Here is a 121,896-nt window from a genome sequence, read left to right on the forward strand (position 1 = left end):
TCAGTGTCCTCTGCACGCTTAAAAGCCGAGGCAGAACGAGCAGCTCTACTAGCTCGCCAAGCATCATTACAGGACAAGCATGCACTGGAACTGGAGAAAGCTCAACTGGAATAGAGAGCTCAACTGAATGTTAGGATGGAGAAAATGGCACTGGAAACAGACATAGCAGCATATAATGCCAGACTGAAGGTCCTGGAGAGTGTTGAGTCAACTTCTCAATCCCATGCTGTGGCAGCCCATTTACTAAGCCAAGAAGATGGAATGAACTCTTATTTTGAGAACCAGGAGCCCGAGGTCTATGTGGAACCTGAACCATCACCTGTTGAGTTTGCTGCATTAGGTGCAGTTTCAAAGATCCCACTACAAAGGGTTTTACAACAACTGACAACAAAGCCATCAAAAACCTATTCAGAAAACAGTCATAAAACAAACCCCTCAGCAGCCAACAGCAAGGTCTAGCAATCAACACAGAATCAACACTATGGGTATCAGCCATAATACCAGCCATGATAACCTCTACTGTCATGCAAAGGCAGAATGAAATTGCTGACCTCCTTGTACTACAGCACAAACAGGCCACACTCCCTGTTAGGGAGATATCTATGTTTGACGGTGATCCTCTAAACTTTAGGCCATTCATGCATGCATTTGAACATGGTATACAAGACAAGCAGTCACCAGGATAGACTCCATTACCTGGAACAGTACACCACTGGTCAGCCCAAGGATCTGGTACGTAGTTGTCTGCATATGGAAGCCAGAAGAGGTTATGCAGAGGCTAAGAGGTTGCTAAAGGAACACTTTGGCAATGAAATCAAAGTCACCACCGCTTACATGGAAAAAGCTTGGAACTGGACAAACATCAAACTGGATGATGGAAAGGGACTGGGTGGCTATGCACTATCTTAGAGGTTGCTGTAACGCTATGCAAGACCTACAGAACATGGAAGAGCTTAATCTTCCCTCCATCCCTGAGATGTCAGCTGAGGATCGTAAGTTTATGGAGATAGTATCAAGCTCCATAACCCTCAAAGACCATCACTACTACTTACCGTTGCCCTTTCGCAACAAACATGTAGTCCTGCCGAACAACAGAACCCTTACAAGAAGAGGTTCTCACTCAACTGTCAGGTCTATTTGTGATCCACTAGGTTTCCTCGCCCCATTCGTATCAAAGGCAAAGCAAGTTCTTCAAGCGCTCTGCAAGCTAAAGTGTGGATGGGACGAAGTCATCCCCAAAGAACACTCTATTTCATGGAAGTATTGGCTCTCCAGATTCCATATTGACAGGTGTATGATGCCTGAGAACTTTGGTCAAGTCAAGACCGCACAGCTGCATCACTTCGGTGATGCAAGTGAACAAGGTTATGGCACGGCAAGCTACCTTAGGTTCACAAACGGTATGGAAAAGGTCCACATCGCATTCATACTGGGGAAATCAAGGGTGACTCCACTCATGCAGATCACGATCCCCAGACTGGAACTTGCTGCAGCAACATTGGCAGTGCGAGTAGACAGGATGTTAAGGCTGGAGCTCCAGATTGAACTTGAGGGGTCAACTTTCTGGACAGACAGCCAGTCTGTGTGTAACGGCTGTTGAAGGGAGTAGACCAAGGCGCAGCGTGGTTAGTGCTCATCATGAAATGTATTATACAGAGAAACAGGAAACCGACAGCCAAACAGTTCTGTCAGGTAACAACACTAAACAGAAATTAACCACCCACAAAACCCAAAGGCAAACAGGCTACCTGAGTATGGCTCCCAATCAGCAACAATGATGTACAGCTGCCCCTGATTGAGAGCCATACCAGGCCAAAACAAAGAAATACCAAACATAGAAAAAAGGACATAGAATGTAACCTCAACCCCAAAACACACAGAAAAACACCCCCTGCCACGCCCTGACCAAACTACAATAACAAATAACCCCTTTTACTGGTCAGGATGTGACACTGTGCTAAAATACATCCACAACGATACCAAGACATTCCATACCTTAGTGGCTAATAGGGTTGCTATGTTTCGTGACCTATCGAAAGCAAAACAGTGGAGGTATTTGAACTCCCAAACACAACCCAGCCGATGATGCCTCAAGAGGATTACATGTTGAAACTTTCCTGAACTCATAGAGATGGTGCAAAGGACCAGAATTCCAGGAGAAAGCAGAAACCCAGTGGCCAAAAGTCCCAGAGAAGCTTGGCTCCCTCCCTCCGGATGATCCAGAGGTGAGAAAAGACGTCATCGTAAACAGTACAAGTGTGGAAGAAAAGAGTCCGACCAGCAAACTGATTGAGCACTATTCAACATGGAACAGCTTGAAGAAAGCAGTTACCTGGATGCTGAAACTGAAGAGACTTCTTCTACAGTTAAGCCAGAAAAGGAAAGTTCTCACACAAACTGATCCAGGATCAGATCAGAGTCTAACAAACTCACTGAAGGAACAGATTGACAAGTTCAAACTGATGTCGTGTCTTTGGGGGTACCATTAAACGGAAGATATGTTTATCAATTAGCTCCCTGTAATTATTATCACGCGATTAAACTGATTAATCGTTTAATTGTAATTAACTAGGAGATCGGGGCACCAAGGAGAATATTCAGATTACAAAGCTATAATTTTCCTAATATAACTTTCCTGTACTATAATATTCTATTCTATTACAGTATAGGCCGATTATCTTCTAGTTTCAATGGTGTATTTACCTCTAGTCCAGTCTCATTCCAAACGTCGTAAATTGTTGTATCTGCACGAACCCAGTCTTTACTAAAATTATCCATACATCAATTGTCTTAAAATCATTTATTTACTACACTAAGTAATTAACAGAAAAACATACAAACAGTAATTATCGTCACAAAGGATTGGTATCGGAATGTGCCCTTGTGGGCTAAACAGGCTGGTCGGCCTGTTGAACAAGGGGTCATAAATGGTCAGCTGAGAAGTTTACACAGAGTTCATTAATATTACAATTGACAATTGAAGGCTCACTCATTCGGGAACAATTGCAATCAATATATATTTACGCTCAGTGTGTCGTCGTTCTTTGTTGGAGAGTTCGGTTCTGTTGGAGAGTTTTGTCCGCGTTCTCTCTCTCTCTCTCTCTCTCTCTCGGTTAGAATGGATCTTTCAGAGCGACATTCATTAATGTCGTCATAGAATGGTTGTTTCGTTGGTCTTCGCGTTCGATGATATAATTTACTTAGCTGCAGACTAATAATTAATATCAAAGACTTGTTCTTATTCTGTCGGTATCAATAGTCTAAAAGTTAACCACGTGGTATGGTTCACTTTCAGTAGAGGAATTGGAAGGTAAAACCTATTAGCCAACGGAGTGTAGGCCTGGTCTGGAGAAATGTAAATCAGGGAGTGTTTTATAGTGCCCATCGAACAGGCTGGTCAAATGACGCCTGGTCCTGTATGTGTCCCTGGGGCGTGCCTATGACTGAGTTAGATTTGTTTACAGAAATACAATTCTATCACATTACATCAGTACATAGCATCTCAATGTCTTACAAAAGCTTTATCCTTATTAATACATTCCATACACCCATATGATGCAAGTCTTAAACTGAGTCTATTATATAAACAGTTTTATGGTAATATGGCTATATTGTCTCTTCTGAGTATCACAAAATGGTACCGAGCGGATCAGTTCGTAGCTGGATTCTTCACCAATCTTCCATACCTTCTCCAGAACACAAAATGTCGCTTGGCTCTCCAATTCTATGAGTTGGAAGAATTTCCTGTGTCTCTCTCTGGGCCATGTGGCCAGAGACTCTCCTGGAATTTGAGAGTTTTTACGACCCTTTACACACAGGGTGGATTGTGTGCAAAAGGGAGGGGTCAACTGTCCTCCCTGTACCAAAAGAGGCCAACGTCATGACACTGACGTTTGGAAAAGTCTGTTTGTGGATGACCTAGATGAAGCAGAAAAGGTCATCATTCGATTTGAGCAACGACAGCACTTTAAACAAGAAATTGCACTAGTTGTGAAAGGAAAACAATGTGCCAAGAGAAGCACCTCAATCTGTAAGCTTGATCCAATTGTTGACAATGGCATTCTGAGAGTGGGAGGAAGGTTAAGCAAAGCTGCTATGCCTACGGAACTAAAGAATCCTATGATCCTGCCCAAAGACTCCTACATCTCCAGACTGATCTTACTCCACATCCATGTGCAGGTTGGCCACTCTGGGAGAGGTAACATGCTTTCTAGACTTCGCCAGTGATATTGGATACCCTGTGCCAACTCCTTAGCCAGGAAGATCCTTAAGTGCTGTGTCTTCTGCAGGCGGATGCAAGTTAGAGCTGGAGAAGAGAAGATGGCCGACCTTCCACGGGATCGTGTGTCACCTGTTTTGCCGCCTTTCACCCATGTGGGCATAGATTACTTTGGTCCCATAGAGGTAAAGCGAGGCCGCATGCATGTGAAGCGGTATGGTGTGATCTTTACTTGCCTTGTGAGTCGAGCTGTCCATCTAGAAGTTGCTAGTTATCTGGATACCGATTGCTGCATCAATGCCCTGTGCAGGTTCATCTGTCAAAGGGGCCCAGTAACAAGTATCAGAACAGACAATGGCACCAACTCTGTTGGAACACACAGAGAGCTAGGAGAAGCTCTGAAAGAGCTGGATCACAACAAGATTCAAAATGAATTACTGAAGGAAGGCGTGACATGGTCATTCAACCCTCCCTCTGGAGCCCACCATAGGGGGGTATGGGAGAGATTGATCCGACTGGTGAAAAAGATCCTCTATTCAGTCCTTAAAGAGCAAGTACTGGATGATGTGGCTTTGCAGACAGCCTTGTGTGAAGTTGAGGCAATTATGAATGACAGACCAATCACAACTGTAACAAATTACCCTAATGATCTAGAACCCCTGACTGCTAACCATCTGCTTCATCTGAAAGCAAAGCCAGTCCTGCCACCAGGACTATTCCAGAGAGGAACCATCTGCTTCATCTGAAAGCAAAGCCAGTCCTGCCACCAGGACTATTCCAGAGAGGAACCATCTGCTTCATCTGAAAACAAAGCCAGTCCTGCCACCAGCACTATTCCAGAGAGGAACCATATGCTTCATCTGAAAGCAAAGCCTTCCCTGTAGCTCAGTTGATAGAACATGGTGTTTGCAACGCCAGGGTTGTGGGTTCGATTCCCACGGGGGGCCAGCACAGAAAAAAAATGTATGAAATGAAATGTATGCATTCACTACTGTAAGTCGCTCTGGATAAGAGCGCCTGCTAAATGACTAAAATGTAAACGCAAAGCCAGTCCTGCCACCAGGACTATTCCAGAGGAGTGACCTATACTCACGAAGGAGATGGAAGCAAGTACAATGTATCACTGACCTCTTCTGGAAGAGATGGATCAGGGAGTATCTTCCACTTATGCAGGAACAAAAACTAAGAGAAACTTCAGTCCTGGTGACCTTGTTGTCATTGTCGATGACACCGACCCAAGGAACTCTTGGCTAATGGGGTGTGTGGTGGAGGCTTTGCCAGGGGCCAATGGTCTTGTCCGGAGCGTCATGGTTAAGACCTAGACCAATATCTTACAGAGACCTATCAATAAACTCTGTCTGCTCCTGGAGGTGGTGGAGTGAGACATACACACACATACACAGTGCTCCATCTTTGAATCACGTGCACCTCTGATTCTTCGATGTCGTACTCTTACATTCTTTGACGTCAAACTTTTGACATTTGTTTGGAAGTTGAAGACCTGAACACTTCAACTCAGACTGAGATCTATGGACTCTTTTCCTATATGGGACCTTGTATATTTGTATATAGCTATGAACTGTAATAGTGCTCTGGTATAGAATGTTTTGTGTATTGGCTCTACGTTTGAATATTAAGTAATTGTTGTGCATTCAGTGCAGTTAACAATTAGGGGCCGGTATGTTAGAGCCGATTTGGACATATTTGTATAAAAGACAGAACATACAGCGCTCCATGTGCGTTTGTGTAAATATATTAAATATGAATGTATATGATGAAATATTAGGTACGTACCTTTTTATGATTTATATTTACCTGATTTGAGATATATTAATTTGTTATTAGTGTAACTTAGTCTTTGGCTCCCCCTCTTGCCCATTCATTGTACTGTGGTAAATGTGTTAGGATAAAGACAGGAAGTTGGGCCTTTGGGGGGAGGAGTCCTAGCTAGACGCAGGAGCGGTATAGTTTTTTGACCATACAGACATACAAACATACAGACAGGTCATATTATGTATTTTCCATGTCAAGTAATCTCTGCTTTAAGTTGATTGGAGAATCATTTTTTTGTTAGATATAAGAAGAATAAACATTTTTGTTGCACCATATCCCTGGATCTCATTGAATGTTTTGGCCGTTTGGAAACTTTGGAGTGTGGACTGTATGCGTACGAAATAACCCCGCTTTCAGGCTAGGGCAGTGAGGAAAGGAAGTCACTACAATGTGTTAGCAACCAGGTTCCCAGGGAACTCAGTCAGCTGACCATGGCCAGCCAATCACAGGCTCTACCTGCTGGGGTTAACAGACCCCCATTCCTGCTTGTGCTTTAGTTATTCCGAGGAGGGCAGGTTGAGAACGTATCTGTAAACTCCTGTCCTCCACTGCAACTCATCACTGGACCTTTCCTGAATAGACAAGACTTCCTAAGACTGCCCCAGCCGTGTGTTACACGGAACCCAAACCGGCTGCGCGCGTGCGCCATCGTGCATAAATGTATTTTGTCCCCCCACACCAAACACGATCACGACACACAGGTTAAAATATCAAAACAAACTCTGAAACCCATTACATTAATTTGGGAACAGGTCGAAAAGCATTAAACATTTATGGCAATTTAGCTAGTTGTCTTGTACTTGCTAGCTAATTTGTCCTGGGATATAAACACTGAGTTGTTATTTTACCTGAAATGCACAAGGTCCTCTACTCCGACAATTAATCAACACAAAATGGTCAACTGAATGACATCTAAACTTTCATAGTATTACTAACTGACCAGCAACACAGTTCATCTTTCAATCCCCCACGTGGGTATAACCAATGAGGAGATGGCACGTGGGTACCTGCTTCTATAAAGCAATAAGGAGAGGGGAGAGGCAGGACTTGCAGCGCGATCTGCGTCAGAAATAGAAAGGAGTTCTATTTTAGCCCTTGGCAACGCAGACGCGCGAGCAGTGTGGGTGCAATAATTGAATAACGTAGATTTCTAAATTTATTTTGCAATGCTCGCGCACGCGACACGAGCAGTGTGGTCAGCCTATTAGTGCGTCACTGAACATGTTAGGGTTCATGTGTATATCTAATCTGTCTGTACGTTATAAGCTCCATATTACTATGTAACTGCGTTCTTATACGTGCCTTATTGATGTTAGTATGCTGGTATTTCATGCCTGTGTACCAGCCCTATTGCGTATTGTGTTTATCTCGCCCATATGTGACATAGTTCATGTGTGTTTTTACAGTTCAGGAAGTAAAATCTCAACCCATGGGTCTAGATGACTACCAACTAGACATTGCTTACTACAGTCGTGGCCAAAAGTTTTGAGAATTACACAAATATTAATTTTCACAGAGTCTGCTGCCTCAGTTTGTATGATGGCAATTTGCATATACTCCAGAATGTTATGAAGAGTGATCAGATGAATTGCAATTAATTGCAAAGTCCCTCTTTGCCATGCAAATGAACTGAATCCCCCAAAAAACATTTCCACTGCTTTTCAGCCCTGTCACAAAAGGACCAGCTGACATCATGTCAGTGATTCTCTCGTTAACACAGGTGTGAGTGTTGATGAGGACAAGGCTGGAGATCACTGTCATGCTGATTGAGTTCGAATAACAGACTGGAAGCTTCAAAAGGAGGGTGGTGCTTGGAATCATTGTTCTTCCTCTGTCATCCGTGGTTACCTGCAAGAAAACACGTGCTGTCATCATTGCTTTGCACAAAAAGGGCTTCACAGGCAAGGATATTGCTGCCAGTAAGATTGCACCTAAATCAACCATTTATCGGATCATCAATAACTTCAAGGAGAGCGGTTCAATTGTTGTGAAGAAGGCTTCAGGGCGCCCAAGAAAGTCCAGCAAGTGCCAGGACCGTCTCCTAAAGTTGATTCAGCTGCGGGATTGGGGCACCACCAGTACAGAGCTTGCTCAGGAATGGCAGCAGGCAGGTGTTAGTGCATCTGCACGCACAGTGAGGCGAATACTTTTGGAGGATGGCCTGGTGTCAAGAAGGGCAGCAAAGAAGCCACTTCTCTACAGGAAAAACATCAGGGACAGACTGATATTCTGCAAAAGTGACAGGGATTGGACTGCTGAGGACTGAGGTAAAGTGTCACGGCTGTTTGAAGGAGCGGACCAAGATGCAGCGTTTTGTGTAGTTCCACATATTTTATTTAATCCGTGAAACGTAATGCAATAACAAAATAAACTTAAGGACAAAACAACAAACCGTGACGCAGGAGGAACACACACTACTCAAAAAATATAATCACCCACAAAACACAGGTGGGACAAACATCAACTTAAATATGACCTCCAATTAGAGACAACAACAACCGGCTGCCTCTAATTGGAGGTCATGCCAAACAAAAACCAACCTAGAAATACAAACCTAGAAACTAAACAGAAATAGAAAAACGGACAAACACCCCCTGCCACGCCCTGACCACTCTACCATAGAAAATAACAACTTACTTTGGTCAGGATGTGACAAAGTCATTTTCTCTGATGAATACCCTTTCCGATTGTTTGAGGCATCCGGAAAAAAGCTTGTCTGGAGAAGACAGGTTGAGCTCTACCATCAGTCCTGTGTCATGCCAACAGTAAAGCATCCTGAGACCATTCATGCTCAGTCAAAATTGTGCCTAAGAACACAACCATGAATTAAAGAATGGTACCAACACATCCTCCAAGAGCAACTTCTCCCAACCATCCAGATACAATGCCTTTTCCAGCATGATGGAGCACCTTGCCATAAGGCAAAAGTGATAACTAAGTGGCTCGGGAAACAAAACATCGATATTTTGGGCCTATGGCCAGGAAACTCCACACACCTTAATCCCATTGGGAACTTGTGGTCAATCCTCAAGAGGACAAACAAAAACCCATAAATTCTGACAAACTCCAAGCATTGATTATGCAAGAATGGGCTGCCATCAGTCAGGATGTGGCCCAGAAGTTAATTGATAGCATGCCAGGGCGGATTGCAGAGGTCTTGAAAAAGAAAGGTCAACACTGCAAATATTGACTCTTTGCATCAACTTCATGTAATTGTCAATAAAAGCCTTTGACACTTATGAAATGCTTGTAATTATACTTCAGTATTCCATAATAACATCTGGCAAAAATATCTAAAGATACATAGGCAGCAGACTTTGAATATTAATATTTGTTTCATTCTCAAAACTTTTGGCCACGACTGTACTCAGTCAAGATGGCTTGCTAGTGATGTCATCACGTCCAGAGTCATTTCCTGGCCACAACTAAGATGGCTTTTGTTGACATACTAGCATTGTTAGCAACATAGCATGCTAACTCCTAGCCGCTAACCCTAATGCTAACTTGTCCATATTGTATATACTACTGTACACTACAGCCTAAAGCCTACTAGCCCTTTTTCTACTATGCTAGCTTCCCCCTGTAGATATCGTATGCTATGGTAACCCCCCCTGTATAGTACATTGTGATGTAGCCTGTTAGATATAGACGGCTAGTAGGCTAACATGCTAGTACCGCTAATGCTACTGCCATTGTCTTGGACTGCATATAGTTTGCTATGTTTGACCTACTAGCTGCTGCCAATACCTTAGCCATTATGCACACTACTTACATTGATTGGGAGTCCCATATGGCAGAGCACAATTGGCCCAGCGTCGTCCGGGTTTGGCCGGTGTAGGCCATCATTGTAAATAAGAATTTATTCTTAACTGACTTGCCTAGTTAAATAAAGGTTAAATAAAAAAAATAAACATTGCTCTTTTAGGCTACATTGCTCCTTGCTATCAGTATTACACAGCTATCTATTCTAATGCTATTACATAGCTATAACTGATCGGAAACTGTCACTGTGTAATGGATATATACTCTTTCTCTCAGTTTACTACATCATTTTTTATTGAACCTTTCTTTAAAGTCAGTTGTTTTAAGGGTCAAAGATTGTGTGGTACTGATTGAACTCAGACAAAACTAAAACTTCCTTGTGCAGCATCTCCCCTCCACGACCCCACACATGACTCAAGTTCACAGACTAAATTTAAAAAAAACAATTTCAGACAAAATAAACATTTCTTGAAAGCATTGTTTACTAATGGGGAATGCAGTCAGAGGCTATAAAGGTGCTGCAGATGACAGTCCCCCCCCCCGCAGTTCTCTCTTTGTTGAAGCCATGAGTGCACGTTTCAGTGCCCTTTCTTTCCAGGAGGAACAAGAGAACAATGATTTTAGAAAAGGAGGAGGTATCTGAAGAAGAAGAAGATGGGGAAGAATACAACCCAGAGCACGATGCGTCATCTTCCGATGAAGAAGAAATTCCCCAAGCAGAAAGGGTGACATTTTTGTCAAAGAAAATCAAAATAACATGGTCCTTGTCACCATATGACAACCAGGGCAGGATGGCAGCACAAAATGTCATAAGGATGAACCCAGGGCCCACAAGACATGCAGTTGCCCATGCCCAGGCCATCACCTCAAGATTCTACATGTTCATCACACCAGCCATCGAAAAAAATCATCCTGGAGATAACACATTTGGAGGGTTTCCATAAATATGGAGACATCTGGAAAACGATAGATGAGATTGACCTGTGTGCCTACATAGGGCTGCTAATCTTAGTGGGTGTGTATAGGTCCCGAGGCGAGGCTACATGTAGTCTCTGGGATGCAGAGAGTGGAAGGGCGATTTATTTTTTATTTTTTATATTTTTATTTTTTTTCCCCCTGTGCCACGATGCCACTGAACGTCTTTCACACTTTCTCAAGAATGCTACGATTTGATAACCGTGAGTCAAGACCGGCAAGACGTGTGAGAGACAAACTGGCGGCCATAAGAGAGGTCTGGGAGAAGTGGGTGGAGCGTCTGCCGTACCTCTACAACCCTGGGCCTGAAGTAACAGTGAATGAGCAACTGGTTCCATTCAGAGGTACATTTTTTATTTTCATATCTGTAATGTAAGTGATTTTCACTGTTCATTTTATTATGTATTGCTGTAATATCATTGATTTATGTGATTTTTTTCTGTGACACTGATACTAATTACTGATAGTAATTTCTTTTGTCAAAATGTTGCTGTCCTTTCTGGCAATATATGCCCAGCAAGCCAGCAAAGTATGGCATCAAGATATGGGTGGCCTGTTAGCTACGCCTGTTAGACTGTTAGCTACGCTTGGAAGATGCAAGTCTACACAGGGAAGCCGACCAGTGGAGGCCCGGAGAAGAACCAGGGGATGCAGGTTGTGCTTGATGTGACAGATGGGCTGAGGGGGCACAATGTCACGTGTGACAATTTCTTCACCTCTTATGAACTCAGCCAGCAGCTCCTGAAGAGGAAGATCACCATGGTTGGCACAGTTAGAAAGAACAAGCCTGAGCTCCCCCCTGTACTCCTCGCAACAAGGGGGAGAGAGGCCTTCTCATCAAAGTTTGCCTTCACCCCCACCACCACTCTAGTTTCTTACCTCCCAAAGAGGAACAAGAATGTGGTCCTCTCGAGCACACTGCACAAAACGGTGATCGTGAGGACAGGAAGCAAGCCATCATCATGGACTACAACCACAACAAAGGAGGCGTGGACAAACTGGATTGGAATTTACAGCTGCAGGAGGATGACTGCCCGTTGGCCCCTGGTCATCTTCCATAACATCATTGATGTGTCCTCATAAAATACTTCATGATAATGAACAAGATCAACCCTACATGGATGCCTGATAAGAGGAACAAGAGGGTGTTCCTGGTGCAGCTGGGAAAGGCACTTGTAATCCCACACATTCAAAGAAGGGCGCGCCTCCCCCGCACAGCAGCCTCTGCAGCGCTTGTGAAAGCTCTTCAGGGGCCTGAATTTTGTCCTGATCCACCTGAGGCTGCAGCTGGGGCAGGCATGTTGTAATAAAAACGAGTGGTGTCCACTGATTAAATGCAGTCTTTCTGCATTGTGAAGAGGGGTAACCCAGATATTCACAAAGTTTGTGATGAATGACAGGTTGTTTCTTCTCGCAAAATAGATTTGGGGTTTAAAATTCAATTAAGCTGCTTTATTTTAGGGGTTTAGTGAAGGAAGGTCATTTTTTTACCCCTTAGGACAAGGGGAGTATACAGAATGTTAAGACTACACAAGGGTTAAGAACAAATTCTTATTTACAATGACGGCCTACCCCGGCCAAACCCTAACCCGGATGACGCTGACCCAGTTGTGCGCCACCCTATGGGACTCCCAATTACGTCCGGTTGTGATACAGCCTGGAATCGAACCAGGGTCTGTAGTGACACCTCTAGCACTGAGATGCAGTGCCTTAGACCACTGCACCATTCGGGAGCCCAGAAACCACTAGCACTTTCATTACTACCATCAGTCCAATTCCAATCGCTGTGTGTGTGCCCGATTGTGTCTTTCTTTCAGTCCCCTCTCTAAATCCACTACAGGGTTTCCCAAACTCAGCCCTGGGGCCCTCCTAGGGTGCACGTTTCGTTTTTTTACACTCTTGATGATGAGTTGGTCATTTTAATCAGCTGTGTAGGGCTAGGGCCTAGGACCGAGTTTGGGAAACCCTGCACTACAACACTATTCACTACTACCATCTGTCCCATTCCTATTGCTGTGTGTGTGTGTGGCTGTCTGTCTTGAGTGTGGAATAAAGAATGTTCTGTACATCTGTCTCCTACTAATACTGGTCATTACCCGTGTTCTGGTAGAGGACAGTTATAGCTATATATTAAACCTTCTGATAGAGGACAGTTATACCTATATATTAAACCTTCTAATAGAGGACAGTAATAGCTATATATTAAACCTTCTAACAGAATAATAAACTCAGCAAAAAAAGAAACGTCCCTTTTTCAGGACCCTGTCTTTCAAAGATAATTCTTAAAAATCCAAATAACTTCACAGATCTTCATTGTCAAGGGTTTAAGCACTTTTTCCCATGCTTGTTCAATGAACCATAAACAATTAATGAACATGCACCTGTGGAACGGTCGATAAGACACTAGCAGCTTACAGGTGGTAGGCAATTAAGGTCACAGTTATGAAAACTTAGGACACTAAAGAGGCCTTTCTACTGACTCTGAAAAACACCAAAAGAAAGATGCCCAGGGTCCCTGCTCATCTTCGTGAACGTGCCTTAGGCATGCTGCAAGGAGGCATGAGGACTGCAGATGTGGCCAGGGCAATAAATTGCAATGTCCGTACTGTGAGAGGCCTAAGACAGAGCTACAGGAAGACAGGATGGACAGCTGATCATCCTCGCAGTGGCAGACCACGTAACAACACCTGCACAGGATCGGTACATCCGAACATCACACCTGTGAGACGGGTACAGGATAGCAACAACAACTGTCAAAGTTACACCAGGTACGCACAATCCCTCCACCAGTGCTCAGACTGTCCGCAATAGGCTGAGAGAGGCTGGACTGAGGTCTTGTTGGCCTGTTGTAAGGCAGGTCCTCACCAGACATCACCGGCAACTACATCGCCTATGGGCACAAACCCACCGTCGCTGGACCAGACAGGACTGACAAAAAGTGCTCTTCACTGACGAGTCACGGTTTTGTCTCACCAGGGGTGATGGTCGGATTTGCGTTTATCGTCGAAGGAATGAGCGTTACACCGAGGCCTGTAGTCTGGAGCGGGATCGATTTGGAGGTGAAGGGTCTATCATGGTCTGGGGCAGTGTGTCACAGCATCATCGGACTGAGCTTGTCATTGCAGGCAATCTGAGGGCTAGGGCCATTCCCCCCAGAAATGTCCGGGAACTTGCAGGTGCCTTGGTGGAAGAGTGGGGTAACATCTCACAACAAGAACTGGCAAATCTGGTGCAGTCCATGAGGAGGGGATGTACTGTAGTACTTAATTTATGCAGCTGGTGGCCACACCAGAAACTCACTGTTACTTTTGATTTTGAGAACAGTTGAACATATATATATTAAACCTTCTAACAAAGGACAGTCGAACCTATATATTAAACATTGTAACAGAGGACAGTTATACCTATATATTAAACCTTCTAATAGTGGACAGTTATACCTATATATTAAACCTTCTAACAGAGGACAGTTATACCTATATATTAAACCTTCTAACAGAGGACAGTTATACCTATATATTAAACCTTCTAACAGAGGAGCTGGGACAGTTGCACCTGTATTTAACCGGCACTGTAACTGTCGTCGTATATACTGGACCAAGGCGCAGCGGGTTGAGTGCTCATTTTGTCTTTTATTGAACACGTAACGAAACAAAACAAGAAAACGTACGAACAAACAGTATTGCAGGCTAACACAGCAGTGCAACAACAACTTCCCACAAAAGACAGGTGAAAACAGGGCTACCTAAGTATGACTCCCAATCAGCAACAACGATGTACAGCTGTTCCTGATTGAGAGCCATACCAGGCCAACAAAGAAATACACAATATAGAAAACCCATAGAAATACAAAACATAGAATAATCCCCAAAAACCCCGGAACACATAAAACAAACACCCCTCTTACATAAAGACATAACCCAACAAACCCCGAACCACATAAAACAAACACCCCCTGCCACGTCCTGACCAAACTACAATAACAAATAACCCCTTGACTGGTCAGTATGTGACAGGCACCTCTATCAGCCACTCTTTTCCAATGTCTGCGTCTGAAAGTCACCCTATTTACAATATAATGCATGTGCATTACTTCTGACCAGTATAGGGAATAGGGTGCCATTTCAGACAATAGGAATAGGGTGCCATTTCAGACACAGACAATATCTTTATTAGCTTCCTTGTCCATCTGGCTCACTTTAACAGAAGATGTTTCCCTGTCCATCTGGCTCACTTTACCAGAAGATGCTTCCCTGTCCATCTGGCTCACTTTACCAGAAGATGGCAGCGGTGAGCTGTGGACCACCATGATCATGAAACGGGCAGTGTGCTGTTCCCAACTTCCTGGTGGGTTAAAACCTGAGGGGATCGGAGACAATGGCTCTGTCCAAATGGGCACCCTATTCCCAGCGGCTCTGGTCAAAGGTTGTGCACTATATAGGGAAAAGAGTGCCATTTGAGACAAGACCAAGAGATTCAAACTCAGGACCCATAGCAGCCTAGTTACACAGTTATTTAGCCTGACAACTCAGGACCCATAGCAGCCTAGTTACAGTTATTTAGCCTGACAACTCAGGACCCATAGCAGCCTAGTTACAGTTATTTACCCTGACAACTCAGGACCCATAGCAGCCTAGTTACACAGTTATTTAGCCTGATAACTCAGGACCCATAGCAGCCTAGTTACACAGTTATTTAGCCTGACAACTCAGGACCCATAGCAGCATAGTTACACAGTTATTTAGCCTGACAACTCAGGACCCATAGCAGCATAGTTACACAGTTATTTAGCCTGACAACTCAGGACCCATAGCAGCCTAGTTACACAGTTATTTAGCCTGACAACTCAGGACCCATAGCAGCATAGTTACACAGTTATTTAGCCTGACAACTCAGGACCCATAGCAGCCTAGTTACACAGTTATTTAGCCTGACAACTCAGGACCCATAGCAGCCTAGTTACACAGTTATTTAGCCTGACAACTCAGGACCCATAGCAGCATAGTTACACAGCTATTTACCCTGAGAACAACTCAAACAAAACCAGGATATGAAGATGATTAATAGTCAATTGGAGAATCCTATAAGAAGGTATTCTCTTTGCATGTCCAAACAAAATTCCTTGTTCCAGACAAATGGCTGTTTGAGAGGGTGTGGTGAATCAAGGTGTGGGCATACTGTTGTCATATAGGTTCATTCACTGTAAACACATGTACAACTCCGTATTCTAGCCCCAATGTAAACTTGCATCTTGTCTAATACTGTATGTCATTTAAAAACAGAATTCTTGGGTCCTCCCGAGTGGCGCAGCGGTCTAGGCACTGCAGTGCTTGAGGCGTCACTACAGATCTGGGTTTGATCCCGGGCTGTGTGACAGCTGGCTGCGACCGGGAGACCTATGAGGCGATGCACAATTTGCCCAGCGTCGTCCGGGTTAGGGGAGGGTTTGTCCGACCGGGATGTACTTGTCCCATTGCGCTCTAGCAAATCCTGTGCCGGGCGCATGCACGCTGACACGGTCGCCAGTTGTACAGTGTTTCCTCATCCGACACATTGGTGTGGCTGGCTTCCGGGTTAAGCGAGCAGTGGGTCGTGTTTCGGAGGATGCATGGCTCTCGACCTTCGCCTCTCACGACTCCGTACGGGAGTTGCAGCGATGGGACAAGACTGTAACTACCAATTGGGTAAAACGTTAAAAAAATATATATACATTTATAAGATTTCCTGAGTGTTCTCAAAGGTTTGTGTGACTCGTTAATGGCCGAAAGTGTCAGGATATTAATACTTAGATCAATACGGTACCAAGTTTTGTGAGCGAGATGTCTTTTCCTTCCTAAATTCCTATAAACTCCTCTTATTTAAGGCTGTGGTCTTCATACCCTCATGCTATTATTGTCCATGGTTTTAATTAATTCAACTAAACTCATGAACTAATAACAGAAAGAGAATACAGTACTTTAAATCCTGGTTGGACCACCAGGGAGAAAGAACTGTTGCTGTGTGTGTTAGCATAGGATACGTCCTCAAGGCCCCTCTGTAATCTTTATGTGACAGCTCCAAGAGCTTCCTTTACTTTCTCAAGATAACATTCCCTTTTAGCCAGAGCAGGGAAGGAGAAGGGAGAGCCAAAAAGTGGCATTTGTGGTTTGAACCAGGGAAACAGTGCACAAGCCATCTGTTGTCAACATTCTGCTGTCAACATTCTGCTGTCAACATTCTGCTGTCAACATTCTGCTGTCCACATTCTGCTGTCAACATTCTGCTGTCAACATTCTGCTGTCAACATTCAGCTGTCAACATTCTGCTGTCAACATTCTGCTGTCAACATTCTGCTGTCCACATTCTGCTGTCCACATTCTGCTGTCAACATTCTGCTGTCAACATTCTGCTGTCCACATTCTGCTGTCCACATTCTGCTGTCAACATTCTGCTGTCCACATTCTGCTGTCAACATTCAGCTGTCCACATTCTGCTGTCAACATTCTGTTGTCAACATTCTGCTGTCAACATTCTGCTGTCAACATTCTGCTGTCCACATTCTGCTGTCCACTTGCCTTCCTGTCAACATTCTGCTGTCCACATTCTGCTGTCAACATTCTGCTGTCCACATTCTGCTGTCCACATTCTGCTGTCAACATTCTGCTGTGTTGATCATGTTCTTAAACAGATTTTTGAAGTAATTTTTCTTCTTGTTTGTCTTTTTATTCTCAGCCCAACATGTGGTTAATTCCCTTGAGCAGTAGTTACTGTACACACGTGAATAAGCTATACATACTGTATAGGACCGGTTTTGCAGACACTGAATAAGTCTAGTCCGGGACTAAAAAAGCACATTCAAATGGAGACTTCTGAGTGTCTATGAAACCGGTCCATAGGACACGTTACCCAAGATACTTAAAAAAAAATGACAATATCATCATCATCAGTGAGAAACGTGTGTAAGTCCCAAATGGCACCCTATTCCCTATATAGTACACTAAGATTGACTAGGGCCCTTTTGAAGTAGTGCACTATTTAGAGAACAGGGTGCCATTTGGGATGGCCCCATTGTGTAATAAGGGAACTGAAATCTACAGTTGTTCCAGGGTAATTCGGCTGAACTGTTGATGTACAGTAATTACAGGGCCTGTCTTGGCATGGTGAGCTAAGGCAGTATAATGACTTTTCACTAAGAGATCATGTGAAGAACCACTGTTGATTTAGCATGTGTTTTGTGTTTTGTGTTCAAATAAATATACAGTGCCAGTCAAAAGTTTTAACACACCTACTCATTTCAGGGTTTGTTTATATTTTACTATTTTCTACATTGTAGAATAATAGTGAAGACATCAAAACAATGAAATAACACATATGGAATCATGTAGTAACCAACAACAACAAAAAAAGTGTTAAACATGCCAAGACTGTGCAAAGCTGTCATCAAGGCAAAGGGTGGCTACTTTGAAGAATGTCTAAATATATTTGATGAAAGAGTAGGTGTCCAAACTTTTGACTGGTACCACACAGACACAGACACACACAGAGACACACACACACATATATATATATATATATATATATCTCGACTCCCCTAGCTAACAAGGTAAGAATCTGTCGTTCTGCCCCTGAACAAGGCAGTAAACCCACTGTTCCCCGGTGTCGATTATGCCCGCCCCTCTCTGATTCAGAGGGGTTGAGTTAAATGCGGAAGACACATGTCAGTTGTACAACTGACTAGGTATCCCCCTTTCCCTTTATGTACCAGATGTGTATTTGTATAGACTACACCTAATATAGAAGAGGAACTTGAATTTCACTCAATTATATTCTATTTCCTTTCATTCAAATAGCAATTCTGCATCCTGTTTACTACTTCAATTAAAAAATTCAACAATTGGAATTTAGAAAATAGCAAAACTCACAAAGAGTCGGTGTGTCCAAACTTTTGACCGGTACTTTATATATTTTGAAATTACATTCAGACCAAAAAAAAGGTGTGGATCTTTCTCCACCCTCCCCTGATCCAGAATATACTATTTTAATCGTCATACTGTAGTTATAGACGAGAGAACTGAATATCCAATATTAAACTAGTTGTATACCTGCAGGAACCATATACCTACTGGCTCTCAAAAAATATCCACTTTCCTGTGGATATTTTGTCTCTAATTTCGAGCAGCTGAAGGCCAAACCTCACAGACCATCAGGAGTGTAAATTCAAATGTTATTCTATTCAACATTCTGCCTTGTAAGGTACATTTACACGATTTTATACTCAAATGTTTCAGGCTATATACCAATGAATTGTGTATTACAGCCTGATTAATCAGACTACCGATAGAAGTTTCTGTCTAGTGATAATGTAGGTCAATGTATAATCAGGGTAGTTCAATTTGGGCTCCCTGGCGCAGTGGTCTAAGGCACTGCATCTCAGTCCCTGGTTCGAATCCAGGCTGTATCACATCCAGACGTGATTGGGACTCCCATAGGGTGGCGCACAATTGGCCCAGCGTTGTCCGGGGTAGGCTGTCATTCTAAATAAGAATTTGTTCTGAACTGACTTGGCTAGTTAAGTAAAGGTTAAATATATATCTTTAAATCAGCCTATAACTCAAGGAATATGATTTTGGCATTGCCGTGACGGTGAACAAACCAATGCAATTCGTGAAGAGACATTCAATAATCCCTCCTTTTCGAAACGCCCTCAACCCGAGGGAGGAGGTAAGGAAGTAGCATTCTGGTGACAGAGAGAACCATAAACGGTGATCGAGATGGAGGCGCAGGCGGATTAATGCCAGCGCCAGGCAGGCGGGTTGTTTGTGATTAACTGCTGCTGGGGACTGGGGTATGGAGATGTTGCGTCGCTCCTCAGTATTCGCGGCAGAAGTGATGGAAGTATTTGACCGATCCCCCACAGACAAGGAGCTGGTGTCGCAGGCGAAGGCGTTATGCAGGGATTTCATCCATTCCAGACTGAATAGGACCGGAATTGGGTGGTCGAAGCCCGAGCATCAGTTGTCGGCATCAGGTGGGACTCTTGGAGAGATCTCATCTGTCCTCATGTGGTTAGGTAAGAACGCAGTTTGTGTATATTGGTGGGCTACTGTGTCTGTCTGAATGACAGGCTGCGTACCTATAAGTGCTGTATATCCTATTTTATACCATTTTATAAAGCACTTGGTAATAGATTGTCTACAATGTCCAAATATAAACGGAACGATCGTTTTTAAACCAACAATGCATGTTATAGGATGTTCATCCATAAAATTATGATTTAATTCATGGTTTATACACATATGTCCATTCAATAGAAAATTCCGTCAGAAAAACAATTGTCCAAACCACATGTTAAGCATGTTAATGGTAAGTCATCACAGGCATGATCAAAAAGTGTTGTCGGACAAAACGGTACTAAACGGACAAGCTATATAGCAACTAATGGATGCAGATTCGTGAGTTAAAACATGAGTGAAAACATTGGCTTAAATATATATATATATATTTACAAAGCTAACAGACTGAATTTCAATATCCACTTTCGGCGAAGACAATCTGTTCTTGTTTTCATCGTGTATTTCTGAGTCTTTCCTTTTAAATCTCCATAGAAACGGCTGGAGATGTGGAAAAAGATGAAAGCATCCATTTGATTTTGATTAATCCAACTACATTTTGACAACTACGTTTTGACATTAATTTCGTAGCACCCTCTTGAAGTGAGTTTTTACTCCCAAGTCAATACTCCATATTACGGAACGGAATACGGTACCGCTAGTTCTCTTGCTGGAAGGATGTATAGAAATGTACCATTTCCCCGTAGGGATTCTTTAAGAAGACATTTAAGAAAATCCACTAAATTGCTAAACAGTGACACTCAAATTGCCTCCCGTTTGAATTTCCCAGAAACGTGTTGTTGATGTAATTAAAAGCAATACTTTTTCTGCTATCTTTTACAGCAAACAAAAATTACAAAATTGCATGGGGGACTAACAGGCTAATATTACATTTTGGTTGAAGGAGAAACAGAAAAAGAGACTGTATGATCTGTAATCTTAATTGTGTTTTATTCAAGGTGAGAAATGCGACATGTCCTCATTGGAAATTATGCAACACTGAAACCTAGCCACTCATCTCCTAGCAACAGGAGCTAGCTACACACGTTTTTTTAAGCTAACGTTATGTCCAGACAACATTGACACTCAATATATTTTTGTTCTCATATCTAAACCATATTCAAAATGGAATTTAAGCCAGATATTCTACTTTATTGAAATTGTATCGGTTTCGTTAAATTACGTTGTAATGTCAGACGCTAACTAACTAGCCTGGCTCCCGGGTTCACGTCTCGTCCAAGAAGGACAGCTATGGCACAGCTATGCTAGTTGGCTAGCTAACTCATTGTACCTTGACAACATTGACCTTCATGTAATTAGTTGAACAAAATAAGTATGTTGACTTGCCTTGTTAAATAAAAGTTAAATAAAAAAAATTGATTTTTATTTTATTTTTTTTATCTCAGGCATATTCACAATTAAATTCACGGCAGATTAACTATCTAACAGGCATGAGCTCAGATCGGCTACAACCGTTTTTTTGTTGTTGCATCAAACAAACCTCTCCACTGTAGCTAGCTACGTTAGCCAATCAAACCAATGCTACATACTGTATAATAGCATAATTGTCATGCCCTGACCTGAGAGAGCCGTTTTTCTCTGTTTAGTTAGGTCAGGGTGTGATATGGGGTGGGCATTCTATGTATTTTGTTTCTATGTTTTGGCCAGGTGTGGTTTCCAATCAGAGGCAGCTGTCTATCGTTGTCTCTGATTGGGAACCATACTTAGGCAGCCCCTTTTCCCTCCTTGAGTTGTGGGATCTTGTTTTTGTGCAGCTGCCTTTGAGCAGCCTCAGAGCGTCACGGTTCTGTCTGTTTTACCTGTTTATTGTTTTGTTATGTTTTCCTTCATTAAAGTATGTGGAATTACCGGCACGCTGCGCCTTCGCTTATTTACGACAGGGAGTTCGAGGACAGTGATCGTGACAATAATGCCGCGACAGTTTCATCAAACAGAAGTAAAATGTTACAGCTATGTCTATCTGCTAAATGCCTTCCCTGTAGCTCAGTTGGTAGAGCATGGTGTTTGCAATGCCAGCATGGCGTGTGCGATGCCAGGGTTGTGGGTTCGGGAGCCAGTACAAAAAAAAAAATGCATGTAATGTATGTATTCACTACTGTAAGTCACTCTGGATAAGAGCGTCTGCTAAATGACTAAAATGTCTATTCTTACATTGATATTAGCTACTCTTTGGCAATATTGCTAATATTTTTTGGTGTCCCATCACAAAATTATTTATATAAGTGTTCATGCAATGTTGTTCTGCACGAAGATGGCTGTTGACTGTTGTTGCAGCATCTTAGCATGATTTATCTTGACTTTCTGGCAGTTGTGTAATCTATTCCAGGCATAAGTAATATAGTTGGTTGCGTAGGGCCCACAGATGCTAGGGGGCCCAGACCCAAAACATTTTATTTCGATTTTTTTTAGGAACTCAGTGGGGTGTCAATTTACTTTTGGGAGTAATTATTGTTGGGAGTAATTTCAAAATGTGTGCGTCATTCGTTTTCCTCTTGTTATGTCAGTCGCTGACAGTCACTCAATTAGCCATGTCAGCTAACAATTGTTAGATTGCTAGTTACTGTAGTCTAGCCATGTCACGTTGTATAATTCAATTTTAAAAATATTTTGGGGTGGTCCCGTGTGGCTCAGTTGGTAGAGCATGGTGTTTGAAATGCCAGGGTTGTGGGTTCGATTCCCACGGGGGACCAGTACGGGAAAATCCTTTTTTTTTTTTTTAAAGAATATGAAATGTATGCATTCACTACTGTAAGTCGCTCTGGATAAGAGCGTCTGCTAAATGACTAAAATGTAAAAAATGTAAATGTATACTGATAGGAGACAGGCACGGGAATACAAAATACTTTAAAAAGAAAATTCTCTACCCAAAATAGCGTACGTCATGAACATGACTGGGACGAAGCCCAAAACAAACACGTATATATATAACACAGGGCTGTAAACCAAACAAAGAGCGAGGTGTAAACCTCTAATAAATACATGGGACGAGACCTGTAATAACAAGTGCACACTAACACAGTAACAAGCAAGCCGATACAGCAGAGCACAGGTACTCACAAAACCAACGGACATGGAACAATAATCAGCAAAGAGAATGGGGAACAGAGGGCACATATACAGTTGAAGTCAGAAGTTTACATAACCTTAGGTTGGAGTCATTAAAACTTGTTTTTCAACTACTCCACAAATTGCTTGTTAATAAACTATATTTTTGGCAAGTCGGTTAGGAGATCTACTTTGTGCATGACACAAGTCATTTTTCCAACAATTGTTTACATACAGATTATTTCACTTATAATTCACTGTATCACAATTCCAGTGGGTCAGAAGTTTACATACACTAAGTTGACTGTGCCTCTAAACAGCTTGGAAAATTCCAGAAAATGATGTCATGGCTTTAGAAGCTTCTGATAGGCTAATAGACATAATTTGAGTCAATTGGAGGTGTACCTGTATTTCAAGGCCTACGTTCAAACTCAGTGCCTCTTTGCTTGACATCATGGGAAAATCAAAAGAAATCAGCCAAGACCTCAGAAAACAAATTGTAGACCTCCACAAGTGTGGTTCATCCTTGGGAGCAATTTCCAAATGCCTGAAGGTACCATGTTCAACTGTACAAACAATAGTACGCAAGTATAAACACCATGGGACCATGCAGCCGTCATACCGCTCAGGAAGGAGACGCATTCTGTCTTCTAGAGATGAATGTACTTTGGTGTGAAAAGCACAAATCAATCCCAGAATCCCAGAAAGCACAAATCAATCCCAAATCAAAGGACCTTGTGACGATGCGGGAGAAACAGGTAGAAAGTATCTATATCCACAGTAAAACGAGTCCTATATCGACATAACTTGAAAGGCCGCTCAGCAAGGAAGAAGCCACTGCTCCAAAACCGACATAAAAAGTTTGCAACTGCACATGGGGACAAAGATCATACTTTTTGGAGAAATGTCCTCTGGTCTGATGAAGCAAAAATATACCTGTTTGGCCATAATGACCATCGTTATGTTTGGAGGAAAAAGGGGGAGGCTTGCAAGCCGAAGAACACCATCCCAACCGTGAAGCACGGGGGTGGCAGCATCATGTTGTGGGGGTGCTTTGCTGCAGGAGGGACTGGTGCGCGTCACAAAATAGATGGCATCATGAGGAATGAAAATTATGTGGATATATTGAAGCAACATCTCAAGACATCAGTCAGGAAGTTAAAGCTTGGTCGCAAATGGGTCTTCCAAATGGACAATGGCCCCAAGCATACTTCCAAAGTTGTGGCAAAATGGCTTAAGGACAACAACGTCAAGGTATTGGAGTGGCCATCACAAAGCCCTGACCTCAAACCTATAGAAAATTGGGGGCAGAACTGAAAAAGCGTGTGCGAGCAAGGAGGCCTACAAACCTGACTCAGTTACACCAGCTCTATCAAGAGGAATGGGACAGAATTCACCCAACTTATTGTGGGAAGCATGTGGAAGGCTACCTGAAACATTTGACCCAAGTTAAACAATTTAAAGCCAATGCTACCAAATACTAATTGAGTGTATGTAAACTTCTGGCCCACTGGGGATGTGATGAAAGAAATAAAAGCTGAAATAAATCATTCTCTCTACTATTATTCTGACATTTCACATTCTTAAAATAAGGTGGTGATCCTAACTGACCTAAGACATGGAATTTTTACTAGGATTAAATGTCAGGAATTGTGAAAAAACTGAGTTTAAATGTATTTGGCTAAGGTGTATGTAAATTTCCGACTACAACTGTATACGCATACTAATCGGGGGTAATGGGAACCAGGTGTGCGTAATGAGACAAGACAGTCCGGGGTTGGTGGTAATGAATCAGTGACGCCTAGAAGGCCAGTGACGTAGACCTCCGGAGCTGGTGAACGGAATGAGCAGCAGTACTGGGGGGGATTTGTGACAAGCCAGCTATCTAAACTCGTAGTAATCATGACCGAATACCAACTGGGCATGTAGGGCATGTGCCCAGGGGCTCTTGCATCGAGTCTGTTGATCTACTAATCTTCATCGTGATACTCCAGCCCTCGGGGGCATGATTGGTGTCACACTTTTTCCCCGGCCCCAGCTAACACACCTGATTTAAACAAATTGCACTCCGACGACTAGAGTCTTCCTAGAGATTCACCTGGAAAAACACACTATATATATTATAGTGTCACAAGACTTGTTTGCAAACTGTAGCAACACTAAAACTTTTTTTTTTTAAACAAGCAAATCTCTCATATCTAACCTACATGCTTGTGGTCGACAAAGAAAGCGAATAGGTTTCAAACATTGACTGAATTATAGTCAATGTGTTCACAGAGTTTAATGATGTCTACATGCAGTAGCCAGGGAGAGGTGAGGTGGGGAATGCGATTAGTCTAGATAGAACAGTATTTCTGGTTTTTCCCCTAGCACTACACAGCTGATCCAAATGATCAACATCATCAATTGTTAAAATGATTTGAATCAGAAACAGTATCTCTTCCTCGACTGACCCTGTCCCACACTGGGCTGTACTTGTACTCCTCAGTCTTTCCTTCATTGTTCTTCAGTGAGACGAGGTGGTGGCGTGGGGGGTGCCCTCGGTCTCATTTATCCGAGGCAGGCCTCTCCAGAGGAACACTGAGGGGGGGATAGATGGGAAGGAGAGAAAATTGACATGGTCTTATCAGTAAGGTATGCTATCAGTAAGGTATGCTATTCAATGACTACAGCTTAGCATTCAACACTATAGTGCTCTCAAAGCTCATCAATAAACTAAGGACCCTGGGACTAATCACCTCCCTTGTCAACTGAATCCTGGACTTCCTGACGGGCCGCCCCCAGGTGGTAAGGGTAGGTAACAACACATCCGCCACGCTGATCCTCAACACAGGGGCCCCTCAGGGGTGCGTGCTCAGTCCCCTCCTGTAGTCCCTGTTCACTCATGACTGCACGGCCAGGCACGACTCCAACACCATGATTAAGTTTGCTGACGACACAACCGTGGAGGCCTGATCACCGACAACGACGAGACAGCCTATAGGGAGGAGGTCAGAGACCTGGCCATGTGGTGCCAGGACAACAACCTCTCCCTCAATGTGATCAAGACAAAGGAGATGATTGTGGACTTCAGGAAAAAGAGGACCGAGCACGCCCCCATTCTCGTCGACGGGGCTGCAGTGGAGCAGGTTGAGAGATTCAAGTTCCTTGGTGTCCACATCACCAACAAACTCACATGGTCCAAGCACACCAAGACAGTTGTGAAGAGGGCACGACAAAACCTATTCCCCCTCAGGAGACTGAAAAGATTTGGCATGGGTCCTCAGATCTTCAAAAGGTTCAACAGCTGCACCATCGGGAGCATCCTAGACAATCTGGACCCTCTCTTTCTAAAATTATCCGCCGCCATTGTTGCAACCCCTATTACCAGTATGTTCAACCTCTCTTGCGTATCGTCCGAGATCCCTAAAGATTGGAAAGCTGCCGTGGTCATCCCCCTCTTCAAAGGGGGTGACACTCTAGATCCAAACTGTTACAGACCTATATCCATCCTGCCCTGCCTTTCTAAAGTCTTTGAAAGCCAAGTTAATAAACAGATCACTGACCATTTCGATTCCCACCATACCTAATCCGCTGTGCAATCCGGTTTCCGAGCTGGCCACAGGTGCATCTCAGCCACGCTCAAGGTACTAAACGATATCATAACCGCCATCGACAAAAGATTGTACTGTGCAGCCGTCTTCATTGACCTGGCCAAGGCTTTCGACTCTGTCAATCACCGTATTCTTATCGGCAGACTCAACAGCCTTGGTTTCTCAAATGACTGCCTCGCCTGGTTCACCAACTACTTATCAGACAGAGTTCAGTGTGTCAAATTGGAGGGCCTGTTGTCCGGACCTCTGGCAGTCTCTATGGTGGTACCACAAGGTTCAATTCTTGGGCCGACTCTTTTCTCTGTATATATGAACGTTGTTGCTCTTGCTGCGGTTGATTCCCTGATCCACCTCTACACAGATGACACCATTCTGTATACATCTGCCGCTTCTTTGGACATTGTGTTAACCTCTCTAGGGTATGTGGGACGAAATCGTCCCACCTACTCAACAGCCAGTGGAATCCCGTGGCGCGATATTCAAATACCTTAGAAATGCTATTACTTCAATTTCTCAAACATATGACTATTTTACACCATTTTAAAGACAAGACTCTCGTTAATCTAACCACACTGTCCGATTTCAAAAAGGCTTTACAACGAAAGCAAAACATTAGATTATGTCAGCAGAGTACCCAGCCAGAAATAATCAGACACCCATTTTTCAAGCTAGCATATAATGTCACATAAACCCAAACCACAGCTAAATGCAGCACTAACCTTTGATGATCTTCATCAGATGACACTCCCAGGACATTATGTTATACAATACATGCATGTTTTGTTCAATCAAGTTCATATTTATATCAAAAACCAGCTTTTTACATTAGCATGTGACGTTCAGAACTAGCATACCCACCGTAAACTTCCGGTGAATTTACTAAATTACTCACGATAAACGTTCACAAAAAACATAACAATTATTTTAAGAATTATAGATACATAACTCCTTTATGCAATCGCTATGTCCGATTTTAAAATAGCTTTTCGGCAAAAGCACATTTTGCAATATTCTGAGTAGATAGCTCGCCATCACGGGCTAGCTATTTTGACACCCACCAAGTTTGGCACTCCCCAAACTCAGATTTACTATAAGAAAAATTGGATTACCTTTGCTGTTCTTCGTCAGAATGCACTCCCAGGACTTCTACTTCAATAACAAATGTTGGTTTGGTTCAAAATAATTCATAGTTATGTTCAAATATCCTCTGTTTTGTTTGTGCGTTCAAGACACTATCCGAAGGGTAACGAAGGGTGACGCGCCGGCGCGTATCGTGACAAAAAAATTCTAAATATTCCATTACCGTACTTCGAAGCATGTCAAACGCTGTTTAAAATCAATTTTTATGCGATTTTTCTCGTAAAAAAGCGATAATATTCCGACCGGGAAACCCTGTTTTCGTTCAGACTAAAAAATCTAAAATGGACTCTTCACGTGCAGGCGCGCACCAGTCTCATTGTTCTCTGATCGACCACTTACCAAATGCGCTACTGTTTTTCAGCCATGGCCTGCAAAGTCATCATTCAACGTTCTGCCGCCCTCTGAGAGCCTATGGGAGCCGTAGGAAGTGTCACGTTACAGCAGAGATCCTCAGTTTTCAATAAAGAGAGTGTAGAAGGCCAAGAAATGTTCAGAGAGGGCACTTCCTGTTTGGAATCTTCTCAGGTTTTTGCCTGCCATATGAGTTCTGTTATACTCACAGACACCATTCAAACAGGTTTAGAAACTTTAGGGTGTTTTCTATCCAAATCAAACACTTATATGCATATTCTAGTTTCTGGGCAGTAGTAATAACCAGATTAAATCGGGTACGTTTTTTTATCCGGCCGTGCAAATACTGCCCCCTACCCTAGAGAGGTTGACTAACCTCCATATGAGCTTCAATGCCATACAACACTCCTTCCGTGGCCTCCAACTGCTCTTAAAACGCTAGTAAAACTAAATGCATGCTTTTCAACCGTTCGCTGCCCGCACCCGCCTGCCCGACTAGCATCACTACTCTGAACGGTTCTGACTTAGAATATGTGGACAACTACAAATACCTAGGTGTCTGGCTAGACTGTAAACTCCTTCCAGACTCATATTAAACATCTCCAATCCAAAATTAAATCTAGAATCATCTGTCTATTTCGCAACAAAGCCTCCTTCACTCAAGCCTCCAAACTTACCCTAGTAAAACTGACTATCCTAGGGATCCTTGACTTTGGCAATGTAATTTACAAAATAGCCTCCAACACTCTACTCAGCAGACTGGATGCAGTCTATCGCAGTGCCATCCGTTTTGTCACCAAAGCCCCTTATACCACCCACCACTGCGACCTGTATGCTCTAGTCGGCTGGCCCTCGCTACATATTCGTCGCCAGACCCACTGGCTCCAGGTCATCTATAAGTCTTTGCTAGGTAAAGCTCCGCCTTATCTCAGCTCACTGGTCACCATAACAACACCCACCCGTAGCATGCGCTCCATCTGGTATATCTCACTGGTCATCCCCAAAGCTAACACCTCCTTTGGCCACCTTTCCTTCCAGTTCTTTGCTGCCAATGACTGGAACAAATTGCAAAAATCGCTGAAGCTGGAGTCTTATATTTCCCTCACTAACTTTAAACATCAGCTATCTGAGCAGCTAACCGATCGCTGCAGCTGTACATAGCCCATCTGTAAATAGCCATCCAATCTACCTACCTCATCCCCATATTGTTTTTATTCACTTTCTGCTCTTTTGCACACCAGTATTTCTACTTGCACATCATCATCTGCACATCTATCACTACAGTGTAAATTTGCTAAATTGTAATTACTTGACCTATTTATTCTCTTACCTCCTCACGCCATTTGCACACACTGTATATAGACTTTCTTTTTTTCTATTGTGTTATTGACATGTTTATTCCATGTGTAACTCTGTGTTGTTGTTTGTGTCGCACTGCTTTGCTTTATCTTGGCCAGGTCGCAGTTGTAAATGAGAAATTGTTCTCAACTAGCCTACCTGGTTAAATAAAGGTTAAATAAAAAATGTATTAAAAAAATAAATCCTGACGGGTTGCATCACTGCCTGGTATGGCAATTGCTTTGCCTCTGACGGAAAGGCACTACAGAGGGTAGTGCGAACGGCCCAGTATATCACTGGGGCCAAGCTTCCTACCATTCAGGACCTCTATACCAGGCGGTGTCAGAGGAAGGCCCTAAAAATGGTCAAAGACTCCAGCCACCCTAGTCATAGACTTATCTCTCTGCTACCGCACGGCAAGTGGTACCGGAGCGCCAAGTCTAGGTCCAAGAGGCTTCTAAACAACTTCTACCCCCAAACCATAAGACTCCTGAACACCTAATCAAATGGCTACCCAGACTATTTGCACACCTACTCAGGCTTTTATAAAGCTAGACAGCTTCAGTTAGCTTCAAAGTCAAGCTTTATCTGTACTACGACGGTGGATATTGCTCGCCCGACCGCTTGCAGCTAACTCCAGCAGGCTTGTAACTGCGTGTGCATGTCACACGTGGCTAGTCGAATGCCAAACTCTTCATTGAGACAATGCTGAAACATCAATCCATGGGTGAGTCAGAACTCTTTATTGAAACAATGCTGAAACATCAATCCATGGACAAGTCAGCACCACATTTTAATTTGTGACGAAATCAAAATGAAAGGAAAGTGATCTTCAGACTATGGTGTGAAATAGGCTCTTAGAAGTGACGTCTTTATTTTATTATTTATTGTTAATTGTTGTTCTTTGGTGTGCTTATGGGGTGGCAGGTAGCCTAGTGGTTAAAGCGTTGGGCCAATAACCGAAAGGTTGCTAGATCGAGTCCCTGAGCTGACAATGTAAAAATTTGTCGTTCTGCCCCTGAACAAGGCAATTAACTCACTGTTCCAATGCTGTCATTGTAAATAAGAATTTGTTCTTAACTGACTTGCCTAGTTAAATAAAAATGATCAACGCACAGCCACATTTTCCCACTCCTATCTGTGGAACAGCTTGTTGTGTTCTGGCTATAGACATACAGTATTATCCATAGAAGGGGTTTGAACCTCTAACCCTGGCAATTTGATTGTTTAATCTCATGAGTACACTAGCAATGGCTACCTGTCTTAACTTGAATGGGAACAGCCATCTATGGATTATACAGTGTATTCAGACCCCTTGACTTTTTCCAAAAATTTTATACATTACAGTCTTATTATAAAATATATTAACAAATCTGTTTTCTCATCAATCTATACACATTATCCCATAATGACAAAGCAAAAACAAGTTTTTAGACATTTTTTGAAATTTATGAAAAAAGCAAAACGGAAATATCACATTTACATAAAGTATTCAGACCCTTTACTCAGTACTTTGTTGAAGCACCTTTGGCAGCGATTACAGACCCGAGTCTTCTTGGGTGTGACTCTACAAGCTTGGCAAACCTGTATTTGAGGAGTTTCTCCCATTCTTCTATGAATGCTTGGCATTCAGGCTAAAGAGTTCAATCTTGCTTTCTTCAGACCAGAGAATCTTGTTTCTCATGGTCTGAGTCCTTTAGGTGCTTTTTGGAAAACTACAAGTGGGCTGTCATGTGCCTTTTACTGAGGAGTGGCTTCCGTCTGGCCACTCTACCATAAAGGCTTGATTGGTGGAGTGCTGCAGAGATGGTTGTCCTTCTGTAAGGTTCTCCCATCACCACAGAGGAACTCTGGAGCTCTGTCAGAGTGACCATCGAATTCTTGGTCACCTCCCTGACCAAGGCCCTTCTCCTTCGATTGCTCAGTTTGGCTCGGGAGCCAGCTCTAGGAAGAGTCTTGGTGGTTCCAAACTTCCTCCACTTAAGAATGATGGAGGCCACTGTGTTGTTGGGGACTTTTAATGCAACAGAATTGTTTTGGTACCCTTCCCCAGATCTGTGCCTCGTCACAATCCTGTCTTGGAGCTCTACAGACAATTCCTTCGACCTCATGGCTTGGTTTTTGCTCTGACATGCACTGTCAACTGTGGGACCTTATATAGACAGGTGTGTGCCTTTTACAAATCATGTCTAATCAATTTAATTTACCAAAGGTGGACTCCAATCAAGTTGTGGAAACATCTCAAGGATGATCAATGGAAACAGGATGCACCTGAGTTCAATTTCGAGTCTCATAGCAAAGGGTCTGAATACTTATGTAAATAAGGTTTGTCATTATGGGGTATTGTGTGTAGATTGATGAGGGAAAACATTTATTTAATCAATTTTAGAATAAGGCTGTAATGTAACAAAATGTGGAAAAAGTCAAGGGGTCTGAATACTTTCCAAATACACTGTATGTCTATGGTTGGATGCGGCTGTCAGTTTGCCTTTATGCACATTTCAAAAAACAATCACGCGACAAACGTATAGTTTGGAAACCAAATGCTGTCCTTACTAAATGTTTTATGTGATAGGTATTTTTACAGAAAAAACTTTTTTTACACACACACAAAAACCTTTGATTAATAAAATAGTTGACCAAAGTTACCGCGCTAACTCATTATACCTGATTGGTAGTATAGGGCTCAGGACAAAGCCCTCTCTCTTGTCGTATTCTCTGTCCCACCACTACAGTACTGTGCTCCCAGTTCACACCCATCAAGCTGATCGCTGTGTCTGTGAATGCATCCATCCACACAACCAGAGACATAACTGTAAATCAACCATACACTAACACTATATACAAACAATTAACAGACCAATCAGTAATGAGGAATTGTAGATATACAGTGGGGAGAACAAGTATTTGATACACTGCCGATTTTGCAGGTTTTCCTACTTACAAAGCATGTACAGGTCTGTAATTTCTATCATAGGTACACTTCAACTGTGAGAGACGGAATCTAAAACAAAAATCCAGAAAATCACATTGTATGATTTTTAAGTAATTCAACACCGGTACAATTTTCCAATCTCCGATGACGATGTCCTGAAGTTACTTCTTCTTCTTGTGGCTTTCCGGTAGACTAGGCGCATTGTTGCGTATTGCTGCTTTTCGCAGGTCGGAATGCGGATTGCACATTTTTGGTAAAAAATAATAATAAATTGCACCACCTTAAATTTTAAATTACACCACAATTTATTCCTGCACGTATACACACTCTCCCCCAAAAGACAACACCCGATCCCACTACTTTGGCCCTAAACGATCTTACACCAGACTGTCGGCCTGAGAGGATGGAATCCCTTCTCTCAAGACTTGCTGTAGATCTTCTGCACTGAAATCTCTCACCTCCAACACATTTCACTGCACTTGTCTGGTGACAATAAACAATGTGACAATAAAACCCTGGTGGGGATGACGCCACGAAATCCACCTTCTTTACAATCGATGTATCAGTATTCCTCAACTGTGGAGCGACATTCTGAACCAGCTGCGGTTCATTCACTGCCATATCTTCCTCAGCTCAACTTGCTCCTTCAACTATTTCCCGCACATCTCTGTAGGAGAGCTGTTGAACATCTCGGATCCTTGCAACTTCAAACTCCTTTACCCTAGTAGGGCGCTCCAGGAATTCGGTGATTTCCACCACAATTGCTACACCGTGCATCATAAGATTCTTGAACTACATGTTGATTCCATTGACACACACTTGAGACATCATTTTTGGCACTGTAACGGTGTATTTTTTACGAAGGCTCTTACGTATCCAATCTTTACATGTGTACGCAGATACTCTTCATCAAACATCAGTAAAAACCGACGGGCTTTCTTCCTTCTGTCCATCCACTACATGGTACGGGAAACCGTGCTCCCACCACGCCTGGAATCTTCTTCTTAAGACTTGAAACCTCAATGTCCAGCGATACTCCTGATATCACACCTTTTTAATTGGTGCCCTGCTCTGAAAATTAATGCTCTCCACTTCAGATGTCACCAATTTATGGAGCAACAAAGCTTTGTCCTTCTGCTCTTCCGAGGCGCGTAAAATCAGAGCAAAACCACTCCTGGTAACTCTGACTGACTCTACCTTTCCTAATGCATCCTCTATATCTTTTGACCTCAAATGAATCTCCTCAAGTATACATCATTATTAACAAATCGCACTCCAACAAGAAACCAATGATAATCTACAATGTGCGTTGTTTTTGCTCTATTTTTCATTGCCACGGTCTTCCACTCACTCTCACCCAGCTTGCTTAACGCACCGTCAGAATCAACCAGCGCTTCTAATTCCATCATGATTCCGTCAATCTGTTACTTCTCCAACCTTCTCTCCATATCCTCCATCGCCTCATCCTCGCTACCCGCCGGCATTCCCGCTTTCAAAATAGCAGTTTGAACCAGTCCAACAGCTTTTTAAACAGGGCTCTTGACCCACCAGCCATCCTAATGTTACAGTATGTTATTCAGTTGCCTATGCAAAACCTCTCCCGGTCTTCTTCTTCTTGGTAAGGAATTATGGCGGCCACAAACAAGCATTAGAGGTGCATGCCTTCAACTACTGTACTGGTGTGTAATCAATCTGTAACGGCTGTCTGAAGAAGTAGACCAAGGCGCAGCGTGTTGAGTGCTCATATTTAATTGTAATCGAGACACTTTGAACAAAACAAGAAAATGACAGCCAAACAGTTCTGTCAGGTATAACAAAACACTAAACAGAAATGAACTACCCACAAACCCCAAAGGAAAACAGGCTGCTTAAGTATGACTCCCAATCAGCGACAACGATGTACAGCTGTCCCTGATTGAGAGCCATACCAGGCCAAAACAAAGAAATACAAATACATAGAAAAAGGACATCGAATGTCCACCCAAATCACACCCTGACCAAACCTAAATAGAGACATAAAAAAGGCTCTCTCAGGTCAGGGCGTGACAGTATCCTGGCTCAAAATGGCCAGAAACAAAGAACTTTCTTCTGAAACTCGTCAGTCTATTCTTGTTCTGAGAAATGAAGGCTATTCCATGCGAGAAATTGCCAAGAAACTGAAGATCTCATACAACGCTGTGTACTACTCCCTTCAGAGAACAGCGCAAACTGTCTCTTTTGTTACTTGTCATGCTGTGCGTTTTTTGTTGTTGTTGCGGATCCCAGGAAGAGTAGCTGCTTCTTCTGCAAGACCAAATAAACAGCTCAATGGCATTGTTCGGCCTGACACGGTATTCAGAAAATCCATTCCGGGGGGAAGTTACGTATTGTGGTGTATTCCTTTTATGAAAATGTATGCACAATTAAATCATTATACAGTATAAACAAGTTATTTCATTGTAAGACTTTTTTTTACAGTTTATCTAGTGTCTGTAGTTTAAACTGTTAAAGAGCTGTACCATTTTGAAAACCAAAATAAGTTACCGTTTACAGCCATGTTGTTTAATGCAATTCCAAATAGTTATAATGCACAGTAATAACGTTTGGTGGCAGAACTTGTGTTATTATCAGATCTTCCAGGGAAAAAACCCTGGAAATCAATACAAAAAAAATATGTTTAAGTGAAATATTAGCTTTTGTCTGAAGCCAAAAAAGACCTTCTCTCAAACAGCCTAATACATTAGAAAAGGTTTAGCCCATTAATGTACTTTGTAAAGTAAACATATTTGTTTTCAACGTAAGACATAATCCCATTCCACTCATAATGTCTTTACATGAAGAAAAAAAAAAAAAGTTTACATTACCAAGTACATTAACGGGGTAAACCTACTCTACAAGTATGTATTAGGCTGTTGAATCCTAAAATCAACCCATCCGATGTGAGTACATCTGTTGTTGAAGTACAGCAGATCAGTAAAGGTACAGTACTGTAGCAGTAGTGAAGCTCCTGATGTTAAAATCCCTTATTAGTGAATAGGACAAATTAGATTTAGATTTTTCTGTCTTTTCCCGGCTTCATAAAAAAAAAGAATATTTCACTTTAATAGGCTCTGTTTATAGATCCAGCTATTTTACAGGCTTTCTACAGGCTAGTAGCCAAGCCTGCGTGGTCAGATTAACTTGGTGTTGGAATTTGTCTCTCTGCTCTACTTTTGACCAGAGCCCCTGGATCAGGTGCACCTGACCTGCTGCAGCTAATAGCAGAAATTATACCAGTGTAAAGGAAGATAACTTACTGAAAGATTTGGTGCCTGAACTAGTACCTAGTGAACAGAGAACAGGGACGTCACTAGCGTGGTTCAACATCTGTTTGTACGGTCTTGTCAACTTCATATGGTTGACGAATGACCATAGGAGTGGTCTATACAAAGAGATCCTGTTAAAATAGTATTCCTTATTCTAGTGAGCTGAGCACAAACACACCTCGGACCAGACTAGGAAACCAAACCACCTCACTGGCTCACTACTAGAGGTCTTCACGGGTATCAAAAAAAAAGTTGGACCCGTTCTGAAATGGACCTGGGGCTTTCATACCCGGACCTGATATGCATACAAATATTTTTTTTAAATAGAGACCCATTCCGAACGGACCCGAGGACATCTCGACCCATTATCTATGAACATTTGAACATCTTGGCCATGTTCTGTTATAATCTCCACCCGGCACAGCCAGAAGAGGACTGGCCACCCCTCAGAGCCTGGTTCCTCTCTAGGTTTCTTCCTAGGTTCTGGCCTTTCTAGGGAGTTTTTCCTAGCCACCGTGCTTCTACACCTGCATCGCTTGCTGTTTGGGGTTTTAGGCTGGGTTTCTGTACAGCACTTTGAGATATCAGCCGCTGTAAGAAGGGCTTTATAAATAAATGTGATTGATTGAACCCGTTCCATATAGACCTGGTCTGACCCAGACCCGGTCTGATCCGATTTGTGTACTTTATTAGCCAGAGATTATAATGCTGGAGAGGAGGGGGAGAGAGAGGCAAAAGTGACCAAGCCGACTTGCGCTATAGTAGACTAGTAGCTGTCATAGCTAGGTTATTTATCATCAAAATATGATTACGTAGTACCTATCTTCACTGCATCAACACGAGAGAAGCTAGTCAAGCTAGCTAACATTAGGCTGGAGAATATGCGCTTACTCTTTCCTACAGTAACACACAACAACAACTCCATTCAGAATATAAAGTAGCCTACCTGTTGGCTTTTGGTCATTGTGGCCTATCCTTCTCCTTGAGCTTGTGACTGTAGCCTGGTGCCCCTTTGATGATTTATGATTGGCCAACAACAACAAGCCACACGCGCCACGCTTCACTCTCGTGAAAAGCAAAGAGCAGCAGCATAAATTCTAACATTTCTCTCTCTCTCTCTCTCTACTGCTACAGTCTCGTTCGGATCTGTACGGGTCCTTCCGGACAAGTCAGTTAAAATTACACATACCTGAAACCTGCGACAATCCTTTCCGATCTGACCCAGACTGATCTGACATTATTTAGAGTTCTGGATCCGGACCTGCTCGGGTCTCGGTTATTCAGGTACAGATGGATCCGTTGTTGTTCCCTAGGCGATGAGTTATATTACCTGATTGGCTAAGTACCTGTTATGTTGTTCCCTAGATGATGAGTTATATTACTTGATTGGCTCACTACCTGTTCTGTTGTTCCCTAGGTGATCAGTTGGAGTACCTGATTGGCTAAGTACCTGTTATGTTGTTCCCTAGATGATGAGTTGGACTTCCTGATTGGCTCACTTCCTGTTCTGTTGTTCCCTAGGTGATGAGTTGGACTTCCTGATTGGCTCACTACCTGTTCTGTTGTTCCCTAGGTGATGAGTTGGAGTTCCTGATTGGCTCACTTCCTGTTCTGTTGTTCCCTAGGTGATGAGTTGGACTTCCTGATTGGCTCACTACCTGTTCTGTTGTTCCCTAGGTGATGAGTTGGAGTTCCTGATTGGCTCACTACCTGTTCTGTTGTTCCCTAGGTGATGAGTTGGAGAGTTCCTGATTGGCTCACTACCTGTTCTGTTGTTCCCTAGGTGATGAGTTGGACTTCCTGATTGGCTCACTACCTGTTCTGTTGTTCCCTAGGTGATGAGTTGGAGAGTTCCTGATTGGCTCACTACCTGTTCTGTTGTTCCCTAGGTAATGAGTTGGAGTTCCTGATTGGCTCACTACCTGTTCTGTTGTTCCCTAGGTGATGAGTTGGAGTACCTGATTGGCTCACTACCTGTTCTGTTGTTCCCTAGGTGATGAGTTGGAGTACCTGATTGGCTAAGTACCTGTTCTGTTGTTCCCTAGGTGATGAGTTGGAGTTCCTGATTGGCTCACTACCTGTTCTGTTGTTCCCTAGGTGATGAGTTGGAGAGTTCCTGATTGGCTCACCACCTGTTCTGTTGTTCCCTAGGTGATGAGTTGGACTTCCTGATTGGCTCACTACCTGTTCTGTTGTTCCCTAGGTGATGAGTTGGAGTTCCTGATTGGCTAAGTACCTGTTCTGTTGTTCCCTAGATGATGAGTTATATTACTTGATTGGCTCACTAACTGTTCTGTTGTTCCCTAGGTGATCAGTTGGAGTACCTGATTGGCTAAGTACCTGTTATGTTGTTCCCTAGATGATGAGTTGGACTTCCTGATTGGCTCACTACCTGTTCTGTTGTTCCCAAGGTGATGAGTTGGAGAGTTCCTGATTGGCTCACTACCTGTTCTGTTGTTCCCTAGGTGATGAGTTGGACTTCCTGATTGGCTCACTACCTGTTCTGTTGTTCCCTAGGTGATGAGTTGGAGAGTTCCTGATTGGCTCACTACCTGTTCTGTTGTTCCCTAGGTGATGAGTTGGAGTTCCTGATTGGCTCACTACCTGTTCTGTTGTTCCCTAGGTGATGAGTTGGAGAGTTCCTGATTGGCTCACTACCTGTTCTGTTGTTCCCTAGGTGATGAGTTGGACTTCCTGATTGGCTCACTACCTGTTCTGTTGTTCCCTAGGTGATGAGTTGGAGAGTTCCTGATTGGCTCACTACCTGTTCTGTTGTTCCCTAGGTGATGAGTTGGAGTTCCTGATTGGCTCACTACCTGTTCTGTTGTTCCCTAGGTGATGAGTTGGAGTACCTGATTGGCTCACTACCTGTTCTGTTGTTCCCTAGGTGATGAGTTGGAGTACCTGATTGGCTAAGTACCTGTTCTGTTGTTCCCTAGGTGATGAGTTGGAGTTCCTGATTGGCTCACTACCTGTTCTGTTGTTCCCTAGGTGATGAGTTGGAGAGTTCCTGATTGGCTCACCACCTGTTCTGTTGTTCCCTAGGTGATGAGTTGGACTTCCTGATTGGCTCACTACCTGTTCTGTTGTTCCCTAGGTGATGAGTTGGAGTTCCTGATTGGCTAAGTACCTGTTCTGTTGTTCCCTAGATGATGAGTTATATTACTTGATTGGCTCACTAACTGTTCTGTTGTTCCCTAGGTGATCAGTTGGAGTACCTGATTGGCTAAGTACCTGTTATGTTGTTCCCTAGATGATGAGTTGGACTTCCTGATTGGCTCACTTCCTGTTCTGTTGTTCCCTAGGTGATGAGTTGGAGTACCTGATTGGCTCACTACCTGTTCTGTTGTTCCCAAGGTGATGAGTTGGAGAGTTCCTGATTGGCTCACTACCTGTTCTGTTGTTCCCTAGGTGATGAGTTGGACTTCCTGATTGGCTCACTACCTGTTCTGTTGTTCCCTAGGTGATGAGTTGGAGAGTTCCTGATTGGCTCACTACCTGTTCTGTTGTTCCCTAGGTGATGAGTTGGAGTTCCTGATTGGCTCACTACCTGTTCTGTTGTTCCCTAGGTGATGAGTTGGAGTACCTGATTGGCTCACTACCTGTTCTGTTGTTCCCTAGGTGATGAGTTGGAGTACCTGATTGGCTAAGTACCTGTTCTGTTGTTCCCTAGGTGATGAGTTGGAGTTCCTGATTGGCTCACTACCTGTTCTGTTGTTCCCTAGGTGATGAGTTGGAGAGTTCCTGATTGGTTCACTACCTGTTCTGTTGTTCTCTAGGTGATGAGTTGGAGTTCCTGATTGGCTCACTACCTGTTCTGTTGTTCCCTAGGTGATCAGTTGGAGTACCTGATTGGCTAAGTACCTGTTATGTTGTTCCCTAGGTGATGAGTTGGAGAGTTCCTGATTGGCTCACTACCTGTTCTGTTGTTCCCTAGGTGATGAGTTGGAGTTCCTGATTGGCTCACTACCTGTTCTGTTGTTCCCTAGATGATGAGTTATATTACTTGATTGGCTCACTACCTGTTCTGTTGTTCCCTAGGTGATGAGTTGGAGTTCCTGATTGGCTCACTACCTGTTCTGTTGTTCCCTAGGTGATGAGTTGGAGTTCCTGCGGCCCAACATCTACCGTAACGTAGCTCGTCAGCTGAACATCACCGTTGCGTCTGAGAGTGTGGTGTCTGATGCCTTCCTGGCTGTGGCTGCAGAGATCTTCTCCACCGGTAGGTCAATAACTATTCACTACCACACCAGTAGGACTATACCTTTCTGACAACAAGCCTGGGGCAAACAAACAATTGCTCATTTTACATGACCTGTGTTGACTCGGATGTGATCTTTTCAGCAGCATGTTTCCATCTACTATCTACAATATGGTGGATTCATAACCAGGCCAGCTCAACTTGATTTGGCTTGGCTTAGTTCGCCGTAGTACTGTAACATATATTATAATGTATGGACGACACTACTCTGATTATAATGTATCTGGGTTGTAACATGATGCCAGTGGCAATGTTAGTACAGAGTTCTTGTATTGTGGCAAATATTAGCACAAGTATTCATGAAAAAGAGAAGTAAGGAAGCACAGAGGATGTTGGGGGCCTTTAGCTGTGTGCTTTGTTTAGAAAAGGAGGAACTAGTGGATTCATTATCAATCAAACACAATGAAGATATTTCAACTTCGGGAGCACTTTGCTTGACTCACTTCAAGGAAGACCAGCTCTCAGTGTGGTGTGTTACATTTATTTTACCACTCTTTAAAATGATTTACTGACAGGGTGCTAAAGCATAGTTCTGTGGGAGAAGGGAGAAATAGACCACTTCTGATATTTCTGTACAGATTCAGTCTTTTTCTGTCTTTTAAGTTTAGATTAAAAGCTCATAGAGCTTCAGGGGATTTTACAACGTAAACACACTCTGAGCAACCTGGAGCCTGTAGAGGAGAGATTGAGACTCAGCAATGAGCCTGTAGAGGAGAGATTGAGACTCAGCCATGAGCCTGTAGAGAAGAGATTGAGACTCAGCCATGAGCCTGTAGAGGAGTGATTGAGACTCAGCAATGAGCCTGTAGAGGAGTGATTGAGACTCAGCAATGAGCCTGTAGAGGAGTGATTCAGACTCAGCCATGAGCCTGTAGAGGAGTGATTCAGACTCAGCCATGAGCCTCTAGAGAAGAGATTGAGACTCAGCCATGAGCCTGTAGAGGAGAGATTGAGACTCAGCCATGAGCCTGTAGAGCAGTGATTGAGACTCAGCCATGAGCCTGTAGAGGAGAGATTGAGACTCAGCCATGAGCCTGTAGAGGAGAGATTGAGACTCAGCCATGAGCCTGTAGAGGAGAGATTGAGACTCAGCCATGAGCCTGTAGAGGAGTGATTGAGACTCAGCCATGAGCCTGTAGAGGAGAGATTTAGACTCAGCCATGAGCCTGTAGAGGAGAGATTGAGACTCAGCCATGAGCCTGTAGAGGAGAGATTGAGACTCAGCCATGAGCCTGTAGAGCAGTGATTGAGACTCAGCCATGAGCCTGTAGAGGAGAGATTGAGACTCAGCAATGAGCCTGTAGAGGAGAGATTGAGACTCAGCCATGAGCCTGTAGAGAAGAGATTGAGACTCAGCCATGAGCCTGTAGAGGAGTGATTGAGACTCAGCCATGAGCCTGTAGAGGAGTGATTGAGACTCAGCAATGAGCCTGTAGAGGAGTGATTCAGACTCAGCCATGAGCCTGTAGAGGAGTGATTCAGACTCAGCCATGAGCCTGTAGAGAAGAGATTGAGACTCAGCCATGAGCCTGTAGAGGAGAGATTGAGACTCAGCCATGAGCCTGTAGAGCAGTGATTGAGACTCAGCCATGAGCCTGTAGAGGAGAGATTGAGACTCAGCCATGAGCCTGTAGAGGAGAGATTGAGACTCAGCCATGAGCCTGTAGAGGAGAGATTGAGACTCAGCCATGAGCCTGTAGAGGAGAGATTGAGACTCAGCCATGAGCCTGTAGAGGAGTGATTGAGATTCAGCCATGAGCCTGTAGAGGAGTGATTGAGACTCAGCCATGAGCCTGTAGAGGAGTGATTGAGACTCAGCCATGAGCCTGTAGAGGAGTGATTGAGACTCAGCAATGAGCCTGTAGAGGAGTGATTCAGACTCAGCCATGAGCCTGTAGAGGAGTGATTCAGACTCAGCCATGAGCCTGTAGAGAAGAGATTGACACTCAGCCATGAGCCTGTAGAGGAGAGATTGAGACTCAGCCATGAGCCTGTAGAGGAGAGATTGAGACTCAGCCATGAGCCTGTAGAGGAGAGATTGAGACTCAGCCATGAGCCTGTAGAGGAGTGATTGAGACTCAGCCATGAGCCTGTAGAGGAGAGATTTAGACTCAGCCATGAGCCTGTAGAGAAGCGCGATTGAGACTCAGCCATGAGCCTGTAGAGGGGAGATTGAGACTCAGCCATGAGCCTGTAGAGGAGAGATTGAGACTCAGCCATGAACCTGTAGAAGACAGATTGAGACTCCGCCATGAGCCTGTAGACAGATTGAGACTCAGCCATGAGCCTGTAGAGGACAAATTGAGACTCAGCCATGAGCCTGTAGAGGAGAGATTGAGACTCAGCCATGAGCCTGTAGAGGAGTGATTGAGACTCAGCCATGAGCCTGTAGAGGAGAGATTGAGACTCAGCCATGAGCCTGTAGAGGAGAGATTGAGACTCAGCCATGAGTCTGTACAGTAGAGATTGAGACTCCGCCATGAGTCTGTAGAAGCCTGAACAATCATTCGTCCAGGAGCCTTAAGACTGGAGACTGAAAAATGTCTTTATGCTGCTGCTCTGGGCTTCATATTCATAAAATTAGGAGTCCTGATCTAGAGTCAGTTTTGCCTCTTCACACTTGGTAGATTTTTTGCCAAAATACCCTCTGTTATAAATATACTGCAAACTGGTGACGTCACGACCGACACACGCCTGACAGTTGCCCCCTTCTAAACAGGGCAGTGTAAACACATTTGTATCGTTGAGCCAACGATTTTACATTAAAAATGTCAATAGCAGAGATTTCTTTTTTAAAACAGCTGAAATATAAAAACGTTCCTTATCTTTGAGACTTGTTTTCAGTTGCAATTTGCTTTTTTTATTTAACCTTTATTTTAACTAGGCAAGTCAGTTAAGAACAAATTCTTATTTACAATGACGGCCTACCCCGGCCAAACCCTAACCTGGGAGATGCTGGGCCAATTGTGCACTGCCATATGGGACTCCCAATCACAACTGGTTGTGATACAGCCTGGAATCGAACCAGGGTCTGTAGTGACACGTCTAACCACTGAGATGCAGTGCCTTAGACCGCTGCGCCACTCGGGAGCCTTTTTAACTTATATAGTCCTGATGACTTCCATGATATTGATCAAATGAAGTCTGGTTTGTTCTAAGGTAACTTTAATATGCTAGTGTAAGCTATGGTTCAGCTAAAGGTCAACATTCAGCTAACAGCCAGCACGTTGATTTGAGAAGGATGAAGAAATTATTTTGTTTAGCTTGCTAGCTGACATTACCTAGCTGTTTAGCCTATCTATATAATAATTTTAATGACAGTGTATGATAACGTTACTGTACTTTTATATTCGTATGGGAGGGGTAAAACGTTCATTATTGATATGCTAACGTTACTTGATCATGAAGCATGTTGTTAGATAGCAGACTAGCAGGACTTCGCTAGCTGTGTATTGTCAGCTAATTTAATGTGTATGACTAGAAAATAAAACCATTTAATTTTCTGCACATGCTTGTGAATTGTTGCATCATTCAATAGTGTAATATGTTTTAGAAGAAAAGTTGCTCGGATTGTTAAATAGTTGGTGCTAACTGGCTAGTGGCTACTGTGATATTTATTGTCACTTTGAGCTGTGGACCCAGAATGTGGCGTTGCGGACCCAGAATGTGGCGTTGCGGACCCAGAATGTGGCGTTGCGAACCCAGAATGTGGCGTTGGGACCCAGAATGTGGCGTTGCGGACCCAGAATGTGGCGTTGCGGACCCAGAATGTGGCGTTGCGGACCCAGAATGTGGCGTTGGGACCCAGAATGTGGCGTTGCGGACCCAGAATGTGGCGTTGCGGACCCAGAATGTGGCGTTGCGGACCCAGAATGTGGCGTTGCGAACCCAGAATGTGGCGTTGCGAACCCAGAATGTGGCGTTGCGGACCCAGAATGTGGCGTTGGGACCCAGAATGTGGCGTTGCGGACCCAGAATGTGGCGTTGCGGACCCAGAATGTGGCGTTGCGGACCCAGAATGTGGCGTTGCGGACCCAGAATGTGGCGTTGCGAACCCAGAATGTGGCGTTGCGACCCAGAATGTGGCATTGTGGACCCAGAATGTGGCGTTGCGGACCCAGAATGTGGCGTTGCGAACCCAGAATGTGGCGTTGGGACCCAGAATGTGGCGTTGCGGACCCAGAATGTGGCGTTGCGGACCCAGAATGTGGCGTTGCGGACCCAGAATGTGGCATGGCGGACCCAGAATGTGGCGTTGCGAACCCAGAATGTGGCGTTGGGACCCAGAATGTGGCGTTGCGGACCCAGAATGTCGCGTTGCGGACCTAGAATGTCGCTTTGCGGACCCAGAATGTCGCGTTGCCAGCCACAACGACAGGTAAGGCAAGGATGTCATGTGAATTGAAAAGTAGAAATCTCTTTCGGCACTCCACTTCATCTCTAGTAGTGGGAATAGGGCCTTAGATCACAATGAATCACATGGACAGGGGGGGACGGGGACCAGGGCCCGTATTCACAATGCTGATCTATGATCAGGTCCCCACCTGTCTATACAATCGTATATGTTGTGATCCGTAAGGAAAACTGATTCTAGATCAGCACTCCTATACTCTGAGATGGGTCTCCTCCTGTCAGACTCGGAATGGAACTGGTCGAGGGAAGAATTCTGGAACCAATATTTGGTTAGAATATGACAACCAGAAGCCTGGAAGCTGTGAATTCTAGACTGTAGATTATTTCCTGTTGCTGCTCTGCTCTCCCTTCAGAACAGAACTGGTAGAGGGCTGAACTCAAGGCTGGCCCATATTGGGTTAGAAAATGCACATGCCAGACTGCCAGACTGTTCTGTTCTGTTAGGCCCCACCTAGCCCAGGGAGTTTACTCCACAATTTAATCAGCCTTCTCCAGAGTAATTCCCTACAATCTCCACCCTGCTACAGTACCTCTAACTCTGCAACAAACGGAAATTAAAGGGATAATTTGACATTTGGGCAATTAAGCAAAAAAAATGTTCCGATGAACTCATGGCAACCATTTCTATGTCTCTGTGTGCAGTTTGAAGGATGTTGACGGTAGTTTCTGGAGCCATTGCTAACTAACTAACTAACTGAAAGTCTACCAGAGTTAGAAAAAAAGGGCTTTAAAAAGGGTAAGTATAAAAAAGGTGCATAGTTGCCAAAATGTCAAAATATCCCTTTAAGGAGTGGCAGCTCAAGGGCAAACATCAGTCGTTTGTTCCAAATTGCCCCCTATTCCTTTTATAGTGCACTACTTTAGACCCACCTATAGGGAATGAGGAGCCATTTGGGATGCAATCCAGGCCATGATCTTAACTGAATTTACTGTCTGAAATGGCTAAAGTATTCTTCTGAGAACCATAACTGTGGTTTTAAGCAGACAGACGTACAGTAAGTGGCTACAACAGGATGGTGAAATGAGATCATATCTGTGTACTAGGCATCCTGTTAGTAGCAAGAAACGCTGCAGAGCCATTCTTAGGGATTTCTCCTGTTGTTATTCTGCTGTTGACCTAGTCCTGTTGTTATTCTGCTGTTGACCTAGTCCTGTTGTTATTCTGCTGTTGACCTAGTCCTGTTGTTATTCTGCTGTTGACCTAGTCCTGTTGTTATTCTGCTGTTGACCTAGTCCTGTTGTCACTCTGCTGTTGACCTAGTCCTGTTGTTATTCTGCTGTTGACCTAGTCCTGTTGTTATTCTGCTGTTGACCTAGTCCTGTTGTCACTCTGCTGTTGACCTAGTCCTGTTGTTATTCTGCTGTTGACCTAGTCCTGTTGTTATTCTGCTGTTGACCTAGTCCTGTTGTTATTCTGCTGTTGACCTAGTCCTGTTGTTATTCTGCTGTTGACCTAGTCCTGTTGTTATTCTGTTGTTGACCTAGTCCTGTTGTTATTCTGCTGTTGACCTAGTCCTGTTGTCACTCTGCTGTTGACCTAGTCCTGTTGTTATTCTGCTGTTGACCTAGTCCTGTTGTTATTCTGCTGTTGACCTAGTCCTGTTGTCACTCTGCTGTTGACCTAGTCCTGTTGTTATTCTGCTGTTGACCTAGTCCTGTTGTTATTCTGCTGTTGACCTAGTCCTGTTGTTATTCTGCTGTTGACCTAGTCCTGTTGTTATTCTGCTGTTGACCTAGTCCTGTTGTTATTCTGCTGTTGACCTAGTCCTGTTGTCACTCTGCTGTTGACCTAGTCCTGTTGTTATTCTGCTGTTGACCTAGTCCTGTTTTCACTCTGCTGTTGACCTAGTCCTGTTGTTATTCTGCTGTTGACCTAGTCCTGTTGTTATTCTGCTGTTGACCTAGTCCTGTTGTTATTCTGCTGTTGACCTAGTCCTGTTGTCACTCTGCTGTTGACCTAGTCCTGTTGTTATTCTGCTGTTGACCTAGTCCTGTTTTTACTCTGCTGTTGACCTAGTCCCGTTGTTATTCTGCTGTTGACCTAGTCCCGTTGTTATTCTGCTGTTGACCTAGTCCTGTTGTTATTCTGCTGTTGACCTAGTCCTGTTGTTATTCTGCTGTTGACCTAGTCCTGTTGTTATTCTGCTGTTGACCTAGTCCCGTTGTTATTCTGCTGTTGACCTAGTCCTGTTGTTATTCTGCTGTTGACCTAGTCCTGTTGTTATTCTGCTGTTGACCTAGTCCTGTTGTTACTCTGCTGTTGACCTAGTCCTGTTGTTACTGTTTATCGTTGTCTCTGATTGGGGATCATATTTAGGCAGCCATTTCCCCACTGCATTTTGTGGGATCTTGTTTTGAGTTAGTGCATGTAGCACCGCTGATGTTACGGTTAGTTGTTTGTTTCCTTTTGTTTTGTAAGTTTCACTAAATAAAACATGTGGAACTCAGAGCACTCTGCGCCTTGGTCCGTCTCTCCACACATCCGTGACAGGCTGTCACAAATGGCATCGTATTCCCTATACAATGCAGTACTTTTGACCAGAGCCACCAAAGGGAAATAGAGGTCCATTTGGGATGTATCCCAGCTCGAGTCCGGCTACATACAGTACATACAGTACATACAGTACTTACAGTAGTTACAGTACATACAGTACATACAGTACATACAGTACGTTACAGTACGTTACAGTACATACAGTAGTTACAGTACTTACAGTACTTACAGTAGTTACAGTACATACAGTACATACAGTACTTACAGTAGTTACAGTACATACAGTACATACAGTACCTACAGTACATAGTTCTTACAGTACATACAGTACATACAGTACATACAGTAGTTACAGTAGTTACAGTACATACAGTACATACAGTACATAGTTCTTACAGTACATACAGTACATACAGTACTTACAGTACATACAGTACATACAGTAGTTACAGTACATACAGTAGTTACAGTACATACAGTAGTTACAGTAGTTACAATACATACAGTACATACAGTATATACAGTAGTTACAGTACATACAGTACATACAGTACTTACAGTAGTTATAGTACATACAGTAGTTACAGTACATACAGTACATACAGTACTTACAGTAGTTACAGTACATACAGTACATACAGTACTTACAGTAGTTACAGTACATACAGTACTTACAGTAGTTACAGTACTTACAGTAGTTACAGTACATACAGTAGTTACAGTACATACAGTAGTTACAGTACATACAGTACATACAGTACATACAGTAGTTACAGTACATACAGTAGTTACAGTACATACAGTAGTTACAGTACATACAGTAGTTACAGTACATACAGTACATACAGTAGTTACAGTACATACAGTACATACAGTACATACAGTACATACAGTTCTTACAGTACATACAGTACATGCAGTAGTTACAGTACATACAGTACTTACAGTACATACAGTACATGCAGTACTTTCTCTCCATTAGTAACGTGGTGGAGAGAGTTATTTGACCAGGTGTAAGACAGGAGAAGTCTCACACTCATAGACAAGGGGTCTTTGTTGTGATGTCTCTTCTGTTTTGCGATAAACATAGTTACAATCTATCACAAGAGACTATAGTATCTATGGTATCTATAGTATCTATAGCTATACTAATTACAGTATAGTCGTGTTGACATTGTCCCATTCTGCCGGGGAATGACTGTTGAATCCATGACGTTGGACTTAAACCTTAAATTACACACAGAGTCCATTACATTGTTGATTATGTTACATTTTCAGATCAAAATCCCTAGAACTATTTGTTTGGATGAGAAAGAAGTGAGAAATCATTTTATGTTACTTTGAACTGAAATGATCTTATTTGGAGAAAGGAATTAGACTGTGCTTGGAGCTATTCAGTCCTCATAGCCAGAACACCTTACCATAAATGGTAGCGTACTAGATAAAATCTTTACTGAAAACAAATGCTTCAAGTTTGATAAATGTCTGAGCTAGTCAGGAATAATGTAACCCTTTTAGAGATGGCCTGGCTGTTTCTGGTGTACTGGTGGGGTCTTGTTCACGGGCAGTTAGGCATGTCTGCTGAATATCTGGCTGCTGCTTCTAGTTGCATAACTCCTCTCTCTGTCTCTGTCTCTCTCTCTCTCTCTCTCCCCTCTCTCTCTCTGTCTCTCTTACCTCTCGCTCTGTGTCTTTCTCTCTCTTTCTCTCTCTCTCTCCCCCCTATCTCTCTGTCTCTCTTACCTCTCGCTCTGTGTATTTCTCTCTCCCTCTCTCTCTCTCTCTGTCTCACTTACCTCTCGCTCTGTGTCTTTCTCTCTCTCTCTCCCCCCTCTCTCTCTGTCTCTCTTACCTCTCGCTCTGTGTATTTCTCTCTCTCTCCCTTCTCGCTCTCTGTCTGTCTTACCTCTCGCTCTGTGTCTTTCTCTCTCTCTCTCCCCCCTCTCTCTCTGTCTCTCTCTCCCCCCTTTCTTTCTCCTCTTCTCTCTCTCTCTCCCCCTTTCTTTCTCCTCTTCTCTCTCTCTACCCCCCTTCACTGAAGGAGTTCCTGGCAGAGATGCAGTCAGCTCCTCAAACACACTCCGGTCTCTCAGACAGACAGGGAGCTCAAACAGACAGACAGACAGACAGACAGACAGACAGACAGACAGACAGACAGACAGACAGACAGACAGACAGACAGACAGACAGACAGACAGACAGACAGGGAGCTCAGACAGACAGGGAGCTCAGACAGACAGGGAGCTCAGACAGACAGGGAGGAGGGAGCTCAGACAGACAGGGAGGAGGGAGCTCAGACAGACAGGGAGGGAGGGAGCTCAGACAGACAGGGAGGGAGGGAGCTCAGACAGACAGACAGGGAGGGAGCTCAGACAGACAGACAGACAGACAGACAGACAGACAGACAGACAGACAGACAGACAGACAGACAGACAGACAGGGAGCTCAGACAGACAGGGAGCTCAGACAGACAGACAGGGAGCTCAGACAGACAGGGAGCTCAGACAGACAGGGATCACAGACAGGGAGCTCAGAGAGACAGGGAGCTCAGAGAGACAGGGAGCTCAGAGAGACAGGCAGACAGGGAGCTCAGACAGACAGGGAGCTCAGACAGACAGGCAGGCAGACGGACAGGCAGGGATCTCAGACAGCGACCTCAGAGAGACAGGGAGCTCAGACAGACAGGGAGCTCAGACAGACAGACAGACAGACAGACAGACAGACAGACAGACAGACAGACAGACAGACAGACAGACAGACAGACAGACAGACAGGGAGCTCAGAGAGACAGGGAGCTCAGAGAGACAGGGAGCTCAGACGAGACAGGGAGCTCAGACAGACAGGGAGCTCAGACAGACAGGGAGCTCAGAGAGACAGGCAGACAGGGAGCTCAGACAGACAGGGAGCTCAGACAGGGAGCTCAGAGAGACAGGCAGACAGGGAGCTCAGACAGACAGGGAGCTCAGACAGACAGACAGGCAGGCAGACAGGGAGCTCAGAAATGCACTGCTTAGTGGTAATGCTCTGTCATGAATCCATCAGGCAGCATGATCATGTATAACCCAAGCCATTATCTCACGTCATTGCTATACAGTTTCAGTATTATACAGTAATCATTTTACATTATCCATTGTGTAATAAGCTTAAAGGAAATGGTCAATAAAGAGGTGTACATTTTTATTTTTTTAATTTACGATTATTGAAATGTGTTGGAAGCGCGATAACTTTATGAGCATGTCTGAAGATTCCTTGACTGACTGAAGACTGCATTCAGTCAGTATCGGAAGAGAGAGCGTCTGCACTGTTAGTCGTACTGGGTGTTTATGTGTCTGCTGTAGGAGGTTCTAGTGTCCTGAGTCTCTGTCTGCATCTCTCCTCAGGTATAACGTGGGGGAAGGTGGTGTCCCTGTATACGGTAGCCGGTGCCCTGGCGGTGGACTGCGTGAGGCATGGTCACCCAGCCATGGTCCACACCATCGTAGACTGCATGGGGGAGTTTGTCCGCAAGAGCCTGGTTTCCTGGTTGAAGAGGAGAGGAGGATGGGTAAGATAAACACTAGTATAGAAATACAGTAGAATCTATAGAACGTTAAGAGGTCCACCATGCCCTTTTTTGTATTGATTAAGTTTCTATGCTCACCCATAGACATCGGATTGCTAGAATGAAAAGCCTATCAAACGACCGCAGTCAGACATAATAAAAATGGGTACCATCAGCGTGGCTGACTTGGTGTCGGACGTGTTTCTACGGTTTCACCGTCGTGGTGGTTAATGTCTCTGCAGCAGGGAAGGTGGTTGACTGCTGACATTTGCTCAGACCGCACTGCCTTGTGGGAATGTTTACCTTTCATATAATGTGGGTCTACAGCAGGCCCTGTCAGTAGTACTGCATGGATACTAGTCAGAACCCTGTCAGTAGTACTGCATGGATACTAGTCAGAACCCTGTTAGAAGTACTGCATGGATACTAGTCAGAACCCTGTTAGAAGTACTGCATGGATACTAGTCAGAACCCTGTCAGTAGTACTGCATGGATACTAGTCAGAACCCTGTTAGTAGTACTGTATGGATACTAGTCAGAACCCTGTCAGTAGTACTGCATGGATACTAGTCAGAACCCTGTTAGAAGTACTGCATGGATACTAGTCAGAACCCTGTTAGTAGTACTGTATGGATACTAGTCAGAACCCTGTCAGTAGTACTGCATGGATACTAGTCAGAACCCTGTTAGAAGTACTGCATGGATACTAGTCAGAACCCTGTCAGTAGTACTGCATGGATACTAGTCAGAACCCTGTTAGTAGTACTGTATGGATACTAGTCAGAACCCTGTCAGTAGTACTGCATGGATACTAGTCAGAACCCTGTTAGTAGTACTACATGGATACTAGTCAGAACCCTGTTAGTAGTACTACATGGATACTAGTCAGAACCCTGTCAGTAGTACTGCATGGATACTAGTCAGAACCCTGTCAGTAGTACTGCATGGATACTAGTCAGAACCCTGTCAGTAGTACTGCATGGATACTAGTCAGAACCCTGTCAGTAGTACTGCATGGATACTAGTCAGAACCCTGTTAGAAGTACTGCATGGATACTAGTCAGAACCCTGTCAGTAGTACTGCATGGATACTAGTCAGAACCCTGTTAGTAGTACTGTATGGATACTAGTCAGAACCCTGTTAGAAGTACTGCATGGATACTAGTCAGAACCCTGTTAGAAGTACTGCATGGATACTAGTCAGAACCCTGTTAGTAGTACTGTATGGATACTAGTCAGAACCCTGTTAGTAGTACTGTATGGATACTAGTCAGAACCCTGTTAGTAGTACTGTATGGATACTAGTCAGAACCCTGTTAGTAGTACTGTATGGATACTAGTCAGAACCCTGTTAGTAGTACTGTATGGATACTAGTCAGAACCCTGTTAGTAGTACTGTATGGATACTAGTCAGAACCCTGTTAGTAGTACTGTATGGATACTAGTCAGAACCCTGTTAGTAGTACTGTATGGATACTAGTCAGAACCCTGTTAGTAGTACTGTATGGATACTAGTCAGAACCCTGTTAGTAGTACTACATGGATACTAGTCAGAACCCTGTCAGTAGTACTGCATGGATACTAGTCAGAACCCTGTCAGTAGTACTGTATGGATACTAGTCAGAACCCTGTTAGTAGTACTGTATGGATACTAGTCAGAACCCTGTCAGTAGTACTGCATGGATACTAGTCAGAACCCTGTTAGTAGTACTGTATGGATACTAGTCAGAACCCTGTCAGTAGTACTGCATGGATACTAGTCAGAACCCTGTTAGAAGTACTGCATGGATACTAGTCAGAACCCTGTCAGTAGTACTGCATGGATACTAGTCAGAACCCTGTTAGTAGTACTGTATGGATACTAGTCAGAACCCTGTCAGTAGTACTGCATGGATACTAGTCAGAACCCTGTTAGTAGTACTACATGGATACTAGTCAGAACCCTGTTAGTAGTACTACATGGATACTAGTCAGAACCCTGTCAGTAGTACTGCATGGATACTAGTCAGAACCCTGTCAGTAGTACTGCATGGATACTAGTCAGAACCCTGTCAGTAGTACTGCATGGATACTAGTCAGAACCCTGTCAGTAGTACTGCATGGATACTAGTCAGAACCCTGTCAGTAGTACTGCATGGATACTAGTCAGAACCCTGTTAGAAGTACTGCATGGATACTAGTCAGAACCCTGTCAGTAGTACTGCATGGATACTAGTCAGAACCCTGTTAGTAGTACTGTATGGATACTAGTCAGAACCCTGTTAGAAGTACTGCATGGATACTAGTCAGAACCCTGTTAGAAGTACTGCATGGATACTAGTCAGAACCCTGTTAGTAGTACTGTATGGATACTAGTCAGAACCCTGTTAGTAGTACTGTATGGATACTAGTCAGAACCCTGTTAGTAGTACTGTTTGGATACTAGTCAGAACCCTGTTAGTAGTACTGTATGGATACTAGTCAGAACCCTGTTAGTAGTACTGTATGGATACTAGTCAGAACCCTGTTAGTAGTACTGTATGGATACTAGTCAGAACCCTGTCAGTAGTACTGTATGGATACTAGTCAGAACCCTGTTAGTAGTACTGTATGGATACTAGTCAGAACCCTGTTAGTAGTACTACATGGATACTAGTCAGAACCCTGTTAGTAGTACTGCATGGATACTAGTCAGAACCCTGTCAGTAGTACTGCATGGATACTAGTCAGAACCCTGTCTGTAGTACTACATGGATACTAGTCAGAACCCTGTTACTAGTACTGTATGGATACTAGTCAGAACCCTGTCAGTAGTACTGCATGGATACTAGTCAGAACCCTGTCTGTAGTACTACATGGATACTAGTCAGAACCCTGTTACTAGTACTGTATGGATACTAGTCAGAACCCTGTCAGTAGTACTACATGGATACTAGTCAGAACCCTGTCTGTAGTACTACATGGATACTAGTCAGAACCCTGTTAGTAGTGCTGTATGGATACTAGTCAGAACCCTGTTAGTAGTACTGTATGGATACTAGTCAGAACCCTGTTAGTAGTACTGTATGGATACTAGTCAGAACCCTGTCAGTAGTACTACATGGATACTAGTCAGAACCCTGTCAGTAGTACTGCATGGATACTAGTCAGAACCCTGTTAGTAGTACTGCAGGGATACTAGTCAGAACCCTGTTAGTAGTACTGTATGGATACTAGTCAGAACCCTGTCAGTAGTACTACATGGATACTAGTCAGAACCCTGTCAGTAGTACTACATGGATACTAGTCAGAACCCTGTTAGTAGTACTGCATGGATACTAGTCAGAACCCTGTTAGTAGTACTGCATGGATACTAGTCAGAACCCTGTTAGTAGTACTGTATGGATACTAGTCAGAACCCTGTCAGTAGTACTGCATGGATACTAGTCAGAACCCTGTTAGTGGTACTGCAGGGATACTAGTCAGAACCCTGTTAGTAGTACTGTATGGATACTAGTCAGAACCCTGTTAGTAGTACTGCAGGGATACTAGTCAGAACCCTGTCAGTAGTACTGTATGGATACTAGTCAGAACCCTGTCAGTAGTACTGCAGGGATACTAGTCAGAACCCTGTCAGTAGTACTGCAGGGATACTAGTCAGAACTCATTATTGATTTCCCAGATGACAGACTCAGTACGAAGACGGTCATAGTGGACAGTAAGAAAGCCTGTAAAAAAGGGTTCCCGAAATGGGTTCTTCGGCTGCCCCCATAGGAGAACCCTATGGGTTCTACCTGAAACCCTTTGGAAAAACCTGTTTGGTTTCAGGTAGAACCTTTTCCCCCCTAAGAGTGCAGGCACAGGCTTTCTTACTGTCCACTATGACCGTAATGTTGAAACCAGAAGGGTATACTATGTACGTAGCTAGATGTAGCCAGGCTTTCTTACTGTCCACTATGACCGTCTTCGTACTGAGTCTGTCATCTGGCAAATCAATAATGAGTGTACAAGTCTGTGTTAAAATAGCACCTATCTATTATCAACTATACTAAACGAACCAGGGACTTAGTCAATCACTGAACCATAGGCCTGTTACATAAGAGGTCAAAGCTGAGCAATGCAACTTCTCTTTCTGTTTCCTAACTTGTTCTTGTCCTTATACATACTATATGTTCTGACTAGTATCCATGCACTATGGGGGCAGCTGAAGAACCCTTTTAAGTTCTAGATAGCACCTTTTTGTTCTCTAAGAGTCTCTCTTTCTCTCTCTCGCTCTGTCTCTCGCTCTGTCTCTCGCTCTGTCTCTCTCTCTCTCTCTCTCTCTCTCTCTCTCTCTCTCTCTCTCTCTCTCGATTTTCTCGCTCTCTCTCTTTCTCGCTCTCTCACTCTCTCTCTCTCTCTCTTTTCTCTCTCTCTCTCTCTCTCTCTCTCTCTCTCTCTCTTTTCTCTACAGATACATTGTGCATTGACTATGACAGCTGTATGTGTTTCCCTATGTTGTACCCACCTATCAGGTCTGACCTGAACGGTTCCTGAACGGGTCCTGAACGGGTTCACTGAGAGAATAGCTAAATTAAACTGAGGCAAACAAGAGCCTGAAAACAACACAATCATGACTGTGCAAAAACAAAACTCTCTGTTCTGTACATAGTAAAAAGGCATTGTGTTTTTGTTAACTCTGTAATAGATATTTCTAAAAAAATTAAAAATAAACTTTAAAAAAACATCCGGAAATGGAGTTGAATTTAATTGAGCCATTACTTTAAGAAACTCCAAAGAATGTTTCAATAATAGTCTTGCTCTGGAGAACATCTGATAAAAATCTGTAAAGAGCAAAGTGTGGTGCTCAACTGGTAGTCAGAGCAGAGAGGAGGCCTGGCAAGGAGCCGTGGCCTAGATCCGCTTTGTTGGCAAAGCTTAAAAATCAACCAAGAATCCCTCTACACCAGGGCTGGGTTTGTGTCCCAAACGCCACCGTATTCCCTATGTAGTGCACTACATTCGATCAGGACCCATAGGGGTTTCATTTGGGACACAAACCCTTGGAATGGCCCATTGGAAGTTAAACATGCCAAGATAATGAAAGAGGATCACGTGACCTAATCCCATTCCTCTGGCCTCATCTCTGCAGGTTCCAGTTGAAACCAGAAGGGTATACTATGTACGTAGCTAGATGTAGCCAGGCTTTTCTGAAATGAACTAGCTAACTACCCAGGCTTTTATGAAATGAACTAGCTAACTACCCAGGCTTTTCTGAAATGAACTAGCTAACTACCCAGGCTTTTCTGAAATTAACTAGCCAACTACCCAGGCTTTTCTGAAATTAACTAGCTAACTACCCAGGCTTTTCTGAAATTAACTAGCTAACTACCCAGGCTTTTCTGAAATTAACTAGCTAACTACCCAGGCTTTTATGAAATGAACCAGCTAACTACCCAGGCTTTTCTGAAATGAACTAGCTAACTACCCAGGATTTTCTGAAATTAACTAGCTAACTACCCAGGCTTTTCAGAAATTAACTAGCTAACTACCCAGGCTTTTCTGAAATGAACTAGCTTCAGTTAGCTTCACATTCCAGTTTAGGCTTCATCTGTGCTACGACCGTGGATATTGCTCTTCCGCCTGTCGGCTAACTCTAGCAGGCTTGTAACTACGAGTGCTAGTCGACCCCCAAAACTATTCAATGAGGCGATGCTGAAACATAAATATTATGGGCAAGTCAGAACTCTTTATTGAAACAATGCTGAAACTTCAATCCATGGACGAGTCAGTGCCACATTTCCATTTGTGCAGAAATCAAAATGAAAGAAACGTGATCTTGCATATTCACCAGACTATGTTGTGAAATAGGCCCTTAGAAGTGACGTCTTTATTTTATTACGTTTCATTAATGCCGTTAGGTAGCTGTTAACGCCGGCAGGTAGCCTAGTGGTTAGAGCATTGGGCCAATAACTGAAAGGTTGCTGGTTTGAATCCCTGAGCTGACATGGTAAAAAAATGTGTTGTTCTGCCCCCTGAACAAGGCACTTAACCCTGTGTTCCCCAGGCGCCTTGGATGTGGATGTTGGTTAAGGCAGCCCTGCCCTGGACCAGGTTAGTTCTGAATGTAGGATAAACAGAGTTAGCCCTGAGTTAGCCTGCCCTGGACCAGGTTAGTTCTGAATCCAGGATAAACAGAGTTAGCCCTGAGTTAGCCTGCCCTGGACCAGGTTAGTTCTGAATGCAGGATAAACAGAGTTAGCCCTGAGTTAGCCTGCCCTGGACCAGGTTAGTTCTGAATGCAGGATAAACAGAGTTAGCCCTGAGTTAGCCTTGCTTGGACCAGGTTAGTTCTGAATGCAGGATAAACAGAGTTAGCCCTGAGTTAGCCTTGCTTGGACCAGGTTAGTTCTGAATGCAGGATAAACAGAGTTAGCCCTGAGTTAGCCTGCCCTGGACCAGGTTAGTTCTCGAAGGATTCGTTGCCATAGAAATGTACCTGGCTAAAAGGCAAGCAACATTCCTATGATTGGTTATCCCGAGTTGAACTCAGAGTTGACCAAAGTTACCTTGCTAACTCCTTAAACCCGGAACGTTGTCGAGTCCTCTGGTTTCTCAAGACAGCTTGACCCATTTTATCAGATTAGTATGGAACACAATGTGTTGTGTAACCAACTACAACCTTGTAAAATTAGGTGCACATTTACCCCAATTCTAGACCTAGTTGTCTTTTTTTTGTAACATTCAAGTTGCCATACTGTACATTTCACAGAAATTCTTAGGCACTAACCGATTTACAAAAAAAAACTGAAAGGGTCAGGAAACGTTGCTGATAAAAAATTAAAAAAAAAAAAAACATACCACAACATTGAGAAGGAAACGGCTGCTATTATCAGATAGTAGAACTGTGTTGATGTAGCCTGCTTATTTAGTCTCCATGTATTCTTCCTTTTTTTTCTTCTTCTTCTCCTTATCATGTATTTTTTTTTTTTATTGCCAGTCAAAACCTTTTGACCAATTGTCACAAGTGGTATTTTGAAATATGCGTTGTTAAGATCACAGTGTTTTGTTTGATTGGGACGTTGCATACTTGCACGTTCGCCATATTTCCTTCTACTTTTTTTTTCTGGACATGGTCAATGTAAACGTGTTTTTTAAACATTTTAACCTGACCTCTAGTCTAGATAATATCTATTTGAGTAGAGCGGCATGTCTCAAACACATTTTTGTAATATAATATCGTCCTGTTAATGCAGGTAATTTATTTGGTATTCATTGGTGATAGACTTACTGTTAAAGGGTCACTCCCTGTGTAAAGGAAATTGACTGGTATATTGGGCATCCCTCAACTGCCTGTGAAAACTTTGACCTGTGAAGTCATAAGTGCCCAGCTTCTGCTCAGAGGTCCCATGTCTGTGTCCTGACTCTCCACCCTTCTCCCTCAGAGGTCCCATGTCTGTGTCCTGACTCTCCACCCTTCTCCCTCAGAGGTCCCATGTCTGTGTCCTGACTCTCCACCCTTCTCCCTCAGAGGTCCCATGTCTGTGTCCTGACTCTCCACCCTTCTCCCTCAGAGGTCCCATGTCTGTGTCCTGACTCTCCACCCTTCTCCCTCAGAGGTCCCATGTCTGTGTCCTGACTCTCCACCCTTCTTGCACACATGTCCCCTCTTGGATTTAAAAGTATTGATTACTGTAATCATTGGCTGGAGGGAGTGTCCACTGTTGGTATATCCACGATGGGAAGTATACAATTGCACACTTTGGGAGAAGGTTGAAGAATTGGGACGTGCAGTATCTGAGTAATTGGGACGTGCAGTATCTGAGTGATTGGGACGTGCAGTATCTGAGTGATTGGGACGTGCAGTATCTGAGTGATTGGGACGTGCAGTATCTGAGTGCAGTATCTGATTGGGACGTGCAGTATCTGAGTAATTGGGACGTGCAGTATCTGAGTAATTGGGACGTGCCTGTATCTGAGTAATTGGGACGTGCAGTATCTGAGTAATTGGGACGTGCAGTATCTGAGTAATTGGGACGTGCAGTATCTGAGTGATGCTGTCTCTCTCCTCTCATAGGCTGACATTCACCCACTCTCTCTTCTCTCATAGGCTGACTGTCACCCACTCTCTCTCCTCTCATAGGCTGACTGTCACTCACTTTCTCTCCTTTCATAGGCTGACTGTCACCCACTCTCTCTCCTCTCATAGGCTGACTGTCACCCACTCTCTCTCCTCTCATAGGCTGACTGTCACCCACTCTCTCTCCTCTCATAGGCTGATATCACAAAGTGCGTGGTGAACACGGACCCCAGCTTCCGCTCCCATTGGTTGGTGTCTGCTACCTGCGCCTGTGGACATTACCTGAAGGCCATGGTGTTTTACCTGCTCCGGGACAAGTGACAACGGAGGATGAGTTGATTCACGGCCACACGATGGACATCCTGCCCCATCCGCCAGTGTAGGACAGGAGAGCCTTATCCTGGTCCCAGATCTGTTCGAGCTCCTGACAACTCTATTGCTGTCATTGTCAAGCCAAACATGTTTGTTTGTGTGTTTTCAATCAAGGAGTTTGTCAGGACAAGTGAGTGACAAGGAGTTGTCATGATAGCCCAAACAGACTGGCACTAAGCCAACCGGCGTCTGTCTGAGCTACAGCCATCCCTCCTCTAGAGTTTTAGATATGTTGTTGTTATGCACCTGCAGCAGTTTGCACTGAACCTCTGCCACTGCCACTGACGAGCACCTTGGGGCCTTCACAAACAAATTCAACAAACGCACCGGCATTGGAACATCAATGTGAATAAGCTCGTTAGCTACGTCTGCTTTGAACAAGGGTATTTATGATTTAGCTTGACAGTATTATTGTGACGTACAAGTACAGATTCTCCAGCTGTATTATGAGGTAGTAGTCTATACATACTGATCCATAGAGTTAACCGTTGACTTGAATGGGAATGCCCATTCTATTTATTCTATATCTGGATCTATGTTTTTCTATAGCTCTCTCTGTCACATTCCTTGTTTTCTTTATGCTTACATAGACTGGTTAACTGACGACGTCACACAAAAACAAAACACGCTTCTAAGAGGCAGAAGGACGTGTGTTGTGATTCTGGATGGCCAGACAGCTAGCAACAATGACAAGAAACTGCCCTGATTCTGGATGGCCAGACAGCTAGCAACAATGACAATAAACTGCCCTGATTCTGGATGGCCAGATAGCTAGCAACAATGACAAGAAACTGCCCTGATTCTGGATAGTCAGACAGCTAGCAACAATGACAAGAAACTGCCATGATTCTGGATAGCCAGACAGCTAGTAACAATGACAATAAACTGCCCTGATTCTAGCTGGCTAGACAGCTAGCAACAATGACAAGAAACTGCCCTGATTCTGGATGGCCAGATAGCTAGCAACAATGACAAGAAACTGCCCTGATTCTGGATAGCCAGACAGCTAGCAACAATGACAAGAAACTGCCCTGATTCTGGATGTCCAGACAGCTAGTAACAATGACAATAAACTGCCCTGATAGCTAGCAACAATGACAATAAACTGCCCTGATTCTGGATAGCCAGACAGCTAGCAACAATGACAAGAAACTGCCCTGATTCTGGATGGCCAGACAGCTAGCAACAATGACAATAAACTGCCATGATTCTGGATAGCCAGACAGCTAGCAACAATGACAATAAACTGCCCTGATTCTAGATGGCCAGACAGCTAGCAACAATGACAAGAAACTGCCCTGATTCTGGATAGTCAGACAGCTAGCAACAATGACAAGAAACTGCCCTGATTCTGGATAGCCAGACAGCTAGCAACAATGACAAGAAACTGCCCTGATTCTGGATGGCCAGACAGCTAGCAACAATGACAATAAACTGCCCTGATTCTGGATGGCCAGACAGCTAGCAACAATGACAATAAACTGCCCTGATTCTGGATAGCCAGACAGCTAGCAACAATTACAATAAACTGCCCTGATAGCTAGCAACAATGACAATAAACTGCCCTGATTCTGGATAGCCAGACAGCTAGCAACAATGACAAGAAACTGCCCTGATTCTGGATGGCCAGACAGCTAGCAACAATGACAAGAAACTGGCATGTTGGGCAATCGTAAGTGGCTCGTTTTGATCTTGTTCTTGATTCCATGTCTTGTTTTGAGGTGTTTTGACTGATGTCACGTCTATGCCTATATGGCTAATATTTGCTAGCTAGCCAACAACAGTAACGATGTATTTGAGAGACAACAAGTGCTCATTGTGCAACTTTATTTATGTTTTCAATAAACATTGTAGATGAAATATAGTTTACATGTTGTTAACAATCCAAGCCAACCACGTCTGTTTTGCCCCATAGTTGTGCATGCGTTGGTTTTGTTGCTAAACAACCAACCCGTCTTTTACTCCTGGGCAAATATTCAATTTAAAGCAAACATACACGTCAAGTGTTTTGCCAAGCAGCTGATCGCTTTCATCAGTTAAAGCCATGCCTGACGAGTAAAGATCCCTACTTGCTCAAGGCAATAAAAACATATATTTTTTTCAATTTAAAGCAATGGAATATTTGTATAAATTTGAGCATATGGCCCAGACAGAGTGGGAGAATCTCAATCGCTATTTCCCTTGATTCCTCACGTCCTCTCTCCTCACCTACTCAAAACCCATTGGATGAGCAGGTCAGAGCGGAGGGACCTCTGAACTTCTCATCCAATTGGTTTTGAGAAGGAGGCGAGGAGAGAGAATGCGAAGATTCAAAGAAATAGCAATTGAGATTCTCCCAGTGCTTCTAAATAAAGCAGAATTTTCAGCCCCTAGTGGCTGGAAATAAGAATGACCGAAAAATACAGGACGTGACGTTGTGATTTTATGATCTCTGTATTGATGATGGTCAGATGAATGCAAAGGATAATGGACTTCACTAAGTGAAATAATGATCAATTCCTCAGTTTGGATGGAAATATAGTTTTGATTATAAAGTTTGTTTGCATGCTTCATGTATGGGCTTGTAAGTAAGCATTTCACTGTAAGGTGTTGTATTCGGTGACAAATAAGATTTGATTTGATTTATGTGACGAGTGTGTGGATTTATAGAAGTCCCCCAGATTTTGTGTGTGTGTGTGTCTGTGTGGGGGGGGGGACTGTTTTTGTAGAATATTGTGCTATTATGGATCACTCCATCGTCTGAAACTTAAAATCCCATTCAGACATTTTTTTTGTCTGTTTTATTCTACAAGTTATTTTAATTTCATGAATAACTACACAGTAGCTTACATATATTATATTTGGCATGCAACACTTGAGTGTCTTCAGAAAATAAAATGTTTTATATTTCAGCATTTGTTTTAATTGGTTTCATTAATTGTCCGTATCATACATTGAAAATGGATAGCTACCAATTTTGCCTACTTTCAAGTGAATGGCCCAAATAGTCAGTCTGCCATATGCATTCTTGAATAGCTATCCTATCATGATTTACTGCCATCTAGCGTCCAACATATTTATATCACCAAACGTTTTTCTACATTGGAATGTGAGAGAAGCTTCATTCAGGTCATATTGGTAAAAGTGTAGGATGCAGATTAAATATGTGTATGGTATTAAAAAGATGTTTGAACGTTACCGTAGTAAATAATAAAACTTCCCCCATAGAAAATGTAATAAAACGTGAGATGTGGCTCAACATAATGATACTTTTCATTAAAAGCAGCTAGTACAAGTAATAACAGGGCAGTTGTACTGTGTGTTCTTAGCTCCCGTGTGGCTCAGTTGGTAGAGCATGGCGTTTGCAACGCCAGGGTTGTGGGTTCGATTCCCACGGGGGACCAGTACGGAGAAGAAAACAAATTATGAAATGTATGCGTTGGCTACTGTAAGTCGCTCTGGATAAAAGCGTCTGCTAAATAACTAAAATGTAAAATGTTAGCTATGCTCTCTCACATACCCCTTCACTCTCTCTGTCAGGACTACCTGGCCTGACGATTCCTAGTTGTTCCTGGCTGATCAAGTTTTGCTGTCCTGCCTGCTGCCGTGGACCCCTGACCTGATTCACCCGGCCATGCTCCCTCACGGACCTTGAATTTCAGAATGCCTGGTTATGAAAAGACAACTGACATTGACTACTGAGGTGTTAAACTTTTACACACTTTAACCTTCATGGTTATTATTTCACCCTGCTGGTCATCTATGAACATCTAAACGTCTTGGTTTACTATCTGACCTTAATAGCCACATGTACTTCTAGCCCAAAGGCCGGCAGATGGTGATATTGGGTCGACATCAATACCAGATCAATATCGCCATATGCCTCACTCTTAAATCTTCACCTGGCACTGCCAGAAGAGGACTGGCCTTGTTCCTCACTAGGTTTCTTCCTTGGTTCCTGCCTTCTAAGGAGTTTTTCCAAGCCACTGTACTTCTGCATCGCTTGTTTTGGGGGGTTTTAGGCTGGGTATCTGTAAAGCACTGCTTTATAAAATAAATGTGATTGATTGGGAGGTGACAGCTGCAGGGAAAAGAGATTAACAAGTAATCACAGGATGGACCAAAGGGGGTAGGAGTAGAACGGGGGTAGAAGTAGAGAAGGGGGGTAGGAGTAGAGAAGGGGGGTAGGGGTAGAGCGGGGGTAGGGGTAGGTAGGAGTAGAGAAGGGGGGTAGGAGTAGAGAAGGGGGGTAGGAGTAGAGAAGGGGTGTAGGAGTAGGGAAGGGGGGGTAGGAGTAGAGCGGGGGTAGGAGTAAAGAAGGGGAGTAGGAGTAGAGCGGGGGGTAGGAGTAGAGAAGGGGGTAGGAGTAGGGAAGGGGGGATAGGAGTAGAGAAGGGGGTAGGAGTGAGGGGGGTAGGAGTAAAGAAGGGGTGTAGGAGTAAAGCGGGGGGTAGGAGTAGGGAAGGGGGGTAGGAGTAGAGAAGGGGGGTAGGAGTAGAGAAGGGGGGTAGGAGTAGAGTGGGGGTAGGAGTAAAGAAGGGGGAGTAGGAGTAGAGCGGGGGTAGGAGTAGAGAAGGGGGGTAGGAGTAGAGCGGGGGTAGGAGTAGGGAAGGGGGGATAGGAGTAGAGAAGGGGGTAGGAGTAAAGAAGGGGTGTAGGAGTAAAGCGGGGGGTAGAAGTAGAGAAGGGGGGTTAGGAGTAGAGAAGGGGGGTAGGAGTAGAGCGGGAGGTAGAAGTAGAGAAGGGGGTAGGAGTAGAGGAGGAGGATAGGAGTAGGGAAGGGGGGTAGTAGTAGAGAAGGGGGTAGGAGTAGAGCAGGGGGGTTAGGAATAGAGAAGGGGCTAGAAGTAACGAAGGGGTGTAGGAGTAGAGCGGGGGGTAGGAGTAGGGAAGGGGGGTAGCAGTAGGGAAGGGGGGTAGGAATAGAGCAGGGGGTAGGAGTAGAGCGGGGGTAGGAGTAGGGAAGGGGGATAGGAGTAAGGAAGGGAATATAGGAGTAGGGAAGGGGGATAGGAGTAGAGTAGGGGGTAGGAGTAGGGAAGGGGGGTAGGAGTAGAGAAGGGGGTAGGAGTAGGGAAGGGGGATAGGAGTAGAGAAGTGGGGTAGGAGTAAAGAAGGGGGTAGGAGTAAAGAAGGGGCGTAGGAGTAGAGAAGGGGGATAGGAGTAGGGAAGGGGGATAGGAGTAGAGAAGGGGGGTAGGAGTAAAGAAGGGGTGTAGGAGTAAAGCGGGGGGTAGGACTAGGGAAGGGGGGTAGGAGTAGAGAAGGGGGGTAGGAGTAGAGAAGGGGGTAGGAGTAGAGAAGGGGGGTAGAGGTAGAGCGGGAGGTAGAAGTAGAGAAGGGGGTAGGAGTAGAGGAGGGGGATAGGAGTAGGGAAGGGGGTAGTAGTAGAGAAGGGGGTAGGAGTAAAGAAGGGGTGTAGGAGTAAAGCGGGGGTAGGAGTAGAGAAGGGGGTAGGAGTAGAGAAGGGGGGTAGGAGTAGAGAAGGGGGGTAGGAGTAGAGCGGGAGGTAGAAGTAGAGAAGGGGGTAGGAGTAGAGGAGGGGGATAGGAGTAGGGAAGGGGGTAGTAGTAGAGAAGGGGGGTAGGAGTAGAGCAGGGGGGTTAGGAATAGAGAAGGGGTAGAAGTAAAGAAGGGGTGTAGGAGTAGAGCGGGGGGTAGGAGTAGGGAAGGGGGGTAGCAGTAGGGAAGGGGGTAGGAATAGAGCAGGGGGTAGGAGTAGAGCGGGGGGTAGGAGTAGGGAAGGGGGGTAGCAGTAGGGAAGGGGGGTAGGAGTAGAGAAGGGGGGTAGGAGTAGAGAAGGGGGTAGGAGTAGAGAAGGGGGATAGGAGTAAGGAAGGGAATATAGGAGTAGGGAAGGGGGATAGGAGTAGAGAAGGGGGGTAGGAGTAGGGAAGGGGGGATAGGAGTAGAGAAGGGGGGTAGGAGTAGGGAAGGGGGATAGGAGTAGAGAAGTGGGGTAGGAAAAAGAAGGGGGTAGGAGTAAAGAAGGGGGGTAGGAGTAGAGAAGGGGGGATAGGAGTAGGGAAGGGGGATAGGAGTAGAGAAGTGGGGTAGGAGTAAAGAAGGGGGTAGGAGTAAAGAAGGGGGGTAGGAGTAGAGAACGGAGGATAGGAGTAGGGAAGGGGGATAGGAGTGGAGAAGGGGTAGGAGTAGGGAAGGGGGTAGAAGTAGAGAGGGGGTAGGACTAGAGAAGGGGGGTAGGAGTGAGAAGGGGGTAGGAGTAGAGAAGGGGGTAGGAGTAGAGAAGGGGGGTAGGAGTAGAGAAGGGGGGTAGGAGTAGAGAAGGGGGTATGAGTAAAGAAGGGGGTAGGAGTAAAGAAGGGGGATAGGAGTAGAGAAGGGAGGATAGGAGTAGGGAAGGGGGATAGGAGTAGAGAAGGGGGTAGGAGTAGAGAAGTGGGGTAGGAGTAAAGAAGGGGGTAGGAGTAAAGAAGGGGGTAGGAGTAGAGAAGGGGGATAGGAGTAGGGAAGGGGGGATAGGAGTAAGGAAGGGAATATAGGAGTAGGGAAGGGGATAGGAGTAGAGAAGGGGGTAGGAGTAGGGAAGGGGGGATAGGAGTAGAGAAGGGGGGTAGGAGTAGGGAAGGGGGATAGGAGTAGAGAAGTGGGGTAGGAAAAAGAAGGGGGTAGGAGTAAAGAAGGGGGTAGGAGTAGAGAAGGGGGATAGGAGTAGGGAAGGGGATAGGAGTAGAGAAGTGGGGTAGGAGTAAAGAAGGGGGCAGGAGTAAAGAAGGGGGGTAGGAGTAAAGAAGGAGGATAGGAGTAGGGAAGGGGGGATAGGAGTGGAGAAGGGGGTAGGAGTAGGGAAGGGGGGTAGAAGTAGAGAGGGGGGGGTAGGACTAGAGAAGGGGGGGTAGGAGTGAGAAGGGGGTAGGAGTAGAGAAGGGGGTAGGAGTAGAGAAGGGGGTAGGAGTAGAGAAGGGGGGTAGGAGTAGAGAAGGGGGTATGAGTAAAGAAGGGGGTAGGAGTAAAGAAGGGGATAGGAGTAGAGAAGGGAGGATAGGAGTAGGGAAGGGGGATAGGAGTAGAGAAGGGGGTAGGAGTAGAGAAGTGGGGTAGGAGTAAAGAAGGGGGTAGGAGTAAAGAAGGGGGTAGGAGTAGAGAAGGGGGGATAGGAGTAGGGAAGGGGGGATAGGAGTAGGGAAGGGGGTAGGAGTAAAGAAGGGGGTAGGAGTAGAGAAGGGGGATAAGAGTAGGGAAGGGGGATAGGAGTAGAGAAGGGGGTAGTAGAGAAGGGGGTAGGAGTAGAGAAGGGGGGGTAGGAGTAGAGAAGGGGGGGTAGGAGTAGAGAAGGGGGGTAGGAGTAGAGAAGGGGGGTAGGAGTAGAGAAGGGGGGGTAGGAGTAGGGAAGTTTTTTTTAATTCAGAACACCTTTCTACATAGCTTACACACACACACACACACACACACACACACACACACACACACACCAGCGATCCCTATTTGAACAAGGAATCATTCATGATCTGACTTTGTCATCTTCATACAAATGACCACTGTTACGGTTGATTGTATATTGATTTAAATAACATTAGGACTATTAACTGTCACAGTGCTCATCTGTATGACGATAACAACGTCAGATCATGATGATGCAGGTTTTATAAACGTCATTTGTGCTCATGTGATGTTGGTTATTATAAACCGGTTTCCACTAGTTACCACAGCCACAAAGTTAAAATTGGCTATATCGTAAACATTCATGAAAACAAAAATGTACTTGTTGCTCTTAATTTAAGGTTAGGGTTATACATAAGCAGTATTGGATACATTTATTTTTAAGGTCAGGGTTAGGTTTAAATTCTCACATTATAAGAAGATATATTGTAGAAATAGTCGCGTTTATAACTTCGTGGCTGTGGTAACTAATGACGAAGGCATAAACCGGATGAGACGCGGATATAGAGAGGCCCGAGTCGGTGGGAAATCTGTCTCCCTCCAGCAGGTGGCGATTTTTCGTTGTTTCGCCCACCAAGCAAGGAACTTTTGTATGGGGTTCAATGCGAGTGTCGAATTTGCTCAACAAAAGTGTTTTTATGTTGATTTGATCGAATAAAAATGTTGTAATGCTTAAGTTATTATGAGTGTACTGATATTAGTATAGACACGTGACATCCTGGCAACTTTAAGAAGCTAAATCTGATTTGTTTTCAAATTCTTTGTGGGTCTGAGGGAAATATGTGTCTCTAATATGGTCATACATTTGGCAGGAAATTAGGTGCAGCTCAGTTTCCACCTCATTTTGTGGGCAGTGTTGCACATAGCCTGTCAGCTCTGCCTCTCTCAATAACAAGGCTATCTATGCTCACTGAGTCTGTACATAGTCAAAGCTTTCCATCATTTTGGGTCCTGTCACGATTATCAGGTATTCACTGTTTAGGGCAAAATAGCGTTCCTGTTTCCTTTATTTGGTGGTTAGTTCTTTCCAATGTGTTCAGTAATTATGTTTTTGTTGTTGTTTTCTCATGATTAGATTGGGTTTCATTCAGCGTAGACTGCTTAGGGGAAGATGGCTTATAATAATGTCTGGAAACCATGTGTTTAGATGTTGCTAATTCCTTTCCACCTATTCCGCTCCTGTTGGATGGTTGTATAACTTTTTTTCTGGATTTTGATCATTAGCGCATATCGTCCTAATTCAGCTCTGCGTGCATTATTTGGTGTTTTACGGTTGCACACAGAGGATGTTTTTGCAGAATTCTGCATGCACAATCAAAATTTGGTGTTTGTGCCATTTTGTGAATTGTTGGTTGGTGAGCGGGACCCCAGACCTCACAACCATATAGGGGAAATGGGTTCTATAACTGATTCAAGCTGCACATTATTACCAAAGATTTTTTATAATTAACCAAAGGTAGACCACTGCCTGTCGTTTCCCAAAGGGAGCAAATTAATCATAGTGGGAAGGAAAAGGAAGGAGGTGGGCAGAGCCAAGCACAAACTAGTGAGAGCCTATTGGCGTGTTCTAGCATGTATTTGCATATTTCCATCAGGGAACGCCTACTCTGAAGTGCACTTTTGCAATAACTAAATTCGTCCTTGTACCCCTTCTAAACAACTCACTTTTTTTTTTTTTTACTTTGGCAATGGGTAAAGTCTACAAAACGTAGTCCATTCTGTTTATAAGCGATTTTAGTTTTGGAAACAGAAAACAGTATTGAGATCAAATGTTTCATCGATGACAAAATTCATCTCGCTCTATCTTCTCCCTCTGCCGTCCACTGAGCTTTCTCTTGAGCCCTGAATGCTGATTGGCTGGCAGACGTGGTATATCAGACCTTATACAACGGGTGGGTCTAATCCTGAAAGCTGATTGGCTGGCAGACGTGGTATATCACAACTTATACAACGGGTGGGTCTAATCCTGAATGCTGATTGGTTAAAACCTCATTCCGGCCGGTGTCTATTCCACAAATTGTCACGTTCCACATTGTTTCAATATTCAAATTCCATCTCCAGCTGTCCCATAGTAATGAACGTGTCGGGAGTCGGGACGAGAGAGACAGGCAGACAGCGTTTCTCAGCCAGTCGAAATCATGAATCAGCTGGCATCATTTTTATGGATATATACAACAAACAAAAAAATATTGAAAAAAGGTCAAACGAAACGCAGATCATTTGCAGTCTTTCTACATTCAGTTTGAAGTGATTGTGTTACTGTAGCTGTGTTGTTGGCTAGCTCCTCTGAACAACATTCCTGACGAAATAGCATTTTCTATGCCAGGTGAAATCACTCCTCATTAGCTTATTGTTATGGATGTATCCAAATAAACGTCACTAGAAAACAGCTTAAACAAATGGAAATGCAGCTACTTTGCTGTTATTCTGGCTGCACTTTTTGACGTGACTGTAGGTTAGCCTTAGTTGGCTAGTTAGCAAGCAATCGATAAGAACGTTGCCAGCCAGTCTGGCAATAGAACATTTAGAATGAACAACTGAGTCGTGTCCATAGATACAGAACCAAAATACTGAACGACTGGGTCGTGTCCATAGATACAGAACCAAAATACTGAACGACTGGGTCGTGTCCATAGTTACAGAACCAAAATACTGAACTACTGGGTCGTGTCCATAGATACAGAACCAAAATACTGAACGACTGGGTAGCGTCTCTAGTAACCCTAGATTTGTGTCAGGGTCTATATATTGTGGAAGGATAAACTAGTATAAATAAATTCATCAAAATAATGTTTTTAATGAAAATATGTCAATCATTATTTGAATATGTTGGTAACCCGTTCTATAAAAGTGATAATGCCCTCAAAGGCGGTGTTTGGAGCATATATTGCCACAGTTTGCTGGACTTCCGACTTCGTCTCAGGCCTAACAACACCCGTGCCAATATTTCATCCAAACACCGGCTTTGAGGGCATTATCACTTATGACAATTTAATTTTTTTACTGTTCTAATTACATTGGTAACCAGTTTATAATAGTAATAAGGCACCTCGGGGGGGTTGTGTTATATGGCCAATATACCACAGCTAAGTGCAGTGTCCAGGCACTCCACCTTGCGTCGTGCTTAAGAACAGCTCTTAGCCCTGGTATATTGGCCATATACCACACCCCCTCGGGCATTATAGCTTAATTATACCTCAGTGGGACAAACACGTTAGACAAATCATTTTCTTCTCTGACATCCTGTTTACTAGGGTTGTTCGTGGCAGTCAGTTTACCTAGTTTCGCAGATATTCAGTCTATGTGTTGCAAGAAAACACGTTGAATCGCGTTCAGTTTATTCCATCAACACCACCAACAGATCTACGGAGATGTTCCGTCTAGGAAGCGATCAAATGGATTGTTATTGGACGAAAAAATATTTGCCCCGCCCAAAGCAGATACTCCGATTGGATATTTAAATAGGAAATCTGCGGTATTGATTTCTCATTGGCCGTATGATATTTCCTACAGTTGGACAGATCAACAACACACAGGGTTGTTATGGACTGTCGGGATGGATGCAGGTACGAAGTCTTTTTCAAGAAAATCAAAGATTGAACGTTTTTGTATATTAGCCAGCCACTTGTAGATTGCTATATTTCATACAGGATTCCAATTTGTACATCAGTTGAGATTTAAACGTTACATGTTATATGTTGAATGTGAATTAAAAATAGTCAGTAGCTAGCTAGCTAACTAGCCAGTTAACGTTAGCTATCAACCAGTTATTGCATTCAACCCATCCAGACAGACAGCCTAAACTATTATTAGTCTAGCTAAACAAGCAATCGGTGTATTTTGGACTGAAAACAACAACAAACGAACGTTAAGGCTACTTTCTGTCCTTGACATAAGTTAGCGAGCAGAACTGGGGTCCATGGCTTCCTAGAAAAGTCGTTTTTAGCTTATACGCCCATGTAAACCAACGTTATTGTTCAGTGTCACTAGCTAGGTATTTACCGACAACTGCTGAAGGGATGGTCACATAGCTAGCAAGCCAAATGTATTCGCAATGTCATTCTCTTTCGCAATCCCATCCTTGGCTATCTAGCCATGCCAGCTAGCTAGCTAGTTCAGCTGTCAAACTGCATTGAGTGAGTGAGTCTGTTTTGCCATTCTGAAAGTGCTTGGACCATGGCTAATAGTACTAATGTTATTTAAATCAATATACAATCAACTGTCACAGTGGTCATTTGTATGAAGGTGACAAAATCTGAATATGAATGATTCCTATGGATCCCGTGTGTGTGTGTGTGTGTGTGTGTGTGTGTGTGTGTGTGTGTGTGTGTGTGTGTGTGTGTGTGTGTGTGTGTGTGTGTGTGTGTGTGTGTGTGTGTGTGTGTGTGTGTGCGTGCACGCTATGTAGCAAGGTGTTCTGAATCAAATGTACTTATATATTTCAGCTACTCTCACATACGACACACTTGGCTTTGGAGAGTTTGAAGATTTTCCAGAGACCTCAGAGCCTGTGTGGATCTTGGGGAAAGAATTCAACGCACTCACAGGTAATTGGATACATCAGATCAGCTAGGTGGTGTCAATGTTGTGTGTTTTTTTTTGTGTGTGTGTCCTTGTCACGTTACTGTGAAATATGGAATGATTCCATTAGTCATAATGTAAATGCAGAAGTATAGACCTACAGAACAAACACATAGGTCTATCTACAGTACATAGATGGTACATAAAGGCATACTGCCAGCAGCAAAAGGCTAATCTGAGTACCAGTCTTTTTTAAGCTAACATTCCACTCTTGTCATTTGCTAAAGAGACTGTCCTTTCATCTCAAGGTTCAATATGCAGCTTAATGGATTTTATTCTTGGCGTGAAGATATTTCAACATGTCTAGACGATTTAAAGGCTACGCTGATCGCTTGTGTTTGGCTGCCAAATGTATAGGTGTCCCCATAGGCCTAATGTTTAAAATGAAGGGAATGAGTTATCCACGGTAGATGTCCCTCCTAATGAAAAAGGCTTCCCATCCTGCTGATGTGAGCTGCTGGACATCACACTGGCACTTGTGCGTTTATGGAGGAGAAAATGAACTTGCAATTTCCAAAACTGAGCTCAGTGGGGAATCTGGGATTTGCCTACGTCAACAGCTAGGGTTTCTTTAAATATGCCTAGGCACTATACTTTTTTATTGCAAATTTTTTTATTAAACTGAAAAATATCTGGCATGCATAGCACAGGTGGTGGTTGCCTAAACTCAATGTAGCAAGGGAGCAGATGACATTGAGTATACAAAACATTAGGAACACCTGTTCTTTCCATGGCATAGACTAACCAGGTGAAAGCTATGATCCCTTATTGATGTCACTTGTTAAATCCACTTCAATCAGTGTAGATGAAGGGGAGGAGACAGGTTAAAGAATGATTTTTAAGCCTTGAGACAATTTTGTGTAAAGTTGCTGGATATTGGCGGGAACTGGAACACGCTGTCGTAGAAGTGGATCCAGAGCATCCCAAACATGATCAATCAGTGACATGTCTGGTGTGTATGCAGGCCATGGAAGAACTGGGGCATTTTCAGCTTCCAGGAATTATGTACAGATCCTTGTGACATGGGGCTGTGCATTATCATGCTGAAACGTGAGGTGATGGCGGTGGGCCTCAGGATCTGGGCCTCAGGATCTCATCATGGTATCTCAGAATGCCCAATGTTAGAATATTTCCAGTCAAATTCATGAATTAAGTTAGAATGTTTTCCTATCAGTCTAATTTGCATAAACATTGTGATTTGAATGATAGCTGTGAGGGTTAGCAAATCCTCTGATATTCTCGAGTTCCATAATGATAGAATTTGAAGGTTGCCGAAAGTCCGTTGTCTTTGGCAAATGACACGAGTGCCAAGGAGTAGCTGAATAGAGACGGCAACCAGGCTATAACAGCAGGCAGACTTTCTTAGCTAACTCATTGTCTTTGTTTTATCCAGAAAAGGATGACATTCTTTCAGATGTCACTTCACGATTATGGTTCACCTACAGAAAAAACTTCCCACCCATTGGTGAGTAGCCCAATCCTACTGTAGCTAGCCACAGAGTAAACCAACGTACTGCAGTAGCAGAGCTGTAATTTTTGATTGTAATGCCAATAAGATTAGCCTGTCCGGTGCAAATTGTTTCAATGTGTTTCAGGAGGTACAGGGCCTACGTCCGACACAGGCTGGGGCTGCATGCTGCGATGTGGACAGATGATCCTAGGCGAGGCCCTGGTCTGCAGGCATCTAGGCCGAGGTATGGATGACTGCTTTACTAATTCTTTAGCGTCATCTGCTCCGTGAAGCATACAGCTAGTGGTATTGCGCGTACCCTTCAACGTTAGCTTCTATTATTCAAGATGCACTGCCCCCCCTCCCCCTCTGAATTATCTCTGTCACTGTGTGGTACAGATCTCTTATTGCGCTGTACTAAAGTATTCTGTTCAATAGAGCACTTGTTTCACACAGCAAATGATAATGGTGTTTTTGTTAAGCAGACTGGAGATGGGTGAGAGGTCAGCCTCCGAGAGGAGAGTACATCGGTATCCTCAACGCCTTCCTTGACAAGAAAGACAGCTACTATTCTTTACATCAAATCGGTGAATACTGACTTGCAATTCATTCAATTTAAACTACTTAATTTTTTTCTTGCTTATCAAATTGGAAAATAGTTTTTCTTTTTGATTTGTAATCTCATACAATGATGCACTGATTCAGTCATCTTCATCTTTATTAGGATGACAGCATTGGTATAACATCATCTTCATCTTTATTAGGATGACAGCATTGGTATAACATCATCTTCATCTTTATTAGGATGACAGCATTGGTATAACATCATCTTCATCTTTTATCAACTTACATCAGTTGTCTGTGTACTGCAGCCCAGATGACATCATCATTAGGATGGCACTAACATCAGTTGTGTGTCTGTGTACTGCAGCCCAGATGGGAGTCGGGGAGGGGAAGTCTATAGGCCAGTGGTACGGACCGAACACAGTGGCACAGGTACTGAAGTAAGTACAGTGAGCTCCTCACTTAGTCTCTAGATCAGGGCTCTCCAACCCTCTTCATGTAGAGATACCCTCCTGTAGGTTTTAACTCCAAACCTGTTCCTGGAGAGATACCGTCCTGTAGGTTTTAACTCCAACCTTGTTCCTGGAGAGGTAACCAACAGGACGGTAGCTGTCCAGGAACAGGGTTGGAGTTAAAACCTACAGGACGGTAGCTGTCCAGGAACAGGGTTGGAGTTAAAACCTACAGGACGGTATCTCTCCAGGAACAGGGTTGGAGTTAAAACCTACAGGACGGTAGCTGTCCAGGAACAGGGTTGGAGTTAAAACCTACAGGACGGTATCTCTAGATGATCATCTAGTTACTAGATTATGACTGTACACTTTCAGCCTGATTTAAGACTAGTCCTGGATAAAAAATAAAATCATGCTGAATGAAGAGTTAGTCCAGGGCCTGTCTTAACCCATGTCAGGAAATCAGTCCCTTAGTGTTTACAGTCAACGTCTAAAAACTGTTGAATATTGTCCGTCTTGCCCTCAGGAAACTAACTGTGTTTGACTCGTGGAGTCGTCTGGCTGTACATGTTGCTATGGACAACACCGTGGTGATGAAGGAGATCAGTGAGTAGTGGAACACAGCCATGATACTTCATCATTACCACTATGCCTTATCAACGTGTAGAACATTCCATGACCTAGACTGACCCGGTGAAAGCTATGATCCCTTATTGATGTCACTTGATCAATCCACTTCAATCAGTGTAGATGAAGAGGAGGAGACGAGTTAAATATATATATTTTTTAAGCCTTAAGACAATTGAGACATGGTTTGGTGTATGTGAGCCATTCAGAGGGTGAATGGGCAGGACAAAATATTTAAGTGTCTTTGAACGGGGTATGGTAGTAGGTACCAGATGCACCGGTTTGAGTCAAGAACTGCAACGCTGCTGGTTTTTTCACACTCCCAACAGTTTCCTGTGTCTATCAAGAATGGTCCACCACCCAAAGGACATCCAGACAACCTGACAGGACTGTGGGAATCATTGGAGTCAACATGGACCAGCATCCCTGTGGAACACTTTCAACACTTTATAGAGACCAGGCCCTGACGAATTGAGGCTGCTCTGAGGGCCGAAGGGTGGCCCACTCAATATTAGGAAGGTGTTCCTAATGTTTTGTACACTGTGTATGTCGTTAATCAGAATGAATCAGTCATGGTACTTCTAGGGGTGTAGTCCTGCTGGAGCGCTGCTCCCTCACCTTCTTCAATCTGAGAAGACACGGAGCTGGTAAAACCAATTCTGGGAAATTTAATTCTGATCAATAATAATTAATTACTACTAAAATTAAATGAAAAATGATAGAATGACAAACCCTGAAATCTGTACAGCAGTCTAGAGGTAAATTAATGATGGTTTCTTCTCTCTCTGTACAGCAGTCGAGGTTAATGATGGTTTCTTCTCTCTCTGTACAGCAGTCGAGGTTAATGATGGTTTCTTCTCTCTCTGTACAGCAGTCGAGGTTAATGATGGTTTCTTCTCTCTCTGTACAGCAGCTTTCTCTGTACAGCAGTCGAGGTTAATGATGGTTTCTTCTCTCTCTGTACAGCAGTCGAGGTTAATGATGGTTTCTTCTCTCTCTGTACAGCAGTCGAGGTTAATGATGGTTTCTTCTCTCTCTGTACAGCAGTCTAGAGGTTAATGGTCTTCTCTCTGACGCTGGCGAAAATGTTGAACTATAGGCTATATCTGTCCACTGCAAAATATATATATATATATATATATAAATAAATATATATATAAATATATATCTAAATATATTTTCACCATGTGTCTGCCTTGATACTCATAAAACTCCACGGACCTCCTCAGTGGAACCCAGAACGAAATGTGACCACTTGGTTACGGCGACACACAAACCAGCGTTGAGCCTGACCCTATCTGGAAGTTGGTGTAACCCTGCTTGGAATATTTAGCTGCTATTGGTTGAGAATGATGCATGACCTGTTTCTAGATTGGTCAAGTTGGAGGTCATCAGGCATTTAGGTTCTAGTTTATTGAGATGCATGAATACACCACACCAAAATATAGATTTTTTATGTCAGTTTTAAAATAGATTTCCTGTAATTCTACACAGTAATGATTTATGTCCACTACTTGATGAATTGGTTTGATTTAATCTATGCAAATAAATTAAAATAAATAAGTCACCTCTTTTAATGTTTATTTTAAATTCTTATTCTGTAATCGGGTATATTGTAAACGTGTTCAAGCGACTTAAGTGTATTTATGATACAGCGTGTAAGCTATACAATGCCTCGCAATGATATTAACCTATTTGTATTTACAGTGTATTCAGAAAACTTTTTCCACATTTTGTTACGTTACAGCCTTATTCTAAAATTGATGAAATATTATTTTCCACCTCAATCTACACACACAATATCCCATAATGACATCACAATAACCCATAATGACATCACAATACCCCATAATGACAACACAATACCCCATAATGACATCACAATAACCCATAATGACATCACAATACCCAATAATAAGTAAAAACAGGTTTTTCGATTTTTGTTGTTGCCAATATCACATTTACATAAGTATTCAGACCCTTTACTCAGTACTTTGTTGAAGCACCTTTGGCAGCGATTACAGCCTCGTCTTCTTGGGTATGACGCTACCAGCTTGACACACCTGTATTTGGGGTGTTTCTCCCATTCTTCTCTGCAGATCCTCTCAAGCTCTGTCAGGTTGGATGGGGAGCGTCGCTGCACAGCTATTTTCAGGTCTCTCCAGAGATGTACATTGCTCCGTTCATCTTTCCCTCGATCCTGTCTAGTCTCCCAGTCACCGCCACTGAAAAACATCCCCACAGCATGATGCTGCCACCACCATGCTTCACCGTAGGGATGGTGCCAGATTTCCTCCAGACGTGACGCTTGGCATTCAGGCTAAAGAGTTCACTCTTAGTTTCATCAGACCAGAGAATCTTGTTTCTCATGGTCAGAGTCCTTTAGATGCCTTTTGGGAAAACTCCAAGCGGGCTGTCATGTGCCTTTTACTGAGGAGTGGCTTCCGTCTGGCCACTTTACCATAAAGGCCTGATTGGTGGAGTGCTGCAGAGATGGTTGTCCTTCTGGAAAGTTCTCCCATCTCCACAGAGGAACTCTGGAGCTCTGTCAGAGTGACCATTGAGTTCTTGGTCACCTCCCTGACCAAGGCCCTTCTCCCCCGATTGATCAGTTTGGCCGGGCAGCCAGCTGTAGGAAGAGTCTTGGTGGTTCCAAACTTCTTCAATTTTAGAATGATGGAGGCCACTGTGTTCTTGGGGACCTTCAACGCTGCAGACATTTTTTTGGTACCCTACCCCAGATCTGTGCCTCGACACAATCCTGTCTCGGAGCTCTACAGACAATTCCTTCGACCTCATGGCTTGGTTTTTGCTCTGACATGCACTGTCAACTGTTGGACCTTATATAGACAGGTGTGTGTGGCCTTTCCAAACCATGTCCAATCAATTGAATTTACCACAGGTGGACTACAATCAAGTTGTAGAAGCATCAAGGATGATTCATGGAAACAGGATGCACCTGAGCTCAATTTTGAGTCTTATAGCAAAAGGTCTGAATACCTAAGATAATGTTTTACATACATTTGCAAAAATTCCTCAACCAGTTTTCGCTTTGTCATTATGGGGTACTGTGTGTAGATTAATGAGGAAAAATAATTGAATCCATTTTAGAATAAGGCTGTAAAGTAACAATGTGGGAATACGGAAGGTGTCTGAATACTTTGTGAATGTGCTGTACATTAGGGTATAGCCTCCAAATAGCTATTCCACGTAGTCATAGACCTATTAGCCAGCAGCATACCACCCTGCATCCCACTGCTGGCTTGCTTCTGAAGCTAAGCAGGGTTGGTCCTGGTCAGTCCCTGGATGGGAGACCAGATGCTGCTGGAAGTGGTGTTGGAGGGCCAGTAGGAGGCACTCTTTCCTCTGGTCTAAAAAAATATCCCAATACCCCAGGGCAGAGATTAGGGACACTGCCCTGTGTAGGGTGCCGTCTTTTGGATGGGATGTTAAACGGGTTTCCTGACTCTCTGAGGTCATTAAAGATCCCATGTCACTTATTGTAAGAGTAGGGGTGTTAACCCTGGTGTCCTGGCTAAATTCCCAATCTGGCCCTCATACCATCACGGCCATCTAATCATCCCCAGCTTACAATTGGCTCATTCATCCCCTGTAACTATTCCCCAGGTTGTTGCTGTAAATGAGAATGTGTTCTCAGTCAACTTACCTCGTTTAATGATATATATATATATATATATATATATATATATATATATATATTAGGGTATAGGCCTACTGCAAATTCCTGTTGTTTGGCCAGATGTCAGAGCTATCCTTCAGCACCAGAAGTTGGTTCAACTTCTTTACCACACAGTGTGCTCCAATCTGATGGCTTCGCCTAATAAGCCCTACTGATGTTATTGTTATTTTTTTTATATAAAAAAAAAAAAGATTCACTTTACAATGGTCCTCATTTATTAAAGTTAGTTAAAAGCTGAATCAATGTTTGCAAGACCACAATTATGAATCAGTATTTTACATAACAGAACTGAATATAATAGCATAGCCTATATAAACCTTACTCTTACACCAAAAATTGCTACTTTTTAATTCGATTTTAGGATGGATAGATGAAGCAGAATAGTAAAAAAAATATTTCCGCCAAAACTCGGAGCGCGCCACTAGGTGCAAAATACAAGAAAGGCTAATGGTTTAACATCATCAGCTAGAATTCGCTCATGAAACAGTAATTCAATAAGAATCTGATTGAGATCAATCAAATGAGTCGCATGCAGATACAGTTTCACTGGTATTTTTTTAATTACAGTACCAGTCAAAAGTTTACAATCCTACTCATTCCAGGGTTTTTCTTTATTTGTACTATTTTCTACATTTGTAGAATAATAGTGAAGACAAACTATGAAATAACACATATGGAATCATGTAGTAACCAAAAGTGTTAAACAAATCAAAATGTATTTTATATTTGAGATTCTTCAAAGTAGCCACCCTTTGCCTTTGACAGCTTTGCACATTCTTGGCATTCTCTCAACTAGCTTCATGAGGTAATTACCTGGAATGTGTTTAAATGAACGTTGAAAGTTTCTTCAAGTGCAGTCGCAAAAACCATCAAGCGCTATGATGAAACTGGCTCTCATGAGGACCGCAACTGGAGAGAAAGACACTGAGTTACCTCTGCTGCAGAGGATAAGTTCATTACAGTAACAGACACATCTCAACATTGACTGTGAACCAGGCCTTCATGGTTGCATTGTTGCAAAGAAACCACTACTAAAGGACACCAATAAGAAGAGACTTGCTTGGGCCAAGAAACATGAGCAATGGACATTAGACAGGTGGAAACCTGTCCTTTGGTCTGATGAGTCAAAATTTGAGATTTTTGGTTCCAACCGCCGTGTCTTTGTGAGACACAGAGTAGGTGAACGGATGATCTCCGCATGGTGGGAACCACACGTGAAGCATGGAGGAGGAGGTGTTATGGTGTGGGGGTGCTTTGCTGGTGACATTGACAGTGATTTATTTAGAATTCAAGGCACACTTAACCAGCATGGCTACCAGAGCATTCTGCAGCAATACACCATGCATTCTGATTTGCGCTTAGTGGGATTATCATTTGTTTTTCAACAGGACAATGACCCAACACACCTCCAGGCTGTGTAAAGGCTATTTGACCAAGAATGAGAGTAATGGAGTGCTGCATCAGATGACCTGGTCTCCCTCAACCCAATTGAGATGGTTTGGGATGAGTTGGACCGCAGAATGAAGGAAAAGCAGCCAATAAGTGCTCAGCATATGTGGGAACTTCAAGACTGTTTTAAAAGCATTCCAGGTGAAGTTGGTTGGGAAAATGCCAAGAGTGCGCAAAGGGTGGCTACTTTGAAGAATCTAAAATATCTAAAATATATTTTCATTTAACACTTTTTTTGTTACAACATGATTCCATATGTGTTATTTCATAGTTTTGATATCTTCACTATTATAGTAAACAAAAAAAACCTTGACTGAGTAAATCAAATCAAATTTATTTATAAAGCCCTTCGTACATCAGCTGATATCTCAAAGTGCTGTACAGATACCCAGCCTAAAACCCCAAACAGCAAGCAATGCATGTGAAAGAATCACGGTGGCTAGGAAAAACTCGCTAGGAAAAACTCCCTAGAAAGGCCAAAACCTAGGAAGAAACCTAGAGAGGAACCAGGCTATGAGGGGTGGCCAGTCCTCTTCTGGCTGTGCCGGGTGGATATTATAACAGAACATGGTCAAGATGTTAAAATGTTCATAAATGACCAGCATGGTCAAATAATAATAATCATAGTAGTTGTCGAGGGTGCAACAAGCACGTCCGGTGAACAGGTCAGGGTTCCATAGCCGCAGGCAGAACAGTTGAAGCTGGAGCAGCAGCACGGCCAGGTGGACTGGGGACAGCAAGGAGTCATCATGCCAGGTAGTCCTGAGGCATGGTCCTAGGGCTCAGGTCCTCCGAAAGAAAGAAAGAGAGAATTAGAGAGAGCATATTTAAATTCACACAGGACACCGGATAAGACAAGAGAAATACTCGATGTAACAGACTGACCCTAGCCCCCCGACACATAAACTACTGCAGCATAAATACTGGAGGCTGAGACAGGAGGGATCAGAAGACACTGTGGCCCCATCCGATGATACCCCCGGACAGGGCCAAACAGGCAGGATAGTAGGTGTGCAAATAGCACTACACCACTGGGTATTTCCCTTCGGCAAATCAGATCACGACTCCATTTTGCTCCTCCCTTCCTATAGGCAGAAACTCAAACAGGAAGAACCCATGTTAAGGTCGGAATCCATGCTTCAAGATTGTTTTGATCACGCGGACTGGGATATATTCCGGGTAGCCTCGGAGAATAACATTGATGTATACACAGTGACTGAGTTCATCAGAAAGTGTATAAGAGGATGTTGTTCCCACTGTGACTATTAAAACCTACCCAAACCAGAAACCGTGGATAGATGGCAGCATTCACGCTAAACTGAAAGTGCGAACCACCGCATTTAACCATGGAAAGGTGACTGGGAATATGGCAGAATACAAACAGTGTAGTTATTCCCTCCGTAAGGCAATCAAACAGGCAAAACGTCAGTACAGAGACAAAGTGGAATCGGAATTCAACGGCTCAGACACGAGATGTATGTGGCAGGGTCTACAGACAATCACGCATTTCAATGGGAAAACCTGCCACGTCGCGGACACCAATGTCTTGCTCCCGGACAAGCTAAACCCCTTCTTCGCCCGCTTTGAGGATAACACAGTGCCATCAACGCAGCCCGCTCCCATGGACTGTGGGCTCTCGTTCTCCGTGACCGACATGAGTAAGACATTTTAAGCGTGTTAACCCTCGCCAGGCTGCCGGCCCAGACGGCATCCCTAGCTGCGTCCTCAGAGCATGCGCAGACCAGCTGGCTGGTGTGTTTATGGACATATTCAATCTCTCCCTACCCCAGTCTACTGTCCCCACTTTCTTCAAGATGTCCACCATTGTTCCTGTTCCCAAGAAAGCAAAGGCAACTGAAATAAACGACTATCACCTCGTAACACTCACTTCTGTCATCATGAAGTGCTTTGAGAGGCTAGTTAAAGATAATATCACCTCCACCTTACCTGACAACCTAGACCCACAACAATTTGCTTACCGCCTCAATAGATTCACAGACGATGCAATCGCCATTTGCACTGCACACTGCCCTATTTCATCTGGACAAGAGGAATACATATGTAAGAATGCTGTTCATTGACTATAGCTCAGCATTCAACCTCATGGTACCCTCCAAGCTTATCATTAAGCTTGAGGCTCTGGGTCTGAACCCCACCCTGTACAACTGGGTCCTGGACTTCCTAACGGGCCGCCCCCAGGTGGTGAAGGTAGGAAACAACACCTTCACTTTGCTGATCCTCAGCACTGGGGCCCTACAAGGGTGTGTGCTCAGCCCCCTCCTGTACTCCCTGTTCACCCATGACTGCGTGGCCATGCACGCCTCCAACTAAAATATCAAGTTTGCAGATGACAACCATAGTAGGCTTGATTACCAACAATGACAAAACGAATGAGCTGATCATGGACTTCAGGAAACAGCAGAGGGATCACATGTATTTGTAGTGCTCCCTCACCTAATGAACTAGTACTAGACCACTGGGTACTTCATGATTACCACTATGCCTCATCAATGTATAGAACATGTGGTTAAAGACTGGGACATCAACTGTTACTCCTAACGTTAACATAATCCCTTTTTTTGTATTTTTTTTGTCAGTGCAGTCCAGGTAACCCTATTGGATCTTGTGGACCACCGATGGACCAGTCTCCACCATAATTATAGATGGGAACAGGCTATTTTTATTTATGAGATGAGAGCTAGACTAATGATATTTGACCTCTCCTCTCCCCCAGAGCGGGTGTGTATTTACACAAAATGTATTATGTTTTTTCCTCACCAGAGCAGTTGTGTATGCCCTGGCTGGACTATGGTGGAGCAGCGTGTGCAGAGCCCCCGGGGTGGATGCCGACGCATAACGGCTGCCTGGAGGGGGCCTGTGCCCTGGCTGAGGAGGAGACGGCTCTCTGGAAGCCCCTGGTCCTTCTCATCCCTCTCAGGCTGGGCCTGAGCGACATCAACAAGGCCTACATCGAGACCCTGAAGGTGGGACAGAGTGGCCAATCATACCAAAACAATACACAATTGCATTGAATTGACATGTAGACACGGTCAGTTTGATTTGTTCAATGACCAGTCACCTGCTACTGTTTAAAGGCTCAGCCATTGCCAATTTTGCTCGAGTGCCTCTTTTTTTTTTTTAATGACCTCTCTTTCTGTGTCTCTTCTAAACAGCAATGCTTCCAGCTGCCCCAGTCCCTGGGTGTCATCGGAGGAAAACCCAACAGTGCCCATTACTTCATAGGCTATGTTGGTATGTCCTGTACACTAACCACACATCTGAAGGAAAATATAATTTGCTTCTTAAAAAGTCTTAAAACACATTTGTTTACTAGCTCCTCTGAGTCGTTCACCTAAAAACAGACGCTGTGCAGCCTTGTCATTTGCTGAACATATTTTTGATATCCAGACATTCTATGTACACTACCGTTGAAAAGTTTGGGGGTCACTTAGAAAATGTCCTTGTTTTTGAAAGAAAAAACACATTATAAAAAGTGGAGTGGGAGGCCCCGGTGCACAACTGAGCAAGAGGACAAGTACATTATAGTGTCTTGTTTGAGAAACAGACGCCTCACAAGTCCTCAACTGGCAGCTTCGTTATATAGTAACCGCAAAACACCAGTCTCAATGTCAACAGTGAAGAGGCGACTCTGAGATGCTGGCCTTCTAGGCAGAGTTGCAAAGAAAGCCATATCTCAGACTGGCCAATAAAAATAAAAGATTAAGATGGGCAAAAGAACACAGTCACTGGACAGAGGAACTCAGCTTAGAAGGCTAGCATCTCGGAGTCGCCTCTTCACTGTTGACGTTGAGACTGGTGTTTTTATCGGTACTATTTAATGAAGCTGCCAGTTGAGGAGTTGTGAGGCGTCTCTCAAACTAGACACTCTAATGTACATGTCCTCTTGCTCAGTTGTGCACCGGGGCCTCCCACTCCACTTTCTATTCTGTGTTTTTCTTTCAAAAACAAGGACATTTCTAAGTGACCCCAAACTTTTGAACGGTAGCGTATACACAGAGTATACTAAACATTAGGAACGCCTTCCTAATATTCAGTTGCACCCCCCCCTTTTCCCCTCAGAACAGCCTTAATTTGTCGGCGCATGGACTCCACAAGGTGTCGAAAGCTTTCCACAGGGATGCTGGCCCATGTTGACTCCAATGAGCATGGCACCTACTAATACCATACCCCGTTCAAAGACACTTAAATATTTAGTCTTGTCCATTCACCCTCTGAATGGCACACATACACAAACCATGTCTCAATTGTCTCAAAGGCTTAAAAATCCTTCTTTAACCATGTCTCCTCCCGATCATCTACACTGATTGAAGTGGATTTAACAGGTGACATCAATAAGGGATCATAGCTTTCACCTGGATTCACCTGGTCAGTCTATGGTCATGGAAAGAGCAGGTGTTCCTAATGTTTTGTACACTCCGTGTTGTCTGTTATTCCAATACACCTCTGACTGGTCTCCTTACTGTATGTCCCCTATCCTATCTCTCTCCCCCCCCCCAGGAGAGGAGTTGATCTACCTGGACCCCCACACCACCCAGTCTGCAGTAGAGCCCTGTGAGGACAGCCAGGTCCCTGACGACACCTACCACTGTCAGCACCCGCCGTGCCGCATGCACATCTGTGAAATAGACCCCTCCGTCGCAGTGGTAAGAAGGACAGAGGCAGGGCCTATGTAGGTCAAAGAATCACCGCGTTAAGAGGGACAGAGGCAGGGCCTATGTAGGTCAAAGAAGGTTGGAGCAATACTTTAGCTTACTGGCTGCAGGTACAACTCCATTTTCTGGGTGACCTAAATATTGCCTAGTTTTCATCAAGCTGCCCACTCAAGGAAAAAGCTTCAAACAGTAACCAGTGTCTGTAACCTGTTTCAGGTTATCAGTCAACCTACCAGGGTACTAACAAACAGCACAGGAATGAAATCATCAACATGTATTGATCACATCTTTACTAATGCTGCAGAAATCTGCTTTAAAGCGATATCCAAATCCATCAGATGTAATGATCATAATATAGTAGCCGCATCTAGAAAAACCCAATGTGCCTATTGTAGTGTATAAGAGATGATACAAGAGGTTCTGTAGGGATTCCTATGTTGAAGAAATAAAGAGTATTTATTGGTGTGATGAGCAGCCATCAGACGCTGCACTTGATTCCTTTAATTGGGTCTTCCCACATACTGATAACCCATTTTTTAAAGGGATACTTTGGGATTTTGGCAATGAATCCCTTTACCTACTATAGAGGAGAAGGAAAAAAAAGGTCTTTATACACAGTGTCCAAAACATTAAGAACACCTTCCTAAAGTGTCGTTACGCTCCCTCCGCCGCTTGCAGTTCTTGACAGAAACCGGTGCGCCTGGCACCTACTACCGAAGGCCCGTTCAAAGGCACTTAATGGCACACACAATCTGAATGGTACACATCGACAATCCATGTCTCAAGGTTTACAAATGATTCTATAATCCTGTCTCCTCCCCTTCATCTACACTGATTTGAAGTGGATTTAATTTAAGTTATCAACTTCCTTCAAACTTCATGCAGAGACATACAGATGGTATCCACGAGTTCATCTGGCTCTGGGGGGAAGTAGATACAGAGATTCATTACAGATGGTATCCACGAGTCCATCTGGCTCTGGGGAAGTAGATGCAGAGCTTCATTACAGATGGTATCCACGAGTTCATCTGGCTCTGGGGGAAGTAGATACAGAGATTCATTGCTAAAATCCCTGATTATCCCTTTAAGAAACTGACTGTAAAAACGGCTAAATCTCTGTGGATTGATGAGGAATTAAAACATTTAAGGACAAGGCAAAAGGAACGGCAAATAAGTCTGGCTGCACAGCCGATTGGCAAACGTACTGTAAATTGAAAAATCATGTGACTAAACAAAAATAATATACTGTACTATGAAATATAGAAATTATATTAAGGATGATAGTAAAAAAAACCTTTGGAGTGCCTTCATTTAAATTTTGCTCAAAAAGGCGAACTCCGCTCCATGACTGAACACAAATGACTGAAAGAAATAAGAAGATTATGGGATCTGTTTTGTTAGACTTCATTGCGGCTTTTGACATTATCGATCATAGTCTGCTGTTGAAAAATCCCATCTGTTATAGCTTTACATCCTCTGCTATAGAGCAACAGAACCATGACTACACGGAACTCTTCCACATCAAGTGAGCAGTAAAATCAGATTTAAAAAAAAATAATAATAATTATTAAAAAACATAACACCTCACTGCACAACGCGGAAAGTGAAGAGACACAAACTCACACACTAACTCAAGCACTCTAGACTGTAGTGTTGTGGATTTTATATTGTACATTTGTAATAGAGTTATAATATCTTGTATGATGTACTGTTTTATTTACAATGTAGCCTGTTGTGTTGTGAGGTAACTTTTTAATTTGTATTTTTTTTTAAACTCTTATTGCACCCCAGCAAGAGGTGAGATTTCTAATTAATACTAATGCTAGCATTAGCAAAAGCTAATTCTGATGACCACTATTTGAAGTGAATGGCTAAATGCCTCTAAGTTGGTTATTTGTGATTCCAGTTCGATAGATGTGGCTTTTTATTTTGCTGTAACAGATTGTTTTAACACAGTAAAGCAGACAATTCTACAGTTGTCTTTGTTTTCTGATGTTCACCAGGGTTTCTTCTGTAGAACGGAGGATGACTTCGATGACTGGTGTATGCGTATCCGAAAGGTACAGTATGCTGTTTTCCCTATGAGGTTAAAGGAAAAATGCACCCCAAAACCAACTCATTCCTTTTAATTTACATATATTGTTCTCACATTGTTAAATAATACTGTTTCATTTTTGCATAATGTTGGTAGCAACATGGAAAATCGTTGTGGAAATATGGTGCAGCTGAAGTAGACTACAAAACCCACAATGCAATGCTGTCTCTATGGGCTGGCTGGCTGGCTAGCTAGCTAGGTAGCTAGCAATCGTAGCTACACACAATAATATCAAAGACAATATCAGCATGTGAAGTAGCTAGTTAGCTGTAAAATTGCCCAAAAAACTGCACTATCAATTTAGTCTACAAGCTCACCGTGTTCAACTTGCAGATCGATGTGCCTCAGAGTGGAGTCTGACCTGTACTTTTGAGGAGATGGGGAAACGCTGCCCATGCTACGTCAATGGGCCGCACAGTGCATTCTGGGCGATTCTGGGACAAAGAATGCTCTCTCTCCTTCAAGGACTGAATGGGAGTCTATTGGGCGCTAGCTCAAAAACCCAACATTAGTACAAATTTTTGTCAAGAAAAAGTACAACATTACAAATCTTTCAATATTGCTACATTTTTTTGATCAATGGCTCATTCGAGAGAACATTCTCCTGAGTTATGCCAACGGCCAGTATTGTAATCTGACATGTATGATGGGAAAAAATAAATGTAAAAAATCATATTCCAATTAACTTCCGGTGTAGTGAGAGAGACTTTTATCACAGTGCTACATCGTACCGGCCGGATTTCTGTCTGCTTAAACGCCAATAGCTCAGATAAACATGAAATGACCCTGGGAATCGATAGAACATCACTCATGAGATGCATTTAAAAAAAAAACAATATAACATTCAAAATGGGTGAATCTTTCCTTTTTATTTTAAGAATTCACCTTGACACACAACTGATTTTCTGATGTGTTCGTCCCTATTCCTCTGGATCCCAGGAAGACTAGAAGTTCCTATGGCGTCAGCTAATAGGGGATCTATAGAAAGAAAGTGGTAGTTCTGCTGTGCTTCAGTTAGCCAGGCCCTGTGTGCATTGGGTCCTATGGTGCTGAGTGTATTATCTAACCTGTGTGTGTGTGTGTCCCTAGTTGTCCCACACTAGAGGAAGCCTGCCCATGTTTGAGCTGGTAGACTGTCAACCATCTCACTTCGCCTGCTCTGTAGACGTGCTCAACCTCACTCCGGGTAAATATCAAACACTTCTGTCTACATTCTACTTGACCTGTGGGGGGAAGGGACATTCTCTTGACCTGTCGGGGAAGAGACATTCTCTTGACCTGTGGGGGGGGGTCAGGGAAGGGATATTCTCTTGACCTGTGGGGGTCAGGGAAGGGATATTCTCTTCACCTGTCGGGGAAGGGATATTCTCTTGACCTGTGGGGGGGTCAGGGAAGGGACATTCTCTTGACCTGTCGGGGAAGGGATATTCTCTTGACCTGTGGGGGTCGGGGAAGGGACATTCTCTTGACCTGTCGAGGAAGGGACATTCTCTTGACCTGTGGGGGGGTCAGGGAAGGGACATCTCTTGACCTGTGAGGGAAGGGACATTCTCTTGACCTGTGAGGGAAGGGACATTCTCTTGACCTGTGAGGGAAGAGACATTCTCTTGACCTGTGGGGGAAGAGACATTCTCTTGACCTGTGGGGGAAGAGATATTCTCTTGACCTGTCGGGGAAGGGATATACTCTTGACCTGTGGGGGTCGGGGAAGGGACATTCTAGTTGACCTGTGGGGGGGTCAGGGAAGGGACATTCTACTTGACCTGTGGGGGTCAGGGAAGGGACATTCTCTTGACCTGTGTGGGTCAGGGAAGGGACATTCTCTTGACCTGTGGGGGTCAGGGAAGGGACATTCTACTTGACCTGTGGGGGTCAGGGAAGCGATATTCTCTTGACCTGTGTGGGTCAGGGAAGGGACATTCTACTTGACCTGTGGGGGTCAGGGAAGCGATATTCTCTTGACCTGTGGGGGTCAGGGAAGGGACATTCTACTTCACCTGTGGGGGTCAGGGAAGTGATATTCTCTTGACCTGTGGGGGTCAGGGAAGGGACATTCTACTTGACCTGTGTGGGTCAGGGAAGGGACATTCTCTTGACCTGTGTGGGTCAGGGAAGGGACATTCTCTTGACCTGTGTGGGTCAGGGAAGGGATATTCTCTTGACCTGTGGGGAGGGGGGGGTCAGGGAAGGGATATTGTGATTTACTTCTCTTTACAGATGAGGCTGGGATTCAGTCAGAGGTGCGTTGTGGACAAGCGCGTTGCACTACCGACAAAGCGCCTTTTAAAGGCAATTTCCCTGACGTTCGCGGAGATCGTGTTCACGGTAAAATACAATAAAACATTTTTTAAAACTGCTGACGTCGGCTCAAGTGGAAGTTACATTTTAAATGTCAAGAGCAGTGTGTTAATCTACAACACACCTTTTTTAGCTTGAATCCTGAATCTGGGACATTATGTATAGGACTAGATAATGTGATTTGATGTATCTCTACAGATTATACATGTGTTAAAAGACCATTGACGTGATAACGTTGCTAAATCCTTAATTTCTCACACTATCTCCCGTCTATAGATTTCTCAGACCGGTTGGAGCGGTTCTTTGATTCTGAGGATGAAGAGTTTGAGATCCTGTCCCTGTGACGAACAGGAGGAATACAGTTACTATCTGTCCTGGCAGGAAACCCCCCCGACGATTCTTCTCTGTATCAGAAGGGAAGCCATAGGGGACAGGAGATGACTGGTGACATCACTAGCCAGTCTGGCACCGATGGTGTAGTGATTGTGTCAAACAGTTGTCTTCTGGTCAGTCACTTGGTGCTCTCCGTGTCCAATGAGGAGACTCCTTGCTGCGAGGTGGTACCAGGTAGTGCTCGCCGTGTCCAATGAGGAGACTCCTTGCTGCGAGGTGGTACCGGGTAGTGCTCGCCGTGTCCAATGAGGAGACTCCTTGCTGCGAGGTGTTACCGGGTAGCAGGAGCTCTCAGGAAACATTCAGTGCTACGTGCATCTTCACATTGTTTCTCCATTTTTTTAAAGTCTTAATTCAGTTTCAGTGCATCTTCACATTGGTTCTCCATTTTTAAGTCTTAACACATGAAATATTTCCTTTAAGTCAGGGGTGTCAAACTCATTCCATGGAGGGCTGAGTGTCTGCAGGTTTTTTGGGAGGTTTTTTTCCCATTAAATGAAGACCTAGACAAATAGGTGATGGGAGTTCCAAACTAATTAGTGACCTGAATTCATTAATCAATTACAAGGGTGAAGAAAAAAAAAAAAAACAGACAGACCGTCTGTGAAATGAGTTTGACACGTGTGCTTTAAGTGATATGGTGCCTTTCTCCCCTAAACTGAATTACCATAACACACAACAGGGTCTTTAGTAACTTGGTTTACTCTGTACACTTGGCTTATGTCACTACCTGTATTGACTGATGTAAATTGTAAACCAAAATGTGGTTGAGTGAAATTTGCAGACAAAGTAGATTTCTTGTATTATAATTTCATTATTGAGAGTACCATTATGTCTAAAATCTCTGTACTGAACACTGGCTCATTTTTAAAGGTGATTTATTTCCTCTAACGACACATAAAGAATGGACATGTTAATGAAAATACAATTTAAAAAGTTAAAGCTTGGACATTTTAATTTAGTAGTTTTGGGCTGTGCTCTTTAGAGAAATAAGGATTTGAAATAGTTGATTTTATACCCACTTAAATATTGTACAACATATCATCTTCATATTCAAGGTTTTTCCCTTCTCTGACCTCTCTTCATATTCAAGGTTTTTCCCTTCTCTGACCTCTCTTCATATTCAAGGTTTTTCCCTTCTCTGACCTCTCTTCATATTCAAGGTTTTTCCCTTCTCTGACCTCTCTTCATATTCAAGGTTTTTCCCTTCTCTGACCTCTCTTCTTATTCAAGGTTTTTCCCTTCTCTGACCTCTCTTCATATTCAAGTCTTTTCCCTTCTCTGACCTCTTCTCCTTGTGTACAGGCAGTGTCAGATGGAATCGAGGCCAGTGTGTGATCTTTCTCTTTAAGAGGCTATATCCCATTTAAGCTTCCTGCTCCTTAGACACCAGGGTCACGTTCATTCGGTACCAAACAGAAGAAAACAGACAAACAGGGAGAGATTACCTGGACTTGTCCAATAAGAAACACTTTATTTTTCTGTTGCAAACATTTTGCTACAGTGTGCCATAATGAACATGACCCAGTTAGCTCACTTCCACAGCTCCCCCGATAGGCTCATTCTCTGATGCATTAATGGCGTTTACACTGTGGTTGTTAATGTCTGCGCGCACATCTTCAATATTCTTGGCCGCATCAATCACCTAGGAGAAGAAAGACAAGAATATGACTCGTATCGATATCAACTGATCTACAGTGGGACTTAATTCAGCCTTTACTTGAGTTGAATTAAGAATGTTGGCTGGAAACCAAGGGCTGTGTTCATTAGTGCACACTGTAGCAAAACTTGAGGGGATTCTTATTGGACAAGTTCCAATAGTACCTCCCCGTTTCGCTCAGTTTGAGGGTTTTTATCCCTTTTGTACCTATTGAACACAACCCAAATCTCCCCAGAGCCACTTACATGCCAGTTGTGACAGAGGGCTCCTTCCTCAGCTGTTCAAACTTTCTGCTGTACGGCTTTCTGGAAGACGCTGGTCTCATATGTCATATCAAACTGGCCCCGCTGGGCCTCCTCCTCCTCTTCCTCCTCGGAGGGGTTGAGCTGAAGGAACATCACAGGGTCTGGCTTCGGCAGCCCCACGTCAGGCACCAGTCCAGACTGAAACCCTGTAGACCTACTGTAACAGCTGGTTGTTACTGGACTCTTTACCCTAGCCCTGGATTTAACTCATTGGGTTAAAAATGTCCTCCAGTATTTTTTTTTAACTTTTACTGTTGAAAAGTGATATCCCAAGTATAAATACAGTAAAGTACACACACTAAAGGGTACAATTTTTTTTTGTCATGTATGTCATGACGACACCAGTGTAAAGGGTTAATAAAAGGAACATCTCAAAAGGTGGTCCAGGTACAGTACCAGTCAAAGGTTTTGGACACACCTACTCATTCCAGGGTTTTTCTTTATGTTTACTAGTTTCTACATTGTAGAATAATAGTGAAGACATCAAAACAGTAAAATAACACATATGGAATCATGTAGTAACCAAAAAAAGTGTTATAAATCAAAATATGTTTGAGATTCTTCAAAGTAGCCACCCTTTGCATTGATGACAGCTTTGCACACTTTTGGCATTCTCTCAACCAGCTTCATGAGTTAGTCACCTGGAATGCATTTCAATTAACGGGTGTGCCTTGTTAAACATTCATTTCTGGAATTTGACAACGTAGGGTTGGTATACAGAAGATAGCCCTATTTGGTAAAAGACCAAGTCTATATTATGGCAAGAACAGCTAAAATAAGCAAAGAGAGACAATAGTCCATCATTACTTTAAGATATGAAGGTCAGTCAATCCGTTTCAAATTTCAAGAACGTTGAAAGTTTCTTCAAGTGCAGTCGCAAAAACCATCAAGTGCTATGATGAAACTGGCTGTCATGAGGACCACCACAGGAAAGGAAGACCCAGAGTTACCTCTGCTGCAAAGGATACGTTCATTAGAGTTAACTGCACCTCAGATTGCAGCCCAAATAAATGCTTCACAGAGTTCAAGTAACAGACACATCTCAACATCACTGTTCAGAGGAGACTGCGTGAATCAGGCCTTCATGGTCGAATTTCTACAAAGAAACCACTACTAAAGGACACCAATAAGAAGAAGAGGCTTGCTTGGGCCAAGAAACACGAGCAATGGACATTAGACTGTGGAAATCTGTCCTTTGGTTTGATGAATCCAAATTTGATATTTTTTTGTTCCAACCGCCGTGTCTTTGTGAGACTTCGAGTAGGTGAACGGATGATCTCCGCATGTGTGGTTCACACCATGAAGCATGGAGGAGGAGGTGTGATGATGTGGGGGTGCTTTGCTGTTATCACTGTCTGTGATTTATTTAGAATTCAAGGCACACTTAACCAGCATGGCTACCACAACATTCTGCAGCGATACGCCATCCCATCTGGTTTGCACTTAGATTGACTATCATTTGTTTTTCAACAGGACAACAGGACAACACACCTCCAGGCTGTGTAAGGGCTATTTGACCACGAAGGAGAGTGATGGAGTGCTGAATCAGATGACCTGGCCTCCACAATCACCCGACCTCAACCCAATTGAGCTGGTTTGGGATGAGTTGGACCGCAGAGTGAAGGAAAAGCAGCCAACAAGTGCTCAGCATATGTGGGAACTCCTTCAAGACTGTTGGAAAAACATTCCAGGTGAAGCTGGTTGAGAGAATGCCAAAGGTGTGTAAAGCTGTCATCAAGGCAAAGGGTAGCTACATTGAAGAATCTCAAATATATTTAGATATGTATAACACTTTTTTTGGATACTACATGATTCCATATGTGCGTGTTCAGTTGCAAATACATTCTTGCAAATCCTCAGAAGGAAGGTGTCGACGCAGGATTGCATTACTCGTCCGTTAAATTTTCAATATTGACTATGGAAGAGGGGAAAATATCAATAAGGGATCATTATAGGAAACATAATACATTGAAATTGATATGTATACGTTATTGATAACTTCAATTTCAAATGTTTACTTGGTCTATGGACAGCTGCCCGTAGGGTCCGCCTGGACATGGTCCCCTTTTTCCCCAGTTGATCTTAGGGACCTGGAGAAGCGTTTCAATGACTACTGGGTTGATAAGGTCTGGGAGATCTGCATGATCTGTCACAGACTGTTGTGACTGATATCAGTGTCTTCGGCAGACAGATTTAGTTCTTCAAGTGTTGGCATTATCAAGTCCCATCAGAACAGCACAAACACTCAATTTTGGTCGGTACTGCCTTGCACCAGGGTCTGTGGAATTTGGAGGTATGGCCACACGAGACCAGCAGCAATTATTTTTTTTTTATAACTAACCGAGGTAGTGAGATCCTATTGGCGCGTTCTAGTATTTATTCGCATATTTTCATTTGGGAACACCTACTCTGTGTAGTGGGCGTATGCAATAACTCAATTCTCCCTTGCACTCTTTAGAAACAACGCAAAGGGTGAAGTCTACAAAACGCAGTCCACTCTGTTTTGTTACAGATTTTAGATAGGAAAAACTGTATCGATGAGAAATTGCAGAATGTCAGCCAAAATCCATCTCGCTCCATCTTCTCCCACCGGGCTTCCTCTCATCACCATATTTGGTAATGAGTGGAAACGCCAACCAGATGGTTCACATTTATACATCCGGTGAAATATACTCTACACAAATATAAAAACGCAACATGTAACAATTTCAAAGATTTTACTGAGTTACAGTTCCTATAAGGAAAATAGTCAATTTAAATAAATTCATTAGGTCCTAATTTATGGATTTCACATAAATTGGAATGCAGATATGCATTGGTTGGTCACAGATACCTTAAAAACAAAAAAAAAGTAGGGGCCTGGATCAGAAAACCAGTCAGTATCTGGTGTGACCACCATTTTGCCTCATGCAGCACGATATCTCCTTTGCATAGAGTTGATTAGGCTGTTGATTGTGGCCTGTGGAATGTTGCCCCACTCATCTTCAATGGCTGTGCGAAGTTGCTGGATATTGGCGGGATGTGGAACACGCTGTCGTACACGCCGATCCAGAGCATCCCAAACATGCTCAATGGGTGACATGTCTGGTGAGTATGTAGGCTATGGAATAACATTTTTTAGCTTCCAGGAATTGTGTCCAGATCCTTGCGACATGGGGCTGTGCATCATCATGCTGAAACATGAGGTGATGGAGGAGGATGAATAGCACGACAACGGGCCTCAGGATCTCATCACTGTATCTCTGTGCATTCAAATTGCCAATGATAAAATGCAATTGTGTTCGTTGCTTATGCCTGCCCATACAATAACCCCATCGACACCATTCTGTTTAATCACATCCTTGATATGCCACACCTGTCAGGTGAATGGATTATCTTGGCAAAGGAGAAATGCTCACTAACAGGGATGTAAACACATTTGTGCACAACATTTTAGAGAAATAAGCTTTTTGTGCATATGGAACATTTCTGGGATCTTTTATTTCAGATCATGAAACATAGGACCAACACATTTTTACATTTTAGTCATTTAGCAGACGCTCTTATCCAGAGCAACTTACAGTAGTGAATGTATACATTTCATTTAATGCATTTTTTTTTTTTTGTACTGACCCCATGGGAATCGAACCCACAACCCTGGCGTTGCACACACCATGCTGGCGTTGCAAACACCATGCTCTACCAACTGAGCCAAAGGGAAGGCTTTACATGTTGCGTTTATATTTTTGTTCAGTGTATGTGCGCAGATGTAGTAGTGATGTAGAAAGGACTTTTGAGATATGGGCAAAACAGGAAGTAAACAGTTGGAGTTATACACGTTTATGCTTGTAATAGTGGAAATAGTGTTTTGATATTGCCATGCGTGTATAGCTCAAAGACATGAGATGGCTGTAGAGTTTCTTGTGGGGGACGTTTTGAATAACTTTTTTTGCTATTGAGCCAGACTACTACCACTAACGTTATATGGCTTATGCAAGCAACTAGAAAAAGAAATCTCAGGAATGGAATTCTGACCTAAACAACTGTCTGGATGATGCTTCAACACTAAAAGTGGAAAATGAAGTCTAAAATGCTAAAAAACGAAATATCCCTTTAAGTCTATTTGCTAAAGTCGATTTATCAGGGAATCGCATCATCTCAACTGGACAAAGTAAAGACAGATTCAGGTAGGATATTCTACGGATATTCGCCTGTAGTTTTCCTTACATCCACCAACAGCAGTTAGGGACCGTCAACATAGTGACAAATCAAAATGTTCAAATTTCAATAGTTCTTTAACCATTTACTCCTAAAACTTTCAAAACTGGTTCTAGCTAACCCGATGGCATAGACACACATTGCACACACTTATTTTTTGTCGGTTTACATCTCATACTATTTTTTATTATTTATTTTAATTTCTGAAGTTCAATAGCACCTTGGTCATGTGACCCACACACCTCAAACAAGGTTCAGAATGTACACTCAGTGGGCCTACACATCGCACACCCTTTTGTTTGTCCATTTGCATCTCATGAGATTTTCCGAAAAAAAAATTAAATATTCAAATTTCAATAGCTCCTTAGTCTTATGACCTACAACCCTCAAACTACTTTCAGAACATCCAGTCACTAGCCTTATATATTGCACAACTTTTTGTATGTCCGTTTTAATCTCACGTGATTTTACATTAATTTTCAATGTTTCTAATTTCAATACTCCTTGGTCATGTGACCTACTGGACTCAAACAAGGTTCATAATGTCCACTGACTACCCTTCTATATTGCACACCCTTTAGTTTGTCCATTTTCATCTCATGCGGTTTTACATGAATTTTTAAACATTTTTATTTTCAGTAGTTCCCTGTTCATGTGACCTACATCCCTCAAACTACGTTCAGAATATCCACTGACTAGCCTTATACATGGCACTCCCATTTGTTTGTCCATTTTCATCTCATACAATTTTACATTAATTGCCTGCTCTGCTACCCTGAAGGAGAGTGTCACTCACACACCTATTCGCTTGGGCCTTCTCCCTGGGGCCTTCCTGACCTCCAGGCTAGCCCCCATTGACCTGGTGACCTCTGCCTCAAGGCCTCTAGGCCTACATTCCCTGCCCGACCTCTCCCTGTGTCTGAGAGTGTATAGCTTACTCCCTGGAACTACAGACCTCTTGGCTTCCACACCTACTCTCCCTACCCGGTCACCAGCCCTCTCACTGGGCATCACCCATCACCGCGTCTCGGCCGGGGCTCAGGGGCTCAGCCATCTCCATAACCTTGCCCACCAGGTTCCCCACAAACATGCAGTGCGCATCAGGAGAGGGGCGGCAAATCATCTGGCCACACCCCAACCCCGTCACGAACCGCTCTACTCACCTGCCAAAAGAGGCAGGCTATCCCGGGCCAACCGAAAGATCCATGGTGCTACGTTATCTTTACGTTTAGGGGGGATTCTGATTTAGAGGCGTTCAGTCATAATCCCACAGATGGCAGCATCGCACCATTGGCTCCTCAGCCAAGCCCATACACCAAATGTACTTGGGGGATCTGAGTGCGACTGCGACAGGTGGGTACGCTCCTTTTGAATTTCATCAGGTTGACATTCAGTGATCCGTGCCTGGTGCTTCTTCCGTTTGTTTTATCGGTCCGCAGCAAATCAATGGGCCTGGATGGTACTACCCACATCAGATGTAGGCCTCCCTCCCCAGACAAGCTGGAGATACCTCTCCCCACTTCGTAGGGCATGAGCCAGATCCATGCAATGTCCTATCACTGCGGGGCCAATGGGTTTAGTCTCCGCCTCAAGTCTAGTCAGCGTAGAGGAGACCTCCCCACCTACAATGTGTGGTGTCCCGCAATGAGGCAAGCCTGAGGCCTGGTAGTGTCAGCTAATGGTAAGGCACATGCCATTTCCACTACATGCTCCAAGGAGCATGGAGGAGATCTTCCACATAGAATGTGTAGAGTCCCGCACCCAGGCGGACCTGAGACCTGGCAGTGTCCATAACTGCTAAGAACATTCCATCTCAATTTAGTGCTCCACTGTTAGCGGGTCCAGCCGAAGCCAGCGTTCGATTCAAACATTCGCGGTTTAGAGTTAGCTAAGTATACGGGGGACGCGTGTTTTAAACGTTTCACCACAGCCACTCTGTGATCAGACTGATGCAAGTAAGTACACTATCAGCCATCTCCCAGGACTTAACTCTCCCCCTCCCAGCCAAAGCCAGGGATGCGTTCGAGCCATCATTCTCTGATTGGCTTCCTGTCAAGGTCAGGATTTGTTAACAAGAGCCGCGCAGCAAATCGTTGAGTCTGGTGGAACGCCCTCACATTTTCATGCTTGACCTAAAGCCCCATATTCCAGGACCGACTGCTGCCTTTCTGTTAACGATCAACAGCCGTCACCATCTGCAGGACTCTTTGCATACGGACTAGTACCGAGGTAACTCCCATTTGGTTTGCATCGTTAGCAACACCTGAAAACAGGTGGCATACAAGGAGGGATTGGAAGAGCCCTGCTTAGAGGGCTACCTCGTTATCTCCCTTACTAAGGCTCAGGACTCCTTAAGAGAGTCATTGTTACTCTCGGCATTTACCCGCGCTTCATTGAATTTCTGCCCAGTGCACTTCATTGAATTCAGAGCACTGGGCAGAAATCATATCACGTCAATACCCACCTCGGGCATTCGCGATGCTTGGTTTTAATTAAACAGTCGGATTCCCCTGGTCCACACCAGTTCTAAGTCAGCTGCTAGGCGCCGGCCGATACGACCCGCCGGAGACCCAGCGCGAACAGGGCTGGGGAGATCAACAAGAAGGATTTACACCCTGTCCCCCAGATTTTCAAGGGCCAGCGAGAGCTCACCGGACACCGCCGGAACTGCAACGCTTTACAGGGCTTGGGCCCCCTCTCGTAGCGAACCCATTCCAGGTTGCCATGCCCTTCACAAAGAAAAGAGAACTCTCCCCGGGGCTCCTGCCACCTTCTCCGGGATCGGTCGCGTTACCGCACTGGCCGCCTCGAGGCGCCCGTCTCCGCCAGTCCGTGGACATTCTGAAAGTAGTTTGAGGTCAGTAGGTCACAAATTAGGAAGTTTGAAAAATGTATGTAAAATCTTGTGAGATGATAATCGCTCTCCTGCAGTATTTGGACTACTTTGTTACATTGTCTCGTTTTCACTGCCTTGTCGATGACTGAGAGCTCCTCTTCGGCATGCCATGTTAAATAGTGCACGAATATATCTTTAACTTTATATCTTTAACTTTATATCTTTAACTATAACTATTGTACCGGTGTTCAGGGAACTCACAAAGCTAGCTACAAGGCTTTTAGTTAACTTCCCCCCCAGACAAGGACAGACACTGGAACAGTTCCACGCGCTTTTGTGCAAAACGTCAACAAGGAAGGAACGTCCTGCGGCTCCACATCTGGATTGTTCTTCTTCTTCAAAATAAAATGTAAGTAGCACTTCTGTAAATAGAGGGCGTAATCTACTGTTGATAGAATATTATTACAGTTTTGGAAGACGAGCGACAAAAATGTATTCAAACATTGAAAGCAGTGAGAACATTGCTTTGTTTTTAATCAAATGAAAGGAAAACACACAATCACATAACATGTATTTGATTAGACGTTTACACAACACTTGAATCAGAGGTAAAAAAAAAAAAAAATCATACTGTTTTTTTATTTATTTCAATTTTTTTTTATTCAACATATATCCATTAATTGTTCTTCCCTGATATCAAAGCTGACTTAAACTGACTTTCAGATAGCCATGTTATAATTTGTTCTTATGGCAGTGTTTTAGCCATGTTTGACTTTGCCAGAGACAATGTTTACAATGTTGATCCAGACTATGACCTTGCTATTATGGAAGCGTTTGAGCCATGTTATACTTTGCTTTTATGACAGTATCTGAGAGCATCTCTCAGGGCCTCCAGCACCATGTCAACACTGGCTTTGCTGCTGTTACCCCCCATCAGTCCCACACGCAGCACCTGAGGACAGAGACGGGACAGGTCAGTGAGCCGGTTGCACATAAGAGAAGGCATGGTCGAGCCCACACAACCAACCTGTTATTGCAGCAGTAGACCAAAAGTTGTTATCATTAGTAAAGAGGGCTGATGATCACGATCGTAGCTACTTAACCCATGGTCAAAGCAATGCATAATGGTTCATAAATGTACCACCTGCTCTCTACTATGACTGGTAACTCATCCAGAACTAAGAAGCAGCAGAAGTCCGTTCTGTGTCCCGGCTTGAGACGGCCTCAGTCCACTAACTCAGTGGTTCTCAACCTTTTTTGTTGTTGTTGCTCTACCCTTGAAGTAACTCACCTGGCCAACGGATGGTCCCAGTCCTCCAGAGATTTCTAGGTTGTGATTCTTCATGATGTAGCTGGTGATCTCCTTCCAGTCATATCCAGGGGGAGCTACTATAGTGGTTACCGTGGGCAACCTGGCGTTCTGGCGAATGGAACCATCAATGGAAAGAGGAGTGTTTAAGGTGTCTGAGTGTTTTGTTTCACAGTAAAACATATGGAAAGAGGAGTGTTTAAGGTGTCTGAGTGTTTTGTTTTACAGTAAAACATATGGAAAGAGGAGTGTTTAAGTGGTCTGAGTGTTTTGTTTTACAGTAAAACATATGGAAAGAGGAGTGTTTAAGGTGTCTGTGTTTTGTTTTACAGTAAAACATATGGAAAGAGGAGTGTTTAAGTGGTCTGAGTGTTTTTGTTTTACAGTAAAACATATGGAAAGAGGAGTGTTTAAGTGGTCTGAGTGTTTTGTTTTACAGTAAAACATATGGAAAGAGGAGTGTTTAAGGTGTCTGAGTGTTTTGTTTTACAGTAAAACATATGGAAAGAGGAGTGTTTAAGGTGTCTGAGTGTTTTGTTTTACAGTAAAACATATGGAAAGAGGAGTGTTTAAGGTGTCTGAGTGTTTTGTTTTACAGTAAAACATATGGAAAGAGGAGTGTTTAAGTGGTCTGAGTGTTTTGTTTTACAGTAAAACATATGGAAAGAGGAGTGTTTAAGGTGTCTGAGTGTTTTGTTTTACAGTAAAACATATGGAAAGAGGAGTGTTTAAGTGGTCTGTGTTTTGATTTACAGTAAAACATATGGAAAGAGGAGTGTTTAAGTGGTCTGAGTGTTTTGTTTTACAGTAAAACATATGGAAAGAGGAGTGTTTAAGTGGTCTGAGTGTTTTGTTTTACAGTAAAACATATGGAAAGAGGAGTTTTTAAGTGGTCTGTGTTTTGATTTACAGTAAAACATATGGAAAGAGGAGTGTTTAAGGTGTCTGAGTGTTTTGTTTTACAGTAAAACATATGGAAAGAGGAGTGTTTAAGTGGTCTGAGTGTTTTGTTTTACAGTAAAACATATGGAAAGAGGAGTTTTTAAGGGGTCTGAGTGTTTTGTTTTACAGTAAAACATATGGCCGTCTGCAATATATTTAACATACATCTGTTACAACACAGAATAAAGTTATAGCGTATGTGTAGTTAAATTATTGAATGTATATATTTATTTTCATTTGTACTTTAAATAGACTACAGTAAATAGTTTACAGTAAATCTCTTTAAGGTCTCTGATACTGACCTTGTTTTTCACAAACAGTTTGAGGCCCATGTTCTCTAGGCCTTCATGGAAGTATTCTGCTACTTCCCGATGTCTTTGCCAGGAGTTCTCCAGACCCTGGCAGAGAGTAGAGACACAGGTCTGTAATTTTATCATCACAAACACAACTACCGTTCGCTATGCTGCTATAACATATTCCCGTTTTTAATTATATATATATATAGACGTTTACACAACACTTGAATCAGATAGAGAGAGAGAGAGAGAGAGAGAGAGAGAGAGAGAGAGAGAGAGAGAGAGAGAGAGAGAGAGAGAGAGAGAGAGAGAGAGAGAAAAAGAAAGAGAAAGAAGAGAGAGAGAGAGAGAGAGAGAGAGAGAGAGAGAGAGAGAGAGAATTTAAAACATACATCAGAGTGCTATGATATCATTTATCCCTGTGACTTATCGTATAAATCTATAAGTGGTAACTCTATCTAAGAGGGTGTGAATTGCATCATGATTTAGGAACCAGACTAAAGTCACCTGTTCAGCGAGGATAGCCAGACTCTCCCGGAGAGAGTAGAAGGCAGACACAGGCGCAGTGTGGTGGTATCTGTTCAAAGGAACAACAGGTCAGACTAAGTTCTGTCACTAATGATACATTATGCTTTACTTACGCTCTGAGCTGCGATTCCCTTGACATTCACAAGAGCATCATGTTAAACTGTGTTTTTGTCCAGGTAGATGATGTCATAGAATGTGGTGTTAGATGATGTCATAGAATGTGGTGTTAGATGATGTCATAGAATGTGGTGTTAGACGATGTGTTGGTGATACAAGACTCTGATGTAATGCATTATGGGAGTCTCACATTCTGGCAGGTTTGCCGTCACAACCCCAATAGTTTGCCAGCCAGGTCATGTCCAGGAAGAACGACACTGGCTTTGTTTTCCGATTGAATACTTTCTGGCTGGATAGAAGCAGAAAATAAGTGCTCATAGAAAAAAATGTATTTCATAGGTTGTTACTGTTTAATTGCTTCGGAAATATCAGGTCATTTTTGTACCATTAAAAAGTGTATTTTTTTTTTTTTTACATTTCTAAAGCTAGGGACTAGAACACCTTCCTCACCATGCTCTTTCACTGAAGGAAATGGGAGCAGTCCCAGGTGGGGCATTCAGGACCTTCTGTGAGCCAGAGTACAGGATGTCGATACCTGAAGAAAACACAACGAACCAAAATTAACTTGACTAGTTAAGTTTCAATCTGAAAATCTGTTAGCTCTTATGGAAGTACAATGAATTAAACTAGCAGTAATTGTCACGTCCTGACCAGTAAAGGGGTTAATTGTTATTATAGTTTGGTCAGGACGTGGCAGGGGGTATTTGTTTTATATGGTTCGGGGTGTGTGTGTGTATGTAGAGGGGTGTTTGGTTTATGTATTCCGGGGTTTTTGTCATTGTTCTACGTTAGTGTATTTCTATGTTCTGTCTAGTCATTTCTCTTTCTATGTTTAGGTAATTGGGGTTGGGGGCCTTCAATTGGAAGCAGCTGTCTATCGTTGCCTCTGATTGATGGTCCTATAAATAGGAATGTGTTTGTCATGGGATTTGTGGGAGGTTGTTCTTTGCACAGCTGTGTGTTGCCCTGCAAGACTGTTTGTCGTCCGGTTGTTTTATCTTGTTTTATTTATAAGTGTTCTAATAAAGTTAATATGAGCACTCAACCCCCTGCGCCTTGGTCCATCGACTACGACGACCGTTACAGTAATGCTATTTTCACATAGTTAAATAATAAGTATGTAGCAAAGTTACATGCAGGGTTATGGTGCATGACAATAGTCCAAAGTAGCTTCATAATAAGCATCAACACAGAGGAAAGCTTTCCCCCAGGGGCTTTAACTAGCTGTCCCCCAGGGGCTTTAACTAGCTGTCCCCCAGGGTCTTTAACTAGTTTTCCCCAGGGTTTTTAACTAGCTGTCCCCAGGGGCTTTAACTAGCTGTCCCCCAGGGGCTTTAACTAGCTGTCCCCCAGGGTCTTTAACTAGTTTTCCCCCAGGGTCTTTAACTAGTTTCCCCCAGGGTTTTTAACTAGTTTTCCCACAGGGTCTTTAACTAGCTGTCCCCCAGGGTCTTTAACTAGTTTTCCCCAGGGTTTTTAACTAGTTTTCCCCCAGGGGCTTTAACTAGCTTTCCCCCACGGTCTTTAACTAGTTTTCCCCCAGGGTCTTTAACTAGCTGTCCCCAGGGTCTTTAACTAGCTGTCCCCAGGGTTTTTAACTAGTTTTCCCCCAGGGTCTTTAACTAGCTGTCCCCCAGGGTCTTTAACTAGTTTTCCCCCAGGGTCTTTAACTAGTTTTCCCCAGGGTTTTTAACTAGTTTTCCCCCAGGGGCTTTAACTAGCTTTCCCCCAGGGTCTTTAACTAGTTTTCCCCCAGGGTCTTTAACTAGCTGTCCCCAGGGTCTTTAACTAGCTGTCCCCAGGGTTTTTAACTAGTTTTCCCCCAGGGTCTTTAACTAGCTGTCCCCCAGGGTCTTTAACTAGTTTTCCCCCAGGGTCTTTAACTAGTTTTCCCCTAGGGTCTTTAACTAGTTTTCCCCCAGGGTCTTTAACTAGTTTTCCCCCAGGGTCTTTAACTAGCTTTCCCCCAGGGACTTTAACTAGCTTTCCCCCAGGGTCTTTAACTAGCTTTCCCCCAGGGTCTTTAACTAGTTTTCCCCCGGGGGCTTTAACTAGCTTTCCCCCAGGGTCTTTAACTAGCTGTCCCCCAGGGTCTTTAACTAGTTTTCCCCCAGGGTCTTTAACTAGCTTTCCCCCAGGGTCTTTAACTAGTTTTCCCCCGGGGGCTTTAACTAGCTTTCCCCCGGGGTCTTTAACTAGCTTTCCCCCGGGGTCTTTAACTAGCTTTCCCCCAGGGTCTTTAACTAGTTTTCCCCCAGGGTCTTTAACTAGCTTTCCCCCAGGGTCTTTAACTAGCTTTCCCCCAGGGTCTTTAACTAGTTTTCCCCCAGGGTCTTTAACTAGCTTTCCCCCAGGGTCTTTAACTAGCTTTCCCCCAGGGTCTTTAACTAGCTTTCCCCCAGGGTCTTTAACTAGCTTTCCCCCAGGGTCTTTAACTAGCTTTCCCCCAGGGTCTTTAACTAGTTTTCCCCCAGGGGCTTTAACTAGCTGTCCCCAGGGTCTTTAACTAGCTGTCCCCCAGGGTCTTTAACTAGCTGTCCCCAGGGTCTTTAACTAGCTGTCCCCAGGGTCTTTAACTAGCTGTCCCCAGGGTCTTTAACTAGCTTTCCCCCAGGGACTTTAACTAGTTTCCCCCCAGGGTCTTTAACTAGCTGTCCCCAGGGTCTTTAACTAGCTGTCCCCAGGGTCTTTAACTAGCTGTCCCCCAGGGTCTTTAACTAGCTGTCCCCAGGGTCTTTAACTAGGTGGTCTTGATAAACCTGTCTGTGTATCCGGGAGCAACGTGTGTGATCTTTGCTCATCCCTCTCAACAGGAACTCTGTTATTCCTGCAGGGTCCTTGTGCTATTTGCTACAGGGTCATTACAACACCATCACGTATTTGTCCATGCAAAGTGGGGCACCTCCCTTTTATACCTTATTTGTCCAAGCAAAGTGGGGCACCTCCCTTTTATACCTTGTTTGTCCATGTAAAGTGGGGCACCTCCCATTTATACCTTATTTGTCTATGTAAAGTGGGGCACCTCCCATTTATACCTTGTTTGTCCATGTAAAGTGGGGCACCTCCCTTTTATACCTTGTTTGTCCATGTAAAGTGGGGCACCTCCCATTGAAGCCACACAGTCAACGAGAAACAGACAGTTGTGCCTTGCAGAAAGAAAGGAGAGGCACTACTTCATAACAAATGATTCACTGGTACCGTATGATATCTGTTGGGTTTTATAAGCATTTATATTGACATGGAAGCTGAAGAGGTGGGTTAAGGGCTCTTACTTGTGACATATGTCTCCAATGCCATCGAGTGGATGAACTACTCCTGTGGAGGATTCTCCGTGGGTGAGGAAGAACAGCACAGGCTTGTGTTTGGCCAGGGCCTGGGGTGAAACAATGACAGGACAGATCAGGATGAAATGGGCCCTGGTCTAAAGTAATACACTACATAGGGAATAGGGCCCTGGTCTAAAGGAATACACTACATAGGGAATAGGGCCCTGGTCTAAAGTAATACACTACATAGGTAATAGGGCCCTGGTCTAAAGTAATACACTACATAGGGAATAGGGCCCTGGTCTAAAGTAATACACTACATAGGGAATAGGGCCCTGGTCTAAAGGAATATACTACATAGGGAATAGGGCCCTGGTCTAAAGTAATACACTACATAGGGAATAGGGCCCTGGTCTAAAGGAATATACTACATAGGGAATAGGGCCCTGGTCTAAAGTAATACACTACATAGGGAATAGGGTTCCACTTGGGACACACTTATGGTGTATTGGATAGTAGCAATTTGGTATATTTATACCTACTGATGAAGGTTAGGGTAGGAGTCTCTATACCTACTGATGAAGGTTAGGATAGGAGTCTCTATACCTACTGATGAAGGTTAGGGTAGAAGTATCTATACCTACTGATGAAGGTTAGGGTAGGAGTATCTATAGATGAAGGTTAGGGTAGGAGTCTCTATAGATGAAGGTTAGGGTAGGAGTATCTATAGATGAAGGTTAGGGTAGGAGTATATATAGATGAAGGTTAGGGTAGGATTATCTATACCTACTGATGAAGGTTAGGGTAGAAGTATCTATACCTACTGATGAAGGTTAGGGTAGGAGTATCTATAGATGAATGTTAGGGTAGATGTCTCTATAGATGAAGGTTAGGGTAGGAGTATCTATAGATGAAGGTTAGGGTAGGAGTATATATAGATGAAGGTTAGGGTAGGAGTATCTATAGATGAAGGTTAGGGTAGGAGTCTCTATAGATGAAGGTTAGGGTAGGAGTCTCTATAGATGAAGGTTAGGGTAGAGTATCTATAGACGAAGGTTAGGGTAGGAAGAAGGATTTACACCCTGTCCCCCAGATTTTCAAGGGCCAGCGAGAGCTCACCGGACACCGCCGGAACTGCAACGCTTTACAGGGCTTGGGCCCCCTCTCGTAGCGAACCCATTCCAGGTTGCCATGCCCTTCACAAAGAAAAGAGAACTCTCCCCGGGGCTCCTGCCAGCTTCTCCGGGATCGGTCGCGTTACCGCACTGGCCGCCTCGAGGCGCCCGTCTCCGCCAGTCCGTGGACATTCTGAAAGTAGTTTGAGGTCAGTAGGTCACAAATTAGGAAGTTTGAAAAATGTATGTAAAATCTTGTGAGATGATAATCGCTCTCCTGCAGTATTTGGACTACTTTGTTACATTGTCTCGTTTTCACTGCCTTGTCGATGACTGAGAGCTCCTCTTCGGCATGCCATGTTAAATAGTGCACGAATATATCTTTAACTTTATATCTTTAACTTTATATCTTTAACTATAACTATTGTACCGGTGTTCAGGGAACTCACAAAGCTAGCTACAAGGCTTTTAGTTAACTTCCCCCCAGACAAGGACAGACACTGGAACAGTTCCACGCGCTTTTGTGCAAAACGTCAACAAGGAAGGAACGTCCTGCGGCTCCACATCTGGATTGTTCTTCTTCTTCAAAATAAAATGTAAGTAGCACTTCTGTAAATAGAGGGCGTAATCTACTGTTGATAGAATATTATTACAGTTTTGGAAGACGAGCGACAAAAATGTATTCAAACATTGAAAGCAGTGAGAACATTGCTTTGTTTTTAATCAAATGAAAGGAAAACACACAATCACATAACATGTATTTGATTAGACGTTTACACAACACTTGAATCAGAGGTAAAAAAAAAAAAAAATCATACTGTTTTTTTATTTATTTCAATTTTTTTTTATTCAACATATATCCATTAATTGTTCTTCCCTGATATCAAAGCTGACTTAAACTGACTTTCAGATAGCCATGTTATAATTTGTTCTTATGGCAGTGTTTTAGCCATGTTTGACTTTGCCAGAGACAATGTTTACAATGTTGATCCAGACTATGACCTTGCTATTATGGAAGCGTTTGAGCCATGTTATACTTTGCTTTTATGACAGTATCTGAGAGCATCTCTCAGGGCCTCCAGCACCATGTCAACACTGGCTTTGCTGCTGTTACCCCCCATCAGTCCCACACGCAGCACCTGAGGACAGAGACGGGACAGGTCAGTGAGCCGGTTGCACATAAGAGAAGGCATGGTCGAGCCCACACAACCAACCTGTTATTGCAGCAGTAGACCAATAGTTGTTATCATTAGTAAAGAGGGCTGATGATCACGATCGTAGCTACTTAACCCATGGTCAAAGCAATGCATAATGGTTCATAAATGTACCACCTGCTCTCTACTATGACTGGTAACTCATCCAGAACTAAGAAGCAGCAGAAGTCCGTTCTGTGTCCCGGCTTGAGACGGCCTCAGTCCACTAACTCAGTGGTTCTCAACCTTTTTTGTTGTTGTTGCTCTACCCTTGAAGTAACTCACCTGGCCAACGGATGGTCCCAGTCCTCCAGAGATTTCTAGGTTGTGATTCTTCATGATGTAGCTGGTGATCTCCTTCCAGTCATATCCAGGGGGAGCTACTATAGTGGTTACCGTGGGCAACCTGGCGTTCTGGCGAATGGAACCATCAATGGAAAGAGGAGTGTTTAAGGTGTCTGAGTGTTTTGTTTTACAGTAAAACATATGGAAAGAGGAGTGTTTAAGGTGTCTGAGTGTTTTGTTTTACAGTAAAACATATGGAAAGAGGAGTGTTTAAGTGGTCTGAGTGTTTTGTTTTACAGTAAAACATATGGAAAGAGGAGTGTTTAAGGTGTCTGAGTGTTTTGTTTTACAGTAAAACATATGGAAAGAGGAGTGTTTAAGGTGTCTGAGTGTTTTGTTTTACAGTAAAACATATGGAAAGAGGAGTGTTTAAGTGGTCTGAGTGTTTTGTTTTACAGTAAAACATATGGAAAGAGGAGTGTTTAAGGTGTCTGAGTGTTTTGTTTTACAGTAAAACATATGGAAAGAGGAGTGTTTAAGTGGTCTGTGTTTTGATTTACAGTAAAACATATGGAAAGAGGAGTGTTTAAGTGGTCTGAGTGTTTTGTTTTACAGTAAAACATATGGAAAGAGGAGTGTTTAAGGTGTCTGAGTGTTTTGTTTTACAGTAAAACATATGGAAAGAGGAGTGTTTAAGTGGTCTGTGTTTTGATTTACAGTAAAACATATGGAAAGAGGAGTGTTTAAGTGGTCTGTGTTTTGATTTACAGTAAAACATATGGAAAGAGGAGTGTTTAAGTGGTCTGTGTTTTGATTTACAGTAAAACATATGGAAAGAGGAGTGTTTAAGTGGTCTGAGTGTTTTGTTTTACAGTAAAACATATGGAAAGAGGAGTGTTTAAGTGGTCTGAGTGTTTTGATTTACAGTAAAACATATGGAAAGAGGAGTGTTTAAGTGGTCTGAGTGTTTTGTTTTACAGTAAAACATATGGAAAGAGGAGTGTTTAAGTGGTCTGAGTGTTTTGTTTTACAGTAAAACATATGGAAAGAGGAGTGTTTAAGTGGTCTGAGTGTTTTGTTTTACAGTAAAACATATGGAAAGAGGAGTTTTTAAGGGGTCTGAGTGTTTTGTTTTACAGTAAAACATATGGCCGTCTGCAATATATTTAACATACTTCTGTTACAACACAGAATAAAGTTATAGCGTAGGTGTAGTTAAATTATTGAATGTATATATTTATTTTCATTTGTACTTTAAATAGACTACAGTAAATAGTTTACAGTAAATCTCTTTAAGGTCTCTGATACTGACCTTGTTTTTCACAAACAGTTTGAGGCCCATGTTCTCTAGGCCTTCATGGAAGTATTCTGCTACTTCCCGATGTCTTTGCCAGGAGTTCTCCAGACCCTGGCAGAGAGTAGAGACACAGGTCTGTAATTTTATCATCACAAACACAACTACCGTTCGCTATGCTGCTATAACATATTCCCGTTTTTAATTATAGAGAGAGAGAGAGAGAGAGAGAGAGAGAGAGAATTTAAAACATACATCAGAGTGCTATGATATAATTTATGCCTGTGACTTATCGTATAAATCTATAAGTGGTAACTCTATCTAAGAGGGTGTGAATTGCATCATGATTTAGGAACCAGACTAAAGTCACCTGTTCAGCGAGGATAGCCAGACTCTCCCGGAGAGAGTAGAAGGCAGACACAGGCGCAGTGTGGTGGTATCTGTTCAAAGGAACAACAGGTCAGACTAAGTTCTGTCACTAATGATACATTATGCTTTACTTACGCTCTGAGCTGCGATTCCCTTGACATTCACAAGAGCATCATGTTAAACTGTGTTTTTGTCCAGGTAGATGATGTCATAGAATGTGGTGTTAGATGATGTCATAGAATGTGGTGTTAGATGATGTCATAGAATGTGGTGTTAGACGATGTGTTGGTGATACAAGACTCTGATGTAATGCATTATGGGAGTCTCACATTCTGGCAGGTTTGCCGTCACAACCCCAATAGTTTGCCAGCCAGGTCATGTCCAGGAAGAACGACACTGGCTTTGTTTTCCGATTGAATACTTTCTGGCTGGATAGAAGCAGAAAATAAGTGCTCATAGAAAAAATGTATTTCATAGGTTGTTACTGTTTAATTGCTTCGGAAATATCAGGTCATTTTTGTACCATTAAAAAGTGTATTTTTTTTTTTTTTACATTTCTAAAGCTAGGGGACTAGAACACCTTCCTCACCATGCTCTTTCACTGAAGGAAATGGGAGCAGTCCCAGGTGGGGCATTCAGGACCTTCTGTGAGCCAGAGTACAGGATGTCGATACCTGAAGAAAACACAACAAACCAAAATTAACTTGACTAGTTAAGTTTCAATCTGAAAATCTGTTAGCTCTTATGGAAGTACAATGAATTAAACTAGCAGTAATTGTCACGTCCTGACCAGTAAAGGGGTTAATTGTTATTATAGTTTGGTCAGGACGTGGCAGGGGGTATTTGTTTTATATGGTTCGGGGTGTGTGTGTGTATGTAGAGGGGTGTTTGGTTTATGTATTCCGGGGTTTTTGTCATTGTTCTACGTTAGTGTATTTCTATGTTCTGTCTAGTCATTTCTCTTTCTATGTTTAGGTAATTGGGGTTGGGGGCCTTCAATTGGAAGCAGCTGTCTATCGTTGCCTCTGATTGATGGTCCTATAAATAGGAATGTGTTTGTCATGGGATTTGTGGGAGGCTGTGTGTTGCCTGCAAGACTGTTTGTCGGCCGTTTGTTTGGTCTTGTTTTATTTATAAGTGTTCTAATAAAGTTAATATGAGCACTCCACACCCTGCGCCTTGGTCCATCGACTACGACGACCGTTACAGTAATGCTATTTTCACATAGTTAAATAATAAGTATGTAGCAAAGTTATATGCAGGGTTATGGTGCATGACAATAGTCCAAAGTAGCTTCATAATAAGCATCAACACAGAGGAAAGCTTTCCCCCAGGGGCTTTAACTAGCTGTCCCCCAGGGGCTTTAACTAGCTGTCCCCCAGGGTCTTTAACTAGTTTTCCCCTGGGTTTTTAACTAGCTTTCCCCCAGGGGCTTTAACTAGCTGTCCCCCAGGGTCTTTAACTAGTTTTCCCCTGGGTTTTTAACTAGCTTTCCCCCAGGGTCTTTAACTAGTTTCCCCCAGGGTTTTTAACTAGTTTTCCCACAGGGTCTTTAACTAGCTGTCCCCCAGGGTCTTTAACTAGTTTTCCCCAGGGTTTTTAACTAGTTTTCCCCCAGGGGCTTTAACTAGCTTTCCCCCAGGGTCTTTAACTAGTTTTCCCCCAGGGTCTTTAACTAGCTGTCCCCAGGGTCTTTAACTAGCTGTCCCCTGGGTTTTTAACTAGCTTTCCCCCAGGGTCTTTAACTAGTTTTCCCCAGGGTTTTTAACTAGTTTTCCCCCAGGGTCTTTAACTAGTTTTCCCCAGGGTTTTTAACTAGTTTTCCCCCAGGGGCTTTAACTAGCTTTCCCCCAGGGTCTTTAACTAGTTTTCCCCCAGGGTCTTTAACTAGCTGTCCCCAGGGTCTTTAACTAGCTGTCCCCAGGGTTTTTAACTAGTTTTCCCCCAGGGTCTTTAACTAGCTGTCCCCCAGGGTCTTTAACTAGTTTTCCCCCAGGGTCTTTAACTAGTTTTCCCCTAGGGTCTTTAACTAGTTTTCCCCCAGGGTCTTTAACTAGTTTTCCCCCAGGGTCTTTAACTAGCTTTCCCCCAGGGTCTTTAACTAGCTTTCCCCCAGGGTCTTTAACTAGCTTTCCCCCAGGGTCTTTAACTAGTTTTCCCCCGGGGTCTTTAACTAGCTTTCCCCCAGGGTCTTTAACTAGCTTTCCCCCAGGGTCTTTAACTAGTTTTCCCCCAGGGTCTTTAACTAGCTTTCCCCCAGGATCTTTAACTAGTTTTCCCCCGGGGGCTTTAACTAGCTTTCCCCCGGGGTCTTTAACTAGCTTTCCCCCAGGGTCTTTAACTAGCTTTCCCCCAGGGTCTTTAACTAGTTTTCCCCAGGGTCTTTAACTAGCTTTCCCCCAGGGTCTTTAACTAGCTTTCCCCCAGGGTCTTTAACTAGTTTTCCCCCAGGGTCTTTAACTAGCTTTCCCCCAGGGTCTTTAACTAGCTTTCCCCCAGGGTCTTTAACTAGCTTTCCCCCAGGGTCTTTAACTAGCTTTCCCCCAGGGGCTTTAACTAGCTTTCCCCAGGGTCTTTAACTAGCTTTCCCCCAGGGGCTTTAACTAGCTGTCCCCAGGGTCTTTAACTAGCTGTCCCCCAGGGTCTTTAACTAGCTGTCCCCAGGGACTTTAACTAGTTTCCCCCCAGGGTCTTTAACTAGCTGTCCCCAGGGTCTTTAACTAGCTGTCCCCAGGGTCTTTAACTAGCTGTCCCCCAGGGTCTTTAACTAGCTGTCCCCAGGGTCTTTAACTAGGTGGTCTTGATAAACCTGTCTGTGTATCCGGGAGCAACGTGTGTGATCTTTGCTCATCCCTCTCAACAGGAACTCTGTTATTCCTGCAGGGTCCTTGTGCTATTTGCTACAGGGTCATTACAACACCATCACGTATTTGTCCATGCAAAGTGGGGCACCTCCCTTTTATACCTTATTTGTCCAAGCAAAGTGGGGCACCTCCCTTTTATACCTTGTTTGTCCATGTAAAGTGGGGCACCTCCCATTGAAGCCACACAGTCAACGAGAAACAGACAGTTGTGCCTTGCAGAAAGAAAGGAGAGGCACTACTTCATAACAAATGATTCACTGGTACCGTATGATATCTGTTGGGTTTTATAAGCATTTATATTGACATGGAAGCTGAAGAGGTGGGTTAAGGGCTCTTACTTGTGACATATGTCTCCAATGCCATCGAGTGGATGAACTACTCCTGTGGAGGATTCTCCGTGGGTGAGGAAGAACAGCACAGGCTTGTGTTTGGCCAGGGCCTGGGGTGAAACAATGACAGGACAGATCAGGATGAAATGGGCCCTGGTCTAAAGTAATACACTACATAGGGAATAGGGCCCTGGTCTAAAGGAATACACTACATAGGGAATAGGGCCCTGGTCTAAAGTAATACACTACATAGGGAATAGGGCCCTGGTCTAAAGTAATACACTACATAGGGAATAGGGCCCTGGTCTAAAGTAATACACTACATAGGGAATAGGGCCCTGGTCTAAAGGAATATACTACATAGGGAATAGGGCCCTGGTCTAAAGTAATACACTACATAGGGAATAGGGTTCCACTTGGGACACACTTATGGTGTATTGGATAGTAGCAATTTGGTATATTTATACCTACTGATGAAGGTTAGGGTAGGAGTCTCTATACCTACTGATGAATGTTAGGGTAGGATTATCTATACCTACTGATGAAGGTTAGGGTAGAAGTATCTATACCTACTGATGAAGGTTAGGGTAGGAGTATCTATAGATGAAGGTTAGGGTAGGAGTCTCTATAGATGAAGGTTAGGGTAGGAGTATCTATAGATGAAGGTTAGGGTAGGAGTCTCTATAGATGAAGGTTAGGGTAGGAGTATCTATAGACGAAGGTTAGGGTAGGAGTATCTATAGATGAAGGTTAGGGTAGGAGTCTCTATAGATGAAGGTTAGGGTAGGAGTCTCTATAGATGAAGGTTAGGGTAGAGTATCTATAGACGAAGGTTAGGGTAGGAGTCTCTATAGATGAAGGTTAGGGTATGAGAAGATCAAATGAGAGGTGTGTCATTACCTGATCAATCTCTTCACTGGTGAAAACCCCCCCTGCAGTTGTCACAATGGAATTAACTTTGGCACCTGTTGGGTTGATGAGAAATGTATTATGTAAATCACAAATGTATCAATTTAAAGGGAACTTCCTCAATGGGCAAAGCAACTGTATTTGAAACGAGGTCTTTATAACCAGGTGTGCTCAAAGGTTCATATTTGTGTCACAGGCGTGTAAATAGGGTGAAACTGCTAGCTAGTTAGCGATGCACGCTAGTAGCGTTTCAGTTGGTGACCTCACTCGCTCTGAGACCTTGAACTAGTTGTTACCCTTGCTCTGCTAAGGCTGTGGCTGATCCCTGAAGGCAGTTGTTGATGTGTTCAGAGGGTCCCTGGTTCAAACCCAGGTTGGGGCGAGGAGAGGGACAGAAGCAACACTTTTACAGGCAATGGTCATGGTTACGCAATGACATCTACTATATAGACCAGGACCCATAGAGCACTGCTGCTGACCAGGACCCATAGTGCACTGCTGCTGACCAGGACCCATAGTGCACTGCTGCTGACCAGGACCCATAGTGCACTGCTGTTGACCAGGACCCATAGAGCACTGCTGCTGACCAGGACCCATAGTGCACTGCTGCTGACCAGGACCCATAGAGCACTGCTGCTGACCAGGACCCATAGAGCACTGCTGCTGACCAGGACCCATAGTGCACTGCTGCTGACCAGGACCCATAGTGCACTGCTGCTGACCAGGACCCATAGTGCACTGCTGCTGACCAGGACCCATAGTGCACTGCTGCTGACCAGGACCCATAGTGCACTGCTGCTGACCAGGACTCATAGTGCACTGCTGCTGACCAGGACCCATAGTGCACTGCTGTCGACCACGACCCATAGTGCACTGCTGTTGACCAGGACCCATAGTGCACTGCTGTCGACCACGACCCATAGTGCACTGCTGTCGACCACGACCCATAGTGCACTGCTGCTGACCAGGACCCATAGTGCACTGCTGCTGACCAGGACCCATAGAGCACTGTTGTCGACTACGACCCATAGTGCACTGCTGCTGACCAGGACCCATAGTGCACTGCTGTTGACCAGGACCCATAGTGCACTGCTGTTGACCAGGACCCATAGAGCACTGCTGTTGACCAGGACCCATAGAGCACTGCTGTCGACCACGACCCATAGTGCACTGCTGCTGACCAGGACCCATAGTGCACTGCTGTCGACCACGACCCATAGTGCACTGCTGTCGACCACGACCCATAGTGCACTGCTGCTGACCAGGACCCATAGTGCACTGCTGCTGACCAGGACCCATAGAGCACTGTTGTCGACTACGACCCATAGTGCACTGCTGCTGACCAGGACCCATAGTGCACTGCTGTTGACCAGGACCCATAGTGCACTGCTGTTGACCAGGACCCATAGAGCACTGCTGTTGACCAGGACCCATAGAGCACTGCTGTCGACCACGACCCATAGTGCACTGCTGCTGACCAGGACCCATAGTGCACTGCTGCTGACCAGAACCCATAGAGCACTGTTGTCGACTACGACCCATAGTGCACTGCTGCTGACCAGGACCCATAGTGCACTGCTGTTGACCAGGACCCATAGTGCACTGCTGTTGACCAGGACCCATAGAGCACTGCTGTTGACCAGGACCCATAGAGCACTGCTGTCGACCACGACCCATAGAGCACTGCTGTCGACCACGACTCATAGAGCACTGCTGTCGACCACGACCCATAGTGCTCTTGTCAAAAAAAGGGAACAGGGGGCCATTTGGAACATATCCCCATAACAATCAAGTACCTATCCTCTCTGCCATCTCCGCTGCCCGTTCTCCCCAGATCCCGTTGACCGCGGTGAGAACCCCTTCCCCTGGCTCTACGGCGTTGAAGATGGCACACTCCATGGCCGTGTGTCCTGTGCCACTCACTGCTATCGTCATGTTGTTCTGGGTCTGGAAGGCATATTGGATCCCGCTCTTGATGTCACTCATTATCTAGAATACCAACAAACACACAGTAAAGAGATGATTGTGGGACCAAGAGTCTGTGTGGTAGACACTGAGTATTAGGACGTGTACTGTATGTGTTATGTCTAGTGTACGGTCTCTATTGTGTATACTGCAGTACTGTGTGTCTAAGACAATTTTCCCCCTCGGGATATAAAACTTCATCCGATACTACGTCTCATATAATGATTTGGTACGTTTGTCTCAACACTGTAATAGGTTCGATGGGTTGTCAAAACAGATTTAAAACACACATCACTTTTTCATCAGTTGAACGCAGAGCCGCCTCTTCCTATACGCAGACTACATGCTGTGTTTAGGGCAACGCGGACGACCCAAATGTAGTTATTTACATATTTTTTTAACTCAGTCGGGGGTCTCAACTTACTGTTGAAAGATAGACAAATAGAATACACATGTTGCATCAGAAGTTTTCCAGTTGTTATGTCAGTAGCTCAATTAGTCCATGTCAGCTAACATGTTTTTGATTGCTAGGTAAGGTAGCTGCCTAGAGCTTGTAGGCCTAATCATCGCCATGCCGACCGGGCACGCAAGGCAAGTGCTCAAGGGCCCTGAACTCCAGGGGGACCCCCATTTTGATAGTCATTCTCACACAGATATCATATGAACAATGGCATAAGTCATGGCAAGAATGTGAAGAATTGCACTTTACACTAACCAGGCTTCCATCCAATTATTTTAATTTAACCTTTTATTTAAACTAGGCAAGTCGGTTAAGAACACATTGTTATTTACAATGACACCTTGCCAGGGAACAGCAGGTTAACTGCCTTGTTCATGGGCAGAACGACAGATTTTTACCTTGTCAGCTCAGGGATTTGATCCAGCAACCTTTCAGTTACTGGCCCAACGCTCTAACCACTAGGCTACCCTGCAATGACAGGCCTGATGGAATCAGCAGATTGGTTGGTAAACTTTCCAAAATGTCATCAAATTAAATACACTAGACAAGGTGGGATCTTTTTGTGTCAGTAAAATTAATTATGCGAAAAATAATATATTGATATAATAACCAAAGTAAACTTGGAGTCACGCAATGATATTGTGTGGTCGTCCCACTACGACTCGGGAAACCATGCAGTTTATTAGATAATAACTTCTGATGAAATTCACAGGGTGGTGAAAGTGCACGGTGAAGAGCTTGATGCTCCTTTCCAATAAATATCGAGGGTCTAATGACTTGAGGATCGATCCTTGGCTGCCATTTGACAAATAAAAATAATATCACTCTCATTCATAATAATCTCATAATGTAGGTAACCTACCCACCCTGTATCTGCAAGCTGTTGGCTAGAGCGTGCCTGCCAAGACCAGAGTGGGCACCATCGCTATTTAACACAATTTATTTTGGAGACAAAACCATCAGTAGAGTTGAAAATGCGATGGAAACCCATTTAAAAAAAAAAATCGGTACATGGGAATTTTTATGTGCACTACGTCACTACACACATCCTTTTATCCGCCACAAGTCAATTTGATGGAAACATCACTGGTGGGAAAAATGTGCATATTGTTTCTATGCAGATTATAGAATCTTCGCATGAAAATCTGTCCCCAATTGGATGGAAACCTACAGTGAGGGAAAAAAGTTTTTGATCCCCTGCTTATTTTGTACGTTTGCCCACTGACAAAGAAATGATCAGTCTATAATTTTAATGGTATGTTTATTTGAACGGTGAGAGACAGAATAAACAACAACAGAAATCCAGAAAAACGCATGTCAAAAATGTTATAAAATGATTTGCATTTTAATGAGGGAAATAAGTATTTGACCCCCTCTCAATCAAAAAGATTTCTGGCTCCCAGGTGTCTTTTATACAGGTAACGAGCTGAATATATATATATATATATATATATATATCGATAATATTATAAGCCTTTTCTAAAATATCCAATTTAACCATTTAGGTATATGCGTAAATCCTGCATAAAAGTAAAAATGTTTTTGCATGGTTACCTTAAGTTGAGATTGATTGTTCATAATCAAATTTTGTAGACCTACCTCGAGCATTTCTGGATGCATGTGACCGATGATGGGCTCGGCCCCTGCCGCTAAGATGCGAGGAGGAACATTGGACGGCCCGGGTCCAAACATGTGTCGCCGCGGAGCCACAAAGGTTTTCTGGAGACATTTTGGTGGTGGGACGGAGACGGACGACATGGCTCTAGCTGGTCTTGTTGGCAGTGTGGATATGATACAATTGCACCGTCTGAACTCTGAGTCTGTAAGCAGCCTGACAGACGCACACCTCTCATCTGACAAAAGAGGACTTTTAAAACCCCTCCCACTTCTACGTTTTGATTTGCGTACTGTTTTGACTGCGAGGATTTCCGTTCAAGCAAACCTTTCGTTGTTTACTCCTGAAAATTTTTTTTTTAATTTGATCAGAATGTATAAAACCATGTATTACACACTTTTTTTCTTTTTCAGGTCACATGTTTGTTCCCGGGTAATGTATTCACACCATTGTTCAACACACATTTACAAGGGTTAATCATTAACCACCATTGCTTCAGTAGGTCATAGAATTATATCACAACACTGTAGGAAGAATTCAGCACACACTCACTTTTTTCATTTCAATCAAATGGTATTTATTTAATAAGGACCTTGATACTTGTGTAATAAAACATAAATATATATATATTATTTTTTGTGATCATGTGATTCTGCCCTGGTGTTTTGTTTTGTTTTGTGATGAGCTGATATGGTTTCCTTGATCACTCCAATGTGTCTGTTTGGACAGTGGTTACTCAGTGACACAGAGAGGCAGTGAACAGGCACAGGAGACCAATCCTCCCCCCTCCAACTCTTCTCTACTTCCTAAACCGTTATCCCGTGGAATCGAGTCAATTCAGGGGGGGGGGGGGGATGTTGTAAAGACTCTCAGTGGACTTTTGTTTATTTAAACACCTTGCATGTTGCAACACCAGTGAAGCATCTGTACCCCCACCCCCATACCCCACGGTCCATTCATTTAGAGTGTTGGGCCATTAACCGAAAGTCACTGGTTCGAATGCCTGAGCCGAAAAAGTGAAAAAAATCGGTCGATGTCGCCTTGAGCAAGGCACTTTGCTCCAGGGGCGCCGTACTACTATGTCTGACCCTGTAAAACAACACATTACACTGCACCTATCCGTTGTATGTGCCAATAAAATCTTTTTTGTATTTATTTTGTCGAGGATAGTCAGTATCATGCTTTGCCATTGTTTTCCAAGGAGTCACAGTCTAGATTTCTGAAAGTACACTACTTTCCAATTCCAATTCATTTCAGTCTACTTCCTGAATTGTATTTAAATTTGTTGATTTTTATTTGGATCCCCATTAGCTGATGCCATGGTGACAGCTAGTCAGTCTTCCTGGGGTCCGACACATAACGAAAAGACATTACAGACAAATACTTTACAATTTACATGCACTACCGTTCAAAAGTTTGGGGGTCACTGAGAAATGTTCTTTGTTTTTGAATAAAAAGCAAATTTTTTTGTCCGTTTAAAATAACAAATTGATCAGAAATACAGCGTAGACATTGTTAATGTTGTAAATGACTATTGTAGCTGGAAACGGCTGATTTTGTAATGGAATATCTACATAGGCGTACAGAGGCTCATTATCAGCAACCATCCAGGTTTATCATTTTAAAAGGCTAATTTATCATTAGAAAACCCTTTTGCAATTATGTTAGCAGAGCTGAAAACTGTTGTTCTGATTAAAGAAGCAATACAACTGGTCTTCTATAGTCTAATTGAGTATCTGGAGCATCAGCATTTGTGGGTTTGGTTACAGGCTCAAAATGGCCAGAAACAAAGAACTTTCTTCTGAAACTCGTCAGTCTATTCTTGTTCTTAGAAATGAAGGCTATTCCATGCGAGAAATTGCCAAGAAACTGAAGATCTCGTACAACGCTGTGTACTACTCCCTTCACAGTACAGCGCAAACTGGCTCTAACCGGAATAGAAAGAGGAGTGGGAGGCCCCGGTGCACAACTGAGCAAGAGGGCAAGTATATTAGTATTTAGTTTGAGAAACAGGCGCCTCACAAGTCCTCAACTGGCAGCTTCATTAAATAGTTCCGGCAAAACACCAGTCACAACGTCAACAGTGAAGAGGCGACTCCGGTATACTGGCCTTCTAGGCAGAGAAGACAGAGAAGGCAGAGAAGACAGAGATGATGCACCACTTCAGGCAGGGTGAAACCTTTCTTACTCTCCAAGTGGTTGGAGAGAGGTTGGAAACCTCTTATTAGACCCTATTCACTATCTTTGTCTAAAACACTCAGAATGATAGAGAGAGATGGAGTGACTGATCTCTCCCTTCAAATTTAGAGGGATAAGCTACTGTTTAAACAGGATGTTAAAGTGCAATGTCAGGTTTGTTGATTCATAATTCGATCCTGCTTTAAATTATGTTCACTTTCCTAGCCACCGTGCTTCTACACCTGCATTGCTTGCTGTTTGGGGTTTAGGCTGGGTTTCTGTACAGCACTTTGAGATATCAGCTGATGTAAGAAGGGCTATATAAATATATTTGATTTGATTTGATTTATAAACACTACATACATGTGTTATGATCATCTATAACCTTATCTCATGCTTTATAAAGGGTTCATAAATGTGGCATAACTGTGTGACATAACCACCAATGTCAAATGTGACATAAGCCACTATGTCAAATATGACATAAACCTGTGCTTTATAAAGGGTGGCATAAGCCCCGCTTAATAAAGGCCTTAAAAATCATATTAAGTTGATGCTTCACAAAGCGTTTATAACCCTGTCATTTATCTTGGTAGAGCATTGCAATGACAAGATATTGGGTTCAATACCCGGGACCAAGCATATATTTAAAAAAAAGCCATTCGATAAAAGCTTCTGCTAAATGTTATGTTACACACATTTAATCTTCTCCTTTCCCCCTTCTGACAACCAGGTGGCGAATCGCATCTCTGCATGTCTGGCAGACATATCAGTGTGGATGACGGATCACCACCTCAAGCTGAACCTCGGCAAGACGGAGCTGCTCTTCGTCCCGGGGAAGGACTGCCCGTTCCATGATCTCGCCATCACGGTTGACAACTCCCTTGTGTCCTCCTCCCAGAGTGCTAAGAGCCTCGGCGTGACCCTGGACAACACCCTGTCGTTCTCCACTAACATCAAGGCGGTGACCCGATCCTGTAGGTTCATGCTCTACAACATTCGCAGAGTACGACCCTGCCTCACACAGGAAGCGGCGCAGGTCCTAATCCAGGCACTTGTCATCTCCCGCCTGGATTACTGCAACTCGCTGTTGGCTGGGCTCCCTGCCTGTGCCACTAAACCCCTACAACTCATCCAGAACGCCGCAGCCCGTCTGGTGTTCAACCTTCCCAAGTTCTCTCACGTCACCCCGCTCCTCCGCTCTCTCCACTGGCTTCCAGTTGAAGCTCGCATCCGCTACAAGACCATGGTGCTTGCCTACGGAGCTGTGAGGGGAACGGCACCTCCGTACCTTCAGGCTCTGATCAGGCCCTACACCCAAACAAGGGCACTGCGTTCATCCACCTCTGGCCTGCTCGCCTCCCTACCTCTGAGGAAGCACAGTTCCCGCTCAGCCCAGTCAAAACTGTTCGCTGCTCTGGCACCCCAATGGTGGAACAAGCTCCCTCACGACGCCAGGACAGCGGAGTCAATCACCACCTTCCGGAGACACCTGAAACCCCACCTCTTTAAGGAATACCTGGGATAGGATAAAGTAATCCTTCTAACCCCCCCCTTAAAAGATTTAGATGCACTATTGTAAAGTGGTTGTTCCACTGGATATTATAAGGTGAATGCACCAATTTGTAAGTCGCTCTGGATAAGAGCGTCTGCTAAATGTCTTAAATGTAAATGTAAATGTTATATATTATATTTCACTAAAACATCTCTAGGATGACCCAACCTTTTTCCCCTCCTGGGTACATAGTCAATATTGGAACTGACCTTAACTTCCCCCAAAATGCTTGTGCTGCAGGATGACACACACTCTGTGTAGTCATGAACAGCAACAAAACAATGGTCGGGCCTTTTAAAAGCAGTTTATTTTTTACCTACTTCAGTTATTTTTCCCAAATTCCTTTTTTTTGGGAGGTTTTGTTTATCCAGGTTTCAGATTTCTCCATTTTGTTTCTAGTTTAACCCAGTTTTATCATACTTTATTAATAGAAAACAACTAAATGTTATTTTCGGTGTTCACAACAACCCTTTAAACCACATCAGTGGATAACTTTTGAGGTCTCAGAAACTGTGTGATTGGCCATTCATTTAGTGAGCATGCCCTGCCCTGTTGTTTGGTTAATAACAAAACATGCAAAGTGTTGGTCCTATGTTTCATGAGCTGAAATAAAAGGAAATGTCCTTAAATTTTGTGCACACATTTTTTTTTTACTTACCAGTTAGTGAGCATTTCTCCGTTGCCAAGATAATCCATTCACCTGACAGGTGTGGCATATCAAGAAGCTGATTAAATTAAACAGCATGATCATTACACAGGTGCACCTTGTGCTGGGGACAATAAAGGGCCACTGTAAAATTTGTCATTTTTGTCACACAACACAATGCCACAGATGTCTCAAGGGAGCGTGCAATTGGCATGGTGACTGCAGGAATGTCCACCAGAGCTGTTGCCAGATAATTGAATGTTCATTTCTCTACCATAAGCCACCTCCAACGTTGTTTTAGAGAATTTGGCAGTACGGCCAACCGGCCTCACAACTGCAGACCACGTAAAACGACGCCAGCCCAGGACCTCCACATCTGGCTTCTTCACCTGCGGGATCGTTCTGAGACCAGCCACCCGGACAGCTGATCAAACAGTGGGTTTGTACAACCGAATAATTTCTGAACAAACTGTCAGAAACCGTCTCAGGGAAGCTCATCTGCGTGCTCGTTCATCCTCACCAGGGTCTTAACCTGACTGCAGTTTGGCGACGTAACTGACTTCAGTGGGAAAATGCTCACCTTTGATGGCCACTGGCTCGCTGGAGAAGTGTGCTTTTCACGGATGAATCCCGGTTTCAACTGTACCGGGCAGATGGCAGACACGTTGTAAACAGAGTGCCCCATAGTGGCGGTGAGGTTATGGAATGGTCAGGCATAAGCTACGGACAACTAACACAATTGCATTTTATCATTGGCAATTTGAATGCACAGAGATACAGTGATGAGATCCTGAGGCCCGTTCTCGTGGCATTCAGACGCCACCATCACCTCATGTTTCAGCATGATAATGCACAACCTCATGTCAACAAGGATCTGTACATAATTCCTGGAAGCTGAAAATATCCCAGTTCTTCCATGGCCCTTATGTTTATGCTATGAATGACCAAAGGTCTCTGACTTTTTAAATGAAGTGCAGCATCATGGGATATAGAGTTGTTATGGATGTGTTAGCAAAGACCTAAAGTTGTCTCATTTCAAGCTAAGTACTACAGGATACTACATCAAGTGTCAATAACTAGGTTATTAACATTCTGTTGATTTATGAAGGTTCTCTCACGATCCACAGGTTACTGAAGGGTGTGAGAGGTATTTACATGGGTTGATGGACCTGCCTAGCTTCCGTGTGTGTGTGTGTGTGTGTGTGTGTGTGTGTGTGTGTGTGTGTGTGTGTGTGTGTGTGTGTGTGTGTGTGTGTGTGTGTGTGTGTGTGTGTGTGTGTGTGTGTGTGTGTGTGTGTGTGTGTGTGTGTGTGTGTGG

General features: G+C 43.6%; 4 protein-coding genes, 1 long non-coding RNA gene and 1 other non-coding gene across 9 annotated transcripts; 4 read left to right on the forward strand and 2 right to left on the reverse strand.

The window, feature by feature from the left end:
• Positions 1–19,473: 19,473 nt before the first annotated feature.
• On the forward strand, positions 19,474–61,574 carry LOC106574198 (bcl-2-related ovarian killer protein homolog A). Its single transcript, XM_014149864.2, has 4 exons — positions 19,474–19,838; positions 39,679–39,807; positions 50,134–50,297; positions 58,507–61,574. Exons 1-4 carry the CDS (start codon positions 19,616–19,618, stop codon positions 58,630–58,632), a joined length of 642 nt encoding a protein of 213 aa, XP_014005339.1. The 5' UTR covers positions 19,474–19,615; the 3' UTR covers positions 58,633–61,574.
• On the forward strand, positions 22,514–22,589 carry trnas-uga (transfer RNA serine (anticodon UGA)). Its single transcript has one exon. It is a non-coding gene; the product is annotated as a tRNA-Ser (tRNA).
• A 7,966-nt stretch (positions 61,575–69,540) lies between the features above and the next one.
• Positions 69,541–89,287, forward strand: LOC106574199 (cysteine protease ATG4B). Of its 3 annotated transcripts, XM_014149865.2 has the most exons (14): positions 69,541–69,629; positions 70,509–70,610; positions 72,038–72,109; positions 72,240–72,338; positions 72,580–72,681; positions 73,026–73,098; positions 73,637–73,716; positions 81,668–81,870; positions 82,060–82,138; positions 83,405–83,550; positions 85,563–85,619; positions 86,744–86,840; positions 87,872–87,979; positions 88,229–89,287. In XM_014149865.2, the coding sequence occupies exons 1-14, from the start codon at positions 69,620–69,622 to the stop codon at positions 88,294–88,296; spliced, it is 1,296 nt and encodes a 431-aa protein (XP_014005340.1). In that variant the 5' UTR covers positions 69,541–69,619; the 3' UTR covers positions 88,297–89,287. The 3 variants fall into 3 exon arrangements, with proteins under 3 accessions (XP_014005340.1, XP_014005342.1, XP_045553387.1); XM_014149867.2 differs by lacking the exons at positions 73,026–73,098; positions 73,637–73,716; XM_045697431.1 differs by lacking the exons at positions 86,744–86,840; positions 87,872–87,979; positions 88,229–89,287 and adding an exon at positions 85,988–86,327.
• Positions 73,723–75,314, forward strand: LOC123727854 (uncharacterized). The gene is made up of 2 exons (XR_006759788.1): positions 73,723–74,616; positions 74,673–75,314. It is a non-coding gene; the product is annotated as an uncharacterized lncRNA (long non-coding RNA).
• Positions 89,288–97,836: 8,549 nt separating the features above from the next.
• LOC106574202 (serine--pyruvate aminotransferase, mitochondrial) lies at positions 97,837–105,337 on the reverse strand. 2 transcript variants are annotated; one of them, XM_045697433.1, is made up of 9 exons: positions 104,921–105,337; positions 103,808–103,908; positions 103,611–103,681; positions 100,986–101,070; positions 100,726–100,824; positions 100,398–100,467; positions 99,897–99,992; positions 98,635–98,763; positions 97,837–98,295 (listed from the first exon to the last, which is right to left on the reverse strand). In XM_045697433.1, exons 3-9 carry the CDS (start codon positions 103,642–103,644, stop codon positions 98,188–98,190), a joined length of 621 nt encoding a protein of 206 aa, XP_045553389.1. In that variant the 5' UTR covers positions 103,645–103,681; positions 103,808–103,908; positions 104,921–105,337; the 3' UTR covers positions 97,837–98,187. The 2 variants fall into 2 exon arrangements, with proteins under 2 accessions (XP_045553389.1, XP_045553390.1); XM_045697434.1 differs by lacking the exons at positions 103,611–103,681; positions 103,808–103,908; positions 104,921–105,337 and adding an exon at positions 103,491–103,545.
• Positions 105,338–105,596: 259 nt separating this feature from the next.
• LOC106598957 (serine--pyruvate aminotransferase, mitochondrial) lies at positions 105,597–116,532 on the reverse strand. The gene is made up of 11 exons (XM_045697432.1): positions 116,184–116,532; positions 113,956–114,148; positions 112,151–112,215; positions 111,260–111,360; positions 111,063–111,133; positions 108,647–108,731; positions 108,387–108,485; positions 108,059–108,128; positions 107,707–107,802; positions 106,395–106,523; positions 105,597–106,055 (listed from the first exon to the last, which is right to left on the reverse strand). The coding sequence occupies exons 1-11, from the start codon at positions 116,340–116,342 to the stop codon at positions 105,948–105,950; spliced, it is 1,176 nt and encodes a 391-aa protein (XP_045553388.1). The 5' UTR covers positions 116,343–116,532; the 3' UTR covers positions 105,597–105,947.
• Positions 116,533–121,896: the final 5,364 nt, after the last annotated feature.

This window comes from Salmo salar, chromosome ssa16 (genome assembly GCF_905237065.1).
Source record: "Salmo salar chromosome ssa16, Ssal_v3.1, whole genome shotgun sequence".
Classification (NCBI taxonomy): Eukaryota; Metazoa; Chordata; class Actinopteri; order Salmoniformes; family Salmonidae; genus Salmo; species Salmo salar.

Excerpts from the sequence above, each read along its gene's own strand:
- LOC106574202 (XM_045697433.1), bottom strand. The coding sequence starts at position 103,644 with ATGGGAGGTGCCCCACTTTACATGGACAAACAAG. Across the intron at positions 100,825-100,985 it reads TCCTTCAGTGAAAGAGCATG|CCAGAAAGTATTCAATCGGA; the intron begins GTGAGGAAGGTG and ends GCTTCTATCCAG. Across the intron at positions 99,993-100,397 it reads TGGCTATCCTCGCTGAACAG|GGTCTGGAGAACTCCTGGCA; the intron begins GTGACTTTAGTC and ends ACTCTCTGCCAG.
- LOC106574198 (XM_014149864.2), top strand. The coding sequence starts at position 19,616 with ATGGAGATGTTGCGTCGCTCCTCAGTATTCGCGGCAGAAGTGATGGAA. Across the intron at positions 19,839-39,678 it reads ATCTGTCCTCATGTGGTTAG|GTGATGAGTTGGAGTTCCTG; the intron begins GTAAGAACGCAG and ends GTTGTTCCCTAG. Across the intron at positions 50,298-58,506 it reads TGAAGAGGAGAGGAGGATGG|GCTGATATCACAAAGTGCGT; the intron begins GTAAGATAAACA and ends CTCCTCTCATAG.
- LOC106598957 (XM_045697432.1), bottom strand. The coding sequence starts at position 116,342 with ATGTCGTCCGTCTCCGTCCCACCACCAAAATGTCTCCAGAAAACCTTT. Across the intron at positions 107,803-108,058 it reads TGGCTATCCTCGCTGAACAG|GGTCTGGAGAACTCCTGGCA; the intron begins GTGACTTTAGTC and ends ACTCTCTGCCAG. Across the intron at positions 106,524-107,706 it reads AACTGTTTGTGAAAAACAAG|AACGCCAGGTTGCCCACGGT; the intron begins GTCAGTATCAGA and ends TCCATTCGCCAG.
- LOC106574199 (XM_014149865.2), top strand. Across the intron at positions 72,682-73,025 it reads CTATTCTTTACATCAAATCG|CCCAGATGGGAGTCGGGGAG; the intron begins GTGAATACTGAC and ends TGTGTACTGCAG. Across the intron at positions 82,139-83,404 it reads TTACTTCATAGGCTATGTTG|GAGAGGAGTTGATCTACCTG; the intron begins GTATGTCCTGTA and ends CCCCCCCCCCAG.